Source organism: Lissotriton helveticus, chromosome 8 (genome assembly GCF_964261635.1).
Source record: "Lissotriton helveticus chromosome 8, aLisHel1.1, whole genome shotgun sequence".
In the NCBI taxonomy this organism is placed as follows: domain Eukaryota; kingdom Metazoa; phylum Chordata; class Amphibia; order Caudata; family Salamandridae; genus Lissotriton; species Lissotriton helveticus.
In genome coordinates, this window is record NC_136069.1 from 488,719,130 (window position 1) to 488,863,308 (window position 144,179).

A 144,179-nucleotide genomic window follows, 5' to 3' on the forward strand; every position below is an offset into this window, starting at 1 on the left:
TTAAATGTTCATAACCACTGTATTGTTTAAACACCAGCAGTAATCTTTCATCAAATGAATGTACTGACTATTTTGCTTTTGGTTTTTGGGTTGTTCTATCTATTTTAACCCAATCCACCTCTTTTGGGGAATCTTATTTTTCAAAAACACGAATACCTGTTCGTACTTTCTCATTACCTCTGGTGAAGGAGCACCTGTTACTTTATGTGTAGGCCAATTAATAGTAATTTTACATTCTGTCCATATATCTGATGGGACAACTATTTCAAAGAATCCATCAAGAAGAACCCACAAAACTTTTGAAACTTTCACAAATCTGTCTACCTGTCGATACCATTCCACAGGTTTTTCTCTTAAACGAGGAAAATCATTTGTGAACAGTAAAATGTCTTGTCTTGTCCATGGGACATGCACATACCCTCCTCCCGGTATTTCTCTCATTGGAAATTCATTTACTACTTCTCCTCTTTCTCTGACAGGAAAAGCTAAACTTGTTCTGTCTTCATCTCTTTTCTTTGCCCATTTTATTGTCCATTTGCTTAATCCACCCCATTTTCTCAAAATCACAATTAAGTCTTTTATATGAATTATTCTTCCTGTGGTATTCATATTTTCGATATCTTTTTCAGAGAAATCTACCCTATAATGTTTCTGCAAATTCTTCAGCCAGATTAAATCTACTTCTAATTCAACAGCCAAATCCTCTAATAGATTATATTTATTTTTTGTTTTCCATGTTATGCTTTTGCAAATAAATAATAATTCATCATCCTGATATGCCTTCAAACTGTCAGTTCCAATCGTTCCAATTATTAATTCCTCTATATCTGCTTTCAATTTTGGAACATCAAGTAATTTACATTCTGGGGTTTGTGTTAAATCTATTTTACTCAGGCTCTTTTCCGGCGTTCCAGAATCAGATTCTGCACCAGATGGAGTTTTACATGACAAACTTTGATTAAAAGTTAAATCAGGCATCATCATTTTCTCTCGATGTATTTCAGACAAATCTGCATAACATTTGTCAGTCACCTTCTGTATCTCTGAATTTAATGGAACAGTTAAAGCTGAATGTCTAATTTCTTTTTGATCAAATACTGGAAGAACAGGTCCAATCGTTACAGGTACTGTTACTGCTTCCATGCTTTTAGTTAACTGCTGTATTAATTCATCCTTTGAACGAAAATATTCTGAGGTATTTGGTAATTCCTCACACCTTTCTGTTCTTATTTCATTTCTTGGGGTTTCGTTTCTTTGAACTGGGGTTTCAGCATAAATTCTATTTTCTCCTGATATATTTAAACTACATCTGGTTTCTACTCTTTCAGGTGTTTTTCTATTATTCAGATTTGTTTTAGGAGATGTCTCATCAATAATTTCTCTTGGAAGGGCACTTGGAGAAGTCCATGTACAAACTGGTTGATAAGGTGGCGGTTTTCTAGTATAAATTTCTTCTAATACCGCATCTTCTGAATCACTTTCTTCACTATTTTTATTATTTCTCTTTTGGGTACTCTTTTGTCCAGTTACCTCATCAATTAATCTCACTGGGTACAAGCCATCACACATGTCTGCACTTCTCCATCGACGCATTCTATCCTCATGTGTTTCTCTATCAAGACCTAATCCTGTTCCCCTTAATTTACCTCTACTCTCTCATGTTAATTCAAACATTTCATCCTCCCATTCAACTAAAGCTTCAAATTGAGTAGGTCTGGGCTTTGGTACAAGTTTCATCTTTTCTCTTAAATTCTTCAAAACTGCCATATTAAATGATCCATCTTCCGGCCATGCTAATACCCCATCATTTTCAGTATACTTCATCCAATTCTAAATCCAAAGACAAGTATGATAACCATATTCACCCAACATATAAGCTGCAGGTGTTTTGTACTTATGAATTAATCTTCCACCCAGCGTTAAAATTTTCTTGTCAGGTTTAATTATGTTTTTCAATTTCTGAAACCATGAAAGCTTCTTTTTCTCCTTCATGTAATAATAATCCATGTTTTTAAACAATTTCCCTTACTTCGGTAAAGATCGTAACAATTTCCTTGTTATTCCGCAACACCAACCAATCCGTGCGCGAAACTCACCAACCAACCAATCAGGTTAAGCTACGTCACTATTTTGCTCAACCAATAGAATTACTGTTTTTCAGGATGAGCCAATCAGCTGTAAGTTTATCTCAGCCACGTGAACCAATCTGTGTGCGAACACTGTGACGTATGTTAGCCAATCACAGCGCGACACTTGTGACGTATGCTGCCGCTGCAGCCCTCTCTGTCCCTCACTCCGCTCCTTAAACTAACACCTCCTTTACAAAATATTTTCAAAGCGCCATATTTACAAAACTTTCTATTGAATTCAGTTAATAACTCCACAAACGTGAAATACACGACTCTATTTTCACAGAATATTTTGATTTGTTGATAAAGTAACGCTACTCTACCCTTCTAGCAGGTAATAACGAACTCGTTTCTCCCTAAATGCACATTCAGAGATATTTTACGCCCCCTTAGAGACAATTCAGAGTTTAACTCGATCGTTCATTACAAATCCATTTACGCACATCCATACAGAAAAATCCCTAACCATGCATATATAAATCTTTAGTAGGACTTTAACCCACTAATAGAAATCCTCGCTCGCCAGTAAGATAGACAACGCTTCCTTACCCTTCACTCAAGCTCAGATAAATTCTACTACTCTTTTCAGAGTGAGTTTTAAAACAGGACAGTAGTCCCTATACTCAAAAGCTACGATTTCATAGACAATCCTCACTATGCATTCTGTCTTGCACACCTAAAATCCCTAAACTGGTGCTGTACGACCACAACACTTGTGATATACGGTGATACCACTATTTTGAAACAGAACAAATGCACTGTGTAACTTCACCTTTCACACTTCTCATGCCGGCACAAACCAGGAATTTTCACACTGCTGGGAAAAACCTTTTTACTACATATAACAACCGAACAAACTTAACATGTATTAGACATCAATCCTATGTATTACCATGTAACATGCTAGTTACCATAGAAACCGTAACTCTGCTACCAAGTAATTGATCCAGCGCTCTGACTGAAAAACTGTCTCTAAAACGCTACCTATTACCTCAATACACACCATAAATCATGAAACACATATAAAGGCCCATAACACCAATGAGACAATTTTTGAGCAACTGAATCATGTGGTCTGATTAATAAAAACTACTCATATACTATTTACACAATTATATACAACTGCAGTTTAACTGTTTTCACCATGGTTTTAAACATTTATTATTAATAATCAGGCCACTAAAGGCGATTGGATCACCTGATCGAAACTAGACCATAAATAAACAAGACCAGCTTGTCATTTCAAATCTAATTTTATTAACTTTATTTTTCATAAAGAAGAATAGCATTTCGGTTTTAAAATCTTTATTTTATAAGCAAATAAGAAAGCAGCATTTTAATAAGGAAGTGATTTAATAAACTGACACTTTCAAAGCAAGCTCAGAAACATGAAATATTAGCAGAATAACAGTTTCCATTCCCTAAATCTATTTCCCTGTCTATTTCTCAGATCACCTAGAAAGGAAAAATCATTTAAAGTCTATTGTCCTTACGTGCGCCAAAAGTCCAACAGCATGTCACGACATTCAGGAATTGGAAAGCAAGAAGGGTTTTTTCCTGCTCATGGTATCAGGTTTTATACCTTTCTTTCTAACCAAACTTTCTACATTTTACATTCTTTTGGACAAATGCAAGCTTTTCATTGGCTGTCCGAAGTCAGTCCGATTCTTGACCCAGTCCAGGCTTCATGTAATCCCTATTGTCTTTCACTTGCACAACATTCGGCTTCCTCAAGAAAGTTACTTTTTCCCGAGTTTTGAACATTTCACTTCCTAGCGTTGGCAGACACTTTAAGTTCCTGTCCTTGAGCCTTTTCTCCAAAAGCACGTTCAACTGAACCAAAGATGACAATGCAGTAAAAATATTCACAGCTACGCATGTGCATAGGCTCCACTCTGGACAAGCTTCAGCGCCTGCAGCTCTGTCAGCCATGTTTTCTGAACCACCTTTAGGCCTCACTTTGTAAACTATTATTAAACAAACACAAGACCTCAATTAATTAAAGAACTGAGACCCATTCTGTTACCCACCCCCTTTACTAAATAATCCTGTTAATTATGTTACCTAGCAAAAGCACAAACAAGCAGCATTATATTTACTTCTCCTTTAGGAACTGCACGAACTCCTTGAGCTTTTGTCACAGAAAAGACATAACATAAGCACACAAAATAAGCACATGCCATTAGTTAAACAGCCGCATTTAATACTGACAAAGACAATAGACAAGGTTAGTTTATTATTTTTCTTTTGCGTTTGCAACAAAAAGCACATTAGTTTATCCCGCGTGTATAAATGATTGCATTCTTAAACTAAGTTGATTAGTAAATTCACCACATGCTTATTAATTTAATTATTATTATGGGAAATTAACTTCACAAGTTTGAACAAAATCTTATTCTTTATCTTGCTTCATCAGAGCCACCTCAGATCCTTAAGAGCCGGGGTGATGTGCTTATATTTCTTTGTTCCCGTGACCATTCTAGCTGCGGCGTTTAGGGTAGTGGTCAGAGGTCCCAGGTGGGATTTGGCTGTTCCAGTCAGAGTAGCAATGCCATAGTCAATTCTGGAGAGTACCAGTGCCTGAGTGGCCTGTTTCAGGTCTTTCGTGGGGGGAAAGGGTTTCAGTTTGTAGAGAAGTTTCAGGTTAAGGAAAGCAATTTTGGCAGTTTTAGAGATGTGTTCGTTCATGTCCAGTTTAGGGTCAAGAGTGATCCCCAGTGATTTAACGGAGGTTGTAGGTACAAGAGGAACATTAAGGGCGTTTAAGGCTTTGAGCCATTCAAGTATTTGGGGTTTTCATCTTTATTTGAGATGAGGAGCACTTCTGTCTTTTCTTCATTAAGTTTGAGGTGGTTGGATGAGAGCCAGTGTTGGACCTCTGTGAGTGTGCGTTTAGTCTGTGGATGTCTGCGATCGAAGAGGTTTCCAGGTAGAGTTGTGTGTGGTCCGCGTAGAGGTGAAAGGGGATGTTGGAGTTCCTTAGAATTGTAGTGAGGGGCTCCATGTAGATGTTGAAAATTTGTGGAGAGAGTACTGACCCCTGTGGGACTCCTCTAGTAATGGGGAGGGGTCTGATTCGAAGCTTTTAATTTTTGATTATTTGTGTGCGGTTGTTGAGAAAGGAGGCGAACCATTTGAGAACTGTCTTTTCCAAACCCGCTCTCTTCTGGAGGACATTGAGTAGCAGGGTATGATCCACTGTGTCAAACGCCGCCGAGAGGTCTAAGAGGATGAGAAGGCTGCATTGGTTGGAGTCGAGCAACATGTGTAGATCATCCATCACTTTGAGGATTGCGGTTTCTGTGCTGCAGCCCTTTCTGAACCCTGACTGGTGTGGGTCAAGAAGGTTTGTGATCTCTAGGTGATGGGTTAGCTGAGACAGCGCACATTTTTCCAGAATTTTCGATAAGAGCGGAAGGTTCGAAACTGGTCTGAAGTTGTTCATGACCTTAGGGTCAAGGCCGTTTTTTTTTTAGGAGTGGCGTGACTTTACCTAGTTTAAGGCAGTCAGGAATGGAGCCATCGCTCAGAGAGCTGTTGATGATCTTGCCCTAGATATGGGCTAGAGTGAGCGTCAGGTCTTTGGTCAGTCTCGCGGGTAGCTGATAAAGGGAGTGTGACGAGGAATTAGCGGTGGCAATGAGATCGCTTATCGCTTCAATTTGGAGAGGTCGGAAGGAAGACAAGCGAGTGGCTGCGGTTGCTGGCCTTAAGTGGGTAGAAGCAGTGGGAAGCGACTCTGTGAGGGCGGTGGGCATGTAGCTGAAAGATCGGTCAATTGAGGCAATTTTTTCGTTGAAGAAGCTAGCAAAGTCATCACATTGGGATTTGGACGCTGCTAAGCTGTCTATCATAGGAATGGAGGTTTAGTTCCTGATGATATTGAAGAGTTCTTTGGGGCGGTTTTCAGCCTTGTCTAGAGCAGGGCAGAAGAAGGATGACTTTTTGTTCTTGATATGATTAAAGTAGGTTTTGTGAGCTGCCTTGAGTTGGTCCCGGTTGAGGGCGGTGGGGTTGTTCCTCCAAGTTCTTTCCATGGTTCTTAGGAGTCTTCGCTCTTCGTTGATGTCAGTGGCGAACCAAGACCTGGAGGGGATGCTTCTGTTTTTTTTTAGTTTTCTAGGTGCCAGCTGATACAGGACGCACTCCAGGTTGGAATGATAAAGCGAGGTGAGTTCCGTGGTTGAGAGGAGCTCCGTCGAGTTTGGGAGGAGTGAGCTAAGAGCATCATCTAGCTTGTCAGGGGGGACTCTTGATGTGTTTCTGACCCACTTGGGGGAGGTTTGGGTGGGTGGGAGGGATAGAGCCGAATGGTTGATATGAAAGAGGATGGCGTGATGGTCTGACCAGTCCACTGGGATGATGTGGTCAAATGAAATTGTGTTTTTGTCCGCTATGAGTGCGTCCAGGATCGCTCCTCTATGGTGGGTTTCCTCTGAGCAGTGTTGGATCATATCGTGGTCTTGTAGTAGGGAGGTGAGAGATTGGATGAGCGGGTTATTGGTTTCATTCCATCTTAGGTTGAGGTCGCCCAGAAATATGATGAAGTCACTTTTGAGAGCGGTTTGAGTGATGAAATCCGACAGCTGATCGCCAAATTCAATAGCGTTGCCTGGAGGATGGTAAAGGAGAAGGCATTGAAGTGGGCTTTGGTAGGGCGAATTGAGGTTGACCGAAAGGCATTCAAAGGAGTTATAAAGGAAGGAGGGGTATTTAGTGACGGAGAGGTCACTTTTGTGGATAACTGCTATTCCGCCTCCTTTGCGTATGGGCCTGTCTTTGTGGATAATTGAGAAGCCGGGTGGCACCAGCGTGTCCAAGATGGGAGGGGATAAGGTGTTGAGCCAAGTTTCAGTGATGAAGTCTACATCTAGGTCATGGGAGAGGATGGTTTCGGCTAATTCTGTTGCATGTTTGATGGCTGATCTGCAGTTGATAAGCATGCAGTTAAGGGGGGGCCTGCATTCAAGTTCGGGTTGTCAGAATTCTCTCTGGGTAAGGAGGCGAGATAGGCTGGGGGTCTGGTGGCTTTTCGGTGGGGAGGGTCTCTCCTCATTCCAGTGATGACTTGGATCGAAGAAAGGGGTGAGGGGTGCGGGGGTAGTGCTTGGGCTGAATGGTTAGGAGGGGGTTTGTAGGATGCAACGAGGGAGCTCACTTCCTGGGGAAGAGGGAGGTAGAAGTTCTTCTGGGACTGTCAACTCGTGATTCAGTCCGTGGTTTAGTGAGAGGAGGCCGGGAACCTGGGGGGACAGGGACCCGATAGGGGGGAGGGCGTCATTCCTGATGGGAGGTAGCTGGAGGTGGGGAGGTGAGACGAGAGGGGGGTAGCTGCAGTTTCTCTAGGGAGGCGAGGGTTTCTTTCAGTCCGAGGATCAGCGTGGTGATCTGGCTTCGAGAAGGTCCAGGCAATGTAAAGTGGAGTAGGGTGTCACAGAGTAAAGGGGCATAGAGTGGAGTAGAGTAGAGTGGAGCAATGTAGAGTGGAGTTGCGTGTCAAAGTGTAGATGAGAGTGGTGTGTCATAGAGTGATGTGTCATCCAGTGTTTCACAGAGGAGGGGCAAAGAGTGGAGTGGCAGACAGTGTAATGGCATGCCCTAGCATGTAAAGGCATGTAATAGAGTGGAGTATAGTGGAGTGTCATATAGTGCAGAGAAGTGCTGTAGAGTGGAGTGGTATGTGGTAGAGTGGAGTGGAGTGTCATACAGTGGAGTACCGAATCATAGAATGGAGTAGAGTGGCATGTCGTACAGTGTCAAAGAGTGGAGTAGAGTGGTGTAGTGTGAAGGAGCATGGAGTGTTGTAAAGTGCTGTGGCGTTAAGTGCAGTGACATGTTGTACAGTAGAGTGGAGTGTCATAGAGTGACATGTTGTAGAATGGAATGGATTGGCATAGAGTGGAGTAGATTGTTGTAGAGTTGAGTGGCAAAGAGTGGAGTGGCATCTTGTGGAGTAACATGGAGTGGTGAATCGTAGAGTGACATGTTGTACAGTGTACTAGAGTGGAGTGGCACAGAATGAAGTTGTGTACAGTGTAGTGGCAAGTCATAGAGAGGAGTGGAGTGTCATAGAGTGTAGTGGTGTGCTGCACAGTGGAGCGATATGTCATATAGTGGAGTGCTATGTTATAGAGTGAAGTGGCATGTCATACAGTGTTGTAGGGTGGTGTAGAGTGTCGGGCATAGAGTGGAGTAAAGTGTTACAGACTGCAGTGGCATAGAGTGGGGTGGTGTGTTGTAGAGTAGAGTGAAGGGTCTTGTCACAGAGTGGCATGTTGTAAAGTGTTGAAGAATGGAGTAGATTGGAGTAGAGTAGTTTAGAGTGGAGTACAGTGTTGTGGAGTGGAGTGGCATAAAGTGGAGTCAAAGAGCAGTCTGGAGAAGTGTGGCATAGAGCACAGTGGAGTAAATTGGCATAGAGTGGCATAGAGTGGAGTGCCACTAGATTGGAGGAGCTTAGAGTGTAGTAGAGTGAATGGGCATAGAGTGAAGTGCCATAGAGTATAGTGTCATAGAGTGTTGTGTCATAAAGTGTCATAGCCGACAGTGTAATGATATAGGGTGTCATAGCATACAGTGTCATAGCCCTACAGTGAGAGGCATAGAGCGGATTGGGATAGAGTGGAGGGGGGGAGTTGAGTGGCATAGAGTGGTATGGCATACACTAGAGTGGCATGAACTGCAGAGGTGTACAGTAGACTTGGGTGTCATAGAGTGTAGTGATGTGTTGTAGTGTAGAGTGAAGTGCTGTAGAGTGTAATGGAGTATTGTAGAGTGAAGGGAGGTGGGGTGGTATTGAATGGAGTGGCATGGCATTGAGTGGAGTGGAGTGGTGTGTAATAGAGTGTCTTTTGTCATATATAATTTTTAGGGGATTTATTTCACTAGGTACTAAGGAAGGGAGTGGCATGTTGGTTATTAGATTAGAATGTCATGAACTAGAGTGGTGTGTTGTAGAATCTCTTAGAGTGGAAGTGCATAGAGTAGAGTGGCATTTCATACAATGTGGGAGAGGTGTGGCGCAGTGGCCAGGGCAGCTGACTCTGGAGCATCGGGCTCACGGTTTGATCCACAGTGCTGGTGGCAGCTCAGTGCAGCACCATGTGACTCTGGGCAATATCTCATTTAATCTCTCCGACTGCCTCCAGTGCCTTGAGACCCTTAGGGTGCTTAGTTCATGCTTTATAAATACTGGGTTATAACAGTGGAGTGGCATGGTGTTGTGTGGAGCGGAGTGGATTGTTGTAGAGTGAAGTGCTGTATTGTACAATGGAGGGGTGTGTCATACAGTGAAGTGGTATGGTGTGTCATAAGGTGTCTTTTGAAATTTCCATTGACATTTTACATAGAAGTAGCAACAAAGTGGTTGATTCTTGGTTTCTTCATGAGATATGGGCAGTGAACTCCATTCCGCTCACGGAGTTTGTAGAGTTTTCTGCACTCCGCATTATGCAGAGCTCACAGAGTACTGAAAAACTTTGCTTCCACCTCCACCTCCCAGCAAGATTTTTCCTTGTTCACGATTGTCAACATCAAGTTGGCAAGCGCAAGCGCGGAAAATAACCTTCCAGCAAGATTTCTCAATACGGGCGGTCAGATCTCTCATTGCCAGTGGTCACATATGTTCGCAACTACTCATGTTTAGAAACCATCCGTTTGCGTTGAGAAAGCTGCAGCTTGAGTAAAAATCTACTCAAGCAGTAGAAAGGAAGCAGCGCCCGCTTGTGCTGTGCATGGTGCCATTGGTGATGATTGATCGGTGCTGACAAGCACCTGGCACTGAAAATCACTGAGAATGGCATTTATTTAATGCACTCCACTGCTTGCAGAACCCGGCGTAGCGCGGCAGAGTTTTTTTTGCACTTTGCGGAGTTCCGCGGAACTCCATGAACTCAAACCAGGCTTACTTATTACTGTGTTTTTAACTTATTTTAAAAGGTACCGGAAGAATTACGGAGGTAGCTCAGTTCTCTCAAAATTAAAAATAACACATTTAATAATGAAACATATTCTTATTCTTAACATATAGTGGTTCTTAAAAAAGCCTTTGTTTGTTTGTAAAACTAAATATAGTTATCGGTGATAGTTGAGCTAAATTTTCAGATTGGAAAGGAAAATATGGTTGTCAAAATCGGTACATGGACTCTATCTGGAAAATATAGCAAAGTAGAGTAATTAACTGATGTTATCTCAAACACGCTGCCACCCAATTCTTGTTATGTCTACTCCTTTTAAACCTAAAAACCTTCATAATGTCCTTTTTTGGCATGCTCTCTTGTCCAAAATATTAAACTGTGCCTAAAAAGCCAAACGCAAACCACGTTGCCCCTCAATGTCATACAGCAATGAGAAACTATGAGCCACAGAAACAATCATGTACAGGGTTAGCTTATTGGCCAGTTGGAAAACACCTAACCTTCACAATTGTTAAAGGAGGACAAAGAATGGCTTACATTTTTTGTTGTGCTACACATGTAGCACAACACTACCACATTCCAAAATGATGTCCCAAAATACACTAGACTGCAGCTGTGAAGTTGAACAGTTAGCACAAAGGCATGTGAAACATCCATTTCTGGTCACATGGAAATGAAAACGTATAGACAAATCCACAAGCAGTACAATAAAAAATATAGCATAATCTGATTCGTTGTTGACACAAAGAGGGCTAAAAACACAGCCTAGTACTTCTAAATATATATTTTCAACACATGACAATGAAAACAATTAGAAATGGAGATAACACACACTATGAAGAAGTTGAGATAAATACCATTGGGCTATAACAATAACTGGGATATTAACAGAGCTACCACCACTGCCACTCTGGTAACTGTTGGAAATCCATACAACCCTAACACTTTCTTCAACAATATTACACACAGATTAAAAGTAATATTTCATTACTTGCATCACCATATCTCAACATAAACCAGGTATAATGCTTCATTGAATATTTTTTGCACAAAACATAAGGGAACTAAAATACAAATTAACTATTGTATTATGAACATAAGTACTCAAACATATATTTCTTTATGTATTTCTTCTAACAGATCTCCTCAAATTGAGCACAATACCTTCAAAGCAATACCGCAAGAAAAAAAAGTGGACATTGTAGAACACTTACAGAGAAAATAAAACAATAGAAAACAGAGAAGGAGAATGCCTCCTGAGCAACAATACTAATAGCAAGAGTAATGCAAAAATATATACTCTTTCTAAAAAAAGTTCCCTAACAAGTAAAAGGTTTAGTGCGAAATAAAACACTATTCACACTTAAACAATCCAAACAAAGATTGGATGGCCCTTCACCATAAAATTGCACTTTTACAAGAAGAGACAAGGTTAGGAATATCACTACCAGGCATAAAAAACCTTGTGTCCTCAAAAATCAGCTTCAAACAATTCCTTTTGTAAAGAAAAGGACAGACGAACTGACACTGAAACTATATGTTCAACATATAGTGGACAAAACAGTTGTTGAGAAAAGAAAACAATTTGCATAATGAATCACATCAAAATCCTGGGCCCTTTATTTCAACATATAAAATACATAACTTAAGTAATAAACATCTTACTACAGTAAACCTCTGCAACATTTTTCAAAGTACTTGTAGACATACCTCTAGCACTGAACCTTACTTTCATAAGGAGAGTTATCATCAACAGATTGATTGTGCCCTTTCAGTGACAAATGAAGGTCAGTGTTATGAAGTCTTACACGAGAATGCAGTAGGCATGGAAAAAAAATTAAAGAAAAAATATGATCTCCTGATGATTTGCAAGAGGAAAAACCACAAAACCCGTATATGAATGGAATTGTACTATGATTTGCAATATTCAAGATACATCCATTCTGAAGCTAAGAACTTTTCTGATGACATTTAAAAATGTATCAGTACTTGAAAAAATGTAACTACTACAAACTGTAGACATCTGCCCATTTTGGATAATTACTCATCTACAATGGCATACATTATATTGCCTTACAAATCACACGTGTAACACCACATTCCATAACATCATGATGCTCTTCAAACATCATTCAACAGTAAGAAAACTTGTGCGGACATCATAATTTGTGACAACCCCATCATTGCAATTAGAACAAATAAATTATCCTCTACTTCACTGTAATCCAGCACAGGGCAACAGTATTACGGGCTGCATATAGTGTAAATACTTTGATTCACTCTCTGGAAGCAATAATTGTGGAGAGGTTGCCATCACTGAGAATGAAGCTGAAAATGCGTTATTGAATTTGGCCAATTACAAAATGAATATTCTGGAATACCTACTCAGGCTTGCTTTTGTTGGGAAAGAACGCATTATAAAAAGCAATTTGCAATGATTTGTCTTGTTGGAAAAACACAAAATGAAGATAAAATGGCATGGAGAAATTTGACTTATTTATATCCATGGAAGAAAGATGCGATGTTTTTGGCTATCAGTTAATCTGCAATTGCCACCTTGGAAGACAATTTGGAAATGTATCCAATTCCATTAGAAGTACTACAACTTAATTTATAGAAATGCATTGTAATTCAAACTGCCTATCCATTCCAAACCATTGATAGAATGCAACCAAAATCTGGGACCTATCAGCAATATGAATTAGTACGTGCACTCAAAGGAAAGTTGTTTTCCTTACATTAGATTGTACCAAAAATATCAACACTCTTGGGATAAAATGCGCTTTAGGGGAATCTTTAGTAGTGTTAGTAAATGGAGCACTGACAACTGACAAAAGAAAGAAAAGCTTGGCAACAAATAATAAGCATAGACAAAGTTCTGAAAGCAATACATTAGTTTCAGAAAAACGACATACACTATCAAGATTTGGACATGGCTAACTTCATCTCTTCAACATACTTATCATTTGGGAAAACAAAATCTAACTAGACAACTTGAGCGCATTAATTAGGAACAACCAGAACAAATATATGAACATTAAAGTATAGACCCACTACACTCAAGAGATATGATGGGTGTTGCTCCAGAAATTGATCAAAGGAGGGAAGCTAGAGGAGAGACAATTAGTGTCTGGGAAAACTTTTAGAAGCCAATTGTCATCCTCATTTATTTCCCACTGGGAAAGGTGCATCAGAGTACCAAGTAGCAAGATTATATTCAGAGGATCCATGCTTTTGTCGATATATTCTCTAAAGTTTCCAACTACTGTATGAAAGTGAACTTTCCATTACTTCTTTTTTTTAAATTAAATCTGTTTATTGGTATTTGCAAATTCAACAATACAAAAGGCACTGCTTTACAATCAGAATTGCTCTTCAGTAATTCACAGGGAGTAGGATATCGACAGTGTGACTCATCAGTGGCAGCATGACAATGCAATTAAAGTGGCTTGGAGCAGGACACCAATACCCAGGTGTGCCTGCCGAGTAGAAAACAGGAGTCAGCTCTTCACCTCTTTATAAGGAGAAGGACAAGCATTGCATATCCGTCCCATCCCCAACCGGTTAGCATGTGCAATAGAACAAAACAACTAACTACGACACAGTTGCCAGGTTACATTGCCTTTCGCCCCAGTTCTCAGCCCCACCAGCCCAGACCCCCCCTCCTCCTCCCCTCCTCTTCCGCTCCCACCCAGTGAACCCCCAAGGTTCTTCACCAGGCATTGGATCGCCGCCGTGTCGCGCATTACACCTAAGGGTATGTCTGCCATGATGCTGCCTGCTCCCCCGCCCTCCCGCTTGTGGTGTCAGTTTAGGTCCCCACCGCCCCCTCCTCCGCTGCAGTTCCAGTCTCCAGCATGGTGTTTAGCATGTGTTCCCATCGCTCTGCCATAGGCTCCTTACGGAGACCCATAGTTTCCTCCCTCCGGATGGCTGTCCAATCCGCGCAAGCCCATGACGGGAATGACAGGATCCACGCCCTCGTTGTGGGCGGGTCCCTCGCCTTCCATCTCTTGGTGAGGAGACGGACCGCCGTCACCAATCCTAAGTCGAGGAATCTGGACGACGCCTTGTCCCTGGGCGGCCTTTTGATGTAGGAGACACTCAGGCCAATTGCAAGGGATGATGCGGCCTGTGCTCCGTGTAAGCCGTGTGTGAATGTCCCTCCAGTAGGTGCCAAGGCGCGGACAATGCCACAAAGTGTGAAGAAGTTCTGCGTTCACTTCCCCGCATCTGGGGCAAGATGCGTCCGCTCTGTAGAAGTATTTATTTATTAGGTCAGGGGTTAGGTAGGCCCTGTGCACTATGTATACTTGGATTTGGCGGAACCTTGCATTTCTGGGGATGCGGACCGGGCTTTTTAGAATCTTATCCCAGTCTCTGTCTGCAAAGGCTCGTCCCAGGTCCCTCTCCCATTTCACCCGTAGTGGGGCTAGGTCCTGCTCCGTATGCGCCCGTAGGGACGCAGCAAACCATTTGACTAGGTGTCTGCCCCTGCCCATAATGTGTAGGTACTGCATCGTCAAATGTTGTGCCGGTTCTTCCGCGACATCGCCCCATTTAGCCGCCATGTGCGCCGTTAGAGACCTGTGCATCAGAAAGCCTCCAGGGGGGAGCCCAGCGTCCGCGACTAGCGTCTCATAGGACGTCAATACTCCGTCCTGGTACAGGTCGCCCAGTGTCTGGACGTCCATCACATGCCATTGCTCTAACATGGAGTGCGTGAGTGTCCCCCCACCCCCGGGCGAACCCTCCAGGGGGACAGCAGGCGCATAAGGGTGCACTCCTCCCGTGAGGTACAGTGCCCTGCGGAAGTATTTGAATGTTACCGCCAACAGTAGTGGGGTGGGACGCGTTGGCGCTGCCAGTGGGTGAAACAGCGCAGTGATCTGCTTCAGTGTATACGATGGGTCAGTCGTAGCGGTATCCTCTCTTCCCCTGTCCGCCAGCCAGCGGGCGACCCATTAGAGCTGTGCCGCCAAGTAGTAATGTTCAAAGCAGGGAGCCGCTAGTCCGCTCCTGTCTGTGGGCCAAACAATTTCCCAAGCGCGAGGCGGTGCCGAGATGCACCCCAGACAAAGTCTCGTAAAATCCTATTGAGATTAGAGAAGAAGGATGCGGGCAGGAAGAGTGGGAGGTTCGTGAAGTAGTAGAGGAGGCAGGGAAGCATCACCATTTTAGCGAGGGCCACTCTGCCTGTGGGCGACAGCGGAAGTGTAGACCAGAAGCTAATCTGAGCCCGGAGCGCTGTCACTGCTCTGCCCAAGTTCCCGTCTAGCAGGTCTGTCTGCTGGCGGTAAATCTGGATCCCCAGATATTTAAATGTAGTCTCCTGTCAGTAGACTCTTGTACCGTGAACACTATACTCTGGGTCCGTCACGCCCTCCCTAAACGCAAAAAGGCACGACTTGCCCGCATTGACTCGGAGCCCCGAGAGGTCGGCGAAATGACTCAGTAATGCGGCCAGTGAGTTCGGTATATGACTCACATCCCGGACAAAGACCAGTAAGTCATCAGCGTACAGCGACACTTGGTGGACCCCGTCGCCCAGCGGGATACCGTCCGCCAGATGCTGTCACATGGCCGCAGCTAAGGGCTCTATTGCCAAAGCGAAGAGGAGCGGCGACAGAGGGCAACCCTGTCGGGTACCTCTACCCATCGCCACCGCCTCGGAGACATACCGTCCCAGCCGCACACGGACCGCTGGGTTGTTCTACAGAAGCCCCACCATCTGCAGGAAATTGTCATCTAACCCATACGCCACCAGCACTGCCGACAGGTATCCCCACTCCAGGCAATCAAAAGCCTTTGTTAAGTCTAGCACCAGGCATCCTGCCCTGGGCCAGGCTAATGTTGCCTCCGCAGCCACCCGGAAGTACCTCCTGAGGTTCAGGGATGTGGATCTTGCTGGTACGAAACCATTCTGATCCGGATGTACTAAATGCTGGACCACCGGTGCCAGTCGCTCTGCAAGGAGCTTGGCGAACACTTTGTAATCGGTGTTCAGCATCACCAGCGGGCGGTAGGAGCCCAGGGACATGGGATCTCTGTCTGGCTTGGGTAGGGACACTAACAACGCTTCCCGTAGGGAAGGTGGAAGCCGGCCGGTGTCCACTGACGCCCTATACATCCTGAGGAGCTGTGGCACCAGGATATCGCTGTGCGCTTTGTAATATTCAGCCGGAAGGCCGTCCGGCCCCGGCGTCTTTCCGGACGCCAGCGCTCAGATTGCGTCCCCCACTTCTTTTAAGGACAGCGGCGCACCGAGGTCCTCGTTGTGGCTGTCCGCGATAGTAGGCAGGGTGACCGAGTCCAAAAACCCTGCCAGCTCTTGCGTGTGGCCAGTGCTGCGCGACCTACAGCGCTCCCGGTAGTGGTCCGTCAGCGCCCGGTGAATTTCGCGCTGTGTGTACCCCACCGACCTGTCGTGTGATCGGATGGCGCCAATCGGAGCCATGCGGTCTGCTTTTCGGACCAGCCAAGCTAGCAAGCGGCCAGCCCTGTCCGCCTGTGAGTGTGTTCTGGCCGTGTGGGCCGTGTAATTGTGGCACCTCAGTCGTTCAAGTAGGACCGCATGCTCACCATGAAGCTCCCCCAGTGTACGCGCATGCTCTCCGGCACCCTCTCCCTCTCTTTCGTAGCGCAGGAGCTCAGTTTCGATACGGGTCAGGGACTCAGACACCTGCGCGCGGATATTCCACGTAGCACCCAGGCAGTGCCCACGGATAGACACCTTGTGGGCGTCCCACTCCACTCCCGGATCGCTCGCCGTGCCTTCATTATCTTCAAAATAAGAAAGGTTGGCCGTGCCCAGGGATGACCTGAATTCGGCGTCCTCTAACGCCGCAGGCTTCAGTCGCCAGGTGGGCACCGGGGGTCTATCCGCCTCCCAGTTGAGCTGGAAGCAGAGGGGATTGTGGTCTGAGTGTGTCCTTCCTAAGTACTCAGTCTTGGACAGTAGCGGAAGTAGGGACTGGGAACCCACTATGCGGTCCAGGCGGACGTGGAGGCCATGCATAGCCGAATAATACGAGTATAGTTTGTCCGCCAAAGATCATGTATGTCCCAGTGTGCTAACCAGGTCCTAAAGGCCTGTGCTGTTGATGTCGCTGCCGCTGCGCGCAGGGGTGGGAAGGAGCGGTCTAGGTGCGTGTCTAGAACCATGTTAAAGTCGCCACCTAATAGCCAGGGAAGGCCCGCATATCTCTGGAGGACAGGATTGAGGGACCCCAGGAAAGCAGGTTGGTCCATGTTGGGGGCATAGATGGAACCCAGCAGTACCTCCTGCCCGTTAAGCCTCCCCCTGACAAAAGAGTACCTCCCGTCAGTGTCTACTTGCGCGTCAGTGTATGTAAAGGGGACGCCGGCTCTCACCCATATCAGGGCCCCGCGCGCTTGCGAAGAGTAAGTCGTGCCATGTATCTGCCCCCTCCAGCGTCTGCGGAGCCTGTCCAGCTCCACCTGAGATATATGCGTTTCTTGGAGGAGCGCAATCCCCACCCGGTGCCGCTGCATGTAAGCAAATATTGAGTATCTACGCGACGGGGTATGCATGCCGCGGACATTCCACATCATGATGGTGGTGTTTGCCATGGCGTGTGTTGTAGTGTAGTCATCTGGGGGGTCGGGGGGGTCGACCCGTCGGGCCGGGGGTCGGGCCTGTGCTGGGTGTTCGCTAAGTGTCGCTCCTCAAATATGTGAACTAATATAAACATGATAACTCAACGGGGGGTTTCCCAACGGGGCAAACGTCCAAACCTAATAGGTAAGTGCTCTTCAAGACAACGTGTCCTCGAAGTGAGTGCGTGTGGGGGAACGCGCAGTCAGTAGCTCATCATTGTATTGCCCAACAGGCCTTCTGGTACACAGGTCCGTTGATCACCCGTGACCTAGTCACCCACTACCAACCCAGCGGAAACCTCCGCTCAAACCAGGCCTTCATGGCTACCGCACCTAGAATAAAAAAGGCTAGATCAGGCGGCAGGACCTTCACCCACAACGCTTCCAAGACGTGGAACGCCCTCCCTCTTCATCTGAGAGCCAACCCCAATCTCTCCTTATTCCGTAAACAGCTCAAGACATTCCTCTTCAACTCCTCACAGTAACTCTCCGCTAGCTTCTCTTGCTTCCACCAAATATCTCTGTTGGTTCCTAGCGCTTGGACGCCCCTGGGCAACAACCGCGCTCTACAAATCCACATACAAATACAAATACAATCATACTACACCTGCACCCTAGGCCCTTAAACTTGTGGAGGTGTTCATGAAGTTATCGATCGGTGGTTCGCGCCAGATCGACCCTGGGTAGCCCATGGGGTGGTGCACGCACTGAGCGCCCAGCTCCTCCCCCCGCCGGGCACGGCTAGGCGCCTGCAGTGTGGCCCGCGCCTGGTATCGGGGGCCGGCCACCCGTGCTAGCGACACATCTGACAAGTAATGAAAGGATACAATATGCAGTGCAGTCAATTCGGACAGTACATCTGGTCATTCCAAGTCCGACCCAGTTCACACTGTCTGGGGCGTGACCGTAGGCATAACAATATCATCCGACAGCACTGTGGACAGCGACGACGGTCCGCTGGCTTGTGCTCCACTCAGCTGTCCATGGTCTAGGTCGTTGCCTGTGTTCCCTGCACCCAGCGTCGCAACCGCCTCTAGGGCCTCCTGTCGCTCCTGTCGCTCCTGTCGCATTTTCTCCGGGCTAGGGGCAGCTTGTCCTAAGCCTGCGCTCCGCCGGGTCCCCCTCTTCCACCGCCGCCTCCTGGAACGTTGCTCCTGCCAGCCGCCTTCATCTGGGCCTGTTGGTCGCGGCCCCGACCATTGTCCTGTTTCCTCCAGCCAGTCCCAAACCTCTGACGGGGCCTCGAAGAAGCGCGAGCCCTCCTTGGTGACTACTCTCAAGCGGGAGGGGAAGAGCAGCGAATAGGCTAGGCCTAGCTCCCGCAGATGCTTCTTCACTGCCAGGTACGAGCCACGCCTCTTCTGTACCGTCGCCGTATAGTCCGGGAAGAACAAGACTTGGCTGTTGCCCACTTTGAGGTCTCCCATCTTCCGGGTCTCGCGGAGCACTGCATCGCGGTCCCGATAGTTGAGGAGCTTGAAGAGGAACGGACGGGCCGAGTTCCAGACCTCTGGGCTTGTGCTGGCACCCTGTGTGCCCTTTCCACTACAAATTGCGGCGATAGTGTCCCATCTGGCAGATGTGCCCGCAGCCCGTCTTCCACGTAGTGTTCGGGGCTCTTCCCTTCTTCCCCCTCCGGTAGACCCACTACCCGAACGTTGCTGCGCCTGGAACGCCCTTCCGCATCCTCGGTGTGATCCTCCAACACGTGAACTCTGTCAATGAGGTCCTGCAAAGCAGAGGCATGGCTGTGCACCACCGGCTGCAGTTCCTGGACCGTTTGGCGCTGCGCGGCAACTGACTCCGATAGTTTGCGATGATCCGCATGCAGCAGCGTGAAGTCGGAGGTGACTTTGTCGAGTCGCGCTTCCAGGGAGGTCTTGGTTTGTACTAGGGTGTTCCCAATGCGCTCCACCGCAGCCAAGACCGTGTCCATCTTGGCCGCCAGAGCCGACACAGGCTCCATCTCCTTCAGCTGTTGAGCTTGTGGCGGGTCGGGGCCGCCCGGGCCCTGCAGCTTCGACTGCTGCTTATCTCTCAGCCTACCCATGGCGAGCTGCTGCGCCGTGGGCATCAACTCCCCCGACGGTGGACCAGCAGCAGCGGGGCGCACTAACCCACCAGGCTCCCTGTGTTCGCCAGGGGGGTCGATAGGTCAGCCAGCGATCATCAGGCCCAAGCGCACCCGCCTCAGTAAAGCGCATTGTTGTGTCGGCCCAGCGTCAGGTCTCGAATGTGTGCCTCGCTCCCAGGAGGTGTGCAGGCGGTACTCACAGGCTGCTTGTCACTGCACCCTGCTCAGGCCTTCACCGCCAACTCCGCCTGTGTGCCCCGGCGCAGCAGCAGGTGACATACACTGAGGGGCGCGGTCCGTAAGCGTGGGCCTCACCTCCTGTGGGCGGCTTAGGTGTTTCCCGGGGCGAGGCGGCGCACCCAGCTGCCCGCCTCGACTACTTCGCCGCTCTGCCCTGGCCTTCACTGCTCCCACCGTGTCTCCTCTGCTCTCAAAGGTGCCACAGCCAGGCTAGAGTCCACACCTCTGCAGCCAGGGTCAAGTTCTGAGGGGCGCGTGGGGGTCTCCAGCTGTGGGCGTCTGTGACGGGAACCGTGCGCTGGTTGTCCGCAAGAGCGCGGTGCGTGCCCCGTGCTGCTGACCGTTGCGGGCTGCAGGCAGGAATGTCGCACTGGAAGCCCCCCTCAGGGGCAGCAGCGCAGGCGGCCTCCGTCGCCCCGCAGTGGTCGCACCGAGGCTGGTCTGGTCAGCGCGGTCGAGGAGCCCAATGTCGAATCAGCAGGGGGGCGGAGGGGCCTCTCACTGCGCGGGCTCCCAAAATGGCGCCTAAAAACAAAATGTCACCTCCGTGGCGAAGTCCAGTGGCCGTCTCACCCCAGCCTCGCTGCCACCGCCCGCCGCCGCCCACCGCCGCCATGCCGTGTCCTTCAGCCGGCCTTACGTCCCTGTGCACCTCACAGCTCCCCCCGGTCACGACTCTGTGTCAGCGCTGGGCCGCCTCTCAATCGCCCGCCACTGGGCCCCGCAGCTCACCTCAGGAAGTGCAGCAGGCTGGCCGCCGCTCGCACCGGGCGGTCTATGGAGAAGCGGGACTCTCTTCCTCCGCCGCACGTCCACGGGGTCCTGCCAGTGGCCGAGTCTGCGCCTTCCCAGCACACTCCGGTCGCAGCGATGCCGTCGCTCAGCCGCTCTCCTTCCGGCTCCCTGTGCGAGCCGCTCCGGGTCCCTCCTCTCAGCCTGCCTGCGGCCAAGCGGAGCAATCGATCACTCGGTCCTCAGTGCCTCCACAGAGGGTTCCGCAGCCCGCAGCTGCAGCCGGGGTTCCTCCGCTGCTTCCCGCGATTCCTCCGCTGCTTCCGCGGTGCTGGAGTCAGGGCCCCTCTTCCCTTCCTCGAGGTCCAGGTGCCAGTCGCGCCCTCGTCACGTTCGCCCGTGGCGCACAGGCAGTGGCGCGTTCTCGGCTCCCCGGCCTTACCCCACGGTCTTGGACACACCAATGGGGTCCCCAGGCGATCTCGCAACCACTCCGCCTGGCACTGGTGAGCTCTGGTCACTCCGTCCGGGGGAAATGCAGGATAAGTTGGGACCTCGCTGGCAGAGCCCTAGCAAGTGGCGTCCGCCATGTTGTCCGGCTGGCCACGCCCCCCAACTTTCCATTACTTCTTATGCTGTTGCACATTGTTATGGGCACTGGATCTGGGTTTACTAATATAATAGCGCAGGATTTAGTAAAAAATGTCCATGTTAAAGATGAGATATCTAAAATATACCTCGAATAATAATACGCCATGTCATCGAGGGGCCAAAGAATATTGTTTTCAATGACATGGCGAATTGAAATGTATTGTCAGCAATTTAGGACCACCTACTTGGTTTATTACTTTAAGCTGAGTAAATCTGCGATGACCTGTATCAATTTATACTAGAAGCTAATGCTAATATTGCAGACATTGGCACCCAAACACCTACTGAGTTATGTTTCTGGGATGCTGCAAATGTTTGCAGATCTGCCAACCACGTATTTTAAGCAATGCTTCACTACTTAACCAACGAAAGAAACAGCTTGTTGGAGAGGTACTTGATTTATTTTAGAGAAAAGAGTATCAAACAAGAGGTGCACCACATATCAATACGCTTGTGTGGATCAAAGATGCACTGAAGTTTGGATATGACTCTGATGAATCAGTTCTACATTTCATTGAACAGTATGTGGCTGATTTATTAATGTCTCATGAAACTAGCATTCCTGTCCTCTTCTTACATTGGTGCACAATGTGGTGACTTGTTGTAAGGTTGTCTGGTTCATGGGCTGCCTTGGGTTACCCCAGATTTACCAAGCCACGCAGTGCCAGGCAGGGTGGTCTTGCGAGTCTTGGTAAATCTGCATCTAGTTTTTGTGTACGGAGGTAAATTTGGCCCAATGTTACTTGCGACATCCCCAAAAATTGGAAAAACAATAAGCTGTTTGAGCAACTGTTACACTTTCAATAACATGTGTGGTAAATACAGCTTCAGAAAATATCAGAACAAATCAAAATATTACTATTAATTTTGTTTTCGATTTCCAAGGCTCATTCTACAGAAAGGAAGAGTCAGCTATTTCATCTCATCTTTAAGACAGGCAGTTACTGGGAAATCATAAAAAAATACTTACAATCTCAAAATATGCAAGGATCACAATGGATCAAAGACTACAATACTTTAATTTTGCATATGAGATATGCAAACATGGATGTACAATTTGTTGCAGCTAACTGTACAGCAATTACACATTATGTTACTTTTTATATTACAAATGCTAGAAAGGCCAATATGAAGGAATCATGAGAAGAAATATTTTATGACAATCTTTAAGCAAAAGATTAGACCGATTTAGCATCCAAAATGCTATCTTACCGTGAGGTCAGTAGTTATGAAGCATGTGACCGTTTTTAGTGCTTCAAGCTCATACCGAAATTCCTGGCAATAATGCGGCTTATCTTAGATTTGTCATCACCACACCAAAGAGTTCAGAAAAGCCTATCTGAAATTTAATATGTTGCACATTTTGATCCCATTAAACAAGCACATTTTAAAAAACAATATTTTGGACACATATTTCCCAAAGATAAGTCCTTTGTTGGAAAACCTATTACTCTAAGAAGTTGCTCAGTTCTGCACATATCAAAATAATATGGCAGAAGATATCAACACCATACAATTTTAAGGTCAAGGGACCAATGGATGTTTAGTTCGTCATTCTAAACCTACTCCTATTACTCATTGCAAACTCAGTTGTAACACAGAAGAAAATTAAGAATTGTACTATTTAGCACCTATTCACCTTTTTAAACCATGACTCAAGGAAGAGGAGTTTATAGACCCCTTTGTTTCATATAAAGATGCGTTTTATGTCGATAAAAATCACATTCTACTACCTGAATTTGAGACATACTTAGAAATGTTGGAACAAGAAGTAGCAGAAGAAAATACAGTTGATGCTCAAGTTCAACAAAATATAGCTTCAACTGATAATACATCCACTTCCAGAACTGGTGACTCATATGGACAACCAATGATTGATTATGAATCTATTCTTACCATGGACTAGGTTGTACATTTAATGGGTGAAGTTAAAAAGGATAGTCAATATTTGGATTACTAAGTACTCAAATTAAATTCAGAACAACTACAAATATACCAAGATACAAAACAGTCAGTTGATCCTGGATTTCCACATGGAAATGGATTTTGTGAATTTAGTACTTTTGAACGTATACTACAATCTGGGACCACCCAAGAATGAACTGGTAAAGATGTTCTTATTATTGTGATAACTGCTATTATAAAGCTAAACATTCAAAATGATCTTGTGTAGTTACTGCTTCCTACTAGATTAGCAGCACATAACATCAACGCAAGTACTCTACAGAGTCTACTGTTACTGCCTGTGGAGCATGATAACAAAAATAAATAAATGAAAGTGAATACTTATACATGTCAAGAGCTTGAGAGAGTTATAAAAATATTAAAAGTTTTGATCATAGATGAAGTCAGCATAGTTTCCAACTTAACGTTGTAATTTATTCATTGTCAGATAAAAGAAGTACTCATAACATTTTATGATGTTCTCTTTGGAGGGAAACACGTCATTGTTTTTGGAGACTTATTACAACTTACACCTGCAAAAAGTTAACCTATTTTCCAAAAAGTTTTGCAGGAGCAACCTTGGAATTTTTTGGAAAGAGTAGGGAGCGTCACCTTTTGGTAGCACTTTAAATCCACATAATTTACACAGAATATGAGATAACCCAATGATGAAGCATTTGCCAAGAATTTAAAAGATATTTAACTTAACATTGTTACAAAAGAAGCAAAGATAATGCTAGGGGAACGAAGTACAAATCACTTGTTTTCTAACCTTCATTTACCTGCTGAAGTCATGCATTATCTTCTTTCACAATCACAACCCGTGGTTGTTTTAATGCCAACTATTAAAGAATGTGCTCAATAAATAATGAAACATTACATCTGGATAAAGAAAAAAAGTATGTCTACATTGCACAGAAAAAGTAGAGAGTCATAGACTAAATATATCTATTAGGTAAAGCTTAGCTAAAAAAGTCCAAATATTGAAAAATCTGTGTCATGTACAGCAGGAGAAAGATATACATCTCTGTAAAGATTGTGTTCTTTTCTGTCGCAATTTAAATGTAGAAGAAGGACTAATAAACGAAGCAATGGGAACTTTCTGATGTCTGCAAAGAATGAAAAAAGTGAATTTATTGTAGTGAAATTTGACCACATAGAACAACAGAATAGATCTCCCACTGTATAGCAGGATTCTTACTTATCGAAGATATATATTCAAAGAGAACCATTTCCTCTATATTTGACTTATGTGGGAACAATACACAAATTCCTCTCTCAGGAAGAATAGATAGTGTGTCAGGGAATCAGTGAAACCCTTTGACGGAATTAAGGATGCCTCACACAATTACAAGGCTGGACAACGGTTGCCATCCTCCCTCATGATTGTATCGTGTCATCATTGGCCTCCTGCTCCAGCGGCGGGCTGGCGGTGCAATGCCTGCCGGGTAGCACGTGGTGCTACTCTTTGGTGGAGTTCTTTTATTCCTGGCCAATAGATGCGTGTGTGTGAGGGACCTAAAAAGTGCAAGAGTGAGCGTGAGTGAAGGTTTTAAAATAGGTCAGTAGAGTCCATTAAGGACACTTTAAATATCTGTTTTTCCGGTTTAGCGTCAATTGGCTCTGTTTTTTGTTTTATTATTCTTTGTTTGTTGATACTCATTGCACAAACTGATTCTAAGAAATACACTACCATAGGCTACCAAACATGAATGGATGACATTACATGGAGTGTAAGAGTCGATATATATCAAACAGATATTTTCGTGTCAGTGATGTATTACAGCATACATCACCTTGCCTCTGATTGATTTTTGACCTCTCTCTCGTTCACGAAGTCACCAGTACATGTTTGTGCATGCCACTAAATTATGCATGTACACACCTTGAACCATGTTGATTTACTACAGTATGTTTCTACATGTACAGTTCCCACTAAATGCTTTTAGGTTTGATTATATCCATTTCTCTCCTAACATCTAGGGTGGGAATTCCTGCAGGATCTCCACCTGCACTGACATACAGGTTGTATTAGAAATTTCTTTCAACTAGGTTGAAATTTCTCACGTGCTGATGAGCATCTATAGGTCCTGACGAATTGCCTTCATGGCAAGAAACATGTTGACCGCACCTGAGGTGAGGGTTGAACGAGGGCAATTTACCTAATTCCTTTGTGCCTCGCTACCCCTCCCTTTACCTTTTTAACTAGGCAGTGAGCCATCTCATTAAAGTGTCCTTAATGGACTCTACTGACCTATTTTAAAACCTTCACTCATGCTCACTCTTGCACTTTTTAGGTCCCTCACACACACGCATCTATTGGCCAGGAATAAAAGAACTCCACCAAAGAGTAGCACCACGTGCTACCCGGCAGGCATTGCACCGCCAGCCCGCCGCTGGAGCAGGAGGCCAATGATGACATGATACAATCATGAGGGAGGATGGCAACCGTTGTCCAGCCTTGTAATTGTGTGAGGCATCCTTAATTCCGTCAAAGGGTTTCACTGATTCCCTGACACACTATCTATTCTTCCTGAGAGAGGATTTTAATTCATCCTTTGGGGAACTCTGTATACATTTTTGTTGTCTGCTTGTAGGACACGTACACTGGACCCCGGTAAACATCGTCCTTGGTTGTCCCTCTTTATTGCTAACACAACAATACACAAATCACAAGTACTAAGCTTACATTATGCACCAATTAACATTGGTTCAACAGTATTCAAAGGAGGAATGGCATAACTTGCTCTCTCTCATGTAATAAAAATACCTGACTATGTAGTATTGATTTTTATGAAACAAGAATCAATTCAGACAGTAGCTGTGTGAATGAATACAAAAGTTTGCAAAGTACATATGTTCCTCATCTTTGTGAATATCCCATTTTGCAAAGCATGAACTGTCCTTCAAAAAAATGTATACTAAATGACAATTATGAACAAGATTTTGATCAACCTAAAATGAAGACTCAAAACACATATAAATAACAGGACTTTAATTTAAAAATCAGAATTAGCTGCAATTACTTCAGCAATGTCATTGTGAATCTATGTTTATGCTTACCATCAGAGAAAGAACTATTAAAACAACATGTAGATCAGCCATTCTGCAAGACCTTGAAAATTCTAAATCAACAAACTCTGTTAGACAGCCACTTATGCCACTTGACATGTTCCATTGGAGATATGGTAGATATGTGTACAGGTGCTGGTCAGGTTTCTCTCAATGAACTGCAAGATGCCAAGGAATTCTGTACAGTTGTCCTATACATAATAGCTAACAAGACTCATCTGAGGTCTGACCTCTATGGTGTAAGCTGTCTTCAGGAACATGAATGTTTCAATCACCGACATTCCAGCTCCACTGTGACAGATTTTGAAAGATGTTTTTTAATATATACCAACACCTGTTCAACTTAAAAATGTAATATGTAATGCTGTGCAATCAAACTTTTGCCCAAACTGTAAATCACCCATTTTCTCAATTCTCTGTTCACCAATGGTAACTACATACTTAATTTTAATGATTCCAAGATGTACTCTAAATAAAATAAACATTTATATGTCAATTTATTTACTTTACTGCATCCTAAATTTCTTTTTCAGGTCGCACTTTTACCTGTACAAATATTATTTTTTATCCTGAAGACACTAGGGCATCAGGACACTATACCATGTACTTAAATAACAACAGAGGTGGACACAATTGATAACTACACAACATTTACAAGACAGTCACCTCTTACATTTACATCCAAAATTCTAACTCATATGGTTACCATTGCAATAAATCTAGAAAGATAATTTACTAAAATACTTATACATTTCAGTAGATATGTCATTCTGTGGCCTCACATAGCTGATGACTTTGGAAGTAATCTACTTTCCATCTTACTGTGTTGTATGTTTTTGCATATAGCATGTTACTTAGATAGATATGTCAACAGTTGGGCATTGACAGCATCTATGGGTGTTTTTCACAATCCAGTTAATTTGTTTTCCCCCAGTTTTTAATGATGACTATTACAAAATGATCATCCTGGACTTCTGAAGTTCTAAATGACGGCATATTTCAGTAATAAGATTGGTACTTATGTCTTAGAAACACATAACTGTAAGAGGAAAAATTGATAAACTACTGTGTTAAAAGTTTGCTAGTTTCTAGCATTGCATGTAAGTATTACTTGCCAATGTTATCTGAAGGACACTGTATGACATAACACTCAAGTGCATTACCAGTTGAACTGTAACACACCCCACTATCCAGTACACCATCACACTGCACTCTACACCATTTCACGTACAACTCTTGGCAGAAAGAGACCCTTACGATGAATAAGTATAGCCTACAATAGCAACTATACTTCAGTGTACTCTTAAATACAGTAGGTCGTGTATTTCACTTTTTAAAACTATGCTCAAACATAATCTACTGAAGAAAACTTATATCTACAAGCTAACACTACACAACACTTGCATAAACAGCAGTTTTCACTATCACACATCAAGCTACGTTATGCCATAAGACAAAAATCAACACCGTAAGTTCAACTTACCATTCTCTTAACTTATATAAGTATTTGACATGCAATCCATCGTTGATGATACCTATAAAAATGTCATTTTCTTTTTTATATTTGTTTATTTTTTTTATAGCAGGTCAACAGGACCAACTAAAGCAAAAGAATGTTGAGAAGCAATAAGAGGGAAAGGAACATGAAGGAAAAACAAAATTAGGGATGTTAGGGAAGACATTGGTGAGAAATAAATAGGTCCTTATGAATATTAAGATCCCTTTTTCCAGCAGCTATGATAGTATAACACAGCTGGCAATATGTATTGCCATACTCCTCCACAGTGTTCTGATTATACTTCAAAAGGTGGAGATGGGCAATGCTGCCAGGAGCAGGTACACTAGTGAGTACCAATGAAGGGGGTGACGGTGCAGGTGCAGCAACTGCTGCAGAAGTAGATTGTCTTCCAGTATCAGGAGCTGTGAACACAGATGATGTTCTTCCGCCAGACTCCTCAACTCCTCCTCCCTGTGAGAGTGCATTGAAGACAAATGCTTTCTCATGCCTGATGTCCCAAAGAATTATTTTAGATGTGTGCCGCTTGAAATAACCTTTTAACATAGGTTACAAGTAATCAGCTGAACATTCCTTTTTCACACCTGGTGGAACTAACAAATTGACACACCACTAACCCCTTTATTTTTCTCCTTCTCTCCTTCTCATCACCTCTTCGTCCTTCTGCAGCCACAGTTGCTGGTCTTCTTGTTCTACCTCCTCATAATGCTGCCCAGGATGTCATTGGTCAGTCATTGTGCACAGAAACATCCCAACTCAATGTAGTCCAGCCACTTACAAAAAAACTCCACTTCCTCTCAAAGAGTCAGAATAGAAATGATAAAAAAGCAGTGTTTACTTATCCTTTCCAGTAATTGGCTCAATTTAAGCCAGCAAAATGTTTTTTTACAGTGGTACTATTGTGATTGTATCTAGGAAGTACTGTGGTACCGGCGACCCTTATGGAAAAAAAACATTCACATACAATTCATAACTCCACAATGTAGGCAGTCTTTTACAAGTGCATTTTTGTTTTAGAGAATATATATACATACTGAAACAAACATATTTGTAATTAAAAGGTTCCTTTATTTGGGCTACAAACACAGCCCAAATATAGTCAAAAACATCCAAAATGTAGTCAACAACTATAGATGCTGAAATTTGTCCTATAAAGTAACAGTAAATGGGCTACAAACATAGCCCAATGCTACCACATAAACAGGACTTTGCTGATGCGTGCCATCCAAATCTTTGCTAGAATTTTCATAATGACAACTTGCTGTTGACATACTGTGGAACATATGAGACAGTGACTCCACATCAATCCAGTTTGTCTCCCTCCGTGGCACACACTCTGATATGTTGCTTCAAGTTGCTCTAATTGTTTTGTGCCAAGATACACTCTGCATCAAAGCACCAATGAACTTTTGGGCATTTCGATACAATGTAACAAGCACTTTGTTTCGTCCTGGTATGGACGTGCAATCCATGGCATCACTTATTTTGCAGAAATAAGTCAGAAGGCAATGTTTGCCGGCATGAAGAAGACATTCAATCACTGCTATTATAAATCTGTTCCCAGTGATTGGACTCTATTTGTCACTTTTCTAAACGCACCGTATTTTTCAAACATGCGTAACAAATTTGAATAAAAATGGATTTCTCCTTCTAAACACAAAAAATACCAGAAAGTATGCCTTCCCATTTTTTGAAAAAGTGTGCATTCATATTTTCACAGGATCAAAGAATTGAGTCAGATAAGAGTTGTCCATGCCGCATCAACGTAGAGTAAAACCACAGTATTTTGTGTCTCATTCAAAAATACAAAACACAAGTGAGTTCATTGAACTTGTGGGTCCTTGTTGATTTTTAAATCAAATTTGTTTTTCTAAAACGAGTAACACTTAATCCTTACCTAGTTCCATTCAGCTTTAAATATAAAAAGGATAAGAAGAATTTTGAAACAAGATGCAATTTTGCAACTAAAACTTATGTAAGTCAATAAGTGAATGGTGGTGCTGTTATAACGTTTGAGCCCACGAATATATCAATTTAGATCATTCATTAACTTTCTGTTTTAACTTTTTTTTCACTGTTTTTAAACTCTTTAGTAATCTGCAGTTCTGGGTCTTAGAGCCCCTTTGGTTGCTTTAAAATTCAGAACAAGGACATTCATTGTCACATATTTCCTATTGTTTCTCTTGATGTTTTGTATAATGTAATGATTTTTTTGCTGTGCAACATGTAACAAATGTAAATTGATTCATTTCATGATGACTTTCCTCAGTTGAATACAGTGTTATGTAAATTGAAAGATTTTTCATGAATAATGTTGAAATTAAATGATGATCTCAATAATTGAGTTGTGTGACCATAAACTGAAATCACAGTATTGGTTAAATAGAGTCAGTACTAGTGCTTGTTTGTTCTTAAAATTGTGTAGTGGCCTAGCCTTGCTGACATTAAATTGGCCCAACACGTTGTTGCTATTCAACTTTTAGAAAGTGGACATTTTTCTTCTCTTATAGCTCTGTGTACCTGCAGTCTGTTTCCAAAACACATCTAGGGTGAATGACAGCTACACTTTGCGCCTTCCTTCTAAACAGCCACAAACACAGGAACGTTAGGTGTGTCCAGGTACTCATTTGCATTCTGATGGCTGTTCCGGGGCAGAAAGGGAGGGGCTGGTACTTTCACCTGAATAGCAGTGCCATGTCCCCACAGAAAGTGCTGATTATCTCCTACTGATAGTCTGGAGCTATGACTGGGAGGAAAGGACTTCTGTGAACTTCAAAGACTCTTATTTGCAGTCATCCCATTTCAAAGGCACAACTGGGCATACGAACTGGTGCTCTGACCCCACCAAATCATACACTTCTGGATTAGTAACTGAAGTCTGTCAGAAGTACTGCTGTGCTGCATCATGGACTGACACTCTGCTGGACTGCTGCTCTGGAAGACCTGTTTTTCTGCTGTGCTGCCCTGATGCCTGCTGCTTTCTAACCCAGCTGATGGAAAGCTGGTCTATGCCTTGAACCCAAATTGATCTCCAAGGACTTGTTGGCTTGCCTTCTGTTGCTTGAGACTCAGGGCTATCAAAGTCGCCACACCTGCTCCTGTGTCTGGTTCACTGGAAGTGGACTCATATGCTTGTATGAGAGAAATTGATGCATCTCCAGTCTGTGTGTAGCAGAACCGGTGGATAAACCCTTTTGCAGGACTAGAATCATAGCGTTGTTCTCAGGACCAATGCATCACCTTGTGATCTCGAAGCACTAGAAGAGCACATCACTGCCGCAGCAGTGTGGAGACATCGACGCATCCCCTCGACTGCGTGGATAAAGCTGAGGCTCTGTCTTCGGAACCAACACATCACCATCACTGCGTAGAGAAGATCGACACATCACCTTGTCTGCAGGCTCAAAACCTATGCATCACTCTTCTGCACTGTGCATAATGCTGTTGCGACCAGGCTCAAGGTACTCTGTTCACCGGGCCTGTGTGGCTCTTGTACCCAACCTGCAGTTCATTGCGGTCAGACTGATCTGTTTACTTTACCGCGGTCTCCCACAACCAGATAACTCCCATTGGTGCTTATTGCTTCTAAGAGCTACAACTCTTTTCATGTTTTTAAATTCATAGCTCAACTTCTAGTTATGGTAATTTTGGTGTTTTATTCTGGATTTAGTTATAAAGTTATTATTTATTTTTCTAAACCAGTATGGAGTCTCTTGTGGTGTTTCCATTGTATTACAGTGTGTTGTGTTGAACAAATACTTTACATATTGCAGGGCCTATTTACTGGAATTGTGGTGCAGGGCAGTGCAGCAAGTTACCTTGCTGCACACGCTGCATCACAGGCAAAGGGCAGAAATGCACTGTATTATCCAATACGGTGCATTCCTGTCCTTTCTCCCTGCACTGGTGCTATTCCGGCAACCTAGCACCAACGCAGTAAGCCTTAAACCATGGTGCAAGGGTGCCCGCATTACAGGCAGGATTGGTTTACACAAAATAGATCCTGAGACACACTTTTCTCTTTCTATTCATGCTGCAGAATGCAGTACACATAGAAAGAGGAAAACACGAGGAGAAAAAGCATATTTCTCCTTGTTACACCTCCCCTGGGGAGGCGTAAGATTTTTACGCATTCCCAGGTTTACAAGTCCTTGTAAATCTGGGAATGCCTCAAAAACCAGGGAAGCTGCATGGGAAACCCCACCGTAAGGCCCATGAAATGTATCCCTTGGGCAGAGTAAGGCAATGTAGCTATTTGCGCTGTGTTGCATTACTTCATGTTTCTGAAGCCATTCAAAGCCATGCAAAGTGCCTTCGTGTGGCTATATGTGGCTTCATAAATATGAATGAGAGGTTTGTAATGTGCATGTACCACATTGTGTGGTGCATCATAAGGTAAAGTCCTCATAAATATGTCCCTGCCTCTTTAGATTAGCCCAACAACTCTGTGCAAAGCTACCAAAGGGTGAGCACATGTATCCTTTTAGTATGACCTGACTAGGATTGTGGTTCCTGCTTGGACATGGTGACTACCTCTGGCAACTATAAACCCAACGTCTAGCACTGCTGTTGTAGGGTGCTCATTTGCAGGAGCTGCTCTCTACCTAAACTCAGGCCCCACCCAGATTTATCTGCTTCTATTTTGCATAATGTATGCACCACTCTAAACCTGAAAGGGTATTATTGTGACTTATACTGGTTGCTCCCTTGTGTCTGGACAAAGTTAAAACTCCCTGAAGAGCGAATCCACATGAAAGTTTCCAAAAATAAGTGCGCCAGTGATTCTAGTTGTGTATGGAAAGATTCAGGGCAATTCAGCAAGCAAGGCCCAAGGAAATGGGGGTCAAAAAAGTGTGCTCCCCATGTTGATTCTCAAAGGGATTTTAGACACGACTACAGCTCGCACCACTGGATGGAAATACACGTAATTTGGATGAAAGCTAGCTCTTGGTCCAGAAAGAGATCTTTTTGTTATTTGGTGTATATCTGTTCAGTAGTTTTAAAGTTATTTAAAGAAAAACAAATTTGTAAATAGATAGGAGGATCCTCTGAGGATCCAACAGATCCTGTGCAGAAATCTTATTGACTGCCAACACTTCGACCAGGAAGTGTTGTACAATATGCACGAGACATTTACCCAATGAGGTAGCACCTACTAATTAACCAAATTAAAGTACTCCAGTTCAGTTGATGTTTTTGGAAAAAAATGAGTTTCAATTCAGGCCTGATGCTGATTTTACAGAAATTAAACCTCAATAGGAAGCACTTACAAATATAAACAGAGCAGGTGCCCCAGTTGAAGCCCTGATTCCATAAAGCACACACAATCCTAACTTCATGGGCTTGGCGAAGGCAAAGCAAGTGTGTTTCCTCCCGTATTCCATGTTGAAAAACGATATGAAATGTTTTGGGGGTGAATTTATCATTGATCTATTGGAGCACAATCTGGTGTGAAGAGAATAATATCTACTGGTTAGAGCAGAGTCCATGGTTCTCCTGTTTTAAGTACCCTAATTATGCAGATTCCTAAAAAGCATTGCACCAGTCACACACTCACAGATATACACAGGCACTCACACACCCACTCACAGACCCACACAGACATTTACAGACCCATTCACAGACCCCCAAAGGCACTCACACCCATCACAGACACACACAGGTGCTCACACACCCACTCACACAAGTACTCACACAGCCACTCACAGACTCACACAGAAACTCACACAACCATTCACATACTCACATAGGGCACCCACAGACCCACTCATAGACCCACACAGCCATTCACATACTCACATGGGGCACCCACAGACCCACTCATAGACCCACACAGCCACACACACACACACCTACTCTCAAAGGTGACAGGCTACAGTTAGGATAAAAAAGTTAGAAAACGTAGAAATTCACTGAAAAAACAAAGGTTATAGGAACTTTAGAGTTAAGCTATAGAATTTGTTTTAAAAACAGATGCAAGTTAAGAAATATTATTTAAAAAACCTTAGAAATTCACAAAAAAACAGATAATAATCAGGAAATGCCACTGAAAAAAATGTAGATATTCGCTGGAAAAACCAAAGGTTAGAGAGAAGTTACAGTTAGGAAATAGAGTAAAAAAACATAGAAATTCACTAAAAAGAATAAAGGTTACAGGGACGCTATAGTTAGGCTCAGATTTCACTCATACAAAACCATTGACATTGTCATTTGAGATGTCATGAGTGATGTCACTGACCATGTCATGAGTGATGTTATATGTGAAGTCATAAATAGTGCATTGCGTGGGCATAAGTTATAGTTAGCTCAGGTAGCTATAACTGCTGAATTTAAATGGTATTATATGAGTGAAATCTGAGACTAACTATAACTTCCCTGTGACCTTTGTTTTTCCTGTAAATAAATGTATATATGTATGTATGAACTTCATCGCAAACAATAGTCCACAATGCTGAAAACTATGCACATATGTATGTTGTAAGTGCTAACAGTTAAAAGCTAAGCTGGTATGCTTGATTCAGGTGGACGTGTGCCAAAAGTAAAAATAATATTGCAATGGTCAGATTGGCCAATAGGGAAACCTGGCAGTGCCAGAAGGTCTAGTCTGGCAGGTCATTGTGTGGGCCAGTTTTTTGGCTGTTTGTGGGCCCGTTTTATGTCCTGATTGGAAAGTGTTATCTGTTGTTTTCCCTCATATTACCAGAAATATCGCCTTCATCAACCACAAATGCACGCAGTTTCCCATTCTTTGAAAAACAACTATACACGCAAGTTCGGAATTGCTCGATTCGCAAATGAGGGCACATTTATTAGCTGTCTGATGCATTAATAAGTCACTTTTATTTTGGTGCTAGTGCTTAATTTCCGTGCTAGTCGGATCCTGTGCATTACTAAATTGTTCTAAGGCCTACCCTGTATTTTGATGATGACAACGGATTTTGGGAGTTTTTAAATTGCTGCCCTAAGAAAGTACAGTTACTAAAAACGCGTGCAGTCACTGAAATCCCTCTTTACATACCAACGCTGTAAAGCAGTAATAATATGTAGGCATATTTTGATATATATTATAGAGAGTTAAAGCATAGTTACTAAAAAAATAAAGCAGTAGTAGTTCCTTTTAAGTCAGCACTTTTTCTCTCTAGCCATATTTATTTTTTTGGGTACAGTTTATACAAGAGCTGATCAGTCCTTAATCGCAAACAATATCTCACTGATTTTTTCAGCTTTCCTTTTTCATTCTTCTTTATCATGCTTAAAAAAAATAAACATTAGTTTACAATACCTTCATCCCAATACTCAATCAATCAATCAATCATAACATTTGTATAGCGCGCTACTCACCCGGAAGAGTCTCAAGGCGCTTTGGGGAGGGGTCCGCTACAGCTCGAACAGCCAGGTCTTGAGTTGTTTCCTGAAGGCGAGATGGCCCTGTGTCCGCCGGAGGTGGATGGGGAGGGAGTTCCATGTCTTGGCTGCCAGGTAGGAGAAGGATCTTCCTCCGGCGGTGGCCCTTCGGATGCGTGGTACGGCGGCGAGGGCGAGGCTTGTAGAACGTAGCTGACGGGTGGGCGTGTAGAAGGTCAGGCGGTCATTGAGGTACTTGGGGCCCAGGTCGTGGAGAGACTTGTGTGCGTGGGTGAGGAGCCTGAACGTGATCCTTTTGCTGACGGGGAGCCAGTGCAGGTCCCTCAGGTGGCCGGAGATGTGGCTGCGTCGGGGGATGTCCAGGATGAGTCGGGCGGAGGCGTTCTGTATGCGCTGGAGTCTTTTCTGTAGTTTGGCTGTGGTTCCCGCGTAGAGGGTGTTCCCGTAGTCCAGTCGGCTGGTGACGAGGGCCTGGGTGACCGTCTTCCTGGTTTGGGTCGGGATCGTTCGGAAGATCTTTCGGAGCATGCGCAGGGTGTTGAAGCACGATGAGGAGACGGCGTTGACTTGTCTGGTCATCGAGAGGGAAGAGTCCAGGATGAAGCCCAGGTTGCGTGCATGGTTGGTTGGCTTGGGAGCGGTGCCCAGGGCAGGGGGCCACCAGGAGTCGTCCCAGGCAGAGGGCGATCATCCCAGGATGAGGACTTCCGTCTTGTCTGAGTTCAGTTTCAGGCAGCTGTTCCTCATCCATTCGGCGACGTTTTTCATCCCTTCGTGCAGGCTCGTTCTGGCGGTGGCGGGGTCTCTGGTGAGGGAGAGGATCAGTTGGGTGTCGTCGGCATAGGAGATGATGTTGAGGTTGTGCTGGCGTGCGATGGTTGCGAGAGGTCTCATGTAGACGTTGAAGAGGGTGGGGCTGAGTGATGATCCTTGTGGTACTCTGCAGATGACTTTGGTGGCCACGGATCGGAACGGGGGGAGGCGGACTCTCTGTGTTCTTCCGGCGAGGAACGAGATGATCCACTCCAGTGCCTTCTCTTGGATCCCGATGTTGCTGAGGCGTTGGACTAGAGTGCGGTGGCAGACGGTGTCGAACGCTGCAGAGAGGTCCAGGAGGATGAGGGCTGCTGTTTCCCCGTTGTCGAGCAGGGCTCGGATGTCATCGGTGGCTGCGATGAGGGCGGTCTCGGTGCTGTGGTTGGCTCGGAAACCGGACTGCGAGGGGTCGAGGGATCCGTTCGTCTCGAAGAAGGCTGCAAGCTGTCTGTTGACGGTCTTCTCGATGACTTTGGCAGGAAAAGGGAGGAGCAAGATGGGGCGGAAGTTCTTGAGGTCGGTGGGGTCCGCTGTTGGTTTCTTCAGTAGGGCGTTGAGCTCGGCATGCTTCCAGCTCTCCGGGAAGGTCGCGGTGTTGAAGGAGGTGTTGATGACGTCCCGAGTTGGGGTGCGATGATGGAGTCGGCCTTGTTGAAGATGTGGTGGGGGCAGGGGTCGGTTGGAGATCCGGAGTGGACGGTGTTCATCGTGCGGGCTGTGTCTTCGGTGGTCACCATGGTCCAGGTGCGGAGGGTGGCGGTGGGGGGCGTTGGTTCGACGGTTGGGTGCGTGGGTGGTGCGCCAAAGCTGTTGTGGATGTCGCCGATCTTGCGGTGGAAGAACAGGGCAAGAGAGTCGCAGAGATCCTGTGTTAAATGCCTCATTGTAATAACTATTTGTACATTGTCAGGGCTATACCTCTTGGCTTTGTCAAAGCTTGTTGATAGTGGCTTTTAAGAACATTTTGTATTTTTTGTGTATTCTATTTTAATATCAATGAATATGATGGTGATGATGACCTGGCATTCCAGTAGTGAAAGGAGTGAAGAAATGTAAGTATAATAAAGCCTTGCTGATAGTCCTTCATTCCTGTAAGGCAGTACCACCTCCCACACCTTACACCAGGACACCGAAATTGGTTTTTGCATGCTATACAAATACAAAAATAAAATAAAATACAATTATTCCATGTCATTTTAAGGGCCAGATGATGACCATAGCATTTTGCGACTCGCAATTTGAGACAAATTGTGAGTTGCAATTTGCGAGTCGCAAAATGCTATGTACAATTGTGTCTAAGATACTGTTTGCGATTCCCAATGGGGTCGCAAATTGCATGCCTAATGAATATCAATGAGGCTGCCGCAATTTTCGACTCCATTGGGAATGGCTGGCCCTCCCACGGATGGTGGCCTGCTGGGTCAGCAGACCTCCATATCTTGGACTGCTTTTCCTTAAAGGAAAACGGGATGCATTTAAAAAATACTAATGAAACATTTCAGTTTCATTTTCTAAGGACAGGTAGTGGTCCCTAGGACCACTGCCTTCCCTTAAAAAATATTTGCGCATGCATTTACAAATGGGAAGGGGTCCACTGGGGACCCCTTTCTGTTTGCAAGTGCTTTCCCACCCTTCTGAGAAGGGTGGTAAACTGTGACTGTTTTGCAACCACAATTGCGTCACAAAACATTCTTACATTGCTAATGAGTTGCTATTAGGAAGGGACACCCTCGTAATGCCCCTTCCTAATAGCGAGTCCCTAATCCTATTTTGCGAGTCGCCAATTGATTTGCGACTCACAAAAGAGGATTAGTACATGGCCCAAAGGTTTTTTGCAGGCGCAAATGGGTCTAAACACCTTGCTCCCGCAAAAAACCTTAGTACACCTGGCCCTAAGACTTTTAATGAAGAATGCTTTTGCTATCCCAAAACATGTTTCTCAGCATATTTTCTATTTTAATACAAAAACGTTCAGGAATCTTTCAGTATACATATTTTTCATACTGAGATTGCCAAGCAATGCCCTAAATCCTAGTGATACATCTGCTAATCTGTTCATGACTTCTCTCAGGCTATAAAAGAGAGTTTCAATGTTATTCATGATTGTTGTGCTAGTCATTTAAGTGTTTATTTCTAAGATCGAATGCAATATAATGGTCTAGTTTCTAAGAAATCAGAATTCGAGAAATGTTTGGATCTTTAAAAATGACCAGTGTGCTACATTTATTCCAATGGACCTTGTAACCACTTATTGAGCTGAAAGTATTACTTTTCTGAAAAATTGCTGAAATTGTGCTATTTGGCTGGACAGTTTTAACAGCACATAATCAGCATCTGAATGTCCTTTGAATTTAATCATATACCATTTCTATCTGCTTTCTTAGAGCTACAGTGACTCAGGAAAGTGACACATAAATGAATAAAGATGATAGAAGATATTGTGGGACTTGCTTTCAATGCCCTTCTCCGACCAGGGTGTTCCTACGTTTGAATTAAATATCCAGCTACCTGGAGATACACAAAGAATTCCATGAGAACATCAGACTATGTACAATTGTCGTGCATTTCATACCTGAATGTGAAAATAATTCCGGTGGAAAACTCTGCATGTGAAAAGGAAGCAAATGAGCTACAATTATTGTTTTCTCTAACGGCAATTTCTCCCCCCCCTACACTCCCATTAAATCTAAGAGAGCTCCACCCCCTTTCCCTTTCTGACAAAGCCCTTAAGGAAGACATCCCACCACTTTGTCCCTGGGTATTTTGGTCAAAAGTGCTCCAAGTGACATGGCAGGATTTTTTTCAGCCAAAATGGAACAATGCCTACACCATATGTCAAAGAGGATCATTTTGTTATTTTCTGTAATTTAGAAAAACCCCAAACACTCCCCACAAGCAAGGAATGGTTTTCTTCTGCAATACAGTGCCTCTGGTGAGTCAGGACTTTGTGACCACCATAAATGCTGGGCCTGCAGAAACAGAAACAAGCATTGGCATAGCCAATAGATCTCTCATTTTGGACCTTATAAGTGTTTAGCCAGAGCTATTGGATTTGCCAATGTCTTTAAGCTATGTTGTGGAGGTGTGTGGCAGCTGTGCAGCACCTTGAAAAGTTATACTAAAACATTGTTAGAACCATTTTTGTTCCCTTAAATGTAACCAAGAAGACATTAGGCACAACTGAACGACCCTATTAAAAATAATTAACATAAAAGTACTAGTTTTTCTGTCCTTACAATGGTGGCAACTTCTTCCTGCCTATTCTAATGCTCGTTTGTTATAGCTTTTTTTGTTACTAGGGGTATAAACAACTGGAGGAAGGAGGTTGGGAAATAGTACCCGAATTACAACACAAGCAGCTGATGGACACTAGTGGAGAATCAACAAATGCCAGATTCTGAGGGCAGACTGAGGTGGTGTTGAGTGATGATGAGATGGTGCTGAGGTGGTGATGTGCTGGTGTGGAGGTGATGCTCAGGTGGTACTGAATGATACTGAGGTGGTGCTGAGTGATGCTGAGGTGGTGGTGTGCTGGTTCAGAGGTGAGGTTCAGGCGATTCTGAGTGATACTGAGGTGGTGTTGAGTAAAGCTGAAGTGGTGCTGAGTCATGCTGACATGGTGGTGCAGCACTGATGCTCAGGTGGTGCTGTACTGTGGCTGAGGTGCTGCTGAGTAATGCTGAGTTGGTGTTGTGCTGAGATGATGTTGTGCTGATTCTGAGATTGTGCTACACTGGTGCTGAATAGTGTTGCGTTTGTGCCCAATTGCTGCTGAGGTGGGGTTGTGCTGGTGCAGAGGCTGGACTGCACTGGTGCTGGGGAGTGGCTGAGCTGGTGGTAGTGAACTGATACTGAGGTGGTGGCGTGCTGATGCTGAGATGGTGCTGTGCTGATGTTGAGGTGGTGCTGCACTAGTGGGTTTAGGTGGTGCTGAGTAAATGCAGCGATGATGCTGCACTGATGCTGAGTTGGTGCTGCATAAGTGGTGGTGCACTGACGAGGAGAGGAGCTCTGCGCTGAATTACTGCTAAGGTGAAGTTGTGCTCGTGCTGAGATGGGGCTGTGCTGGTGCTGAGGTGTGGCTGCACTGGTGGTGCTGCACTGATGCTGAGATGGTGTTGTGCTGATGCTGAGGTGGTGCTGTGCTGATGCTGGGATGGTGCTGCGCTGTTGTTGAGGTGGTGCTGTGCTGATTCTGAGGTGGTGCTGCACTGATGCTGTGCTGGTGTTGCACTGGTGCTGAGATGGTGCTGAGGTGGTGCTGCACTGGTGCTGAGGTGATGCTGAGTGATACTCATGTAGTGCTGAGGTGGTGTGCTTGTGAGGAGGTGGTGCTCAGGTGGTGTCAAGTGATATTGAGGTGGTGCTGAGTGATGCTCAGATGGTGTTGAGTGATGCTTTGGTGGTGCTCAGGTGGTGCTGTGCTGGTGCTCAGGTGGTGCTGAGCTGGTGCTCAGGTGGTGCTTAATGATGGTGAAATGATGCTGTGCTGAGGTGATACTGTGCTGATGCTGAGGTGCTGTGCTAATGCTGAAGTGGTGCTGCATTGGTGCTGAATTGCTGCTGAGGTGGGGCTGCACTGGTGGTGGTGCACTGATGCAGAGGTGGTGTGCTGATGCTGAAACAGAAGCTGTGCTGATGTCGAAGTGAAGCTGCACTGATGCTGAGTTTCTGCTGCACTAATGCAGAGTTGGTGCTGCAGGGCTGGTGGTGCACTGATGAGTGATGCTGCATTGCTGCTGAGGTGGGATTGTGCTGGTGCTGAGGATTGTCTGTGCTGGTGCTGAGGTTTTGCCGTGCTGGTGGAAGTGCAATGATGCTGAGATGGTGCTGTGGGAGTGCTTAAGTGGTTCTGCTCTGATGTTGAGGTGGTGCTGCACTGATGCTGAGGTGGTGCTGCCCTGATGCTGAGGTGGTGCTGAATGATACTTGGGAGGCGCTCAGGTGGTGCTGTGCTGGTGCTCAAGTGGTGCTGAGTTATGCTGAGTTGGTGTTACACTGATGCTGAGGTGATGCTGCACTGGTGCTTAGGTGGTACTGTGTTTACGCTGAACTGGGGCTGCATTGGTGCTGAGTTGTTTTGTGCAGGTGCTGAGATGATGCTGTGATATTGCTGTAGTAGGGCTGTGCTGGTGTTGATTTGGTGTTGTGCTGGTGGTGATGCATTGATGCAGAGGTGGTGCTGTGCTGATGCTGAGGTGGCGCTGCTCTGATGCTGAGTTGGTGCTGCACTAGTGGTTGTGCATTGACGAGGAGTGGTTATACATTTATGCAGAATTGCAGCTGAGGTGGGGTTGCGCTGGTGCTGAGGAGAGAATGTGCTGATGCTGAGGTGGGGCTGCACTGGTGATGGTGCACATATTCTGAGGTGGTCAGTGGTGGTGGTCAGGTGGTACTGTGCTAATGCTCAGATGGTGCTGTGCTGATGCTGTGCTGAGTTGGTACTGCATTGGCATTGAGGTGATGCTGAGGTGGTGCTGCTCTGGTGCTAAGGTGGTGCTGTGCTAATGCTGTGTTGGGCCTGTGCTGGTGCCTAGTTGTTGCTGCACTGGTAGTGGTGCATTGATGCAGTGGTAATGGTATGCTGATGCTGAGGTGCTGCTGAGCGATTCAGTAGTGGTTCTGAGTCATGCTGCGGTGGGGCTCAGGTGGTGCTGAGCTGGTGTTCAGGTAGTGCTGAGTGATGCTGAATTGGTGCTGTGCTGATGATGCGCTGATGCTAAGCTGGTGCTGCACTGATGCTGAAGTGCTGCTGCATTTGTGCTGAGTTGGTGCTGTGGTGAGGCTGTGCTGGTGCTAAGGTGGGGCTGCACTAGTGGTGGTGCGCTGATGCGGCGGTGGTGCTGTGGTGATCCTGAGATGGTGCTGTGCTAATGTTTAGGTGGTGCTGTGGTGGTGCTCAGGGGGTACTGTGCTAAAGATGAGGTGGTGCTGATTCTGAGGTGGAGCTACGCGGATGCTGTGGTGGTGCTGCTTTGGTGCTGAGGTGGTGCTGAATGATACTGAGGGGGTGCTGAGGTGGTGGTGTGCTTGTGCAGAGGTGGTGCTCAAGTGGTACAAAGTGATATTGAGGTGGTGCTGAGTGATGCTGAGGGAGTGCTGAGTGATGCTTTGGTGGTGCTCAGGTGATGCAGAGATGGTGTTGCACTGATACTGAGGTGATGCTGTTCTCGTTCTGAGGTGGAGCTGTGCTAATGCTGAAGTGGTGCTTTATTGGTGCTGAGTTGCTGCTGAGGTGATGCTGTGCTGGTGCTGCACTGATGCTGAGATGAAGCCATGCTAGTGTTTCAGTGATGTGGTGCTGTGCTGATGCTGAGGAAGTGCTGTGGTGGTGTTGAATGAGGCTGTGGAGATGCTGCGCTGGTTCTGGGGTGGTGCTGATTGATGGTGTGTGTCGGACCTGGCCCTTTTGGCAGGTTCACCCCGAAACGTTTTGCTTTTTCCTAGCCTGTTTCTATAACCTGGTGTTGGTGATTTTAGGCCTCTGCGCACTTTTTCACTGTGGTCCAGTGTAAAGTGCGTGCGCTCTCTGTGTATGTGTGGTGAGAGTGACCTGCCCTCCCATAGGAATGCATGGGGAATATGTGTGACCATGGTAGTTCCTGATGTGTGGGGAGTGCAGGGTCAAGTTTGGTATGTGCAAACTCGTGTGATTAAATGCTGCGTGGTGATGTGCGCAGATTTAATGTGTCTAGTGTGGAAGTGCCACTTCTAGAAGTTGGTGTGTCTGTGCAGTGAATGTGAATTGACTGTCTGGCTTGTGATTGGCTGGAGCTGGCTGGTGTGCCTGGCTCCTGGAGTCAGGATGGGTCTGCCCCGGTGGTGAATGGAGAGATCTGCATGTTGATGTGAGGGAGGGGTGCACCTGGGACCTGAATAGGGCTGGGCTTTCCCTCCACAATGCTGGCTCCGCCCCCTGTGGTGTGTCTGATGTCCCTGACCCACCCTGTGAATAGGCAGAGGGGCTGAGCAAAACAAAGTGCTCAGGAACCAGTTGCATCTGGTTCGCCCCTTGCCTGTACCTTTGGAGACAAAGGATTTCTGTGTATAAAAAGAGGCTGTGACCTCATGTTAAATGTTCTTGTTTTTCCTGACATGAAGCTACCAGGGGCGTGCTGCTGCTGGGGCCAAGGGGAAGGCTTGCCTCCCTGGGCCCTGCCCAGCCCCTGGATTGCTGAAGGACTTTGTTGCTGTAGGGCTTCCCTGTGCTGAGGAGCTGGTTGCTCCATGTCTTTATGTCCAGGACCTCTTGAAAGACCTTTTGCTCCAGTTGCTGTGTTAAACTGGGGTTTCTTTCTTCCATAGCGCCTGAGAAGCGCTGTATTCTGCATTTAGGAGCAGAGCGCTGTCGTGTTCCCTCGGGGGGAAGCGCTACTTCCCTTTTGTGGCCCTCACGGGTGCCCATCCTGCTTATCTAAGCATTGGTGTGCGCAGGTGCCTACCCTGCGACTTTGCCCGCCTTCGTTTCTGCATACGGGTGCCACCCCGTTTATTTAATTACTTAAGTGGGTGCCCACCCCGCGGGTTATTCCTCCGACCGAGGGAGCCTACCCCTCATCTAAATGCCCGGATTGCCGCCGCCTCCGCCCGCGGCCCGCCTTGTTGTGGGCGGGGCCGCAGTTCGGAAGCGGAAGTGTGGCCGAGTCCCGAGAAAGCCATTCTGAGTCCGCCCGGGAAGCCGAGAGGAAACCAACAGTCGGCCGAGAGATGTCCTCTCGTGGCCCGGGGCTCTCCATAACTCACCGGAGCCCCGGGCCGCCAACAGGGAGAGGAGTGTTGCCGCTAGAGTGCCCACAGCCGCAGAGGAGAGACCACTGCCGGAGTTTTCCCAGCGAGGAGGAAGCCCCGAGGACCCCGCCCCAGAGAGCCGGTGAGTACTAGATGGCTGGGATGGGGGGGGCAGAGGCACCCGGCCAGAGCGGCCCCTTTCACGCAGCGGGCCGCTCCCACGTTATGGCCTCAGTGTCCAGAGCCGGATGGCTCCCACGATGGGGCATTTCGGTTACTGCTCCCGGTGGGAGCAGATGGAGTGTTGAGGCGCGGTGCGGGGCACTGCGTCAGAGCGGCCCCGTGTGTCAGCAGGCCGCTCCAACGATTAGAGGAGCCTGTGTTCTTGCCCGTGATGGCCCACTTCGTTTGAGAGCCTAGAAGGGTTCCACGAGAGGCACAGTTATTTCCAGAGCCAGAGGGCACCAACGATGGGCCTGTTTTGTGTCAGAGCCTGGGGGGCTCCCCATGTTGTGCCTAAGGGCTAGTGAAAGCCCTAGTCGCAGTTTTGAGCTCCCAGCTGCCCAGCAAGTAGTGGGCAGCTGCTATGTTTAGGTTTTTCCTTCTAGGGACATGTACTTTGCATCTAGGAATGAGTCGCACTCCTTCATCCCTACCTTGGCCTTCCCCAGCTGCGCAGCACTTAGTGCCAGCTGCAGCATTTAGGCCCCTTGCTATTGTCCTCAGCTGCCCAGCAAGTAGTGGCCATCCGCTATGTTTAGGTTTTGGCGCAGTGGCGCAACCTGGACCCTAATGTGATTTATGTGCTGTTATGATTCATGTGCTATTGCTTTTTGGGTGTTAGGAAATGTACTGTGTGTAGTATGTTTGCGAACCCTGTGTTCTGATACCTCTAGGCATATGTTTATGCTTAGGAGGTTGTTTTATCTAGTATGGGTTATACTAGTGAGTTCATGGTTCCCCGTGTGATATATGCCCAAGGTGGTTAGGATTGCGTAGGAGGTACTTACCTTTTACCAGTGGTTACTGGTTGTGTGCTACATTTGCTATTTGGTGCTACAAATATTATATGTTCTAAAAGTGCTAGTTTTAAAAGTGCTTATTCCTGACAGTGGTCCATGTGGCCCTGTCCTGCGTACATAATCCCCTGTAAATATTGCCCGTGCCAGTTGGTACAATGTATATTGTGTGATTACTATCTGATGTGTTTTGAGAATACAAAAGTTATTGTGTGGAGTTCCTTTTGTGGTGTGCCTGGGATGTTGTTGCTGTGTGCGTGCGCAAATGCTTTACACATTGCCTCCGGGATAAGCCTGTCTGCTCGTGCCAAGCTACCAAGGGGGTGAGCACGGGTTATCTTGGCGTGTGACTCCCTTGCCCTGACTAGAGTGGTGGTTTCTGCCTGTCTTTGGCGCAAGCCTTAGCCAACCAGAAATCCCATTTCTAACAGTGTGGCACTGCTGTGCTTATGCTGAGGTGGTGGTGCTGCACTAATGCTGAGGTAGTTCTGCACTGGTAGTGAGGTGGTGCTCTGAGGTGCAGACATGGTACTATGCTTGTGCTGAGGTGGTGCAATGGTGCCGAGGTGGTGCTACACTGGGACTGAGGTGGAGCTGCTCTGGGGCTTAGTGATGCTGAGGTGGTGTTGTGCTGGTGTTGTGGTGGTGCTCACGTGCTTTTGAGTGATGTTCAGGTGGTGCTGCAGTGGTGCTACTGAAGTGGTGTTGAGTGACACTGACCGGTGCTGAAGTGGTGCTGCACTGCTGCTGCCATGGCACTGAGGTGGTGTTGCAGTGTCTACGTGCAGTATACATTATTAAATAACCTCACATTATATGCTGTGTTTGGAGACCACGAGGGGTCATCCCTTGTATTTCAGACCCCCATGATATAGCGATTTCACAGTTGGCAAAAAACTGCTAAATCAGCCATTTTGTAACAATCCAGCAATTTATACAAAAGTGTCCACAATTGAGACTGGTCCTACCTTTATTGGCTCTGCTCTGTGCTGAGCCAATAAAATGAGAGTGACCAACAAGTTAGCAGGCGGCAAAGTTGTTAAGTACTTCTAATGCCTGCCTTTAAAATGGACAGGGCCCTCCTCCTGTGCTGACAGGCCCACCCTTTGTTTGCTGCGACCTGCTGACCCATAAACATTGTTTGTTGTTGTTTTTGTTGCTCAATATAGATTGGAGAGATTTACATGAGCTCCGCTTACATTAAATAAGTCCTTTTTCTGAGCTGGTGAGGTTTCCTAATGTGCCCTGAATCACAGGATGTTGAGCTGCTGTCCTGTCCACGCACCTTAGGAATAGTGGCATGTCCAGTGCCAGAGAGTGCAGAGTTTTCAGATTTAGATATGCACTCTCTGGCAGCTGACACCCTTTTGTTCCAAGGTGCCTTTCTGCTGGGCACTCTGCCAGGTCACAGAAACTGACTTGTCAGAGTCTCCAGCAATGGCCGAATGGTATTCCTGCTGCAAAAATACCACAAATGTTGCGGTTTGGGATCGCAAAATGTGGGGGGGTTTCGCTAAATTTGCCATCCCAGGACGCAAAGTTCTGGGTGGCTGGATATTGGTTTTATTTTAACAATGATTTAAACCTAAAAGAAAGCATCAAAAGTTGGAAGCAATCAACTCAAAGGTGTCTCCATGTTCTTACAATGAAGCAATAACAGCAAGGGTACCTCTTTATCCATATCCAAATAATCATGCTATCAAAAGTACAATGTAAATAGGTTGATCCTACTGTCAGCCTTCTTTTTAAACTACTTTTCCAATTAAGTAAATGTATTATTTAAGGTTTGGACATTTGAGCAAATCAAACCAAAATTATTATAGGATGAAAAACAACATAGCCTCCAGCTGAAAAGGTGCTTGTGAAACCAAAAAACAGTGGAAAACAAGATAAGACCATGGTTTGCAGCCCTCGGCTGAGCATGTTTGGAAAGACAAATAAACTGTGCCAAAAGAAAAAGTAGTGCGCCAAAACTAAAAATATATATCCGATAGTGAAGTGATCCATTTAACAGGGTCAGTATCCAAGGAATGACCAAAATAGAAAAAGGAGGGACACATGTGAACTATTCACCAATGAAAATAAACGACTATCGAAAGGCACATGAAGGAACTAATGAAAACGGATGGACGTGCTCAAAGACCCATACAGTAGATACAGCATGTCTCAAGAGACAGTGCTTGAGCTGCCTAGGTTAATCCTAAGAAACAGCAATGGAATGCCTGCTCTAAATAGGGCAGACCTTTTGATCCAGTTGAGCTCGTAGCCCTTGCCAGATGGACCACTGACAAGGTGTTTCTGGCAGCAGGGCTGGCTGTTTTTCGGCTCTCAGAAGTAGCATTTTCTCACTCATCAAAATGAGGCATGGGGACAGTAAGGGAGGTGGGCAATCCAGAACTTCTGCCAGTTAAAGCAAATGTGTCCAACCTACCCACCTCTAAATTACGTTCTTATTCTTTCTTTGGATAGGGGTACATTTATGCATATTTCCGTGATGTGAATGTCCATGCAAAATGATTGTGAATACCCACAAACCTATGAGATTATTTATGTGTGTCCATTTAATTTTGCAAGCCCACACACCCTGGAGCATCCATAATCTGGAGCTTTTTTCAAAACCAACAAATAAGGCTATTCTATTACGTAGGCAGTTTTTTTGGATTAACAAGTGCACTTTACACATGCAAAGTTTCACCATTCCTGGGTCTGTTAAGCAAGAACTGGACATTTCATTTGTAATTTGCTGATTTTGCGCATGTAAATGGATCTTAGGTGCACACAAATCTTACAGAATTCCTGTTTATACCCAGTTCTGTTTCTCAAATCTTACCCAGTGTTTATAACTTGTACAAGACACCATTGTGCAAAAGCAGGATTCCTTTGAAAAACATAGGAACAATATTCATTATTGGTTGTCATTGAATTTCTTTTCTGTATTTAGACTCAGCATGTTTACCTGTTTTCCTTGTTCTGCATTTTGCAATGATAACTGTCAGAATATTTCATTATGATGACCCGCGGTTAAATGTCAGCCAAAATATCAAACACAATTTAGATCTTATTATAATATCCCATGGTAATTAGATATTTGGGATCTTAGCCACACACATACTTACCTGCAGTTTTCTTATGATATAGTCATAATGTCACCATTATGAATGCAATATATTTGTAGGTCGATATTTCAACTGCGATATAGTGTCAGAATACCTAACCATACCACTCCATATTAAGAACTTGATTGACCTTTTGCAATTATTCCTTTAAGTATGGCCAGCATGTTTCATCTTATCTATCGCTTAAACTGTGCCTAAATTAAAGTTCCAAAATGTCACAGCATACTTATTGCAAATTATGTTTCACTGTCTCTGGCTCCCTGTCCCTGTGTCTGCATTGGCATATGGCAGCCTAAAGTGTGTCAGTGCAGGGGAACAGCAGAACAGCAGCACATCTTATTAGAGATGGTGCTGTTCTGTTCTCTTCCGTTCATGCAACGTAGTGCAGCATCTATAATTACTGTATGTGTTGCATGATTTTTAGTAAATATGGGCCTTAATGTACATTTCATTTAACATATGTATCGTTATCTTTTTCAAATTAAACATTTATGATACTGTGTTCCAACCCAGATAGTAGTATGCATGTTTTTTTTTTGAGTTTGAAGTTTATTAAGGCATAAAGAAGAAAAGACAGTTCATGAAGAAACAATCAGAAGTTATAAAAACAATATAACTCTTACATCAGAATAATAGTGATCAAAGAAAAAATGTGAAACAAAAACAATGGAATTGAAAATTGCAGAAATATTGAGGGTTGGGGGAAAAAACATGAGAAGCATACATCATAGAAGTGATAAAAAAGAAAAGAAATTAGGATGCATTAATAAAGTTACATATACTAAGATAAAAAACAGTTCACGGTGGTTTTTGAACTTCAACAGTACGTGGTGGAGAAAGGGGAGATGGTCTGGCAATTCTAGATAAATATTCGGTGAGGGGAAGCCATAGAAGGTCGCGTTTAATTGCTAGGGAAATAGGGGAGACAAAATTGGTGTCTAGGCGGTGATTAAAACAAACTGCATTCCACCATGCAGAGAAAGAAACATCTTTAGCTTGTTTCCAATGTGAGGTAATGTGATGGAAAGCAATGGCTATCAGGAGATCAAGTAGTTTGTGTTTATGGTGGGGTCCAGGAAGGTCAGGGGAAAGGGAGCCTAGGAAAACATGAAGGACAGAAAAGGGGAAAGTGAGTTTAAAAAGTTTTTGTATTTGAGACCAAACTAAATGCCAGAAATGGAGAATAGGAGGGCATTCAAAGAGCATGTGTTTCAAATCTGCCAAAGGGCAGGGACAGGACCAACAAGTGGGAGAAGTGTCTGGAGAGAAAGAAGACAAAATTACAGGAGTGTATAATGTACGATTACAGATAAAAAATAAGGTTTGGGTAGTATTGGCAGCTCTAGATGTACTCTGAATTTTAGACCAAACTTTATCCCAAAGAATGGTGGGCCAATTTTGAGACAAATCATCTTCCCATGCCAACTCAACTTTGGATTTAGTGCGTTCAACAGATGTTTGAAGGGATTTATAAAGAAAAGATGCAGATGGGGATTGGTCAAGAGCATTTGAGATGGATAGGTGAAGCATAGGAATAGCGTTGGTGGCAGGGAGAGAGGAAAGATATTGGGTAAGGGAGGGAAGAAGAGATAGGTATTGTTTGCGAGAAGAGGAAGGTAACGAAAATTGGGTTTGGAGTAAGTGGAAAGGGAGAGGGGAAGAGTCAGAGACGAGTTGAGAAACCCATTTTAAACCACGGGAATGCCAGGATTTCCAATAAATTGAACGATTATGAATTTTAATAAGTTTATTATGCCAAATAGGTTGAGAAGAAGTAGAAGATGCGGAAGGGTAAGTGGATATCAAATATGGTTGAAGAAGAGAACGCGTATGAGAAATGATGGGAGATCGAAGGGAGGTGACGTCAGATGAGAAGGAAAGAACTTCATTGAATTCATAAGGATGAAGGAAAGATGATTCTAGTGTCAACCAAAGCGGAGGATAATACGGAAGATCCGAAGAAAGCCATCGTAAGGCCTGTTTTAGGGAGAAAGCAGTATGATATGATTTAAAATTGGGAAATTTGACTCCACCCAAAGATTTGTCTTTCTTTAAAGCAGATAGGGCTATTCTGGATTTTTTGTCTTTCCATAAAAACTTCAATAAAATAGAATCTATCGATTTGAAATGATGAGTGGGGATGCGAATGGGAATCATACAAATAGTGTATAAGACCAAAGGAGCTATCATCATTTTTATGGAATCCAGGCGACCCCACCAGGAAAGAAAGAGAGGGTTCCAACGATTGATGGAAGAAGTGAGCTTAGTAGAAAGGGACTCGAAGTTAAATTTGAGGGTGTCAGAGATACGAGGGGCGAACCAAACACCTAGGTATTTAATCTTAGAGGGTTGCCAGGAGAATCCAGAGGTGTCAAATAGATGTTTTAGACATAAGGGATTCAGGGGTAGTATTTCACATTTGTCCGTGTTAAGTCTATAGCCAGATACATTAGAAAAAGTGGAGACTTGGTTTAGGAAGGAAGGAAGGGTTGTTTGAGGGTCAGAGCAGTAAAATAAAATGTCGTCAGCGTATACCGATAATTTAACTTGTTGTTGTTGGGGGCCATATGGAAAACCGGAAATATTCTCGTCGCGTCTAATTTTGGTTAAAAAGGGTTCTAAAGCTAGAATAAACAAAAGGGGGGATAGAGGGCATCCTTGACGAACTCCTCTTTGGAGGGGAAAATAATCAGAAGTGATGCCGTTAGCAAAAATGGAGGCATGGGGACTAGAGTAAAGTAAAGAGATAAGGGAAATGAATTTAGGTGGGAAACCGAACCAACGAAGAGCTTGGAACATAAAATCCCATCCAATTCTATCAAAAGCCTTCTCGGCATCGAGAGATATGGCGGCCAATGGGGAAGTAAGAGAAGAGGCTCTACTCAAAATGTTAAAGAAAACTCGAGAATTATCTGTTGACAAACGACCTTTAACGAATCCAGATTGTTCCGGACCAATAAGTTCTGGCAATAGAGGATCTAATCTAAGAGCTATGATTTTGGCAAAAATTTTGTAATCTGTATTGACCAGGGAGATAGGGCGATAGTTTTTACAGAGTGTATGATCTTTGTCTGGTTTGGGTATTAAACAGATTATTGCTTCTTGGAAAGGGCCTCGAGAGGAACCAGAATCAACAAATGACTGAAATAACAGGAAAAGTTTAGGGAGGAGAAGGGAAGAAAAATGAGTATAGAATTCAATGGTGAAACCGTCTGGTCCCGGGGCTTTACCTTTACGTAGGATTGAGACGGCATGAGAGATTTCGGAGGGGGAGATATCTAGATTTAGCGCTTGAAAATCAACATGTGAAGATTGCGGGGAAGGAATATCTCGAAAATAAGCAAGAAGATCATCAGGATCAGGGATAGATTCGGGAGTGTATAGAGTTTGGTAGAAAGAGACAAATTGAGCTAATATATCTTTATCTTTGAAGAAGGAAACACCGGTTGGACCTTGTAAAGATTCAATCTTCGTTTTTTCTTTGCGTATTTTAAGGTAATTAGCTAGTAGTTTGCCCATTTTGTTTTGTCCTCCGTAATAACGGGAATTACATTTAAGGAGAGAGTTTGATGCCGCATTAGTGGTAAATTTATTAAATTCAATTTTGGCTGAAATAAGTTCGCGAAGTGAGGATTCAGAGGAAGAGTTATAATAAGTGTATTCAAGTTTCTTTATTTTATCTAAAAGTTGAGTTGATTTGGTGATTGATTGTTTTTTCTTTTGAGAAACAAAATCGATGATAAAACCTCTAGCAGCTGCTTTGAAGGAATCCCACACCGTAACAAAGGAAGACCCAGGGAGATGATTTAGTGTAAAGAATTCAGAGGTAAAAGCTGTAAATTTAGTAGAGAATACGGGGTCTAGGAGTAAAGAATTATTAAATCTCCATCGTCCTGAGTGAGGAGAGAAGGGAATAAGGTCAATATCAACAAAAACGGGAGCATGGTCTGAGATTAAAATGGAACCAATGTCTGAATGTGTGGCTAATTGTGCTAGGGGTTTGCTAAGGAAAAGGTAATCAATACGGGATTGGGAGTGATGGGTAGGGGAATAGAACGTGTACTCTTTAAGGTCAGGGTTACATAGTCTCCATATGTCCACTAGAGCATAATTCCGGATAGAGGCAAGAAACTGAGAATGCATCTTAGAGGGAATAAACTTAACCTTGGAATTTCTGTCAAGAAAGGGGTCCAGAACTTGATTGCAATCACCACCAAAAATAACATATTTCTCATTAATTGTAACTAATTTGTCAGAAATAGCAGGCCAAAACAATTTATCAATACCTGTAGGAGCATAAACATTGAAGATAACAATAGGAATTTTATCAATAAGAAGGTTAGTGATAACCCAACGACCATTGTCATCATTTTCATGGGATACAACTGAAACATTTAACTTTTTATGACATAAAATAACAGTGCCATTTTTCTTACCCAAAGCAGGAGAATGAAAGACATGTCCCACCCAGCAACGTTTAAGTTTGTTAGCCTCCTTGTCTGAAAGGTGGGATTCTTGGAGGAGAGCTACATCAGCTTTGAGCCTTGTCAAGTGGGTTAGGACACGTTGACGTTTAATGGGGTTATTTAACCCCTTAACATTCCAAGTAACTACTCGGAATTTGTAACTTCAGTAGAATGGTATGAAAAAAGATATATTGAAAAGTGAATAGGAAAAGAAAGATAACAGTAGTAAGAATGTAAGAAACAAGAGGTGTAAGAGAAAGATAGCAAAAGAGAATAAAGAAAGTATAGTAAAGAGATAGAAGAGAAAGAGATGAGTAAAGAGATAGAGAAAGAGAACAGTAGAGAATATAGAACAAAGCATGTAGAAAGTAGTAATATCAGATAAAAAGAGGTCAAAAAGGACTGAGGGATGACGACGCCAGAAGAGGACGACATCAACAACGGAGACTCACATCGTCGAACACCTGAGGAACCAGCGAAGGAACGAAATGGAGGGAAGCACGGATACACCGGGATGAAGAAACACGGGGAGAGGATCTGTAAGAAGGTAAAAAAGTAGAAGAGAACATTAATAATACACATGGTAGAAGCAATAAAAAGTAGCACGAGACTATTCTACAAAGGAGGTAAGATATACAGGGGTGTAGGGCACTCAGTCATATACAGGGATCAGAAACAACAACAAAGAAAAAAAAAGAAAAACGGTAGGGAAACATATAATCAGACAAATGAGAAAACATGGCAAAAACAGACAAAACAGAACAAAATGGTTAGACGGGTCTTGCAGTGTCCATGTTTTCGGCTTCATGGCGACGCAGGAACTCTTCAAGGACGAGTGGATCTTCAAATGTAGTTGTTCTTTCTTTGTAGGTCACCTTGAAGAGGCAAGGATGTAGTAGACCATATCTGGCGCCAAGGGTTCTCAAACGAGGTCTCAAATCCAGGAACTGCTTCCGACGGTCGGCTGTGACCTTAGCAACATCTTGAGAGAGGTATAGCCTGCGGCCCTCCCACATAACTTGTTTTTTAGCTTTTACTGCCGAAAGTACTTGGAGGAGATCAGTGTACTGAAGGAACAGCATGATGACTCCGCGAGGTTTACTGGAAACTTTCGGGCCAAGTCTGTGCGCACGTTGGATATTTAGAGCGGTGGAAGGAGGAAGGTCCAAGATTTTTGGTAGAAAGGTTTGAAAGAAAGCTGTTGGATTGGACCCCTCTGTAAGTTCCGGAAGATTATAAAGACGTAGGTTGTTCCTCCGGTTGCGATTTTCAAACTCCTCCGCCTGTCGCTTCAGGAGAGAGACATCCCTTTCTAAGAGCGAGATTTTTGCACATGAGGTATGAAGAGTCTCTGTAGATTGTTCCACCAAAAGAACCCTTGATTCTAACGTAGACCACTTGTCATGGAGAAATTGTAAGGTTTTAGTGGTTTCGGCCATGAAGGGTTTGAGTGCCCGAAGTTCCTCCAGAATAAGATCCATTGCAGCAGATTGTGATGAAGAGCCTGGAGATGGAGGGTCTTTTTTCAAACGTTTTGTTGAACCAGGTTGTAAAAGCTTACTGGTTGAAGTATTTTTAGGAATTGCGCCGTGGGTAGCGTTAGGTTTGAGGGAAGCAGTATCATCCATAGTAGGTGTCGTGGAATCAGAGTCTGAGGAAAGTTGTGGTTTGGTTTTTGATGCTGTGAGCTTGAGGGTACGGAGCTTCCCCATAAAGGGTAGGGGAAGGAAGTACAATGCCACCACAAAATTTGGATGAGAAAAATGTTGTAAATAGGAAGCAAAAGGCGTTCCTTATAGTAAAAAAAAAAAAAAAAAAAAACCTCAAAAAACGTACAGTTGCTGCACGAGGAATGACGAAATGCAATCAAATGACAGTCCATTAAAGCATATAACCTTTCCTCAGATATAGCCAAAAGAATATCGTGGATATAAACTATCACCTCATGTCAGAGAATTCCTAATGGAGATGCTGAAAGCACTGGAAATGTTCAATAGGCTTTATGCAGAGTAGCGCGTCACCAAATGATGATGAGATAAGCGTCAGACATGAGGAAACACCTACAAGATATGGTGAGTAAAAACGACAGTGTTTCTTCCAAGAACCAGTAGTTGGAGTCACAAACTGTGAGATTTGAAGCAGGAAAGGGGTCTTTTAAGGCATGAGGCCGGTGTAGAGAGCAACCGCACTACGCATGCTGAGGTATAAAAGCGACGCTCGCTGGTGAAGGAGTTGCGCGGCAAGTGAAAGAAAATGGCGGCCGCCGGGAGGTGAAGCGCGTCACTTACGAGAGAAGCGCATTCCGTCGGAGTAGAGGAGAGCAGCTCAGGTCTTCCTGCTCAGTTCACATTCCGACGTCCAAATATAACATCAGCGCTCACTAAGGTCTGGTGAGTGCGGAGAAAGTCGCCGGCTCCGGTGATCGACTTGCGGAGCTCCGGTGCTAAGCCGCCATCTTGTGCGGCGTTCAAGCCACGCCCCGTAGTATGCATGTTAATTTAATATTTGCGTGTAATGCTATATCTGACATAAATAGCCAACATATTTCATGTGTGTGCATAGTGCGATGGCTAGCTTTGTGGGAAAATTAATTATATTTAAGCATTGCACGGATATGCTTATATATTGGTCTATACAAAAGTGAGATTTCTCACGTAACATGTATGCTCTTTTGAAAGACAGTGGCCCACATTATGGTTGGCCTGGTAATTGGTGTGATATTTATCACACCGTTGATAAAAGAGGAATTGCAACCAAATGGGAAACCTCCACCCCAAAATACATCCACCATGTTTGTGATCGAGAAAAATATCTTCTAAACTGTAAATAAGGCCCTAAATGTTTTGTTAAATGATTTGACATATATATGCAGTAATCTTCGGCTCTATGACAAAATATAGAAAGGCAAAATATCGACCTACAAAAATATCGGAGCAATAATATCAATGTCAACAATATTAACAACCTATCTACAAAAAGGTAAGTACAAAAATATCAACAACAAAAAATATCGATGTCAAAAATATCATTTTTTTAAAAAAGATATAGTTTTTTAAATAAATATATGTAAAATTAATTAAAAAAAACGTACAAATATAATAAACATAGTACAAAATATATCATATTATTTAAAATTAATAAGTAATATACATAATGTAATAAAAAATAATTAAACATATACATATAATATGTATATATACTTAATATTCAGTTGTAATATTTATTGTAATAACTTATAAATAATTAAAAATATTATATATTACAAATTCATCTATACACATGAAATAATAACATATATACAAATTGTATAATTATGCAAAACAAATGTAAAAAAAATATTTTAAATATTTTTTAAATTAATTATATACTACATTAACTAAAACAATACAAAAAAATATTAAGTAACAGAGGGAATAAAATACTATTCCAACTCACAAAAAAACAACAGTAAGGAAAATGTTGGATAGCGTAGGGGTAAAAATTACTATTGTCACTCCAGAAAGTGCAACAGTAGGGAAAGTGTTGGATAGCGTAGGGGTAAAAATGACTATTCTCACTCCAGAGAGTGCAACAGTAGGGAAAGTGTTGGATAGCGTAGGGGTAGAAATTACTATTCCAACTCCAGTTAGTGCAACAGTAGGGAAAATGTTGGATAGCGTAGGGGTAAAAATTATCTATTCCAACACCAGGTAGTGCAACAGCAGTGAAAGTGTTGGATAGCATAGGGGTAAAAATTACTATTCCAACTCCAGTTAGTGCAACAGTAGGGAAAGTGTTGGATAGCGTAGGGGTAAAAATTACTATTCCAACTCCAAAGAGTGCAACAGTAGGGAAAGAGTTGGATAGCGTAGGAGTAAACAATACTATTTCCACTCCAGAGAGTGCAACAGTAGGGAAAGTGTTGGATAGTGTAGGGGTAAAAATTAGTATTCCAATTCCAGAGAGTGCAACAGTAGGGAAAGTGTTGGATAGCGTAGGGGTAAAAATTACTATTCCCACTCCAGAGAGTGCAACAGTAGGGAAAGTGTTGGATAGCGTAGGGGTAAAAATTACTATTCCCACTCCAGAGAGTGCGACAGTAGGGAAAGTGTTGGATAGCAAATAACATACTTATAAATAAACTAATATTTTAAAATATATAAAAAAATATTTATTAAATTAATCTAAACTATTTACAAATACCAATAAATAATTATTAAAAAAATAATTACCAATTAATAATTAATATACAATAAATGAATGATCAATACCCAACTATAAATGTAATACCTACTTAATTATATATCAATTACTTTACACACTATAAACGCACAACAAACACCAATAATAAAATAATACACTTAACTTAATATCAATAATCAATTAATTAAAACGAATTACCAATTAATAAAAATGAATTATCAATTAATAATTAATTAACATTAATATAATTAGCAAAAACGATTAATAAAATTAAATTATTACTTAATTACACCCTATTCCCCTATAAACCCACAACCCACTACAGAACATAATTATCATTTAAACGCTTAATTAAAATAAATTACCAATTAATAAAAATTAATTACCAATTAATTAAAATTAATTTATAATTAATTAATTTATAATTCCTAAAAAATAAACAAATAATTTACTACAATTAAATCACTTCCCACCCAATTCCCCTATAAACCCACAACCCGCTACGGTACTAAAATACAACATTCACTTAAATTACATTTAAAAAAAATAATACATATTAAATACATAATAATATACATAAAAATCATATAACAATCGATATTATTAATATTTTGTTTTCATCGATATTAACAAAATCGATATTACTTACCTCCGAAATTCTGTCACTTCGATATTAAAAAAATCGATATTACTTACTTTCTATATTCTGTCCCTTCGATATTAAAACATCGATATTATGGTGGGTCGATATAAAAAAATCAATATTTTGTCTGCCCACCCATTTTATTATGTACAAGAAATTAGCCCAATAAAGATTCTACAATCTGATACATAGATAATAAATTTATGAGCTAAACATACTCCTGCATTTCAGGTCAGCCAACTCTTTAGTGACTATATATATATACTCTACCCCTTTCAAGTATCAATGTAGTATGGGATAGCTGCATGATTTTCTCCTTCATCCCCATAGGGCTTATAGGTTATAGGTACCATTTACTACTTTTTAGTTTCCCCCATATTTTCGTCCAATCTCACACACAGCGTGGCACCTAACACTAGTGATGAGAAGTATGGTATTTTGTAGATGCTATGTTTGTGCTCCCACCTGGTGTCCCCTGTGAGGCATCATCTCCAGAGTTTGAACTTTCACCATTCTTGGTATGATGTGAGGGTTTGTGCTGGTTGTTCTTTTTTCTTACTTGTATGGCTTATTTTATTGTTATGTTCCACAGGGAAACCCCAGGGCAAGCAACTCTATTCCACACAGGAACCTGCCACACAGTTTATTTTTTGTATTTTTTTTATACATGGGTGCCGTGCCCCAGTCCCACCTGAGCCACCCACCATTTATTACATTCAGGGCTTTGGGGGGTAGACCCAGGAGCCCCATGGCTCCTCCTGCTCTACTGCCATATGTCATCTTGGGTGCTGTCAGGAGCTAACAGCATTGGTTTGCTCCAACAAACCAGGATCAGCTGCTGCTGCTGTTCAGGAGCACACTTATTTTCTCGGCCCGTGCTAGTTTGGGCAGGGAGTGGGTTATATGCCCTGCTCGCACTCTGCTGGGCAGGGAGCAACTGAGGGCCAGATTCCGATCTCGCTAGGAAAGCCCTACGGGGACTCGCGCCCGTAGAGCTTTCCAAGTGACTCGTGCTCCTGGGCTCCGAGCTACACAGTACGATGCGCTGTAATGCTGACGGACTCGGGTCGCTCAGATCCCCATTAAAGTCATTGGGAGCCTGGTGCACATTGCGTACATAGGCTCCAATAGACAAAAAACACATGTCTTGGACAAGGGAGACCCCTGTCACGGGGACGCCTCAGTCCCGCCCGCACAATGCATGCATGTACAGGGGGGACCCATGAGACCCACCCAGTGATCGAGCCGTAGGGCCCCGGTTGAAGGGGGTCTGCTATGGACCCCTGAAGTCTGCTTCCTTTTTTCGAGTCAGAGGGTCCGAGTCATTCCGGCCGCTCGACGCGCGCATCATACTTTGCCTCTCGGAAATCGGACCCATTGCAGGGTGCACGTCGATGAAGTCGGAGTCGTCGGGATGGCGTCGGTGATGGGTACGAGTCAGTCGGAGTGCAAGGCTATCCTCGCATCGTACTTTCTTGCTCGTAAAGCGGTAGGAGTCATCCAGAAATCACACATAAGAGATGGAGTCACTCCTGATGGATGCCGTCAGGAGCCTCTCCGACCAAGATTGGAATTGGGCCCTTACTGTCCTGGGAGGGACTCCTGAATGCTGTCAACCTTGGGCCTTGAGGATGTGACACCTGGCTGTCTAATGGCTTGTGGAAGTGGGCCCATGCCCACGCCCATAAAAAAAGATATTGGCTCAGAGGAAGGGGTTTCTAGGGCCTGCAAAAGGCTGAGGGAGAGGGGCTTCATATCTTCTCTCCAAAATAGGAGTCACGTGCGTACCTCCCATTGCCCTGGCCCTCCACATGGGTAATTTATTTAAAAAAGACTTGTATTTGAAATTTTACCACGGTACTTCCACAAATCCACTGTACCATTTAAAAGAACCTGTTTTTGGCTGACCCCACTTGGCGAGGGGATCAGGACATCAGTACCCTACCCATCTATGTTTTGTTTAATCTTTTTTCAAGACAGTGGAATGAGTCCTTGCATCCTAAAATGGATTCCATAACATCTTTGTTGATGTTGTGGCAGCCAATCAGATCTTATCTTTAGTTCTGCTGGGTCCACGGATCCTTCGCGTCTCTATATATACATACATTTTAAACATTAATTTCCCATCAACGAATGAATGACTTTTCACAAAATCAGAAAAGCATGCTTTCTGAGTAAAGATCTTGCTTTCTATAAAATTTAGTGTGATTCCACTCAGCTGTTTTTCTGTAACACTGTTGAACAATGTGTTTCAACTTTCCAGGATTTTCAGGAAAGGGCTGAGGAGTTTTTTGTTTACGTTTCACTTAGAGTCGTCATATTTTAAACTATAATTGTTTACAAAAATATATTTTAGGTATAATTATGAATGCATTATTTACAATCACAAAACCACAACTCTCCTCAGCTTGTAGAAAGTATACATACACTCCGAAAATGCTTGCACCAAAGTTTGATTGTCAATAACTACAGAAAGTGCAAGGATCGGCACACTGCTCCCAATGCATTTTGACAAACAAATTGCCTTGATCACGGGTGGGTGGCTGCCTCTCCCTGATAGGTTAAACGCATAATTCACCTCATTATTGCTGAAACATAGAAAACGGGCTAGCATGTTGTATTGCATAGTTCAATATCGTGGTTGCCATATTTGAAATACCTCTATACATTAAAAGTGTTGACACTTTTTTTTACAATTCCTGATATTAAAATAAATCTGTAAGCACCCGTTTGCATGATAACAAAAACATTAATTTGCAATAAACAATGAATGCACAGTCTAGTATATGGGTGCGTAAATTAAACTGTGCATATCAGTTCATTAACTGCTCATAACACATAAATCAGCACCCATGTAAGTATGATATAACACATAACAAAAACTGGAAAAAAATTAACTAATTTAATCTGCATCAGCAGTTAAATCATAATTCAGCACATAAATCAATGTGGGCTTGTACAGTCTCATAGCCCAGCATAACGCCCATCTGAGCCATCTCTATACAAATGACATGACATACTGTTGACAGTGAATTCCCTTAAGTAAGTAAATACTCATCGACACAGTATACTGCATCAATAGCCCAGTGGGCAGTGATGGCGATTGGCAAGATTCAAATCTCCGGGTTCACAGTTTCCACGTATATAAGAGACTGTGTAAGAAATAGAGAAATGCAGCGCCAATGTGCAAGCATATCTAGCAGAACCGGTAATCTATTCTCAAAAGAGTTGCGAAAATGTTGTATCCTATATCTATACCTTTCTATAGCATGTCAGATCTAAAAAAGGAGACAGTGTATGCCACCTAAATAGTCTCTATACCCATCTTGAATTCATCAAGGCAAAGCATGATGTCTAAACAAGCAAGTCACCGAGATAGCAAAATATAGCTCTATACATTTCAGGTCTAAGAAGAGCATGCCTATGCCCTCATGCAGATGACCAGACCCCAGAGAAAAGAAAAAAATTAAATGATACTAATCTGCATCAAATATAATAAAACATCATGCACAGAAGCCAGTACTGCCCTTCATACTGAGGGTTCATATCTACCAAGGAGGCATCTGAACCCTATAGCATCTCTTCTAAACAACAGGAGAGATAGGGTAATAGGACACTCCTCTACCCCAATTCAGAATATGGAAAACAACAAAGGAGTGGCTAATATTGATATAACAAACACAGAGATATTCGTGTTTGTGCCATAAAAATGAATATAAAATACTCACAAAGAAGTGCGGTGTATACCAAAGTGAAAAAAACAAATAGTTTTTTAAGAAAACCCTCACTCACCCACCTAGTGGGTGACATGCTTCATCATTGGGTTCCACCGGGCGGGCCGAATGCCAACCCGGTGTGCTGCGACACCTGCGATTGCAGTGGAGCTGGTTTGGTGATGTGTCAAGGGAGTGAATTTAGTGACAAAAAGTGCTGATTAAAAAACGGCGAACTTAAGCCAAAAAAGTTTAATCAAGGCCAAGTAAGCTCTTATGAAAACCAGTGGTGGACAATCAAATATGACTTTTAATTTGAGCCAAAGATATCCAATTAGTGATCATAGGGTCGACATGTTTCTGCTCGTCAATTGCCAACTCGGCTGAGCTTTCTTCAGGACCAATAGAGTGAAAGGGAAGGCACTCGGCGGTGTATACGCGCTAAGGTATACCCAAACCACAGTGCACTTGTGTGAAAAAATTGTAAAGAAACTCACAATTTTTGGATCCGGACTCCCCTGGTATTTCCAGGCGTCCTACCTGCAAGGTAAAAAGACATACAGACACAGACAAACGCTGGGGCTGGATTTAAGCCCGGTATGGTGTATAAACCCCTTATGTTAACTCAAAAGGTGGAGATCAGAATCATGCCGTACATAAATAGTAGACTCTATTATCAAGGCATTTGTTGTTTCCAAATACTGTATGGCATAGGGGTCTTATCGACGTTTTTCCCTAATTCTTCCTTCACATGTCGTCAGGTATCGACTGAAGGTGGCCCTACTGTTTGTTCAGGGCGTGTCATTATCAATCGTGTGCGCTTATAGCTAGGGCTCCATTCAAAGTAAAAACGAGCCTTACTTTGTAGCGTATCACCCCCAAAGCAGAAAGATTTGGCCCAACTGGTGAGAGTCACCAAAGTAATTTAGAAAAGATATAGAATGCATTACGTGAAAGCACTTTCGGCCTCACTTCATGGCGCGGTGAGCGGGGATATCTTCACGCCGGAGAAAGCTGCAGGAATAAAAAAGTGGGGGAGACCGATTGGCAATGCTGCATCCTCGTTACTGCTAATGGACGCTGAAATATCCCGCACATGTCCCCCCACTTACTTAACTCCTGGCGACTCCTCGTTTTGGACCTACATAGATCGCTTGCACCGCCCGAATAGTGAGGGCCATACCTGCTTCCGGCAGTATGTACTGCTTCGCGCTCCATCACGTGATCGCGTGGGCAGAGTTCTGGCAGTGTATTGCTTGTTGGGTTATTGTGAAAATTATGCTTAAAGAGTATAGGTATTGAGCTTAAAAAATCATAATAGCGTCTTGAAAGATAAATTATACGAGTGACTTGCATCCAGGACTGTCACGGAAAAAGTGGGCGGAGTCACGCCACTGTCCGTGATAAATGTTTTAGTCGCTCCTAACATGCTCATGACTTGTACTGGCAATATATTAGAGCAAAGCAATTATTATTTCTAAGGAATGTCCGAATTTGTTAGTGTGTGAGAAATCCGGGAATTTAGAGCTTCCGTGTCACATGTTTGTGTAGCCCTCACGGTGGTCACAGATTTAAAGGCACAGGACCGTTTGTATCAACCAACTTTATTGTCATTCCCTAAGGCCTAAGGAAAAAACGGGAGAGGGGTCTACAAGGTACCCGATGGTGTTATTGATAGTTGTTACCATGGACCGATCGTAAAGGATCGTCTAAAAGCATTGAGAGTCATAAAGTGGGCCAAAATAGCACCACAAATTACAAGAATAGGTCACAGTGTGCTCCTTCTTAGAATAATATTAGCAATATCAAATGTGTGTCTTCTGCTGCTGTTGGTCTGAACTATTACTTTAAGGAGCAGCGTGATCGGGCAGATGTGAGCCCAGGTGATGCAAATGTATAGGAGATCTCATAAGTAAACATCTTGTCACGTTGCTTATCTCAAGAAGGACAGGGGAGGAAGGGGGTATATATCATCAAGGTATACCAGTTGTTATTAGCCATAAACACCCCTTCCGTGTTTCATTGTAATCATGTACGCCATTCTAAACATTAGGAGACAGATTAATCCATAGCTCACATTCAGAGGATTAAGGAAAAAGTCCAGAGAGTCTTTACATAAGTTGTTGAGTGTTACTGGTAGAGGCAGACTATCGATGGAGTACTGTACCTCAAGGGATATTGTCATTTAACCCTTGTAGGGTGAGAGTCTGTATACCCAGCGCTGCTCTTTCTCGAAAAGTGACTCCTGCAATCTGGCTCCTTCCCTCAGCTGCTCTACCACTGTCCACTTCATGTCATTGGGGGTATGATTTGCTTGAATGAAATGTGCTGTTAATTTCATCGTACTTTTCTTGCACCTTATGTTGATGCGATGTTCGCAGGTACGTAGTCGTATGCGTCTGGTAGTCATTCCTACGTAACGCAATCCACACGTACAAGTAATCAAATACACGACGTTGCTTGAGTTGCAATTCGTATGTTGGCGTAACTGCCAGCATTTTACTGGTTGCAGATTAAGACTTTTTACTGGAGCTGTTAAATGGCATATGCTGCACCACCCGCAGGGATAGTGTCCTAGAATGGGGGGAGGCCCCAAACATTCAGGACCGTGTTCTCATCAGTGGTTCGTGAATTGGTGGGGCGCGTGTGGACCAATTAGTCCCTCAAACTGCGAGCTCTTCTGTACGAAAAAAGGGTTTTTTTCCAACTGTGATTATTGCTCGTCAGGAATTGCCAATGTTTGTTAATTGCCCGACTTATCCTATTGGATAGTGGGTTATAGGTGGTGACACATGTTAGAGGAATGTCATCAATTTGGGTCCTTGGGTTTTCCTCTAAAAGGGCATCCCTTGGTTGATTCCTGGCCCTTTTGCGACTCTTGTTGAGTATCCTGATTGGATAACCTTGATTTTGTAATTTGTTGGTCAAATCCAGTGACTGTTCCTTAAAATCCCTGACTTCACTGCAATTACGCCTTAAGCGTAAATATTGACCATAAGGTAAGTTTTCCTGCAATGGGCGAGGGTGAAAACTTGTGAAGTGCCTATAGCATCTCACCAATACTTCTTTCTAGATACACTCAGAGGCCGAATGGGCCAGTGTCCAAGCATTAATATACCAGTCTGTATATAAATAGGGTTGACAGGCCACCTTGATGTTACCTTTCATACATGTTAGGACTCGTTGGCTCCAAATCTGCCAAAGATTCTCTGGTTCACAAGAGGAATAGACTTTCAACAGAAAAACTTCAATTATATGTGTGTCTCTAGCTAGTCCTGTAGAAATGTTCAGCATAGAGTGAGAAAAAAAATGAAAGAAACAAAAGAGAGAAACAAAGAGAGAGAAGAAAACAACGAAAAATGCTGATTAAAATCACTGAAATCATTTGTATGAATGAAAACATCAACATGTTTATATTCACATGGCTATATTCCCTGCATTTAACCAAGATTAACATTTATCTCTTCATCAATATTGAAACCCACCAGTATCATAGGGCCCAATTTGACGATGTTGCACCGGCTCTCCGCCGGCACAGCTGCGCCAAACCCACGCAAGGACTGCTAGCTGTATTACGAGTGGAAAGAGTTGAACTCATAATACAGCGAGCGGTCCTTTGTTCTTCTCTTCTTGTGCCAAGAAAACAGGCCCTGCAATTGAAACAGCAAAAAGTTTACAGCATGGCATGGACATGGACGTCCATGCCATGCTGGAACTTTGTGGGAATATAGATATGGGAGCACATGTTGTGCCCCCCCCCATAATAATAGAGAGCCATTTCCCTTTCACCATCTCTGATTGTTGGTTCAATTCTGTCAATGGTAACAAAAAAAACTTAAAAGGCCATTGTCTTTTTTATGTACCTGTGCAAAGTGCCTGGCTACCAGATAGTGCCTGTCGTCATGTGTAATAGCCCTCATATATTCCAGTACTCATTTCTTTACTGGATGGATCGTACTTCCAATGTACCACCTGTTGCAAGGATACATTAGGACATAACATTTAAAGACAGAATTACAGTTGAGAAATGTTCCTGTCTCTTTCGTTTTACCCATAAGGGGTTAATTATAGTTTTGTGTGTCTCTGCTGTTTTTATATGGCTTGCAATTCTTGCATGTGAAAAAAATCCTTCTTCCTGACTAGCTACATAGTTGTACTGTGAATGTCATTATTACTTAGCCTGTTTTTGAGACATACACCCCATCTGTAAGTAATCTTGCGGAGTTCAGTTAGTACATCTTTGCGGCTATCCTTGTTACGTAAGATCTCCCACTGTTTGGTCGGATTTTGGGGTGGCTGCTATTGGCATGGAGTGCCATGTTGACTGCTGTGCTTTTCCTAAGCAGATTCATAGTGATTGCGTGTTCATCACTCTTACATTGACATAAAAAACTCAATAGAGCTGTCACTCATCACACTGGAAAACGTGAGGTTTAACTTGTTGTTCAATCTGCTAGCAAAGTTATTGACCTCCCCTGGTCCCCGTTTCCAAATCATAAAAGAGGTTGTCAATAAAGCAAACCCAGAGGATGACATCTGAGGAGAATGTCTCCAGGAAACCCACCACCTGTTCCTCCCACCATCCTAGGAACAGGCTAGCAAAGCTCAGTGCAAAACATGACCCCATGGCGGTCCCCTGCTTTTGTTTGAAAAATGTATCACTAAAAATTTAAAAATTGTTTCTCCGGCATATTTCTATCATTTCAACAATCATCCCTGTATGAAACAAATGTGAAAGTGTCCTGGCCTTCACGGTGTTACCCCGCCTCATGCTCAATGCTTGTACACAAGCTACCTATGTCTAAAGTAATGAACAGGAGATCGGGCTCCCAGGGGATACCATCAATTCTGCTAAAAAAATATTTCATGTCCTGATTGTATGATGGTAGTGAAAGCATGAAGGGGCATAAAATGAAATCCACATACTTGGAAGTGTTCTCTAGGAGTCATCCAATTGAGAACCAATGCGCCTCTCTGGGGACTGGTGTTATTTGTCGAGGACTATGCAGCACTGAGATAAGTGAAAGGAATTGGTGGGGAAGAAGAAAAGACCTTTCACTTGATCTTTTTGCCAAATTTGTTGGCTTCTTTCCTGATTTATTATCCGCAGTTCCTGCCTAAAATTTCTTGCTATACTGGAGCTGGATCCAGAAGTACTTGGTTCCTCATCCTCTGAAATGTCACTTTCAGTTAATTCACTATTTATCATGCTATCTTCCTTTTCCCTTGTTGCATCATGTTGTTAGTCTGATACTCTTGTGTAGTGGTCATACCTCCTACTAAATGTTAAAATTCTCCCAGCTTTGGAATCTTTGGACTCTTAGAAACATGCACTGATTTTTTGATTTCATTTCCTCTTCCAATTTGGTGACTCTTCAATGTATCTCCTTTATGGTTTTCCTGAAGGACTTCTTATTTTCCATGCTCTGTATGTCTTTGGTCATTTCCTCAATTTCCTGTAATTGCCTTGTTCTCTCCTGCCATGCCTACTTGACTAGGATCATCACTACCGAGCAATTTTCAGTGTTGGAATCCAATTCTTGTAGCATTTCAGGGTTAGGTTGTTCGTAGGTCGGGATATATCACACAAAACAAGCCACGGGTCTGGATTAGAAGGAGGTTAGTATGTCATGCAGGGGAAATTCCCTTTTTAGGACGGTTCCCCTCACACACCAGAGGTGTCATGCTTCATCATGGGTGTCCCTTCTCACACGAAAGACCTAGTCTTCGTGTGCCTACAACCCCCTCTCTATGAGGGAGGAGCTCAGGGATGTTTTATTTGAACAGGCAGGGTATACTAAACCCCTATGTGAGCCGATGTGTGTGTGTGGGGGACAAGAAAGTGCAGGGCTGTGATGTGAGAAATAACCTTAAAACTGGCTACTGGTTACCTATATTGTAAATTATTCAACTACCCAGTGTCAGGATTAAAAGCAATGAGGAGCTGTTAACACACGTGCCGACACATGTCGTAACTAGACCAACATGTTTCGGCCAGATGACCAAGATAGTGTTGTGGCCTTCTTCAGGGTCAATATATTCAGCTAGTTCATATATATATATTGAGTGTGCGTGGAATTTGTAAAAAAACTTGAAATGTAGAAAAAAGTTTAATACTGAACCAGTGATCTGACTGTTCAGTAAGGACTGCATACAACCTGTATTGAAGACATGAAGACATGTATGTCAACATAATGCATAACAGCGTATACATAACCAGAGTCTCATGTCCATTTACTAACCTCCTATGTTCAAATTTCATGACATTTATGCAACACATATATAGTCTAATGTGTCAAAAACAACGATTTGTGACTCACCACAATGGGTTGTACCGTTCACTTCATCTGTCAAGGCATATTAGCCATTTGGTACGTGCACCAGAACCTGCAGAGAGAGGTAAATTGTGTTTCTTTAAAAACAAGAAGCCCCAAGGGAGGGTTTAAAGATAGAGCAAAAGCGACTTAAACATTCTATCAGATGACATATCCTGTTGTCGGGCGTTAAATGGTATGGCTAAATGCGCAAGAGCAAACACGCACAAAACAAACAAATCAGGAGCCCAACACACACAAAACCAGGGTTCTGTCAACCCTAGGCAACATTGGTTGAGATGGATGCCACAAAGGAAGAAGCACAGATGATGGCGCTCATATGAGATCGTGGCAAAGGGGTGCCTGGGTCAGATCAGCATGTGATGTTAATGATAGAGCATGGAGTGATAAATGCCAGGACAAGGCGGGGCAGTGACACCAGGTTGGACCTAAAACCTGGCGTACGTGTGGCATGAAGTCTGCCTCTCAAGCAGTCTCTGGATGCGATGCAGTGCCTGGCTGGTGGGTAAGCTGTGGAATGCGATCTCTTGCATGAATGTACCCCTTGATGAGACAAATCTCCAGGGCGGACCAACCGTAATAGTAAAATGTGATGCAATGTCGCAATCCTAGACCTGGCGTGGGTAAATGTAAACACGTGGTGCAAAAGGAAGTGTGTCGAACAGGCAGCCCACGTTGTGCTGCCCGTTGCCTGGCTAGCAAGGTAGCTGCGGGGGGAGAGAGAGAGGGCATGATTCACGCCAGTATCCATGCCGGCGTGATGGTGTAAAAGCAGGGAAGTCCCTGCTTAAGTCAGGAGTTAGGAAATAGTGCAGGTGTTATTGCCGTGATGGAAAGCATGGCGTGGTGTTGCCAGAGCCAGCGGGACTTGGGGGAGTCGGATGGCATCTTCCTCCATAGAGGCTTGTAGGTGTCTTACCCCAGGGTGTGTAGGCTCCGCCCGGTGACGCATGTCCAAGGCAGGAAAAAAAGCTCCCTGGAAAGTCTCTTGTATAACTCAGTACAGCTGAGTAACGTATGACCGGATGCACGAGGCTCATGGGAGATGTAGTCTCAGAGCCAGTGACCTCGCATGCATGCCGGCCCAGGTCCGCGGCGCAGACAGGAAAGAGAGGAAAGAGGGCACTGACAATTGGCCAGATCGTGCATAGTCCTGGCGTGAATACCGTCAGGTAAATGGACACCAATATTGGGAATGACGTGCGAGTGGAGAGAGTGCGCTCGTGACGAGCAGGTGGGCATATGCACCTTGAGGAGAGTGACTGATTAGAACGCTCACGCAAGTGCTAGGAAGACTGCTAGCTGCAATATGTGGGGTACATGTGGGCCACAAGCGCACTGATGTTTACATAGAAGACTAATGGCAGCGAGCAGTACCGGCCATAGGAGGTGGGCTCCCAATGATATCAGTAAGGAAGGTGTCCCAGCAAAGTACAGGGTCAGCTGGTGAACCTGACTGGATGCGAGGGAATGATAATCAGGCAACACTCTAGGGCATGAAGTGGTAGGCCTTGAAAGTCTGTCCAGACCGAGGATAACATGTTCAGGTGAAGCATGAACCTTAGGTTAATTATTGTGTAGGGTATGTGGTTTGCTATTGTAATCAGGAGAGTGCCAACCATAGAATCTCATCATTGAGACCTGTCTCTGAGCTTCCCAATCTGTACACCCATCTTTGTTCCAATCTAAGTGGTTTGATTGTAGGGTCTGGTGTATTAGCATGAATATTTGGTTTGTCTAGGACTGTCCAGTTTAAGGCATCTGTGCCATGTTTCATATAAAAAAAGTGTTTAGTCATTTTTGTCATTTGTTTTGCACATCTGATTGTGCTTTTGTGTTCCAAAATCCTAGTGCGTACCTTCTTGGTGGTCATCCCCACATACCTCAAGCCGCAGGGGCACGTAATCAGGTAGACCACTCGCTCGCTGTTGCAATTGGTATGTGTCTGTAAAATCCATGGTCTCGATGTGCCTATATCAATGCTTTTAGTAATGCTGGTTTGGGCACAAACTGTTCAGGACCCACAAGGGAAATGGCCTTGGACAGGGGGTAAGTTCCAAAGTGTGTTTTGTCTTTTTGTTTCATGCAAAACAGGTCTTGTGTGAATCAAAGTTTCTTTTAGATTGCGACCCATTTTAAAAGAGAGGTTTCTCTAGAGTCAATTGTCCTTTGTTCAGAATGTTCCAATTATGTAGTATCGATTTCTTCACTACATTGGATGAGAAACTATAGGAGTTGACACAGAGAAGTTTGGATTGTGTTCATCTAGCAGAGGGTTGGTCTAAAAGGGCTTCCCTGTTGGTATTCAATGCTTGTTTGGCTGAGTGTTTAATCGGTTTCGAGGGGTAGTGCCTGTCCAAAAGGTTGCTTTTGAGTCTCGTTGCATGTGTATTAAACTTCTCTGTTGTCGAGCAGTTGCGGCGGACTCTCAGAAATTGCCTATACGGTAGACTGTCCCGCAAAGACTTTGGATGGTAGCTCTCATATTGCAGTAATGCATTGTGGGCCATTGGTTTTTGATAGAGTTCAGTTTCTAGGGCGCCCCTCGCTGGGTAGATCAGGAGGTCAAGGAAAGCCAATTTCTCTTTACTATACTCAAAAGTAAAAAGAAGGTGTTCATTTGCGTTGTTGAGCCAGTTATGGAAAAGGTTAATAGTGACATCTTCACCTCTCCAGATTACAAAAATGTCATCTATATATCTCCTCCATAGGAGTATATGTGTGAGAAAAGGGTTCTGGCCTCCAAGGACAGCACCTTCTTCGAACACATGCATGTAAAGGTTTGCTAGACTCAGAGTGAAGGTGCTGCCCATTGAAGTGCCAGAGATTTGAAGATATAGATCAGTCTCAAATTGGAAGAAGTTCTCCTTCATGGCCATTTGCGCACACTGCATAATAAATGGGATTGCTGTGATTGTGTCGGGCGGGTGCTGAGTGAGCAAGAGTTCAGTTGTTTCCAGGGTTTTGTCTTGGGGTATACACTTATACAGCGACTCCACGTCGAACGAGACCATATAGTCGGTAACGGGGTCAAAAGTCACATCATCCAGCAGGCGTAGCATGTCGGTGGTATCTTTAAGATATGTAGGCATTCTGCTGACCAAAGGTCGGGATAGTCATAATTCTGAGATGCCCACATGCCAAATATTTTTCTATAGTGGTGGCCTCCTGCCACTCCCTGATTTCTTGCCTTGTTACTGTTTCTAATTTACCATACTTTTGTCTGGTTGAGATGTAATCTCCATTGTCAGTGGTACTAACTAAAGTGTTCTGCTTGAACAGAGCATTTGCTGCTTAGCTTCTTCTCTCATTTGATTGTGCGATCTCGCACTTAAATCTGTCATCTTGCAGGAGAGTAGCGTGAAAGCAGGACAACCTATTCCCTTAATTCAGCTTCAAGCACACAATGGCTACAACAATCTCTGTTAAATCAATGGGGTGTCACCCACAGAATCAAAGGACCTGGGTATAGGTAATATAAAAAACAAGGTGGTCCTCGATATTGATTCAAACAAAAATATATAAGTATAAATGATGTCTTATTTGTGCGATTAAATCCAAACACATTGATTCAAGCAAAGGGAGGGAGATATATTAGCATTGATATTGTTCATAAACACATTGAATGCAATGAAAAACAGAACCCAAAAATAGCAATTTAAGCTAAACAGGAAAGATGGATTTTAGCCACACTCTGTATTCTTGTTATACCCAGATTTGTATATTTATTTACATCATCATAAAAAAAATATATATAAGGCGCACAGGACTGTCAGAGTACAGTCAGAAAAAGGGATGCTCTCGTGATTTAGAAATGGAAAGGAAAGAAAGATGAATTAATATAATATACAATAATAGTATTTACACATAAAGGGGCGGAAGCTATCCGCTGTAATATGAGCCTGTCCACATCAATTAAAAAAGGGGATAAGATTAGGGTGGGGGAGGTACAGGCCAATTATGATAAACCGTCGACGTTTAGACCCTGGTGCTCCAGGGGTGTTTGGGACCTCGGCTGCGGGTCTTCTTCAGGACAAAAACAGTGGGACTTGGGGGAGGAAGGGGGGGTGTTTTGATAGGCTTGGTATGGCTTCCAAGATGATCTAGGCCGTGGTCCAGCAGGTTGTCTGGATCGAACACCTGAAGTACAAGGATGAGGCTTATATTAGGTGCTATATGGGGTACATTCAAATACAAGATATGGTTCATTAGAAGATGCTGGGTACATTACCAATTGTGCTGTAAGGGGGAGACCTTCGTCTGAGCGTCTTAAAGGCAGGTCACCTGTCTGATATCAAAGAAAGACACTGGGTCAGAGCCCATCTCCCAGGGGCAACCAACTCCAGATGTTCAATCTACTGATGCAACGGTCATTCGTGATTCTCAACTCACCTAGTGGATTGGTGGTGGGCTGAGATGTGGGCGCAGCGTGGTCGCGGCCTGTTCGACTGGATCAGGCCTGTAGAGTAACGAAAGGAGCTAATCAGGTCCCCGGTCTGTCAGGTTTTACTTAATACACCTGCTGCTTAGGTACATAAAGGGACTTACCAAGAAGGGGGTCAGGTGGGAATTCCTACCGGGCCCCCCACGGGCAGACCGGTGGTGGTGGCCCTTGAATTCGCCTTGAAACGGTCTAGTTCGATTTCAGGTAAGTAGAGGTAATATGAGGTAACGGGGTTACCTGGTGTGGAAGACAAGAGAGGGGCAGTATTATGTATCACTGCACCAGTTCTTTTGTATGTCCGCTTCCAAAGTAGAGTTGAGCTGGGACATGTGCTTACCTCTTGAGTTCGTATGTGAAGGTCTAAGGTTAGCGGATGATTTCAGGCAGCTAGTGGTAGACTCACAACCGCACACAGGCTAAGCACTTACTTCCGGTTTCAGGTAAGTAGAGGGAATACGAGGTACCGGGGTTACCTGGTGTAAAAAACAAGAGAGGGGCGGTATTATGTGACACTTCACCGATTCGGTTCTGAAGTGATTACATGTCCGTTTACATCATGGAGTTGGACTGGGACATGTTCTTACCTCTTAAGCTTGTGTTTGTAAGTTTAAGGCTAGCGGAAGAGTTCTTGCAGCTTGTAGTCGGCTCGCAACCACACACGGGCTGAGCACTTACTTCCGTGGAGTAAAATAACATCACGGGACCCTGTACTAGCCAATCATTGGGTGCTACGTCCAAACGTAAACATTGTGGACGGACTGGACGTAGACATTGTGGATGGACTTACGTTTATGGCCCGTCTGGGAGATCAACAAAGGACTATATTTGGTAGATTTTGTGGTTTAAGATCCACAAGTTGTAGTTTACGTTCCACACTGTGAGCACAATGGAAAAGAAAAATAATGAAAACGGCAACCATAGTTATCGAAAAGTAGTATATACATGCCGATTTTAGATTCGGAAGTATGTATTGGGTTAACGAGTCATAATTAACTACATACAGTCATATTACAATGGTAAATCGATCCTAATTTGGAACATAATTCTGAAGGCATTGGTTGAGAAATAGCAACATTACAAATAACTGTACAATAATTACAAACCAAAAATTAGACACTGGTTACATACAACATTATTACATAGACAACACTGTTGTATAGGGTGCAAATCACAATGTATACATCACATTTCCCATATCACGGTAGCTACCAGAAAAACAGGATACATGTTTTATGGACTAGAAGGTTCTACGTATGGCAAAGCGATCGATGAATATCAGCATGGTGTTGCATGATTGAATGAAAAAGTGCTGTGGGATTGTTATCAACCATTACGAATTGCCACCATTTGTCTAAGGACCTCTTCACGATCGTTCAAACCGTGATTGACAGTGTCGAACAAATGCATCCAGCGACATTCGCGGGTGCTCAGAAGTTTAGCATAGTTACCTCCCCGGGGGTTTTTTGTAACCTTCTCCAAGATCCACCATGTAAAACTTTCTGGTTGGTGGTTGAATTTCAAGAAATGGTCAACTAATGGTGCCCCTTGTACCTTGCAGCGTATTTTGCTGCAGTGCTGTAGGATACGGGTCTTGGTCTTTTGGGTGGTTTGGCCAATGTACAGGAAGCCACACGGGCACATTATGGCATAGATTGCCCCCATCGTATTGCAGTTGGTGTGTTGTTGCATCGTATGGGTGTAGTTATTATAGGTACATACTTTCACTTCTGATGCCATTGCACAGGCCTTACAAGTGCCGCACTTAAAATGACCCAGCAAGGGAGGAATGTTCCATAGCACTGTTTGACTCTCAACCTTCTGTTGGTTTAACATTGATTGTACTACAAAGTCTTTCACACTCCTACCTTTACGGAAGGCGTGCATCGGGGGATCAGTTACACCTATCTCTTCTGCTACTAAGTGCCAGTGTGTATTGATAGTTTGCTTGATCTCTGTGCTACGGGTGTTAAAGGTAGTGACACATATGAGTCTGCTTTCTGTGGAATCCGCTTTTTGTCTGGGTTCTAATAGGGACTCTCTATGGCTGAACCATGCTCTTTTGCGTGCCTTCCTAACCAAACTTCTAGGATATCCTCGATCCATGAGTCTTTTAACTAGAATGTCCGATTCCCTGAAGTAGTCAATTTTCTTGGTGCAATTTCGTCGCAACCTCAGGAACTGACCAAAGGGTAGGTTATCCCTGAGGTTGCGAGGGTGATGGCTCGAATATCTGAGAAGTGTGTTTTTTTCCGTGGGTTTTCTAAAAAGTGTTGTGTATAAACCACCACTTTCTTCTTTTATGGTCAGATCTAGAAAGTTTATTGAGTCATTACTACTCTCAATTGAGAATTGAATGTTGTCATTTCTCTCATTTAACCAAGAATGGAAGACCATCAACTCTTCCTGTGTGCCCCTCCAAATGAGGAGCACATCGTCGATATATCGACGCCATTCGAGGATTTTTGTCCTGTGGGGGTTACTGCCATGTAAAATCCACTTATGCTCAAAACCGTCCATGTAAATAATGGCAAGGTTTGGAGCAAAGCTTGCCCCCTTGGCCACACCGCTCGTTTGTTCATAAAAGTCCCCATAAAAGATTAAATAGTTTCTTTTCATTGCTATTTCCAAGAGTGACAAAATAAAGTCAGTCGGGACCCGATGTGGGCGTGCTCTACCATTGAGAGCAGTTTCAATCGCATCCATTGCTGCTTGTTGGAGGATGTTGGTGTATAAGGACGTAATGTCCATAGTCACCAGCAGTTCCTGTGTGGGATCAAATCTGCTCCCATCTTTTAGTTGGATTACCTGCATGGTATCTCGTAAGTAGCAGGTCGTGGTCTCCGCAATGGGCTTGATGAAATGTCAATAAACTTACATAGCGGTTCGAAAATCGAACCACATCCGGAAATGATGGGCCTGCCCGGAGGTTTTGTCAGTCCCTTATGTATCTTGGTTACAGTATATATCGTTGGGACTCGTGGATAAGCATTATTCAAATATTCGCACTCCAATTTGGTGATTATGCCTTCCTGGTGTGCTGTGTCCGTTAATGTTCTAATTTGGGTGGCTATGTCATTGGTCGGGTCTTTGGGTAGTCTCCTGTAGTTGCCCTCTTTGGTCAACTGCAAAAGAATCTCTGCCTTATATGCCTCTCTATCCTGGATGACTATAGCCCCGCCCTTATCGGCGGGCTTTATCACTATATCCTGGTTCGTATTTAAGTTATGCAATGCCTGTCGTTCTTGTTTTGAGATGTTATATTTAACATATTTTCTGTCCGTTAGTAATTTGGTAATGTCTCCCATTACCATTTGTTCATAGGCTAAAATCCTAGGTGGCATCATGTGTGTGGGAGGGGTAAAGGTGGAGGGGGGTCTTAGGCCAGTGTTACTATTTGTGTTTTTGTAAGGTATCTTATTGAAATAGTATTTTAGGCGAACCTTGCGAAAAAATTGATGAAGCTCTAGTTTCAAATTGAAACTATTGGGTAGGCTGGTTGGGACAAAGGACAACCCCTTTCCCAAGACTCGTTGTTCTTCACATGTCAGGCTAGAGTTAGATAGATTAATCAAAGGGCTACTTTGATTTGATAAAGTGGCTGTGTCTACCACCTGTAATGCTGTGATCGTGTCCGTATGTCGCCATGTGATTCCTGCCTGAAGTGTACTTGTTTCCCTGGTTTGTCTCTCCCTTGGTTCCAAGTTTGTTGTCCCCTGCTCTGTTTCCATGACGCTTGGCCCGACCCCTGGGTCGTCCCCAGGGGCGACCCCGCCCACGTTGGTCCACCCATGGGTCCTGTTCCAAAAAACCCTGGTCCCCGTCTTGTCCCGCGGTACTTGTGGATGGTTGATCTGATTCAGAGCCGCTACTGACTGAGGAGTTGGAGAAAGTGTTGTATCTCCGGTAACCTCCTCTACCTCTAGTTGTGTAAGTCCCTCTTGATTCCTGATTATAATATCCTTCAGCTAGGTATGGGTATACTGTCTTTTTGTCAAAGAATTTGATATCCTTTGATAGCTTGTCCAGCTTTGAGGCTTGCGTAAAGACGTCAAATTCTTTTAGGGTTTTCTCAAGTCTTTCTAGGGCTTCTTTGGTGTTCTTCAACGCTGCGTCATCCACGATCTCCTTTCTCAGGTCCGCTATTTCCTTAGTTAGGCGTGCAACTTCCTCCAAAGCTGTTTCAACCCCAAGCACCATCCAGTGCCTGGAGCAGTTGTTGGATATGAAGCTGAATTTGCCTTTGAATATGGGGTTCTCTACAAATATGGCTGGTTCGTTGCGAACCTGAAGACCCACTGGGATCACGTTGGCTTGTAGATATTGAGCCAATGCGTGTCCGTGGAGTCTTGTTCTTATGAGCTTTTTTTCAAGTATTTCTAATTTATTGATTTTGTCACTTAGTGTAGGGTCTACTGTACTAACAGTTCTTCCCAGGAAGCTGCCACCTCCCTGTTCTCCAATCAGATTCTTGATATAGTCTTCGCTATATGTTAGGATTTCATTATCAACCATGTCTATGTGTCTGATGAAGGATTATCCACTGTTGAAATATGTTACATATACTACACATTCAAACATACAACAATTAACATAAAACACTTACAACCCTCGCAGGAATCCCTGCACAAGAGACCATTAAATCAATGGGGTGTCACCCACAGAATCAAAGGACCTGGGTATAGGTAATATAAAAAACAAGGTGGTCCTTGATATTGATTCAAACAAAAATATATAAGTATAAATTATGTCTTATTTGTGCGATTAAATCCAAACACATTGATTCAAGCAAAGGGAGGGAGATATTAGCATTGATATTGTTTATAGACACATTGAATGCAATGAAAAACAGTACCCAAAAATAGCAATTTAAGCTAAACAGGAAAGATGGATTTTAGCCACTCTCTGTATTCTTGTTATACCAAGATTTGTATATTTATTTACATCATCATAAAACAAATAAATATACGGCGCACAGGACTGTCAGAGTACAGTCAGAAAAAGAAAAAGGGGTGCTCTCGTGATTTATAAATGGAAAGGAAAGAAAGATGAATTAATATAATATACAATAATAGTATTTACACATAAAGGGGCGGAAGCTATCCGCTGTAATATGAGCCTGTCCACATCAATTAAAAAAGGGGATAAGATTAGGGTGGGGGAGGTACAGGCCAATTATGATAAACCGTCGACGTTTCGACCCTAGTGCTCCAGGGGTGTTTGGGGCCTCGGCTGCGGGTCTTCTTCAGGACAAAAACAGTGGGACTTGGGGGAGGAAGGGGGGGTGTTTTGATAGGCTTGGTATGGCTTCCAAGATGATCTAGGCCGTGGTCCAGCAGGTTGTCTGGATCGAACACCTGAAGTACAAGGATGAGGCTTATATTAGGTGCTATATGGGGTACATTCAAATACAAGATATGGTTCATTGCAAGATGCTGGGTACATTACCAATGGTGCTGTAAGGGGGAGACCTTCGTCTGAGCGTCTTAAAGGCAGGTCACCTGTCTGATATCAAAGAAAGACACTGGGTCAGAGCCCATCTCCCAGGGGCAACCAACTCCAGATGTTCAATCTACTGATGCAACGGTCATTCGTGATTCTCAACTCACCTAGTGGATTGGTGGTGGGCTGAGATGTGGGCGCAGCGTGGTCGCGGCCTGTTCGACTGGATCAGGCCTGTAGAGTAACGAAAGGAGCTAATCAGGTCCCCGGTCTGTCATGTTTTACTTAATACACCTGCTGCTTAGGTACATAAAGGGACTTGCCAATTTAGGGGGTCAGGTGGGAATTCCTACCGGGGCCCCCACGGGCAGACCGGTGGTGATGGCCCTTGAATTCGCCTTGAAACGGTCTAGTTCGATTTCAGGTAAGTAGAGGTAATATGAGGTACCGGGGTTACCTGGTGTGGAAGACAAGAGAGGGGCAGTATTATGTATCACTGCACCAGTTCTGTTGTATGTCCGCTTCCAAAGTAGAGTTGAGCTTGGACATGTGCTTACCTCTTGAGTTCGTATGTGAAGGTCTAAGGTTAGCGGATGATTTCAGGCAGCTAGTGGTAGACTCAAAACCGCACACAGGCTAAGCACTTACTTCCGGTTTCCGGTAAGTGGAGGGAATACGAGGTACCGGGGTTACCTGGTGTAAAAAACAAGAGAGGGGCGGTATTATGTGACACTTCACCGATTCGGTTCTGAAGTGATTACATGTCCGTTTACATCGTGGAGTTGGACTGGGATTTGTTCTTACCGCTTAAGCTTGTGTTTGAAAGTTTAAGGCTAGCGGAAGATTTCTTGCAGCTTGTAGTCGGCTCGCAACCGCACACGGGCTGAGCACTTACTTCCGTGGAGTAAAATAACATCACGGGACCCTGTACTAGCCAATCATTGGGTGCTACGTCCGAACGTAAACATTGTGGACGGACTGGACGTGGACATTGTGGATGGACTTACGTTTATGGCCCGTCTGGGAGATCAACAAAGGACTATATTTGGTAGATTTTGTGGTTCAAGATCCACAAGTTGTAGTTTACGTTCCACACTGTGAGCACAATGGAAAAGAAAAATAATAAAAACGGCAAGCATAGTTATCGAAAAGTAGTATATACATGCCGATTTTAGATTCGGAAGTATGTATTGGTTTAAAGAGTCATAATTAACTACATACAGTCATATTACAATGGTAAATCGATCCTAATGTGGAACATAATTCTGAAGGCATTGGTTGAGAAATAGCAACATTACAAACAACTGTACAATAATTACAAACCAAAAATTAGACACTGGTTACATACAACATTATTACATAGACAACACTGTTGTATAGGGTGCAAATCACAATATATACATCAGATTTCCCATATCACGGTAGCTACCAGAAAAACAGGATACATGTTTTATGGACTATAAGGTTCTACGTATGGCAAAGCGATCGATGAATATCAGCATGGTGTTGCATGATTGAATGAAAAAGTGCTGTGGGATTGTTATCAACCATTACGAATTGCCACCATTTGTCTAAGGACCTCTTCACGATCGTTCAAACCGCGATTGATAGTGTTGAACAAATGCATCCAGCGACATTCGCGGGTGCTCAGAAGTTTAGCATAGTTACCTCTCTGGGTTTTTTTTTGTAACCTTCCCCAAGATCCACCATGTAAAACTTTCTGGTTGGTGGTTGAATTTCAAGAAATGGTCAACTAATGGTGCCCCTTGTACCTTGCAGCGTATTTTGCTGCAGTGCTGTAGGATACGGGTCTTGGTCTTTTGGGTGGTTTGGCCAATGTACATGAAGCCACACGGGCACATTATGGCATAGATTGCCCCCATCGTATTGCAGTTGGTGTGTTGTTTCATCGTATGGGTGTAGTTAATATAGGTACATACTTTCACTTCTGATGCCAGGCCCATCATTTCCGGATGTGGTTAGATTTTGGAACCGTTATGTAAGTTTATTGACCTTTTCATCAAGCCCATTGCAGAGACCACGACCTGCTACTTACGAGATACCATGCAGGTAATCCAACTAATAGATGGGAGCAGATTTGATCCTACACAGGAACTGCTGGTGACTAAGGACATTACGTCCTTATACACCAACATCCCCCAACAAGCAGCAATGGATGCGATTGAAACTGCTCTCGATGGTAGAGCACGCCCACATCGTGTCCCGACTGACTTTATTTTGTCACTCTTGTAAATAGCAATGAAAAGAAACTATTTCATCTTTGATGGGGACTTTTATGAACAAACGAGTGGTGTGGCCATGAGGGCAAGCTTTGCTCCGAACCTTGCCATTATTTACATGGACGGTTTTGAGCATAAGTGGATTTTACATGACAGTAACCCCCACAGGACAAAAATCCTCGAATGGCGTCGATATATCGACGATGTGCCCCTCATTTGGAGGGGCACACAGGAAGAGTTGATGGTCTTCCATTCTTGGTTAAATGAGAGAAATGACAACATTCAATTCTTAATTGAGAGTAGTAATGACTCAATAAACTTTCTAGATCTGACCATAAAAGAAGAAAGTGGTGTATACACAATACTTTTTAGAAAACCCACGGAAAAAAACACACTTCTCAGATATTCGAGCCATCACCCTCGCAACCTCAGGGATAACCTACCCTTTGATCAGTTCCTGAGGTTGCGACGAAATTGCACCAAGAAAATTGACTACTTCAGGGAATCGGACGTTCTAGTTAAAAGACTCATGGATCGAGGATATCCTAGAAGTTTGGTTACGAAGGCACCCAAAAGAGCATTGTTCAGCCATAGAGAGTCCCTATTAGAACCCAGACAAAAAGCGGGTTCCACAGAAAGCAGACTCATATGTGTCACTACCTTTAACACCCGTAGCACAGAGATCAAGAAAACTATCAATACACACTGGCACTTAGTAGCAGAAGAGATAGGTGTAACTGATCCCCCGATGCACGCCTTCCGTAAAGGTAGGAGTGTGAAAGACTTTGTAGTACAATCAATGTTAAACCAACAGAAGGTTGAGAGTCAAACAGTGCTATGGAACATTCCTCCCTTGCTGGGTCATTTTAAGTGCGGCACTTGTAAGGCCTGTGCAATGGCATCAGAAGTGAAAGTATGTACCTATAATAACTACACCCATACGATGCAACAACACACCAACTCAATACGATGGGGGCAATCTATGCCATAATGTGCCCGTGTGGCTTCCTGTACATTGGCCAAACCACCCAAAAGACCAAGACCCGTATCCTACAGCACTGCAGCAAAATACGCTGCAAGGTACAAGGGGCACCATTAGTTGACCATTTCTTGAAATTCAACCACCAACCAGAAAGTTTTACATGGTGGATCTTGGAGAAGGTTACAAAAAAACCCCGGGGAGGTAACTATGCTAAACTTCTGAGCACCCGCGAATGTCGCTGGATGCATTTGTACGACACTGTCAATCGCGGTTTGAACGATCGTGAAGAGGTCCTTAGACAAATGGTGGCAATTCGTAATGGTTGATAACAATCCCACAGCACTTTTTCATTCAATCATGCAACACCATGCTGATATTCATCGATCGCTTTGCCATACGTAGAACCTTCTAGTCCATAAAACATGTATCTTGTTTTTCTGGTAGCTCCCGTGATATGGGAAATGTGATGTATACATTGTGATTTGCACCCTATACAACAGTGTTGTCTATGTAATAATGTTGTATGTAACCAGTGTCTAATTTTTGGTTTGTAATTATTGTACAGTTGTTTGTAATGTTGCTATTTCTCAACCAATGCCTTCAAAATTATGTTCCACATTAGGATCGATTTACCATTGTAATATGACTGTATGTAATTAATTATGACTCGTTAACCCAATACATACTTCCGAATCTAAAATCGGCATGTATATACTACTTTTCGATAACTATGGTTGCCGTTTTTATTATTTTTCTTTTCCATTGTGCTCACAGTGTGGAACGTAAACTACAACTTGTGGATCTTGAACCACAAAATCTACCAAATTTAGTCCTTTGTTGATCTCCCAGACGGGCCATAAACATAAGTCCGTCCACAATGTCTACGTCCAGTCCGTCCACAATGTTTACGTTCGGACGTAGCACCCAATGATTGGCTAGTACAGGGTCCCGTGATGTTATTTTACTCCATGGAAGTAAGTGCTCAGCCCGTGTGCGGTTGCGAGCCGACTACAAGCTGCAAGAAATCTTCCGCTAGCCTTAAACTTTCAAACACAAGCTTAAGAGGTAAGAACATGTCCCAGTCCAACTCCACGATGTAAACGGACATGTAATCACTTCAGAACCGAATCGGTGAAGTGTCACATAATACCGCTCCTCTCTTGTTTTTTACACCAGGTAACCCCGGTACCTCGTATTCCCTCCACTTACCTGAAACCGGAAGTAAGTGCTTAGCCTGTGTGCGGTTGTGAGTCTACCACTAGCTGCCTGAAATCATCCGCTAACCTTAGACCTTGACATACGAACTCAAGAGGTAAGCACCTGTCCCAGCTCAACTCTACTTTGGAAGCGGATATACAACAGAACTGGTGCAGTGATACATAATACTGCCCCTCTCTTGTCTTCCACACCAGGTAACCCCGGTACCTCATATTACCTCTACTTACTTGAAATCGAACTAGACCGTTTCAAGGCGAATTCAAGGGCCACCACCACCGGTCTGTCCGTGGGGGCCCCGGTAGGAATTCCCACCTGACCCCCTTCTTGGTAAGTCCCTTTATGTACCTAAGCAGCAGGTGTATTAAGTAAAACCTGACAGACCGGGGACCTGATTAGCTCCTTTCGTTACTCTACAGGCCTGATCCAGTCGAACAGGCCGCGATCACGCTGCACCCACATCTCAGCCAACCACCAATCCACTAGGTGAGTTGAGAATCACGAATGACCGTTGCATCAGTAGATTGAACATCTGGAGTTGGTTGCCCCTGGGAGATGGGCTCTGACCCAGTGTCTTTCTTTGATATCAGACAGGTGACCTGCCTTTAAGACGCTCAGACGGAGGTCTCCCCCTTACAGCACCATTGGTGATGTAACCAGCATCTTGCAATGAACCATATCTTGTATTTGAATGTACCCCATATAGCACCTAATATAAGCCTCATCCTTGTACTTCAGGTGTTCGATCCAGACAACCTGCTGGACCACGGCCTAGATCATCTTGGAAGCCATACCAAGCCTATCAAAACACCCCCCCTTCCTCCCCCAAGTCCCACTGTTTTTGTCCTGAAGAAGACCCGCAGCCGAGGTCCCAAACACCCCTGGAGCACGAGGGTCGAAATGTCGACGGTTTATCATAATTGGCCTGTACCTCCCCCACCCTAATCTTATCCCCTTTTTTAATTGATGTGGACAGGCTCATATTACAGCGGATAGCTTCCGCCCCTTTATGTGTAAATACTATTATTGTATATTATATTAATTCATCTTTCTTTCCTTTCCATTTCTAAATCACGAGAGCACCCCTTTTTCTTTTTCTGACTGTACTCTGACAGCCCTGTGCGCCGTATATATATTTGTTTTATGATGATGTAAATAAATATACAAATCTTGGTATAACAAGAATACAGAGTGTGGCTAAAATCCATCTTTCCTGTTTAGGTTAAATTGCTATTTTTGGGTACTGTTATTCATTGCATTCAATGTGTTTATAAACAATATCAATGCTAATATATCTCCCTCCCTTTGCTTGAATCAATGTGTTTGGATTTAATCGCACAAATAAGACACAATTTATACTTATATATTTTTGTTTGAATCAATATCGAGGACCACCTTGTTTTTTATATATATATATATATTTTTTTTAATACAACAATCTCTGTTCATGCTAGCTCACACTAGCACCCCCCTCAGGAACACATATGTGCTGTCATCAAATGTGCGAATCCTCTGAATCTACTATTGGATTTCAATTCAATTAGTCTTTATTCTATGTTTTCCAATCATAAAAGACACATATAAAATACATTTATATAAAACAAGTGTGCCACACTCAATAAAATACAGTTAATATTATTAAAATCCAGTTATATTTAGGAAGTAATGATAAATTAAATTGTACATTCATTGTAAAACACAGTTTTATCCAAAGTGGACTACATAAAAACAATATACCCACAATACCCATCAGGGAAGCAACGATCATAATATCCTCTTCATGATTGCAAGTTAGAGCCTAGATTAGCAACCAAACTACTCCTTCTGAGGGCCCAAGTCCAACTCAAGAATTTAGCCATAGCTATAACTACATGTTCCCTTGTATCTGTCTTTAAAATATGCAATGCTGTTTGGCATGATCTTGTGCCAGTATTAGGACAGATTGGCTTTAGCCATTTGTTACAGGGACCCTTGTATGCAGGGCACACAAATAAAACATGGAGTATAGACTCTTCCTGAGATGTGCACACAGTGCATTTTGTATCCCTATCTCCCCATTTTGCCGTAAAAGTTTTTAAGGGGAGGGTTCCCACTCTAAATTGGTGGTACAGTTTCCTGTCACCAGGTCTCGTAATGACATCCCAATAGGCCTCCAACCTATATTCATATTTATGATCTAAAAAGAGGCCTGTCAGGGAAGCACCGTCCACCAGTGACTTGAGACAGACCATGTTCCTGTACAGAGATTTAAATTAATTTTTTGATGGGAACTGATTCCCTTCTGGGTCCTCCCACAAGTACCTGAGCCACATGTCAAATAGTGTACACTTAATTTTTTTCAACCAGTAAATTTTTGAGGACATATCAGCTTCTTTGATATGCTTAACTGCTTTGGGATAGGGTACTAACTCTGGGGTTGTCCATAACCGTCTCCAATACGCTAGGGATCTAAAGCCCGCTGCCTCCTTGATTGAAGTACATCCCAGATCTGCAAATAGCGGTTTGAGGGGGATGATTGGAGAAGGCTAGTCAGATCTCATCAACTTATTTTGGGCTAGGACTAAGGGGGCTAGATTTTCGAAGCCCCAGAGTTCTGCACCATAAATTATGGAGGCCCTTATTTTTCCATTGTAAATGGCTAATGCTGGAGCTACCGGTTTGGTGTAAGACAGCGAGTACTCTTTTAAACGGGCCCCTGCTAGTTGATTGTGTCTAAGGGCTAGTAACTCTATCTGAGGCATCCAGTTCATCCTCTTAACCATCGTTACACCCAGGTACGTAAAGGTGTCAATTTGCTCCAAAGGTGCACTATTCATTTCTACTATTCCTTTCACTATTTTATGTTTATGCAGCACCATGAACTTAGTCTTATCAACATTGACTACTAGCTCACGGTCGTTGCAAAATTTAGTGAATCTATAGAGGGCTTGTTGCAGATCCGATTGTGTTTTAGATCAAATTAAAGTATTGTCTGCAAACATTAAAAGTGGGACCCACATACCAGCAAGAGTAGGGGCATCGGTTGGGTACTCAGAGTAATATGAGATAATGTTATTGATAAACAAAGAAAAGAGAACCCCTACCTTTCCATCACCTGACAGAGCAGGACTTGACATGCTTGTCAGCTGGTGTAGAAGCAGGCTCCGGGGATGTAATACCAAGCTGTAACAAACTGTATCTTCACTTCCTCACTGGAGTGCCAACACCTTTTCTTTGGCAAATTTGGGGCCAATGAGACCTAACGTGTATTAATGGGAACATCAGGGTGATCTTTCAATCCTATTTATATTCCATTCTCCCAGCAATGTCCTTTAACCCCCATGCAGGTCCTATATCCAGCACATAGAACTATTTAAGGCTTGTTTCATAGAATATTGCTTGTCTCTCCGTGAAATTCTCAGACGAGAGGTGGATTCTGTTTATTAAGTCTTTTAACATTATGGGGCCTATTAGGATGGCTGGGACCGGGGGGCGTGGCTTAGCGGGCGATCATGGCGGACGTGGCTAGCTAGAGCTCCCGCCGGCCCGACAATTATCCTGGCATTATCCTGGCCCCTGAACCCTAAGAGTGCTCCAAGACCGAGGTGACTTTGGCGAACGACATTGGGAGCCGTCCGGTGCCCGGGACGACGCTCGGGGATCATCTGGGGCGGAGAGGCGAGTGGGTGCAGCGAGCGGCCTGGTGCCCATCGGTCAAGCCGGGGCCTCAATTTTGGCGTGCCCGGGCCGGAGGGCTCGACCCGGGGCCTGTGGCGCCGCTCCCTGACGGCGTTCCTTTTGCCGGCGGCCCATCGCGGAGTGCCCTATCTCTCCCCACATCACCGGCAGTGGGGGTCCGTGCCTGTGGAGGGCTTCGGTGGAGCCGCGGCCTGTCTGACCTTGGCGGAGCCGGGGCCTCGAGTTTGGCGGCCCCCGCTCGTGAATGTCCTCGCTGATCCTGGGGCCCTCCGCTGTTGCTGTTGGCGGCCCTCCACCTTTGGGGACACGGCGCTTTTTACTGCAGCTGACCGCTGTGCCCTGCCATCGGCGAGCGCTGCGCCCTCCGCCCCCACGGACCGAGGTGGGTCGGACTGGGGCGGCCAGTGCCTGTGACGAGCCGGGAGTGCCGGGGGGCCCGGTGCGGACCGGGCGCCGGCCAACGGTGGGAGCCATCGGCCTGTGCGTGTGGCCCCCCCTCCCCCTGTGCCGCGTTGCAAGAGCGGTAGCAGGGCGCTGTGCCCGGGGAGGCTGTTGCGGGCCCTGGACATCCTGACCTCATTGGAGCTCGCTGGTCACGCTGGCACGGAGTGGAGGAGGCGGACATCTTGGGAGAGGTGCCCCGAGTGGCGCCTACACACGTTGGGATCTGGTGGGGCCGCGCATCCTGGGTACCTGCCTATAACCGGCGGCTCGGCGACGGGCTGATCCTGAGTGGACTGGTGTGCTCCGGGCGCCCCGGTTGGGGCCGGAGTGAAGGACTTTCAAGTGGTGTGACCCCCTGCAGGTGCGTGCTACTAGCCGGTTGCTTTTGCCGCCGCCATGACCAGGGGCGCGGCCGCCACAAAGACTGGACCCATCGACAAATTCACCGGCCCTGGTGGCGGTGCTGGAGCGGCTGGTGGGGGCCAGGGCGCTGGACCGGACAATGCGGCACTGTTGACGGCCATTACCCAGTCCCGGGACATGTTAGATGCAAAGATTGGTGCGGTGGGTGCCGATGTGATGCTTCTGCGCCAGGACCTTCGCAACGCTGTCGCCCGCATTACCGAAACGGAGACCAGGGTCACAGCAGTAGAGGGAGATGTTGGCGCCCTAAAAAAGAAGATTGCCGACATGGAACAGACTCAACGAGGCTTGGCGATGCGGGTGGAAGATGCCGAGGGGCGGGCGCGACGGAACAACCTGCGCTTTGTTGGCTTTCCGGAGGACTGTGAGAAAGGGCCTATGGATGTCTTCCTGTCCCGGTGGCTGGAGGGCTGGCTACCCCCGAACACCCTGTCGCGATGCTTCGTGGTGGAGCGCGCACACCGCGCCTTGACGCAGAAGCCGCCGGCTGGGGAGCGACCTCGCCCGATCATCGCCAGGCTCCTCAACTTCCACGACAGGGATGTTATTCTCCAGGAAGCGCGGCTTAAGGACACATTGCTCTATGACAATCATAGGATTATGATATTCCCGGACTACACCAAACTGGTTCACCAGCAGAGACATTCCTTTCTGGAAGCCAAGGCCAAGCTGCGTGGTCTAAAGATCCAGTACTCGCTGCTCTACCCGGCGCGCCTTCGGGTGATCTTCAACTCAAAGACCCATTTCTTTCTTCAACTCAAAGACCCATTTCTTTGATACACCGGAGGCTGTTTTCACTTGGACCGATGAGACTGTCAGGCTCCGCCCGCACGTCCAGCCGGGGCTGCACTCCGGGTCGCCGCGTGGCTCCTCGCAGGACCGGAGCAACCCATCTGGCAAGGGGAAACGCCATCGCAAATCCCGCTCCCGACGGAGGTCCCTGTCCCGGGATCCCCTGCTGGGGGACACTCAACCTGACACAGATTGACCTGGCGAGGACTCAGGATTGTCGCCGGCCAGGGCTGCCAACTGGTTGCCTTTCATCGATGTCCATACCCTGTGGCTGCTGAGCTCTGATCGATGGAGCGGACATTGACTGGTGCAGTATGGCCTTCTTCCCTGGCGGGTGTGTGGGCCCTCGCGGTCTGGTTCTCCCTTGTTCGTGGTGCCTTACTTCTGATGTTGCTGTATTGTAGAGTGGGTTCGGGGTGCTCGTTATGGGCCGCCTCCTCCGGGTGGGGTTGGGGGGTGGTTCTAGGAGTGTGCCTAGTTGGTTTTAGGTTTTAGGGGGGCCTAGTTGGGATCCGTTGGTATGACTGGCTTTAGACGCTGTGTTGTGTGTCTGAAGTACCGTATGCCGCGACAGATACTTCATTGTTCATTGAGGTATAGGGGTGGGGGAGGGGGGACTTGGGGTGTTTGGTTGCTGATGGGTTGGGTTGGGGTTAGCGGGGTGGCGGGGGTTGGGGATGTGTTCTTAGGGGTGCACGTGTTTCGAATGATGTTGGCAGCTGGAAGGCTGGGAGTCTGGGTTGGGCTGCGGGGATTGCAGGGACTGACCCATCGTGACAATGGCTGATGCTCCACGACTTGTGCCGTCTGGTACTCTTATGCGTATATTGAGCTGGAATGTCCGGGGGCTACTGGACAAGATCAAACGGGGGGCTGTGCTCCGTTGGGCGAAAAGGGACTCGGCTGATGTGCTCCTTCTCCAGGAAACACACATGCTGGGTACTAAGGCTCTGAGCCTGCAGAGGTTTGGCTTCCACCAGGTGTTTCATGCCGGGTTTACTAGGGGTTCGAGGGGGGTGGCAATCCTGGTCCACAAACGATTGGCCTATACTCATGAGCGTCAATGGCTCGATCCTCAGGGCCGGTTTGTGTTTGTGCAGGGGAAGATTGGTGTGGAACCTGTAATCTTTGGTAGTGTCTATGCCCCCCCCCCACTGCAGTGGGCCCTTGCGGAGCGACTATTTGCCTTGTGGGCCGAGCTTCCCCATTCCCTGGCTGTGATTGGTGGTGATTGGAACGATGTGTTGGATATGACCTTAGACAGGATGAGGGGGCATGGGGTCGCGCCTGTGGCCTCTCCCACGAAGCTGTGTGCGATGATTGATGGTCTTGGATGGGTGGACGTGTGGAGGCATCTTCATGCAGGGCGACGAGAATATACCTATGTGTCTGCTGTGCATGGCTCCCTCTCGCGCTTAGACTGTGTGTTTGTACCGGGGGCCTTCCTAGACAGGGTAAAGGGGGCGGCGATCCGGCCTCGCGGGCTGTCCGACCACTCCCCTGTGGCGGTTCAGATTGACCTTTGTAAGGCGCGCCAACCGTTCAGGTGGCGGATGTCTACATGGCACCTGCAGCAACCGGGCTACACCCGGCATCTGCGCAGTGCAATTGCCCATTATTGGCAGGATAATCTAACCGAGGGGGTTGATGCGGTGACGGTATGGGAGGCCATGAACCCTGCCCTGAGGTCTGTAGATATTGCCTGGTGCGCCTTCTGCTCCCGGACCCGACTAGGTAGCACAGCTGGTCACAGCTGCACAGGGAGGCGGCCGATGATGTGACGCTGCGGCTGCTTTTACAAGCGCAACAGTCTTACTCCTCGGTCTTTGTGGCTGAGGCCCGCCAGGCGTGGCTGGCTACACGTAGTAGAGTGTACCAATGGGGCGACAAGTCAGGCACCATGCTCCACCGGTTGTGTCAGCAGACCTTCCAGCCGATCACCCTACCGGGGTTAGTCGACGATGCAGGGGTAGTAATTACGGACCCATCGGTCCTTGCAGCGAGCTTTGCGCGCTACTACGAACATCAATATGCCTCTCGTGAGAGCCTCTCCCCCGAATCAGTTGAAGCTTACCTCACAGCGGTCCGCCCACAAGCAGTACCTGATGAGGTCCGTGACGCCCTGGATCTCCCTCTGACAGCTGAAGAACTGGGCGACGCCCTGGGTCAACTTAATGCGGGTAAAGCACCTGGGCCCAACGGGTTCCCCAGCGAATTCTACCGGGCATTCCACCTGCAGCTTGGGCCGCATTACAGGCGGGCCTTGGAACTAGCTCGGGAGCGGGGTAGCCTCCCCCCAGACTGGCGTCACGCCGAAATTGTGGTGTTTCAAAAGCCGGGCAGACCCCCTGAGCGCCACGAGTCGTATCGCCCCATCTCCCTTATCAACATTGAAGCCAAACTCCTGGCCAAAGCGCTTGCAAATCGCCTGCTTCCCCACATCTCGGCCCTTGTCCACCCGGACCAAGCGGGATTTATGCCGCACCGGGCGACGCGACACAACATTCGGCGGGTGCAGGCAGCGATTGATGCGATCGGGACGACTGGGGACCGAGCGGCGCTGTTGTTGGCCGACATAGATAGTGCATTTGACTCGGTCAGCTGGACTTACCTCCTTGCCCTTCTGCCACTGCTGAACTTGGGTCCTGTATTCATCTCGTATGTGACACTGCTATATACTAATATTACCGCTTCGGTGCGCGTGTCTGGGGCGATTTCTGCGCGATTTCCTGTGGCCAGGGGCACTCGTCAGGGGTGCCCCCTCTCCCCGTACCTCTTCACGCTGGCTATGGAGCCTATGGCCGCCCGAGTGCGCCAGGACGCGCTCTATCGAGGTTTCGTGTGGGGGTCGGGCCACTCAGACCGCATTGCCCTATATGCGGATGACGTGCTTTTCTTTATGACTGATCTACACCGTACAGGGCCTCGTGTTCTTGAGATAATGAGGGAGTTCGGTCAGGCGTCGGGGCTCTTTCTTAACCCTCGCAAGTCAACCCTGTGGGTGCTGGGGGGGGCCTCGGTGAGCTACCAGTGGGCTGCGTCCCTTCGGATGGCGGTTGATGGCATGAAGTACCTGGGCGTTTTCCTCTCGGCCTCGGCTACCGTGGCGTGGGATCGAAACATCCAGCTGGTGTGGGACAGGGTCCAAGTTGATATTAAGACCTGGACGCGTATGCCCCTTAATATATATGGCCGGTCGGCCATATTTAAAATGGTGGCCCTGCCTAGGCTCCTCTACCAATTGCAGAATCACCCTTATAAAATCGACCCGCAATGGTTCCGTGGTGTCAACTCGGTGCTGGGCAGATTTCTGTGGGCTGGGGGTGCTTCTAGGGTGGCGCTGCGCACCTGCTTCCTCTCTGTCTACTGTGGCGGCCTGGCATCCTCGGATCTGCTATCGTACTACCAGGCCTCCCATCTCCTAGTGCTCAACGAGTGGTGGTATGGGGACCGTAGCGATCCGGCCTATGCGCTGGAACACTCATTGATGGGAGGTGCCACACTTCACACCCTGCTGTACTCGGCCCGGCGGAGGAAGGTTTTGCCAAGGGTCACCCAGGTGGTCTTCGCGATCTGGCGGCAGGCCCTGCACCGTATGGGGTGGTGGGCAGGCTGACGGCCGAGACGCCGCTGTGGCATAACGGCCTGCTACCGGCGCTGGCCTCCTTGTCCGGGTTTGGCAACTGGGACGCGATCGGGATCTCGTCTCTTGGTAATGTTCTCAACGGTACTACCCTTAAGTCCTTTCAGGAACTTAGCTCCGAATATGATCTGTCTAGGTCCCAATTCTTTCGCTACCTTCAGTTCCGCCATGCCCTTGGCCCCAGCCTGGTGGGGTTGGAGCAGCTCCCCGACTTTAGTCCTATTGAGGCCAAACTGTTTATGGGCGATCTGGGCGACAAGAAGGTCTCTCAGATATACCGCTCCCTGGTCATACACTGTTCCCCCTCCCTTTCGACATTGAAGGCCTCCTGGGAGCATGATGTTGGCCCCATGGATGACGATGATTGGCGTGAGGCCCTCGAATCCCCCCGCGGTGCAGCTATAGCCGTCCGTCTTAGGTTTATTCAATTCAAGTACCTTCATAGGGCCTATTATACTAGGGAGCGGCTGTGGCGCGCGGGCCTCATAGCTACCCCTGAATGTCTGAGGTGTGGTGCTGAGAGGGGGACGCTTTTCCATACAGTATGGTCCTGTGAGAGGTTGACCCGATTCTGGGCCGGGGTGTGGGACTGCCTGTCAGAGGTGTTGGGGTGGGACGTTCCCCGTACCCCTAGGCTGGGTCTCCTCCATATTCTGGAAAATGTTGGGGGCAATACCTACAAACGACACCTGCTACTGTTGGGGCTGGTGGTGGCCAAACGTGATCTGGCCCAAGCATGGAAGAGCGAACGTGCCCCCCCCTTGAGTGCGTGGAAGGCGGGATTGGACTTTTTAATGGGTCTAGAATTACCGGTATTTGAGGCCAGGGGTTTCCCCCGGAAACACTACAAGATCTGGAAGCGGTGGGCTGACTACAGGGGTCTGGACCTCGATCCCCCAGCTGATATGGATGATGTACTGGCCCTTGATGTGGATCCCGGGCCCTAGGCTGTTAGCCGACTCTGACTTTGATTTCCGTCTCATGTTGCTGACCTGTGATCACGTGCACTGGGTTAGGGTGGGATAAGGGGTGGGTAGATGGGGGGGCGTTGGGGGGGTGTTGTTGGGGTGGGGTGGGTCGGTAGGGAATTGGGGTGTGCTTTTCGTATAACTCTGAGTTCATTGCCATGCCCTTATCTGTCTGTGTTGTTGGCAGTCTCCTCCTGACTGTGGAGGGCTGTCCTGAACCTTGATGGAACTCTTAATAAAAACGGTTTTGAAAGGATGGCTGGGACCGGCGGCCAGTGGTGAGGCGGTGCCGCACCGGTAATTAGGATGCCACCACCATGGTGGCACCCCCCATCCACAACATTGAGGCGGGGGTGCAAACAGCACCGTCTGCAACAATGCTGTGGCTGCACCTTGTGCATTTGCATGCACAACATACCAGGCACCGCGTGGTGCCTGCCACGTTGTTCATGCAAATGCTTGGGTGCACCATAGGTACCCCCATGTGCACCCTCCACCCCCTCAACACCCTGGGGGCCTGCAACGGGCCCCCACATGCAGACACTGCATGCCTTTCCATGGGGGCAATGCCGCAATGGAAAGGAACATCACCGCCTGCATCTTAAAATGGATGGTGGTGTCTTGCAGACACCGCCATAATATCCAGCCCCTTTTCCGCCCGGTCAAGTCGTCGATGAGCAGAAAACTGGCGGAAGGTCTTTCCGTACCCCGGAGTCCCCCCAGCCATCGTAATATGGCAGGGGGGAAATGGGATGCGGGCGGTGGTAAATGGCGCCATGCGAGCGGTGGCAATCTGACATACTAATAGACCCCTATATGTCTGCAGGAAATGTGGGAAGCCAGGAATTAATCTTTTTTGGAGGGGTATGAAACTTTCTTCTGTTCCTCAGGGGAGTCAACTTCTGAAAGGGCCAAGGGAGATTTAACATCTTTGTTGTTTTAGAGCTTTGTTGTTTCATTAAATATCTCAACTTGGACTCGCAGGTTTTTCAGGGTCTTAAAATACAGCATGGGAGACCTCATTCTTTTGTGTTGATTAATTTTTATAATGCCAAAAAGGGAGATGCAAGGATCTATTAATCTTGCAGCCCTAAGCGGTGTAATTGATTTCTTATTGGGAGGGGGCCTTGCCTAGGAAAAGCTTGTTCTAGCAGGAGATTTTAACTGCCTCCTGTGTTCCAACCCTTTAATTTCCACCAATTTAAGGTGCACTATAATGGAGGGACCCCACATGTAACTCACTCCCGCAGGTTCTGAAATAAATAGTTTTTTACTTACCCGCAACTTGGTTTTTACCTTTGAACACCTGACTAATTCGTCACGTTAGCCACTTCCGCCTATCTTTAAAGGGAGGGGCACTGCTACTGTAATTGATTTTATCTTTGTCGCAACTCCCCTGAACTGGTCCGCTCTGACTTTTAACATAATTCATAGCCCTTTCAGGAATCATAACCCCTTGTCCCTGGTAGTTGAGGGGGTGTGGCATTGGCTGGGGTCTTAGCAGCAAACCCTCAGGTTCACTTAGCCTTATTAATCAGGGTAGACGGCTGAGGTGGTCAGAGGTAAACTCTAGGGCCTTCATCTATTCACTTTACTCAGCATGCCAACATGAGGTACTCACCTGTTTGGCCCCTTCAGTGTCAGGGAGAGAGATTGTAAGTTATTTTGCAAAATTTGTACAAAAGTCTCAGGATTGCTAATGATCCCAGTGGTTAGAGGTCGCTCTGATACACCCAAATTGTTCGACAGGGAGTGCTCAGTGCCTTTTGTCACCTGAAGCTAGCTCTTAAGCAGTTGCCTCGTGACAAGGAGCTTGTGGCTCTTTGTTGCACACACTATAAGGGGGCAATGAAGAAAAGGAAGCAAACCTTACAGAAACTGGCCTGGGATGCGCTCATTAAAGTGAGAGAGCTGAGAGATAGCTCACTCTTCTAGCGGGTTATAAATAGGCCTGGTTTCTCGGAGCACACAGGGCAAGCCTTATGTTATCACTTTACTGGCGAAAAATGGGTAGAATATTTTAAGGGGGTGTACAATTTTGGACTGAACAAGGGGGTCGAGGAGCAGACAGCACTTCATTAGGGAAAACGCATGTTACTTTTTCCCTTGAAGAGGTCTGTCAGGGAATCCAGGCACTATCCTGCAACAAGGCTCCGGGGCCTGATGGCATTCCTCCCGACGTTTGTCGAGACAACCTTGAGGTTTGGGGCCCAATTTCAAAATTTGTTTTAAATGCTGCAGCATGGGAGGGTGCCCTGCCATCCTGGTCCTCCGCCATTATAGTTCCTCTTTTTAAGAAAGGTAATAAGGACTACCCACGGTGGTATCATCCCATTTCTCTTAATGATGCTGTCGTGAAGGTCCAGTGTCATTTTAGACAGACTGTCATTAAGGGCAGATACAAACAAGATATTATCAGAGGCTGAGTATGGTTTTTGCGGGGGCACATAGAAGACTGACCATTATTTAAATCTCTAGCTAATAATGAATAAATATACCATGGCCCAGCCTCGAGCTTTGTTTTCAGCTTTCATGGACCTTACATCTGCCTTTGATAAGATAAATCGAAACAAGCTATAGGATTGTCTACTCTCTTTCGGCGCTGACCCTGACATTGTAACCCCATTAAAAAGCCTTCATGCCCACCCTACAGCAGCTATGAAACATTCTCGGTGGGGAGGCTCACAGGTCAGTTCAATTGCCGTAGGGATGTACATCAGGGTGCCTACTTGCGCCCTTTCTGTTCCCCTCAAACATTAACGGATTAGAACAAGATATCTCCTCAGTACAGTCCAACTGCCCTAGAGTTGAGCTGAAATCATTGCCAGTCTTGTTGTATGCAGACAACGCAGTCCTAATGGCCCGCACATCAGTGCATTTACAGGTTTTAATAGACATGTTTGCTTCTTTTATGGACGTATTGGACCTGACGCTCAACTTCACAAAATCTAATGTTTTGGAATTTGGCACTCAGTCAACTAGGTCCAAAACATTCAGGGCTGAGAGCCATATATTGGCAAAGGGTCCCAGCTTTTTCTTACCTGGGTATGCTGTTCGGTGCAAAACTGAATTGGAAGCCCCTGGTAGAGTGAAATATATGTGAGATGAATAAATCAATAGGCGCCTTAGCTAGTTATGCCCAGAGATTGGGCTCCTGGTCACCAAGTGTGCTTCTAAATCTGTTCCATTCTAAATGTCTTTCTAAGGTCTTATATTGCAGTGAAGTGTAGGGGTACACTCATGCACAAGATACAGCTTGCACAAAATACGTTTTGAAGGCAGATCCCAAGGGCGCCCCTGACCTCTCCGTCCTTCTCCGTACAAGCAAGTCAAACACATTGGTGCTTTGGTGGCTGTAAAGTCCTTATTGTGCTGGGTCAAGTTATGGTCGCGAGAGGGTCCCAGTTTATTTGTCAAATCATGGCAGATTGCTTGTCACTAAATCATGCACAACAAATCCCCAGGATTGCTTACATAAAGGTGCCTTTTACTAGTATAGGGAGGGTAGATATCTTTTTCAACCATGAATTTTTTAGTTCTTCTGAGCTTAGGCATGTAAAGAGTCTGTTCTTTAAGTACGTCCTATCTCATGGTGAACGTGTTGAGCTTACAAAACCTGCAGTGAGGGCACATTTACTAATTAAAACTGTGCAGGGTATGGAGAGTTACCTTTCTATCCTCTCTGGCAAAAAGGACTGATTCTTACTGGCCTGATTTAGGTTTAACTAGCTCTATCACCTTTTGGCCACTCCATATTGCTGGTATCAAACCAATATGAAAGGGCTGGTACCAAAAATTGCCTATGCACACACTAATACTAATAATTTACATTCGTCTCAGTACAAGAACCATGCAAAATTGTAGAACCAAAGACAGCAAATTTATAGATTCCTTGGTATCCGTGGATCTCTGGTCCGGGGACTACTAACAGTAATTGTCGTTCTTTAAAACGAGTGATTTTGATTTTAAAAAAACGGGAAACCTCACGTACGGCTGGAGCGGATAACCCCAACTCAAACAATGCGTGAGCCGCGTCTCTTCTCCCCGGGTCACCGTATTCCATGTATTGCTTCACTTTTTTGCTAGACTGCACTGAGGACACAGAAAGACTGTGAGTGTTACATTTGCAACTCTAAATTTTTCGTTTATCGACTACGGATGGTCACGGGCCCCGCCGGGTCGGAAATATCAATCAATCAATCAATCAATCAAGTCATTTATAGAGCGCACTACTCACCCGTAGGGTCTCAAGGCGCTGGGATGGGGGGGGTGCCGTTACTGCTTGAACAGCCAGGTCTTGAGCTTCTTCCTGAAGGAGAGGTGGTCTTGGGTCAGGCGCAGGTCGGTCGGGAGTGAGTTCCAGGTCTTGGCAGCCAGGTAGGAGAAGGATCTTCCTCCTGTTGTCGCTCTTCGGATGCGGGGGACGGCGGCGAGGGCGTGGCTGGTTGATCTGAGGAGGCGCGTGGGCGTGTAGAAGTTGATCCGGTTGTTGAGGTAGCTCGGGCCTTGGTCGTGTAGGGCTTTGTGCGCGTGGGTGAGGAGGCGGAAGGTGATTCTCTTGTTGACCGGGAGCCAGTGCAGATCTCTCAGGTGTCCGGAGATGTGGCTGCGTCGGGGGATGTCGAGGATGAGTCTGGCCGAGGCGTTCTGGATCCGCTGGAGTCTCTTCTGGAGCTTGGCGGTGGTTCCGGCGTAGAGGGCGTTGCCGTAGTCCAGTCAGCTGGTGACGAGGGCCTGGGTGACCGTCTTCCTCGTCTCAGTGGGGATCCACCGGAAGATCTTACGTAGCATGCGCAGGATGTTGAAGCAAGACGAGGAGACGGCGTTTACTTGTCTGGTCATGGAGAGGGAGGAGTCCAGGATGAAGCCCAGGTTGCGTGCGTGGTCCGTCGGTTTGGGTGCGGTGCCCAGGGCGGGGGGCCACCAGGAGTCGTCCCAGGCGGAGGGCGAGGAGCGACCTATACTGGGTTCACGACACATACGTAAGCCCTGAGGAGTTGCGAACACTCTGTTCCTAACGCGACGAAACACGTGTCGGCTGGTTGTGGAACGATTAAAACCATGAAAACTTAGTGTCAAGGAATCTATTAATTTGCTGTCTTTGGTTCTACAATTTTTCATTGTTCTTGTACTGAGACAAATGTAAATTATTAGTATTAGTGTGTGCATGGGCAATTTTTGGTACCAGTTATTTGTGTGTCTGTTCTGACAGACATACTTTGGAGCGGTCAGAGGGTTTTCCCGCTCGCCAGGTGCACCACATAGATATCTTAGAACCATACACAATTTGTGTACACTTTAGGCAGAGCGCCCAGTCACTTCTCTGAAAACGAATTAACCCTGTGTAGCTGAGTACAATATGAAAGGGCTCTCTATATGTGAATATTCGTCTTCACAGCACACCCTGCATTTTGTGTTCTTTTGCAAACATTTTAGCCGGACCAGGAAGCAGTTTTTGAGGCCCCTTCTGAATGATCAGAATTTCCCACAAGCCTGAGTGGCCCTTATGCATCGTCAGCTCTTACTAAACGAGCACACCCTTTTTGCAGTAACTTCCTTTCTTCAGACAGCATGGAGGTCAAGACACTCAAGGCCTGATTGATATTTTATGGATGTCTCATTCTATATTGTTTTAATGTGATATTGCTCAGTCTTTTTACTGATATTTATATATGACCCTGAATTTAATGTATTTGCTTTGTGATTTTATCTTGTATGGTTGTGACTGTGAGCAAATAAAAATTGATTGATGAAGATGGATGAAGACATACAGACCGGTATATTCATACATGAATTGGCTCTAGAGTGCATCTAGAAAGAGGTATTGGCAAGATGTTATGGGGGTTAAAATACCTCCTCTGTGTATATGATCCCTCAATATGAAGGGCGGCTCAGGATTCTGCACAAGATGTTGTGTTATGTTTTATGCAGATTAGAGTCTTTTCATTTTCTTTTTTCTCTGGTTTCTGGACATCTGCATGTGGGCACAGCCCTGATCTTCTTAGTCCTGCAATGTGCATAGCTAGATTGTTCTACCTCCGTGACTTGCTAGTTTAGGCATCATGCTTAGGCTTGGTGAATTCAAGATGGGTATAGAGTATATTTAAGTGGCATACATGGTGTCCTTTCTTAGATCTGAATTTTGGCTATAGGAAGTTATAGATGCAGAATCTCAATTGCAACATTTTGCAACATGTTTGAGTATGGATCACAGGTTCTGCTAGATTTGCTTTCCCACTGGGGCTACATTTCTCTATTTCTTAACCGGTCTCTTTATATATTTGGGAACTATGGACCTGGCAATTTGGATCTTGCCAATGGCAATCTCTGCCCACTAGGGCTATTGATGCAGCATACTGTGTAGATGCACATTCACTTACTTATGAGGATTCTCTGTCAATATGCATATTAAATGCTCATGTAAGAGCAGTGGTGTACGTCATGGCATTTGTACAAAGATAGTTCAGAAGGGTGTGATGCCGGGCTATGAGCCTGTACATGCCCACTTTGATTTATGTATTGGACTATGATTTTACTTTTAATGCAGATGAATTTTGTTTGAAATTTTTCAATTTTTGTTACGTGTTATGGTATCTTACTTACATGGGCGCTTTACCAATGTGTTACAGGCAGTTAATGAACTGACACACACCATTTAATTTACGCCTGTACACTAGACTGTGCATTCATTGTTTGTTGCACATAAATGTCTATTATCATGCAAACAGGGGTGCTTATGGATTTATCTTAATCTCATGAGCAGTAAAAGAAGCGGCAACACTTTTAATGTATAGAGGCGTTTCAAATATGGCAACCTCAATTTTGAACTATGAAATACAACATGCTAGCCCGTTTTCTATGTTTCAGCAATAATGAAGTGTATTGTGGTTTTAACCCACCTGTGATCAAGGCGTTGGGAGCGTTTGGCCAATCCTTGCACTTTCTGTGGTGATTGACACTCAAATTTCAGTGCAAACATTTTTGGAGCATGTGTATACTTTCTGCAAGCCAAGGGGAGGTGTGGTTTTCGTATACCAATTTTGGAACTAACGTACGAACAAGCACCGCTGCCACCAAAGCAGGAACACCAGTGAGGAAGTGACGATATGGGGCATTATTTGCAATATACACATATATTTTATATGTATAATTAAAAGTGTGTATTTATAAATAATTGTGCATTTGTGTGTTATGTATGTATAACTACATACATGCACACACATTCATAATATATGCACGCATTGTTGTATAACTAATAAAAACAATCAAAAATATATATATATTCAACATTTTTAATTTAATTATTTTGCCACTCCTTTGCAGCAAAGGAGCAGCAAAGGATGTAAATATGGACACAAGAGCCCTTGGGTGCAAAAAGAACATTTATTTATGTGTGTGGTGGTACCATGATTGCAGTGAACATGACTCATTGAAGAAGTATTTTATGTGATGTGTGCCACTCACATAAATAAATGCACTTTTTGCCTCAACCTGCGTCCACAATCTTTATTTCAAAAGAGCGAGCATACAATAATTTAGGTAATATTTGTTCTGAACACTTATGGGTTTCAACTGTGCATGTAGTCAACAGAGAGGTGGGGCATGTTGCCACTGCCATACTAAGAGGGAGGTTGTATGACTGGGAGGAGTGTGGCTCACTGATTAGAGCGGCAGACCCTGATGCAGAGGTCTGGCCCGGGACAGGGTTCAATTCCCGTCGCGGCAGGGTCTTGAGCTCAAATGTCTGCGGACCGATAATTCTCGGCACGGTGCCTACTCTAATCATGGGGTCCCACGCTGCAACTCTGGGCAATAGCTTGCTTAGTCTCCACACCGGCCCTAATCGCTAAGGATGCCTGGCTTCACCAGGGGGGTGCCCAGGAGTTGGGTGCCTCACAGGAACAGGCCAGGACGGGTTCCTCAGCGGTTTATTCAGCGCAGGGACACACTGGTAAGTGTAACCATGCGCTTTATAAGCTTCAGAATTATTACTGGGGGACTGGGTGGGATGTGGAGTGCACATCCAGTACATCATACACCCAAGATTGTGTTCCATGGTGAGCCCGGTTTGTGTTTGGGACGATTTTAAGGCTGTTACTAAAATATTCAGACATCAACCAAACCAAAGAGAGCCAAACAAGTCACGGCCACCAGCAGCATGACCAGGGCCCAGGCTGGCGATGGTGCTGAGAAAGATGCCTCTGCTACAGAGGTTGTTACTGCTGGTAACTGATGTTTATTATTTATTTCTTACTTTTAACCATTACCACCTCATGTGTATTATGGCATTCTGTATTTTTTATTTTCCATACTTCCTTTCATCTTCTTTAATGTTTCTTATCTCTGCATATTTCTCTGTGTTTTCTATATTCCCTGTCTCGCCAGTTGAGTTCATCCTTCCTGTAGCAGTAGCTCACCTCCTCTTTTTAGGTCTCGCCTAGGCAGCGTGCATGCGCTGCTCTAGGAGATCACCTTTAGAAATCACTCCTTTTCAAGCACACTCGTGCTTGTGCTGGCATCCACCTTGCGGTAGTGAGCAGCGGCACGCCTGCTAATTGAAAATATATGGCTCTCGCGCTGCCGCTGCTTGTTCCCGCAAGGGCGGATGCCAGCACAAGCACAAGTGCTTCAAAACTGCTGCTGATTGTTTGAGTTCCAGCAGGCAGACACAGCACACCTCCCCCACTTGGGATCAGGTTACTGAGGCCGCGTCATTAAACACAGCACGGGCGGGCATCCACGCTGAGTGGTTTCCCTGCTAATCACTGTCCATCAAATCGCCAAAAAGTGCTCTGCCTTCTGAGAGCACACGCCAGAGTCTGATAGCTTTTCCTTTTGTTCCGAGAAGGGCTTTCATAGCCGATGCTTTTTGGTGTTCTTTTCCTGTCAAAATCAAAGCCTCTGCTGTTGCCTAGGTCTTAAATGGATTGCTCATTCTGTGGAGGCTGTGATTTTGCTGGCGAATGTGTGACTGAGCTCACAGGTCAGCAAAAAGATGCGGCTAGCACATTTAAAAAGGTTTTATGCACACACCTTTGGACAGATATGAAACGTTCAATATTCTGATTCTTAGACAATTTTCCCCCGTTGCCAGAGGTAAAAACATTTTCGAGGAAGTTGGCTACCATATTAAATCATATTTCCATTCTTTCCATTTGCACGACATTCACCCACCAAGGTTTGGAAGTGCTTGACTCAGTCGGTTTCCGGTGCGAACTAACCTGGCAGACTTTTTTTTTGCAGATTTATATAGCTCAAACTCGACCTGAAGGAGCTGGCATTACACTGTGCATTACACTGTGCATTATGTTTATGAAAATGTAGCGCTTGGCAGCCCTTTAGAGCCATTAGTGGCAATGCCTGTCATAAAAAAGGCGCTGACTTTTCTGCAAAGGTTAGCGCTTTTTGGGAGGAGGAGAGGAAGGGAGATCATTAGCATGCTGAATATGTGGTGTGTTTAGACACCCTCTCTGGTCTTCCTACTCCTACAAGTTAATTCTTTTAGTGCCTCCACTTTACATGAGGGCAAAGAGAAACAAAAGGCCCACACATTGAAGGAACTCATTCAGGTACAGACTTTGCATGACGCACCTGTTATTCCACAAACTGTTTCTTGCATCCTATGTACTCTGAGATGCTACACCTGCTGGTGAACACCGAGGGACACATGGAAAACCGGACTCTAAATCTCGATCATTCCACTGCAGAGGCCCTTCTCAGCCCAGTGTAAATGTTGTGGGGTGTCATGGACAGGCACATCCTTAAGGGATCACCCAAATCCTTACCTCCGAACTCTATGGCAGCAGCACTGTTCACTGCCCCCTACTTTCCAGAGGAAAAGACCTTGGCATTCTTACTCATTCAGATTCTGGCAGTCGTTGTAAGCATCACCAATACCGCCTGGGGTAGACCTATCTGGGGCGAGAACGGTTTAGCTGATGAAGCGCCCCCTGGATCAGGAGATGAGGCTTTATGTAACTGCTTTACCCCATAGCAGAGTTATTCTATGTAAGACTGTCTTCTCCTTGTCAATCATCGAGACTTACTCCTGTGGCTGCACGCATTTATCCATTCATTCATCCTGTAAGGTAGTCTATAAATTAGTTCAGTTTTTTGGCCGCATTTGGCCTACTGTATACATGTTTCAGCACCAGCCGAACCCTCCATCCAAACCCAGGGCACTTACTATGGGTCTCACAAACTGGAGGTCTCTAGAACTAAAATAACACAAGAAAGTAATAAACCAACAAGCTGGCGCCCCAGTACTTAAGCAAACATCCCACCAGCCTGTTACACTATGTACAAATTCCACAGTGCTCTCTAGTTATACTTTAAGATCCTAGTTTCAAAGCAGTGGACCTATCTACAGATACCAGTTTACGTTCAGTGCCCTGATCATGTAATCAACACATCTGTGGGAAACTGCACCAATGTTTCTGAACAGTAACCGCCCAGCTGCACTTTCACAGCAATGCAAGTTCGGAATCTCAGCAAGCAGTTGCCTCTGAAAGCCACCCCTCACTGGGAGGCAGCTATGTATCAGTAATCCAAAATGTCAGATTGAGGGAGAGAGCAGCATCAAATTCCCCATCACTTCCTTATAGTGCAACCATTCTATTAGCAGGCAAAACCCTGTATGTTCGTCATAGGTCCTTCACACCCGATTGAGCCCCTTAGAAACATTTCCATACCTAACAAGACTTCCATAAGCTTCCACAGCCGCTGCCAACCCACGGCCTCTCCAAAAAGCAGTTGTGACAGATAGGACAGAAACACCACTCTGGATTGGTTGATGAATATGCTGGGACATCATTATGATTTGTTGTTTTCTATATAAGTCAGAACCTGGTGCACTAGTGGTCTTCAAACGTTGCAATGCTAAATCCACTCCTGAACAAAATATTTTCAATCCCAGTTATCTTCACACCTTGGTAGTGGGATTAAATGATGAACAGTATGGACAGGGTTGAAAGCTTATGAAAATGTTGGCACTGTGGGGATTGTACTCGGCACTAGTGGTGCTGGAATGGACCCTTACTCTCCTAACACTCTTATTTTACTTTCTATGTCTTCTTTTCCTCTCACTGATCCTCTAGCTCCTGTATGTGATCCTCCCAAATTCCTCTCCTACCCTCTGCCTTTGCACATCTCTCCTACCACCCACCTCACTGTGCAAATATCCTGGCACTCTCCATCTGTCTATTCGATTCCCACCTCTCCAATCTCTGTCCACGTATGCCGCCGTCCCATTTTCCTCATTGTCTTGTTTGCCCATCAGTGACAATTTCCTCAGCCAGTGTCTATCCTCTACCTTTCCCCTCCAACTCTGACCTTCTTTCTCTTCACTGTCTCCCCCCATCATCTCCCATCTCTCCTGTTATTGTTCCTTCTCCTGTCACTGGTGCCCTTCCTGTCATTGTCCATGTCAGTCTCAACCACTCTTGTCAATGCCCCCTCTCATATCACTGCTCCTCTCCCATGTGACACCTCCCCTCTTCCATCACTTCCTCTTTGTCCTATCACTGCCCCCTCTGCCATTATTGTGCCCTTCTCTTGTCCCTACCTACCTCTTCTCTCAATGCCCACCCCTCATGCTAATGCCCTCTTCTCATACAGTGTCCACCTCTTAAGGCATGGCCCACCTATCATTTAGCTGCAATACATATCAGAAGCCCAACCATCCCAGTAGAACCCACACAAGCATGTCTCCCGGGAACCTGGACCTGAACGGGCGCAAAGCAGACTCTTAAAAACCCATTCTGGAGAACCTATCCCGGTGACTCATAAATGAATGGCAGATGCTTAATAATAACTCTGTTACAACAAGCCATATTTTACTGGAGTTTTAAATGTTGGTCTATGCCTCTATGAGCTGTTCTTTTTTCAATTTAAAGCTCTTTGTTTATGTATATCAATCTTATGTACAGTGCTCAGCGCTCAGTATTCACAACAAGTAAATTGAGAAAAGGTTTTGTTGAGCAACCAGTCCACATAGTACAGGTGCAGACATGGCCATCATGGACCCCAACAGTATGTCATGTCATGTAATATTCCATGATGTCATGACAGCGCAGCGTGGCAGAATACCAATACCATAGTCCTTTCCATTCCCTTACACCCCACATAGTTTTTTCGGATCCTTTTGGAGCCATATCCCTACATTATGAAAAAGAATATTACATAAATTCGAATGGTTGGCTACTTGTTCCATTACAATTTAGACAGTAGGTAGATGACCCAATATCAGTGATTTAATCCTTTTTTGACTTGTGCAAAATAATGTGATGGTTAGAGGTATCTAAATATGTTCATTATTTTTTTGTCTAGGTACGGAAGTAATTTAGGGTGCTGTGGTCGTGGGTAGAGGAACCATCTGGTGGAGGGGGAAGAATAATTGCTAGGGCAAGTGGTAAGTTACTTTACTTTCGCAATCTTAACTCCTGCATTGTCAAGATCTTCCACCCTTTCTTCCAAGTCCTCTTGTAATCATTTTCTAAGTTATCCAGCCTTCTATGTCTCTGTCTCATGCCCAGTACCCACTCAACTACAATTTACCTCATTCATTCTCTCCCAGCCCGCCCATAAATTGCAATCCTGCCTCTGCATGTGCAGCATTTTATCCATTACTTGAGCCTAAGTGGCTACTTTTATGGCTTCCATTACAGTTATGTTTTCTACCTCCCATTAACCTTGCAGCTAAGCTTGCTAGTTTATGACACCGTACAAATCTATAGTCAACCACAAACTTAACTCAAGGCTTGATGTTTCATTATAACACATCTACCCTCAAATGTCACTTACTTGCCCAATAGCCATGGGAAAAGTAGTTGTAGAGCACTACTTTGGGTGTAGGTTGTAGTGGGAAACTCAGTCTGTAGTTGGAATCATGGTGGGACTTAGGAGGAAGTAGTAAGCATCAGAGCGAACAGGACCATTGAAATTCATGGTAACACACCACTAGCTCTCCCTAAAAAACAAGCTGCCCATCAGGATTTCTACATTAACGCTGCATGTTATAGTCAAGTAAATTGTGAAGCATTATTTTAATGTGCTCAATTAATTAATGGATTCTTCATTAATTAACACACATTAAGTGTGTGTTGCATGTGTCACCACATAAAAATCATTTTAACTTTTCAGCTTTCTTAGTATAAAAAAATATGTTTTTGTTTAAGGTGGTGATAATAGATTAATTCATGTCATGCACTTCTACTGCATTATAGGAAGTGTGTTTGGGAAAATACTTTGCCCTCTGACCGAGAATAAATAAAAAAAATGGCGCTAAGGGAACAGTGATATTATGGTACTGTACAGCAAACTAGTGTTTGCATTGAGTACACAGTTAATGTTCTTCTTTCCTTTTCACTCTGAATCATATAGCTACTCCTGCTGGAGTACCTGTCCCCAAGTCAAAGTCCCGGCGGGAGTGAGCTGCTTGGCTGCACATCTAGAAAATGCAGGTAATTGTAGTGGAGTGCTGCCAGCTGGTGGTGCTTGAGAAGGAGGAGACAGCCACTGCTGACTACCCCTGCCAGCCCGAGGGGTATCGGCAATGAAATCTTTGCCACCTCAGGCAGCTGAGGTACCCAGCCACCCAAGCCACCCGCTTCAACCACCACAACATATTCTGCCTTCCTTCATCAAAGCACACGTGACCTGCAGGAGATTAAGCATGACCAGCATCTTTTGCATCAGGAAGAGGCTGTTGAGGCCTATTTGTTGTAGGGCGGTCTCAGGTTTATTGCAGGAGGGGAGGGTGGGAAGGACAGTTTGGCACAGGGTATTTTGGGACTTTTTGAGGTTTGGATTAGGGAGTGGGTTTGTTGTGGGAGGAGAGGGTGGGAAGGACAATCAAGATAGAGTCTTTTTGTGTTTTTTGGGTTTGGGTGAGGGGGGCAGGCCTCTTGTGGGAGGAGAGAGTGGGACTTTTATATTGTTTTGTTAATTAAATGGGTGTGGTTCTTATTGTCTTCACAAAACATTGGCTAGCTAGGCACAAAATAATTGCCCCATCCAATAAGTTCTTGTCAGACCATAAAGGTATTGCCCACCTCCAGAGGTTAACTGTCCCAGATGCAAGATGGAATACAATTTAAAGTAGAGGAGAGGCGATCCTACCCTAGAGTCTCTTATATACACAAAGTCAATTCATGGCTTCGTAAATATAAATGATTCCAGAAATGTTCCCTTGCCAGGCACATTGGGTATCCAGGTAGTCTTAGACCATTTTATGAATGCACCTCTGCACTCGACTTAAGCCCTGCTGAATGAAATCAACCCAGTGCAAAGGTTGGCAATGAACTTGAAGCAATTGTTGCTGGGGGTTTTGGAGTAGCTGGCGATGCAGCTAGCTGCCGTTACCTCAGAAACTGTGAGTCAACAGCACCACCCTGTGTGGAGGTTGAGGGCTGCACTTCAGAACTTCCAGCCTGGCCTCAAATTTACAGTTAATCTTCTTCATCACTTGCTTTAGTGACAATCCAAGACTAGTAAACTAAGGTATCCATTTTAGTAAAAGGAATGAAAGTGGCTTGTGTATTATGGATCAAGTATCATGGCACTGATAAAGTCATTGGAGTACAGAATCCTGTTTTGAAGCCTTTGATGTGTTCAAGCCAATAATTAAGCTATCCACCAAAGAACCTGCTACTTAATTACCATTGGTGGTGAACATTTGTTCCACCTTTTTCAGCTGATCCTTTAGCAGATGCAACAACGGGAGTGCTTGACTCATCTAGCAATCTCAAAAGGAAGTAGCCTTTGTATCAAGCACTCTAGTATCTCCCATTTGTCCACCTCCATTGTCATGAATTTGGCTGTTGAATTACATAGTCATAGAAGGATTTGTGCTACTCAAATAGGCGTTTCAGAATGTATTTGGTTGAGTTCCAACGTGATATCACCTCCTGTATGAGGGATTTTATGGAGAGTTTATTTGCACACTGAAGGTTCCTCAACTGCTTCTGGGCTTTGAATGATAACTGAAAAGAATGCATTTTCTTCAGCAGGTGACCAGCATATTGCTTACTACCTCTTCTGTGTTGATGAAGACCTGCACAATTAGGTTGATGAAATGCACTAAACACAGAACGCTGAAATATTCACCCTCTGCGATGACTTTGACTATATTACTGCTTTGGTCAGTGGTAACAAATTCAATTGTGAGACCTTTGGGTTTAGGCCATATGTAGACCCTGGATTTAAACTCTTCCAAAATGTTAGTAGCTATATGTGTTTTCTCCATGGAGAAGATTTCTACTGTTGCATACTGCCATATGCCCTGAGATGCATCATTAGAGGTGAGACCAACAGCTAGCCCTTTGCGTAACTCAGAGGAAGGAGATCCAAAGTGTAGTGATGCCCATGTAATCTGTTGCTTGACAACTGGTCCACATGAGCACTGTGAGGTGGATGGATTGAATAGTGCTCTACTTCATAGTGTTGCCACCAATGGTAGCACTTCATGATGCAGCGCTGGCAAAGCCACTCCGGCAAAATAGGCCCTGCTGAGAACCTTCCATTTTGGGAAAATTCCAGAAAGCTCACTCTTCCATAAAAGAAAAAGGGAGGTGGTCAAGCTCCAATATTTTAAACGGATTCCCATCGTAGAAACAGGATTTTTCATGGTTCTGATGGTACAGTGACTCCTTAGTAAAAGCAGTCTTGAAAGAAGGCTGTTTTTCTTGTGGCACTACTGCCATGATTGACACACTCTACCAGCAGCAGGTTGGATACCTGGGCAATTTGGGTTAGAAGTCACTGTATCCTTCTCTGCAACTTGTAAAATGTAAAGGCTGCAGAGAGTGAGGATGGTATTCAATTGGAGAGACATACAGGCCTGCTTTGCATGATATTGCTGTTGTCATTATCATCTTCTTTCTCCTGACCATCTTTTTCTATCACTACAACTGCTGCTTCTCTCTCACCACCGCCACCAGCTATGTTTTTAGGTGCTCTTCCCACATGATTAAGTGTTATTTTTTCAAATAGGACTTCTTGTACCATGGTGCCCTCTTAGATTACCATGAAAACCTTTCCAGTGGTAAGCGGAGCATATTGTAATGTAATCCTCATGTTGTCAAGCATAAAGAAGTCCCAAACTGGGTTGGAGAGCTTTCTTATGGTCCCAAATCCAGAAGAACTGGAGGCAATTCTTGGTGGGTGTATCTCAACTAGGGTGCCGTGGTGAGCAAAATAACGATGGATTAAACCCAGAATCTGTGACTGGGGTTCAATGTTTTGCCAATGTGCAACATTCCGTCCATCATATTGTGTGTTTGGTTGATTGCCTTCCCATAGGGGGTGATGTGACTGTGGTAGTAGCGGAGGTAGTGGTGGGGGCTTAGGGTTATGGGGCCCTGCAAATATGGGAGGCAGCAGTGTTGGTGGAACCTCATGCCTCTGCGCAGGTTTAATAGAGATGATCTGTGACTCCCCTGCACCAATCTCCATATGGATAATCACTTGCTCGTTATTATCATCATCATCACTGTCTGCCTCACTTGCAAGGTTTTCAGGAAACTTCCTTTTCCCTGGTCTCTCTGACTCGGCTGGGGTCCAATCCATGTGAATATAATTAGAAGGGGGCTTGGAAAAGATGGAGAAGTGTTCTTTCTTTTCCTTGCTCACAATTGTAAAACCGTAGGAGGAAAAGCAGTCCCTCAACAACATCTTACTCTGCAGGAACCTCAACCTCCTGTACTGCAACCAATGCCGAAAGCTCTGTTATTATTATTATGGCCTGCATCTCTTGTTGTCAATGTTCCTGTGAGAATTCGATTTACAAGTGAGACAATTTGATTTCAGATTTATTGATCTCCATGACTGCAGTCACCTCAGCGCTAACATATATGGCCTTAGGTGTTGGTGGTGGTGTTGCCATTGATACAAGAGACATTCTCTCAGCCTCTTTTTTTGGGAGGAGATGCAACAGGTACATCATGTTTCCTGAAAAAGAATTCCATGGCAGTGGTGGAAACTGGATTCTTCTCCTCCCTGCTTGCTGCTTTCTTTACAGGAACCTCCTTCTTATATATTAAATACTTTCCGCTGTCCCACCAGGGACCATGAGGACTGTACAAGAGCCGGGGGGGGGGGGAGGGGGCAAGTAAAAATTGATAAAGATACATTAAATAAATGCTGGTGCCCACACAGGGCCCATGGAGACTCTGTGGGATGGGATGCATGGGGATGTAGGTAAAAACTGGAAGAAAAAAATAAATTAAATAATTGCTTCAACCCCTCCAAGGCCCATGGGAACTATATGAGAGGCAGGAATATATATATATATATATATATATGAGCTTACGATTGAAAGCACGTGGATACACGGATAAGATTTTACAACAGGCTATCGATAAAGCTAAATTAAGATCAAGAGATAGTGTTTTCAAAACAAGCAGTCCGGCGGGCATTGTAGTAGAAATATCTGAAACTACAGTTAATTCTACATCTATCAATATATGTCCTCGATTAATAACTACTTTTAGTAGCGAGGAAAGGCAACTAAAAGCTATTGTAAAGAAAAATTGGCCCATTGTTTTATCAGATTCAGTACTTAACGGCAAACTTCCGGAAAATCCTGTTATTACATTCAGACGAGCCAGGAACATGAGTTCTGATTTGGATCAAGCAGCCCCAGAAATGAAGCAAAAATTGTCCTGGCTACAACCTGTGAATGGTTTTCGGAAATGTAGTACCTGCCGGGCTTGTAAATTTGGTCTCAACGCTACACATTACTCCACACCTTTTAGCACACTGGAAGTTCCCATCAGAGGAAACTATAATTGTAAAACTGAATTTACCGTGTACGTTCTAACATGCACCTGTGGTTTATATTACATCGGTAGCACCAAATCACAGGTGCATGTTAGAATCTTGCAGTATTTGAGAGCCATATTACATAATGATCCGGCATATCCGGTGGCCCGGCACTTTAGGAGTGTCCACAAGAATGATGTGGCCTGTCTGAAATATTTTGTTGTTGGCGCAATCCCTAAATTGAGGAGAGGAGGGAATCGTAGGCGTTTGCTTAGACAACTTGAGACCAAAATGATTTTAGAATTTGATAGTAAATGGCCCAATGGATTAAATAATACTGAGGAAATGCATAGTTTTTTGTAAATTAAATTTATGCGATTAAATGAGACTGCTGTTTTTAATAATTTGAGCTTTTTTATGAGTCTTTTCCTTGAAATATTTATCTCTTATCTTTTAGAAAGAATTGACAACCAGTTATATATATACACAATTCATTAAAATAGATTGCCAATATATAAGTTCCTTAATATTGGAGTTGATTAAATTGCACTTGCATATGTATTGTAGAGATATATATTATTATTCTTGAAAGATCAATAAGAGATAATTAGCTGAAAAATCGTATGTAGGACCATTCAAATGAGTTAACTACTTCTGTAGTTCGTGTTCATATGTATATATTAAGTGTTTTTGATACTGTTTTTTTATATGAATGAAATAAATGAAATTGTACATAATTTTTGTATATATTTATATTCAGTCTATTTATCCTCTATCCCTTCCCCTTTTCTTAGCACTATTTATACTGTTGTAATGGATTTTAAAAAGGCTATTTATATGAATTTTAGCAAATTTCCATTTCAGGGCTCTGAAGTGGAGTAATATTATGAATATTGATATGCTTCATGAATAGGACAGTTTGGTGGCACTTTATAAACATGTCTTCTTTCTCGCATTTTGCACAGCTTTTGGCACTTTAACATTTGTTGCTGCTTTGCTAGTTTTGCACAAATTAATTGTATATCATATTTTGCACATAATATATTTCAAACCATGTCGAAAAAAATGATAGGTTAATAATATGTGTTATGATGCAGTATCCTCCTTTATTATATGTATTTATGCAGATAGATGTACCTTTTCTTTTCGGGATACCAGCATGCAAAGACATATACCACATGTGGTTTGAAACTTGATTTCTTGCGTTTTTTAATTAATGTGGAGAAAAAAACATGTTTAAAAATGCAATTTTATGAATTATTTGGAAAGAACAAAAAATAAGTGAATAACATGAGTTAAAAGTATTTCTTCACTGTTTATGATCATGTACTTAATGACATCACTATTGGGGGTGAGCACTACTATGCATATAAAAAAGCGACAAACTTTATTGACACTTGAAGTGTGAACAAGGGCACTTGTAGCCCGAAACGCGTAGCTGTTTCTGTTGTGGAAATACATTTTCGTACCTGAGCCTGTGGTCCGTCTCCTTCTTCGTCGGTGTTGCAGGACTGCTTGCCGGAGGTAGTGTGGAGTTCGTCTGTGAATATATATATATATATTGACGAACCTTAACTGCGAAACGCGTCTGTCGGGGGTGAAGGGGGTTTGGAGACCAAATAAACTTTAAACATCTTTACACCGGAGTGCTGGCCGTTTTTATCTGACGAGGACTGGTTGGATTGTGTGTTTGCATATATATATATATATATATATATATATATATATATATATATATATATATACATGTTTATTTGTTTTTTTTCACTGAAAAACCCCCACAGGTTTTAGGGGTGTTATAGTTAGTTGGACATTTCACTCGTACAAAACCATTGAAATTCCCCCGTTATAGTTATGTACTAACTATAACTCACGCGCCCACAATCCACTGCTGATGATGTCACATATTACATCATTCATGACATGGTCAGTGACATCACTGATGACATCTCAAATGACATCACTGATGAAATCATCCAGTGAATGTGGTTTGCTTCAATATTTAAATAAGTATTATATATATAGCAACCTGCCTTGAAGTCTGAATTGATGTATAAGTGTCTGAATGGAGAATTTAGTAGCAGAGTGAATGACCATCTAAGTAATTAATTTAAAGTGTCTCACTAAATATATGAGATAGTGATAAAAAATGTGTGAATAACTGTATCACTCTATCTCTTGATGTGTAAAGTACTACATAAGTTGGTTACTAGGTATGTGAAAGTGTATATTAGTTATGAATTAGTGAAGTAATTATTTGTATGTAATAGTGAATGAATGTGTGCGTGGTTGGGTGGGAGGTGTGTGACTGTCCAAAGATGCGTAAATAATTGATTTAGTAGGTATATGAGATTAAGACTGTATGTTGAAACAGTTGTTTGGGTGAGTGAATCTCTTTATGGGTGTGATGATGAGTAAATATATTTCTCAATAATACATGTCCAACAAACTAGAAATAGAAAAGGCAGTGTATGTGACAGTTGTTGTATATAAAAAAGTATACATAAGACTCAGTGATTGTATGAGTGTCATATGCATAACTGTATACTTGTAATAGTGATTTTATAACACACTAAGTATGAGTTACTATCTACATGAATAAATAAAGTGGTCTTTGTGTAAGTGTGTACCTTAGTAAATAAAAGTATGATCACTTGTTTCCATAAGTGAGTAGCATAACTGAATAACTGGATATGATGTAAGCTGGTGTGTAATGTTGATGTAGGTGTATAAATATATTTAATAGTGTTGTGTTGATCTTTGTTGCCATGTATGAGTGAATCTATAGGTGAGTGATTAGATGTATATGTAGATCTAGGAATCACTAATTGGCTTTTTAGAAACTTGTATTAGTGTGTCAATGCTTTAAAGTATGGTACTTCATATTTTATAATGAGTGTTAAAAAGTTATACTAGTAAATGATCAAATGTATCAGATTGTCACATGGATGATCTCATCAGTGATGTCATTTGAGATGTCATCAGTGATGTCACTGACCATGTCATGAATGATGTAATATGTGAAATCATCAGCAGTGGATAGCGGGCGCGTGAGTTATAGTTAGTACAACTAACAATAACAGGGGAATTTCAATGGTTTTGTACCAGTGAAATGTCCAACTAACTATAACACCCCTGAAACCTGTGTTTTTTTCTGTGAGATTCTGAGGTTTATTAAATGTTAATTCCTAACTATAACATGTGTGAAACCTATGTTTTTTATATATATATTCCAAAACACAAGCACCAGACTTGGAGAGCCACACACCTTGTTCGTTGCTTTTATTCCTGCAAGACAGCTCTGCTTCAAACCAAGAAACGCTCTGAAATTCAATTGCCTATATTTTCAATCCTTACGCGTTACGAGCACCATGCCCCCTTGATCACAGGTGTTTGGCAAATGTGGACAACACAGAATACCGTCTCTCTACTTGTAGTCCCGCCCAGTGGGGGTATCCGCACATTGCATTCTGGTAAGTAGAGTTCCTGTAAAAAGAAAAGTCTTTATGTGATACGACTGTAAGTTCCACATTACACAATTTTTAAATGCCTAAGTAGGTTTCCATTGCAATCCAAGGTTGGGGCAGAGCTGTATTACTCCTTACGTGCAGAAAGCTACAAGGCTCCATATCGCGTTGTTCAGTAACTCGCTGGACACTGCTTCTTGCGCAGGGGAGCTCTCCGCGACCGTGGAAGGCCGCAATTAGATTCCAAAACACAAGCACCAGACTTGGAGAGCCCAACACCTTGTTAGTTGCTTTTATTCCTGCAAGGCAGCTCTGCTTCAAACCAAGAAACGCTCTGAAATTCAATTGCCAATATTTTCAATCCTTACGCATTTCGAGCGCCATGTGCCCTTGATCACAGGTGTTTGGCAAATGTGGACAACACAGAATACCGACTCTCTACTTGTAGTCCCGCCCAGTGGGCGTATCCGCACATTGTATTCTGGTAAGTAGAGTTCCTGTAAAAAGAATTGTCTTTATGTGATACGGCTGTAAATTCCACATTACACAATTTTTAAATGCCTAAGTAGGTTTCCATTGCAATCTGAGTTTGGGGCACAGCTGTATTACTCCTTACGTGCAGAAAGCTACTAGGCTCCATATTGCGTTGTTCAGTAACTCGCTGGACACTGCTTCTTGCGCAGGGGAGCTCTCCGCGACCCTGGAAGGCCACAATTAGATTCCAAAACACAAGCACCAGACTTGGAGAGCCACACACCTTGTTTGTTGCTTTTATTCCTGAAAGGCAGCTCTGCTTCAAACCAAGAAACGCTCTGAAATTCAATTGCCAATATTTTCAATCCTTACGCGTTTCGAGCGCCATGTGCCCTTGATCACAGGTGTTTGGAAAATGTAAACAACACAGAATACTGTCTCTCTACTTGTAGTCCCGCCCAGTGGGCATATCCGCACATTGCATTCTGGTAAGTAGAGTTCCTGTAAAAAGAAAAGTCTTTATGTGATACGGCTGTAAGTTCCACATTACACAATTTTAAATGCCTAAGTAGGTTTACATTGCAATCCGAGGTTGGGGCAGAGCTGTATTACTCCTTATGTGCAGAAAGCTACAAGGCTTTGATAAAGTGATTGGAGGTTTGGTGCATGAGGATCAAAAGGCCTTCATTAGGGTGTGGCAGCTACATGAGTTGACACATTGGCTGGTGGGTGAAGTAGATATGGCAACAGTATGAAAACTTCCATAAGCTGTCTAAACGTTTGGTGCTGATAGCATGTGCCTGGGTAAGCTGACCATATTTAAACACAGTGCTTAGGCATAACGATTTGGGTGGGAAATTCTACAGAGCATTTTGGTTAATATACAGAGAGCCAGTGGTAAGTATTGCTTTGAATGGATGGCTGACTAGTCATGTTAAAATAAGAAGAGGTACTAATCAGTGATGCCTGTTGTGGCCCAACATGTATATAGAGCCACTGACAAGAAGGATGACAGAGAGCCCATGCATTGGCTCTTTTGACTTTTGCATACAATGGATGGGAAAGGAAGGTTGTGTTATACGCAGGTGACTTGATGGTATATACCTAAAATACAGAGGGCTCATACCCCACCATACAGCAGACAATGGAGAGAGTTGGTGAAGTTTAATGCTACCCGGTGAATAATAGGCCTGGGCGGTAGATTCCGTTCCACTCGAGGAATTTGCAGCATTTGGGTATTTTTGCGTTCCACGGAGAATGCAGTTTTGCCAAAAATTCTGAGATCGCAGCTTTGCAGAATTTTTTGCTTGTTTGCGCTTTGAAAATGCGTGTTTGTGAGATATTTCTCCCCGAGCACGCAAACAGCGTTTGCAAACAGGAAAAAAGCATCGCCAACGGGCGGAACAAGCAATTCCGCGTGTTCACAGTGTAATTGTACTCATCTCCATAATCAACTAAAAAAGTTAATGGTTACAATAAAAATAATGCAGAGACATCTTGCTCATGAAGCCCAGTCCGACCACTATAAATTGGATTAAAGTCAAAACTCTAAACCTTGTGCTACAGGCTCTCTTAAGAAACTAGTCCTCCTGCCTAGTCAATCTGAAGACGCCTTACCAGCAGACCAGAACCATACGTTGGCTTCTGTTAATAGATTACATGTACCCAACAATATGTTGTGAAGCAGAACATTAAGGACCTGAGTCACAAAGCTAGCTTACACTTCTGCGAAATTCACACTTTTGAGTAAGTTTACAACTTTTTGGCTATTCATAAAATCTGAGTGTAAATTTGCTCCATGAGTGTAACTCATATGTCTCTACCAAACGCAAGGGTATGGGGGCAATATAGTTTTGAGTAATTTAGGCGCATATTATCAAGACAGACGATAAAATTATCGCTGTTTTAGCGGCAGAAAACTGCTGCTAAAATGGCGATAATGGGCTTGATAATATGCTCTATGGAATTCCAATTGAAGCCCATGTTAAATGTGAAGGACATCTAACATGGGCTTCAATTGGAATTCCATAGAGCATATTATCAAGCCATTATCGCCGTTTTAGCGGCAGTTTTCTGCCCATAGGCATTTTGCTTTGCAGATCGATTATATAACGCGACTCAAGTCGCCTGAGTTTTTGTAATCTGTCACCCCCTCTCACACTGAAGGGGACAGAGTCTAGACAGAAGTATGTTAACAGATCCCTGTTGCGTGCATGCTCTTTATCAAAATGTCTAGCTACAGGATAACTCACATCTGCATTCTGGATCGCTCTTTGGTGCTCTAAAATCCTCAATTTCACTGGGTTTATTGTGCTCCCAACATACCTTCTACCACAAGGACAAGTCAGGCAATACACAGCGTATGGCGTGGAGCAGGTAAGAAATGTTTGTATTTTCCTAGGTTGTTTTACTCCTGGCACCATATATTGTACAGTGTGCTTACTCCCTTTACACGCCTTGCAGCGACCACAAGGGAAAAAACCTTTCATGGGTTCTGACTTTGGTTTGGGTTTGAACTCTTCATGGTGACTATGCACTAAATAATCTTTCAATGCTCTTGCTTTCCTAAAAGTCACCAAAGGGTAAGAGGGTAAGTCCTTCTTTATGACATTATCTGTCATCAGGATGTTCCAATGCTTGCGCATAATGCGTTTAAGATCTTCAGCATTACTGGAGTAGGTCGTTATAAGTCTAAACGTCCCCCCATCAGTTTTAGCTCTTTTGTCTTTTTTATCTTCTAGCAGTACTTTCCTTTCTAAATTGGAAACCTTACTCAAAGCCTGCCTGAGTACCCCATCTTTGTACCCTCTTGCTTTGAACCTTTGCATGCTGCCACTAACCGCTTTACGGAACTCCTGTTCATTTGTGTTATTCCTCTTGATGCGGAGTAGTTCTCCATATGGTATACTATTAACTAAACTCTTTGGGTGGCTGATGGTCGTAAATATAGTAGAATTCCCAGCCGTCGCCTTTCTAAAGAGTCTAGTTTGCAAACTGCCATTCTCCACAAACACTGTCAAGTCAAGATAATTGACTTCAATTTTACTCACTTCTCCTGAGAACTTTAAATTATTGTGATTAGTGTTCAGTACTTCCATATATTCTCTAGCCAATTCGACTGATCCTTCCATAATTATAAAAAGGTCGTCGATATACCGGTACCAGCATTTCACAAGATCATTCCATTTTTTGTTAACAGGTGACCAGGCCACCTGCTCCTCCCACCACCCCACGAATAAATTTGCGAAGCTGGGGGCGGAGCAAGTACCCATCGCCACTCCCGTAAGCTGTTTAAATAAGTCCTTACCAAAGAGAAAAATATTGTTATTCAGGCAGAATCGCAAGAATTCGAGCAGCATCTTATTATGCTCGTAATATTTCACTGGTCTACTTTCTAGAAACCATGAAATAGCTAACAGCCCTTCTTCGTGTGCAATGCACGTGTATAGGCTGGTAATGTCAATAACCATCATAGTATACCCATCACACCAATTAATGCTTTCAATACAGTTCAAAAAATGTTTAGTGTCCTTCAAATATGAATTCAGTTTGACAACATGTGGAGAAAGAAAAGAGTCTATATATATAGACAAATGTTCAGTGAGGCTACCTTGGGAAGCTACAATGGGCCTACCAGGGGGATTCAGTAGATCCTTATGTACCTTAGGTAGGTAATAAAAAGTAGGAGTTACTGGATTCAGGCATCTCAAAAATAGATGTTCATCGCAATTCAGCATGTCTCTATTGTACCACTTAAGAATCATGTCGTGGTATTCCTTGATACTAGTATTGTACACCTGTTCCGTAACTTTAGTGTATGTGGTAAGGTCGTTAAGCTGGCGTAACGCTTCTTGTTCATACTGTGACTTAGTGAGCAAAACAATATTTCCTCCTTTATCCGAGGGTTTGCACACTAAAGATGAATCCTCACATAACTTTTTAAGTGCCTGATGTTGTTTATTAGTAAAGTTCTGATTCTCATATTTATATTTCATAGTACTCCTTAAGTTTCGTAGGTCTTGAATAACAGCCTCAGAGAAAGTGTCAATAGCATCTGCCCCCATTACCGGCATGAAAGTAGAGGTAGGTTTGAAAGTCGTAGCACCACCTTTCTGCTGCACTTCCATATCCATAACCAACTGTGTGTTCCTTAAATTAGAAACTTCGTCATCGTCAACCTCCATCCTTAGTTCTTCTAGAGATCTCATGCCAACTAGATCTCTACAGGTCAATATGTCATCCTCTGTGTTGCCAACAGCCGTTGGTTTCACCGGTGGGGGTTTCAATTTAAAGTATTTATACAATTTTAATATACGGGTAAACTTAAAAAGATCAATCCGTGTCTGTGTAAACTCCAAGTTTTTTTGGGGGCAGAATGTGAGTCCAAGTTTGAGGATACTTAGCTCTTCATCTGTCAAGATTTTAGGTGTCAAATTGACTATAGTTAATTTATCTGTAGCTTCTACAACTTCTTCTTGTAGAAGTTCTTCCTGCTCCTGGTTAAGGGTGGCGAGCCTACGATGTTTCCGGCTCTAGCCCCCCCTCCTCGTCTTCCTCTTGGTCCTCTTTTTTCTGGAGGTTTGCCCCTTCCCCCCTGGAGTTGTTGTTTCCGCATCACATGATACTCCTCGTGAAAAGCCGACGATTCTGATAGGCCATCTTGTCCATCTTCACTAGACACTTCGTCCCCCGTGACTGAAGATTCCGAGGTTTCTGGAACTGCAACTGTTGCTACCGGTTGCTTCTTCTTCTTTTTCAATTCCTTTCTGGGGTTGTCATATTTCTTCGAGAAGGTAAGCACTCTTCCTATGCTTTAGTCTCTCTCATCTCTTTCGAATTTTTCTTCTTTTCTTAGCTTTATCTTTTCTTCATATTTCTTTAATCGTTTCTTCATTGCTTCTCGTTTTTCTTCTAGTTTCAGTTGGTCGTCTTCCTTTGCTAGGTCATGTTCAATATCTTTAATTTGTACCAATGCCTTATCTCTGTCACTCCAGGCAAAACGCACCAGTATCACAAGACTCCCCTTACATGATTGGGCAGTGTGTTCAGCCCATGCATCCAATAGTAAGGGGTCCGGATTTTCATAGGCCGGTATCGTGCAAATCCTAAGTCCTCTCGGTACACGATCGACATCAATATAGTTCTGGAGAGAGGTGGCCTCCCACCATTTTCTACATTCTCTCTCATATAGACGTTCCAATGTCAGCAATTTAGCATTCAAATCTGTTGCGTTTTTATTTAAAGTTTCCGGTGCTTCTCCCTTTGCACCATCAGTCTTATTTTTGTTCTTGAACATGCCTTGCTCAGCTTTGCGCCGTTCCGTTTCACAGAACATTACTCCTACTCGTAGTCACAGCCGCAACTACGGTATCAATGAAGTGAACCCTGACGCCAGCAACAATCTGACAGTTCGTATATTGGTAACAATCGGAGATTCCCTTACCCAGGTTGCCTTCAATCGCCACACTTTCTTGATCCTTCCGGAAGGCGATGGGCTCCATGTGGGACTCCGTTGATAAATCCTAAAATTGCAAATGTTGCGGTGCGACTGGAATTAGTATCCACGCTCCACTTGCACCTGCCTGTCGCACTCAAAGGCTGGTGCTGCTTGTCGGGGGTGCACCCGACATCAATATCCGCTCCAGGAACACCTCACCGCACTCATGCGAGAATCAGGAAGCAGCACTCACAGGGTAAATTCACTGTTAGTTTATTCTCAAAATAACGCGCTTTTGGCACACGGCCTTCCTCAGTAATGAAACGAAGAGCGAGGCAACACTTTCCATTTTAAAACCATCACGTGTCTAATCGCATCAACATCAAGATAGGACTCAATGACAGAATATTGCCCGCCATCTTGTAATGGGTCTGTATCTATGTTACAATATTATACATTGAATGAAGCAGTGAATCGCCCAAGATAATTTATAAATACCTATCGATTCATTCAATTACACAGTAGCTCGAGGAATTATACCATAAGCATAACGTCCTCACGATATCCATATGTTTATACAGTATCTCCACTGCTAACATCAGACCCGCACCAGCGGTGCTGTTATACAGCCCTGTATGGGCTGGTAGCTCTCACAATTTAAAAAAAGAACGTGATGGTTCACTACATCGACCAACCAATTGTATCACATGTTCAATAATATATATTGTTCGACAGTTCATCATAGAAAAAATATATATAAAAATTATACACAAAATTGTATATAAAAATTATATATAAGAATTTTATATAAGAAGAAGCAATAAATGGTCAAACATCCTAAATCATATATTACATTACAGTCATATTAAATGAACAGCCATAAACTAACAGTGAATTTACCCTGTGAGTGCTGCTTCCTGATTCTCGCACGAGTGCGGTGAGGGGTTCCTGGAGCGGATATTGATGTCGGGTGCACCCCCGACAAGCAGCACCAGCCTTTGAGTGCGACAGGCAGGTGCAAGTGGAGCGTGGATATATATATATTCACTGAAAAAACCATAGGTTATAGACCATATATAGTTAGGAATTAGCATTTACAAAACCTTGAAAATTCACTGAAAAAACCATAGGTTATACACCATATATAGTTAGGAATTAGCATTTAAAAAACCTTATTTTACTCACACAAAACCATTGAAATTCCATATATAGTTAGTTGTACTAACTATATATCGCGCACCCGCAATCCACTGCTGATCATGTCACATATTACATCATTCATGACATGGTCAGTGACATCACTGATGACATCACTGATGACATCTCAAATGACATCACTGATGACATCACTGATGACATCTCAAATGACATCACTGATGACATCACTGATGACAACATCCAGTGACTGTATTTTTCTGTAAAGTTAAAATATGTCTTACATATTTAAGAATGAGTGGATGTATAAATGTCTGGATGAAGGATTTAGTAGGTGCATGACTGACTGTATGAGTGAGTGATTAAATGTGTCTCACTGAGTGCATGGGTTAGTGACTAAACTGTCTCAATTTGTGCATCATTATGTCTGTTGTTCTATAAACTGCTGCATGTGTTGATCATTAGCTATATGATTAACTATATGGGTTATTGATTGGTTGCCCACGTATTTGTATGGGAGACTGAGAGTGTGTATGGGTGGCTGGGAGGTGTATGACTCTGTGCATAGATGTGTGAGCAGTTGATTCACTAGATGTATGGGTTCAAAAGTGCATGTGGAAACAGCTGTATGGGCGGTTGACTGTGTGCATGAGTGTATTGGTGAGTGAATGGATATCTCAGTGCTACATGTCAAAGTAAGTACATATGTAAAACACAGTACATGTGAGAGTTGACATATATAAATAACTGTGCAAAAGAGCCAGTGAATGTGTGAGTGGCTGTATGGATCATTGTGAACTTGTATCAGGGATTGTATAAGAGAGTAAATATGTGTTAGTATATGTTTGAATAAGTAAGGTGTGTATAACTGTATAGTTGAGGAAATGGAGGTGTGATTGATTCTTTGCATGACTGACTAGGTGTGTGAGTAACTCCATGGATGAGTGACAGTCTGTGAGTGTCTGTTTACACTGAGTGTATCTAAGGTTATATTAGAGTCTGAAGAGCTTCATCGTATTATCACATGAATGATGTCATCAGTGATGTGATCAGTAATGTCAAATGAGATGTCATCAGTGATGTCATCAGTGATGTCATTTGAGATGTCATCAGTGATGTCATCAGTGATGTCATTTGAGATGTCATCAGTGATGTCATCAGTGATGTCACTGACCATGTCATGAATGATGTAATATGTGACATGATCAGCAGTGGATTGCGGGTGCGCGATATATAGTTAGTACAACTAACTATATATGGAATTTCAATGGATTTGTGTGAGTAAAGTAAGGTTTTTTAAATGCTAATTCCTAACTATATATGGTGTATAACCTATGGTTTTTTCAGTGAATTTTCAAGGTTTTGTAAATGCTAATTCCTAACTATATATGGTCTATAACCTATGGTTTTTTCAGTGAATTTCATTGGTTTTTTAAAAGCTAATATCTATAGCTGTAAAATGTATTCTTCTTTAAATCCAAAAATATATTTTATATGTTTATTAATAATTTTTTTTAAAATATTTTTTTTGTTTCGCTCCCGGTCCGCGAACCGGAAAGCTTTCCGTTAGCTCAAATTGATGCCGCGACCAGGTCCGCGAACCGGTAAGAAATCAACATCGTGACGCGTCGCGAAAGCGCGACGTATCGCGTTGCCGCGTAAGGCGTCTTATGACGTACCGCGTTAGCGCACCCGGAAGTGCCCCGGGGCGCGGACCGAGGCGCGAAACGCAGCTCCCCGGAAGCGATCCGCGGCGCGTCGCGAAAGCGCGACGTATCGCGTTGCCGCGTAATGCGTCTTGTGACGTACCGCGTTAGCGCACCCGGAAGTGCTCCGGGGCGCGGACCGAGGCGCGAAGCGCAGCGACCCGGAAGCTAACCGGGGCGCGTTCCGTAGCGCGTAACATGAGCGTGAGAGGTCATGTGACTTGTTAATAAAACTTTTCATTGGTTCATTTCACTTTTGGTTTCATAATCATGTAAGGCTAGGTCAGGTGACCTAAAAATAACACTTTTCATTGGTTGAGAACTATTGTTTTTCCCAAATGATGAAAACCCCTCCTTCTTTCCTCACTCTGACTTTCATCATTGTGAGAGGAAGACCTTTATTAATACTTCAGAAATGGCTTCAGTAGTTGCTTCAGCTGGTGCACCCCCACCACCACCTCCACCTCCTCATGGGAAGAGAGGACCACCTCCCCAGGTCATGACCAACACAGAGGAGGAAGAGGAAGAAATGGAGGAAGAGGAGGAAGAAGAACCACAGTTCTTAGAAGAGTTGCCCCGGGTTTCCCATAAGAAACCCAGTTTCATCTGGCAGTTTTATTCAATCCCTCCTGGCCAAAAAAAAGTGAATGCGAGGTATGTCACCTGCCTCATCTGCAAAGATAAATTATCAAGAGGGACGGATAAGAAGTATAGTTATGGGAACTATACTATGCATAGGCACATGACCAGGAAGCATCCACTTAATTACAGCCGGGCGGAAATACGGGATTTGGAGGAAAATCCAACATCAACTCCTGAGGCCAGATCAAGATCGTCAATTTCATTGACACCAGCAGAGGCACGGGAAACTGTGCCAAACATACAAGAGAATTTTGGCCACATGAAACATACTTGTATGCACTGTGGTGCGTTGATAGCATGTGGTAATATGAGTATAAATGCTATCAACCTGGCTTATGAACATCATAATTGCCCTAACCGCCCCCAGTAATTTTTTTTTTGCTCCTGTTGAGCCCTTTTCAATGCCTGTTTTTTGTTGTTTCCCCCCCCCCCAAAAAACCAAAAAAAATAGAAAATCGTTCAAAAAAAACAAAAAAAACAAAAAATGTTCAAAAAAAAAAAATATATATAAAACAACAAAAATATTTTTAAAAAACAGTTCTTTTCAGAACTACCTCCCTTTTCAAAAAAAATTGCTAGAATGTTTAGCACTCTGGCAAGCTCTATTTCTTTTGGTTCGCTTCCCGGTTAGCTTCCCGGTACGCGGACCGGGAGCTAACCAAAAAAAAAAAAAAAAAAAAAAAGAGTAAGTATAAGGAAAGTAAACAGAGAGTGATGTTAAAAGAAAGACAGCTATAGGGAGTAAAGAAGAGATACTGTTTAATAGATCTATTTACCGAAGAAAAGACGGAAGAGGGTATAATTGTGAAAAACAAAATAGATAAGGAAGTGATAGAAAAAAAAAGAGAGTATAACATTAACAAAGAAGAGTTTCTTGGAGAATGTGAGTGAATGTTCAAAATAAGATTAAAACATGGGGAATAACAGAGAGAAAAAATAGAAAACAGAAAACAAAAAATAACAGAAAAAGATTAATTGAAACAGCAAAGAAATGTAAGTAACATAGAGCCATATCATCAACATAGGCAATAAAAGTTTTGCAGCTTTTATTGGCAGAAATGTGTCGCTAAAGCCGCTTTTGCGGCAGAAAACTGCTGCTAAAACCACTTTTGCACCAGTTTTCTGCCAATAAAAACAGCAATAATTTTATTGGCTGTGTTCATAATATGCCCCTTAGTGTGCTTCAACTACACAGAGAAAGCATTATGAACAAATAGTGATAGAGTGATCAGTCAAAGACACTAAGAGTAATAGAGACGGAGTGAGTGAACAAGAGTGAGGAACTATGAGAAGAGAGGGACTGAGAAAAAGAGTGGAAGGAGTTGAGTAAGTAGGTAATAGAGAAAGGAATGAGGGAAGTAGCAAAGGCAGGAAACTGAGGGTTAAAGAAATGAAGCAGTGGAACTAATAGAAGTTAAATGTGATAGAAATGTAACGAAAAGAGTACAAAACATTTACCTTATAATTGTCGTTAAATTACTCACTTTTTGTTTTTATACTTTCAATCTGTGAAAGAGAGAACAAACATTTGAAAAATATTAAAACATGTATTTAAAAATTACAAAAGACAAGGGAAAAGATTGAAGGGCAAACAGTTTTTCAACAACTTTGACACTTACAGAAGCTTCTGCTTCTCCAGGCCCCCTACACAGTCCTAAAGATAAACATTTTAAACTAACAGTATCTTAATGCAGATGAAGTGAGGCCTATCTTAAAACATGGTGCATCTTTTGCATTGCTGTTGTCTCAGAAAAGTGTCGCAAGACACTAAAATTTTAAATGATTGCTTCAGGATGCCAATAAGATGTGTCCTATCCAGAGGTTTGTTTGAGGTGAGGCCTACTCAGGGTTGCAGATGAAATTTCGAGTTGTTGAAGAGAATAGAGGACATAATACATGTGAAGGTCTACCAATGAAGTGAGTCATGTCCACTGCACTCTTGAACAAAGTCCAAACCTCCTATGTTTCCCTGGACAGACCTAAACTTGATCTGCACAATGTGATTCGTAATGATAGGAAACACAGGTGATGTAATTGAAATACGTGCAATTTCTTTTGCTCATTTCACAATCACATCACTTGTGTTTCCTTTGCTTAGGTATCTCATTGTGCAGATGTAGTCCAGCATATGAAAGAGTACGCAGAAGTGCAGCACTGCATGCAACAACTTTGACACTTACAGAAGCCTCACCTTCTCCATGCGTCCTACACAGTTCTACATATACATCATAAATGCAAACAGTACAGAATTAATTATACATGTTAAATGGTTTATTTTTGCTGTTCTCAGAATGTATCAAAATTCACTAAAAACAGTGACTTGAAGGTATTCATCATATAACAGCGGGGAAAAAAAACACAATCAAAATGATTGTGTTTAAAAAACCCATACAACATAACAAATCAGAATTCAGAACTCCTTAAAGTTAACTTACTTTCCATGACGTCAAAGGATGTCCTATGAACAGCTTACACTCTGTTGTGCTGTTATTACTTTCAGCCCGCCACTTTCTGAAAGAAAACCTCCATCGTTTTTAAAAACATGTTACATGCAATAAATGACTTCTTGCTCTCTACCACAAGTTTCCACAAGGCCAAATCGTGTCAGAGCCATTTATAACTCTTGGAATTCTTGTAAGCCAATCCCGTCATGTTGTATTTCCGCAACTTTCACAATTAAAATGTTGAAGATCATTTTCACAATCCTGGACTAGTAATATCTTCCCCTTCTTGCTCAGTCATGTTCTACATTTCCTATGACACTGATACTGCTTACTATGAAGCAGACTTACACTACCTCTATGACTACTACAATTATTTAATTCTCTACATCACTTTTAATCACAAAGCAATTTAAAACAGTACATGAAATTATATCAACTCCTAGAATCTAATTTAATGTATGCACTTTACTTAGCTATAAGTATTGCAATAATATCGATCCATTTCTCTTGTATGAGAAAAGAGACTGATCAATAAATAACACCTTTTTATTGAACACGCCCGTCTCTTCCTTTTCTCTACATTCTGATGAGACTAAGAATGCACGTACTGACTGAGTAAAATAAATTGCCTTTTGTTCACACGACTCTCGAGATACACTCTTGATTAGGGGAGAGCAAAGTTGTCATGTTCTATGGTTGTCAGAAACTAAATCCCTTCTTGTCTAATCAGGGAAGTTAATTCCTTCCTGAACATTCGAGAAAGTTTCTAGTGAACTCTGAGCTAGCTGGCAAACCCAAAACTTTAAGTCTAATATCGACAGTAGTAGACCTAGTTAACGTCTGGTCTAGGCCTTTACTATTGAAGGTATTATTCCAATGCGCAGAGCCTATTGGGATAATAGGAATTACATTACACATCAATTTGTAATTTTGTCGCCTCATAGCAAATCTTTTGCACCGCCGCTGCATCACAAAAGTGACGCACAGTGGCGCAAAAGAGGCATACACCTATCATAAATCTGTCCCTAGCATTTTAAATGATTAATTCAGGATGACGATAAGGTGTGGCCTATCCAGAGGTTTGTTTAAGGTGAGGCCTACTCAGGATTGCAGATGAAAGTTACGCTTCATGAAGAATACAGAGGAGATAATACATGTAAAGGTCTACCAATGAAGTAAGTGATGTCCACTTCATTGCGCCAGTCATCATAAATGTATCCCTAAGCTTCTTATCTTGTTAGAGATGAACCGCCATATGTATCATCATACTATTTTGCATTTCCTAAATAGCGAATTTTAAGGAATAAATAGCGATTCTTTACCATTCCGAATTTGCGATGAGCAAATTGCTAATTGCAAATTACCCATTCATTTCCATGGGCCAGGAGGCCCATAGGAATGAAGGTGCAATTTGCGATTAGCAATTAGCTCATCGCAAATTAGGAATTTTTTCAAGGGTGCAGGGGTGTCTCAAGAACACCCTGTTGCACCCCCTGAAAAAGAAATTTGGGGGCATATGGCGCACATACATGCCCTAAGGGCATGTATGGGCGTCATATGGCACCTTTTGTTTTTTGGAAAAAAAGCTTTTTGAAAAGAATTCGCAAATTACCACCAACTAGAAGTTGGTGGTAATTTGCAAATCCTTAATGGCATTTTTTGCATATTTTTTGTTTGATACATTGCATTTAAGGAATCGCAAAATTTGCAAATCCTTCAGTGCAATCGCAAAATAAGGAATAGCAAATATTGCTATTCCTTATTTTGCATCAAACTTGTTTGATACATACCATTTGTCTAATTAGCATTCGCAAAGGCCGAAATTTGCAGAATTTTGATCTTTGCGAATGCTAATTAGCTTGATACATATGTCCCAAGTGAGGCCTGTCTTGCAACATGGTGCATCTTTTGCATCACTGCTGCATCAGTTTCATGTGGCACGTTTTTTTTACACCATGACACATCTGCCTAAATGCATCAATTTGTAATTTTGTCGCCTCATAGCAAATCTTTTGCACCGCCGCTGCATCATAAAAGTGACGCACAGTGGCGCAAAAGAGGCATACACCTATCATAAATCTGTCCCTAGCATTTTAAATGATTAATCCAGGATGACGATAAGGTGTGGCCTATCCAGAGGTTTGTTTAAGGTGAGGCCTACTCAGGATTGCAGATTAAAGTTACGCTTGATGAAGAATACAGAGGAGATAATACATGTAAAGGCCTACCAATGAAGTAAGTAATGTCCACTTTATTGCGCCAGTCATCATAAATGTATCCCTAAGCTTCTTATCTTGTTACAGATGAACCGCCATATGTATCATCAAACTATTTTGCATTTCCTAAATAGCGAATTTTAAGGAATAAATAGCAATTCTTTACCATTCCTAATTTGCAATGAGCAAATTGCTAATTGCAAATTACCCATTCATTTCCATGGGCTAGGAGGCTCATAGGAATGAAGGTGCAATTTGTGATTAGCAATTAGCTCATCGCAAATTAGGAATTTTTTCAAGGGTGCAGGGGTGTCTCAAGAACACCCTGCTGCACCCCTGAAAAAGAAATTTGGGGACATATGGCGCACAGTATTGGCGTCATATGGCACCTTTTGTTTTTTGGAAAAAAAGCTTTTTGAAAAGAATTCGCAAATTACCACAAACTAGAAGTTGGTGGTAGTTTCCAAATTCTTAACCCCTTCAGCGCGGGTGACAAAGCCAGCTCGTCATGGGCGTTACCTGCGCTGCGCGCATGACGAGCTGTCTTTGTCACAATCAAGCCATTTTTCAAATTTCAGCGCACGGCGGGAATTCGCGGTAGCGCGGAAGCGGTTAATGTCATTTTTTACATATTTTTTGTTTGATACATTGCATTTAAGGAATCGCAAAATTTGCAAATCCTTCAGTGCAATCGCAAAATAAGGAATAGCAAATTTTGAATTAAGGACATATTAAGTAATTTCCACATGTGCAGTGTTTTCAAATTTTGATTTGAAAATCGTTTTTAGGGAAAAGGAATGGTTTGTAAATTTATGACAAGGACATAATGGTGTATGTTTCTTTATAAGGCATTTCACTGTCTCTGATGTCATTTTTCCCATATTACATTATAAGACCTTTCCCCATGGAGCACATTCCTTGTAAATATGCTCCCACCTGTGCATGGTGAATTTAGATTTTGACTGTTTGAGTCACATAGCCATGTTAAAAGTGACCCAAAAAAATTGCAAAGGCTTTAAAAAAACACTTTCATGTGTCTTAAGGACATTTTAAGTCATTTCCCCATGGGCAGTGTTTTGTAAGTGGCGCAAAAGAGGCATACACCTATCATAAATCTGTCCCTAGCATTTTAAATGATTAATTCATGATGACGATAAGGTGTGGCCTATCCAGAGGTTTGTTTAAGGTGAGGCCTACTCAGGATTGCAGATTAAAGTTACGCTTGATGAAGAATACAGAGGAGATAATACATGTAAAGCTCTACCAATGAAGTAAGTGATGTCCACTTCATTGCGCCAGTCATCATAAATGTATCCCTAAGCTTCTTATCTTGTTAGAGATCAACCGCCATATGTATCATCAAACTATTTTGCATTTCCAAAATAGCGAATTTTAAAGAATAAATAGCGATTCTTTACCATTCCTAATTTGCGATGAGCAAATTGCTAATTGCAAATTACCCATTCATTTCCATGGGCCAGGATGCCCATAGGAATGAAGGTGCAATTTGCTATTAGCAATTAGCTCATCGCAAATTAGGAATTTTTCCAAAGGTGCAGGGGTGTCTCAAGAACACCCTGCTGCACCCCTGAAAAAGAAATTTGGGGGCATATGGCGCACATAAAAATTAACAACATTCCTTTACCTCAAAAACGATTTTCAAGTCATAATTTGAAAACACTGCCCACAGGGAAATGACTTAAAATGTCCTTAGGACACATGAAAGTGTTTTTTGAAAGCCTTTGCAATTTTTTTGGGTCACTTTTAACATGGTTATGTAACTCAAACAGTCAAAATCTAAATTTACCATGCACAAGTGTAACCATATTTACAAGGAATGTGCCCCACGGAGAAAGGTCTTTTAATGTAATATGGGAAAAATGACATCAAATGTCCTTAAGACACATAAAAGCGTTTTTTGATTGCCTTTGCAGCATGTTTGTATCACTTTTAACATGGCTATGTAACACAAACATTCAAAATCTAAATTTGCCATGCACAGGTGGGAGCATATTTACAAGCAATTTGCGCCACAGAGAAAGGTCTTACATTGAAATGGGAAAATAACATCAGAGACAGTCAATTGCCTTATAAAGAAGCATACACCATTATGTCCTTGTCATAAATTTAAAAACAATTCCTTTTCCCCAAAAACGATTTTCAAATCATAATTTCAAAACACTGCACATGGGAAAATTACTTAAAATGACCTTAAGACACATAAAAGCGTTTTTTGATTGCCTTTGCAGCATGTTTGTATCACTTTTAACATGGCTATGTAACACAAACATTCAAAATCTAAATTTGCCATGCACAGGTGGGAGCACATTTACAAGCAATTTGCGCCACAGAGAAAGGTCTTACATTAAAATGGGAAAAATAACATCAGAGACAGTCAATTGCATTATAAAGAAGCATACACCATTATGTCCTTGTCAGAAATATTATAACCATTAATTTTCCTCAAAAACGATTTTCTAGTCATAATTTGAAAAGACTCCACAGCTCCTATGCAGAAAAACACCCTGTCAGTACTAATACTTCACATTTTCTCCAATTACATTTTCTCAAAGAAACAAAATCTATTTGTAAAACACTTGAGACAAAGCAACATTTGAAAAACACAACTTTCTTCATAATTTTCTCCTTAAAGCACACTATTCTCTATCTAAATTAAAGAAATATTTTCTCACCTTAGCAAATACTTTGAGTTTGAAAACAGTCTCAGAAACACACCAATTTGTCTTCAGCAGAGCAAAAGGTATGCACTCCAGAGTCTGCAGCTATCAAAAGCACAGAAATGCTGTAATTCTTCACACATATCTCTCATGTCACCCAATCAAAACTCTTCCCTCACTTTTTTTCAAATGAAAACCCTTCCCCCCTCTGCCATTTCATGCCTTTTCTGCATGGCAACCACCTCTTGGAAGACCTCTGGTGTTTGCAAGTTCACACAACAATGTTGCAATTGAACTCTGAACTCTCAGTGCACCTGCGTATCCACTGCAATCTTTCATTTAATGATTTTTTATTGACCATTCAAAATACATCTTTCAAAGAACTCATCCATGCACCCTAACTTTCTGTTTTCAGCAATCAAAATCCACCAATCACTGTTACTGCTTCATTAACACAGAAACTCCACAGTTTTTTTCATTTTAAACTCTCATTTTTTCAACTGCCATTTCATTGCCACACTTCATCTGACTGCAGCAGAACCTTCTCTCACCATGTTTTCTGTCTGGATTGTTGGACATAGTTATATCCACTGGGCTCACAGGTATGCTAAGAACAGAAATTTACCTAACCTCAATTTACAAGATGTGGAAATTAAGTGGTTTGGCCACAGAGGATTAAAATGTCACCAATTGATACCATTGGTGAAAACCTTTATGCATTTGCCAAAACCTGACCTGTTAATTGTGCACTGTGGAGGTAATGATTTGGGCACTTTGACTGGGGTAGGTCTGGAAATGCTTTTAAAGGACACCTTTGAGCAATTGATGGCACTTTTTCCTCAAACTGCCTTGGTATATTCAAATATATGCCAAAGACAGAAATGGAGGTGGTCAAACCAATTTTGTCCACAAATTGAGAAGTCGAGGAAGCATGTAAACAAATCTGTTTCAGCTTACATGAGAGACCATGGAATGGGCTCCCTGTACAACAATAACTTGCGTTACTACATGCAAGATATCTACAGAGGAGATGGAGTTCACTTCTCAGATGAGGGCAACAGAATTTTCATTCTGAATTTAAGACTGTGCATTGGTACCTACTTATAAGTACCTAAATGTACCATTAACCCAAAAGCTCTTCTCAGAGCTACCCTACATCTGATCACTCACAATTATTATTTTACTCTAACATTTTTCACTAATTTTCAAAAAAGTACGCTCCCTGGGGCGCTACCCGGTACGCGAACCGGGAGCTAACCTCGCAAAATTTTTAAAAAAATGTTTTTTTTTCGCACATATGGGCCTCCTCAGCCACCCTCAGAAAACCTAGGGGGTCAAGATAAGTCTACCGTGCCCCCTTCTACCCATTCTGAACATTATTTGCCCTCCATCTTGTATCTTAATTCGACCGAAACACAAAATGGTGGACTCCCGTAACGCTTAAGGTTCGCGAACCGGGGCGCTCAACAGTTCGCGTACCGGGTCGCTCCCTGGGAAGCGCATCATCAAAAAAGGTGGGAAAGTAGTTTACAGAAAAGCCACTGGAGACAATTTCACCAAATATAGATTAGCTCATACTACATACCAATCCCTACCATTTTCACAAATTTGATTGGAATTCCATTTAACCATTTAGCCTGTAGACCTCTCTAAATACCCTGAGGTAAATTACTTCTCACAACACATCTGAAGTGTTGGAATTGACAACCAATGAAAATGTTACTTTCATTTTCTACTTTTTTTACCTGACATTTGATTGGTTATGTACCTGAATATATATAAAGAAAGAGAGAGAAACACAGCCATTTTGACTACTACTTCCTGAATTACATTGCAAGATTATTTTCACTCACAACTTAAACTTGTTTTTAGAAGGTGAGATATTATTTTATAAATTTGAAAACATTTTCAGATAGTTATATACTATCCCTCTGTAAGAGTTAGACATTGAGAAAGGCTTCTTTATTATAATTATGGATTGATTTAGGTTTCTGTGGTATAATTATGAATTTACTTAGGCTTCTTCACAGGCACTTTTTAATAGTACTACTTCACGCCTGAAACCATACAGTGCCAATAGATTACTTCTCTGTTATAAACTCACAAGTACCTGTCTGAACTTAAACCCAACAGTGTCCTATCACTACTGATATATTTATTTTTTATGCAAATTACAGCAATAAAATGGAAGGTGAGCAGAATGTTTCCTTCGAAATTGTTCTGGACAGCAACAATGAACAAGTTATGGAACCCATTGATGACTTAGAATTCATGGATGAGTCACGGGACTATGAATTACTTCAATGTGTAGAATCTGTCGATCATTTACTCCATTATGATGACGGTCAAATGTGGGAACTTATGTTCACTCAACAAGAGGACATATCGGACAGTCAAATGCTAGACGTTCTATTAAATTTTGAAAAACAATCTGAAAAATAAAATTGTATGTAAAATAAAAAAATTGTTTGAGTCTTTAATCATTTTTATATGTAATTCATAAACTAGTTAAATGTTAGAAATGTTATTAAATTTTGAAACACAATCACAATAATAAATAATTGCTTAAAAAATAAAAAAAATTCTCAAAATCCACTGAAGCACATATATTGAGACCTAGCAAAGGCACATCGGGCTACCAGTCCCTACAATTTTGCCAAGTTTCGTGGAAATCCATTCAGCCGTTCGGGCTAAAAGTGAGGCCAACCGCCCTATGGAAAACTCAATGTTAAAAACACGTTTTGGGACCCCCCTTTTTTCTCGGCCCCCCCTTGACGAACCCCCCCCAAATTTCCAGGGGCTGCTCAGAAACAAAATGTTCCATTTTCCAGAAAATTTCAGCCAATTCCGTCCACAAACGCCAAAGTTATTAGACATAGAATTTTCAAAAATCCCATAGGGAAAAAATCCTAACTATATATACCTACTGGCGACCGCCAGTAGGTAATATATATATATATATATATATATATATATATATATATATATTTTCAAAAAACCCATAGAGAAAAAATCCTAACTATATATACCTACTGGCGACCGCCAGTAGGTAATATATATATATATATATATATATATATATATATATATATATATATATATATATATATATATATATATATTACCTACTGGCGGTCGCCAGTAGGTATATATAGTTAGGATTTTTTCTCTATGGGTTTTTTGAAAATTCTATGTCTAATAACTTTGGCGTTTGTGGACGGAATTGGCTGAAATTTTCAGGAAAATGGCACATTTTGTTTCTGAGCAGCCCTTGAAAATTTGGGGGGGGGTTCGTCAAGGGGGGGCCGAGAAAAAAGGGGGGTCCCAAAACGTGTTTTTAACATTGAGTTTTCCATAGGGCGGTTGGCCTCACTTTTAGCCCGAACGGCTGAATGGATTTGCACGAAACTTGGCAAAATTGTAGGGACTGGTAGCCCGATGTGCCTTTTGTAGGTCTCAATATATGTGCTCCAGTGGATTTTGAGAAATTAACGTTTAAAAAAAGATATATATCTGTAAGCGCGGACCAGGCAGCGCTCTGGTTCGCGGACTTTTCGCGCAACGGAGCTTTGTGAAGCGAAGCTGATTGGTTCTCCGGCGTCTGTCAACATTCCAAACAGTCCGTAGCGGCCGCCATCTTGTCTCTCGGTAGGATCGAGAGACAAGAGGAGGCCGAAGCGAAGGGGCAAATGACCATAAGGGGGCATAGTACATTGTCGCTCACCCCCTAGGTTTGATGTGGAGGTTTTAAAAGGGCCCCGCGGGGCAAAAAAAAATAAAAATTATAATAATCGAACAGCTGAATGGATTTGCACGAAACTTGGCAAAATTGTAGGGACTGGTAGCCCGATGTGCCTTTGCTAGATCTCAATATATGTGCTCCAGTGGATTTTGAGAAATTAACGTTCAAAAAAAGGTATATATCTGTAACAGCGCACCGCTTCGCGTACTTTTCGCGTTACGGAGCTTTGCGAAGCGAAGCTGATTGGCTCTCCGGTGTCTGTAAACATTCCAAACAGTCCGTAGCGGCCGCCATCTTGTCTCTCGGTAGGATCGAACAGCTGAATGGATTTGCACGAAACTTGGCAAAATTGTAGGGACTGGTAGCCCGATGTGCCTTTGCTAGGTCTCAATATATGTGCTTCAGTGCATTTTGAGAAATTAACGTTCAGAAACAAGATATATATCTGTAACAGCGCTCCGCTTCGCGGAGATAAAATTATATGTGTATTACCTAGCTGTTGCTAACACCAGTTAGCGACGGCTAGTAGAAGATAGCGACCATCTTGGGCCCCACTTTGCATGTGAGTGATATTTATCACTAATGACATGCAAAGTGGGCATGCCAAGATGTTAGCGACTGGAAACAGTCGCTAACATCGCTATCTCCTATTATCAACTTTTGGAAATATTCGAGATAAGGGCGAATATCTCTAAAAGCTACCACCTGCCCTGAGCAGTTCTTAGCCATGTTATCCAATGGGAGGTGGATAACATGGCTAAGAGCATTAGCTCGGTAATGCATGAATATCGCTGAGTTTTCAGCGATATTAATGCATTGCGGTCGTTTTTTATCGTATTTCCGATAAACCTTGATAATAGCAAGGTTTATCTGCGATAATTTCTGACGATGCTTAGCGGTAAAAAAATCGTTGCTAAGCATCGTTAGGGATAAATATCGCTTAACTTTGGTAATATGCCCCAACGTCTGTTAACGTTCGATTCGAAGGAAATCAGGAAGTGTTGAAAAACATTGTCTGCGCCATCTTGTCTTTTTTCAAATGCCACACTTTTGTCGTGCACGGCAGCCATTTTAGATGCCTTGACCAGACCCACTCTGTGCACGCTGTCGATCCTTAGCATGGCTCCCCACCCTCGCAAACATCTCCCCCAGGCAGTGGTCACCCCCGCTCTCTGTCTTATGCATGGGTAATAAACCTCCCCCATCTGTGCTGCTGTTCCCTGAGAATCACACCCTGTGCCCGCCCGACACCTCCCTTTCGCCCTATTCACTACCGCACCCTCTGACACTCCTTTTCCTCTGTGTCCGATTGTCCAGGCTGGTCCTAGGGTATCAGCTAGCCCTGCAGATGTAGTTTATGGCCACAGCTGTAAAGAATCACCCCTCTTCAAAGGAGTTATAGTAGATCAAGGCCCACACTCGATGAGATTCGTCACAGCAGAAGCGTTGCTATTATCTGAAAACCATCCTGTATTGTGATTGGGGAGGGGACCGAGCCTGAAGCGGAAGATTCCAGGGATGACTGTTTGTACATCAAAGTTTTTACAATTATGTGTCACATTAAAAATATATAGCACTCCGACAAAGTAGTAAGATTATAAAACTTTAATAATTTATAAATATATACAAGAAAACAAAAATAGTAATAACATATAAACATTTTTAGGGAAAAACAACGAAGTAGCGGTCGGCTGTGCGAATAGTCCCAACGCAGCACAACGTCCAGATTTCCGGCGTGGGGCGTCGCGGGGGGTGGGTCATCAGTAGCAAACTGTTGTGCGAATAGTTCCAAGGCAGCAGAACGCGTTGAAATCTAGATGACATGAAAGTGATGTCTAGTAAGTTGCCACCCAGCAAATAACGGCATGGGGCGTCGCGGGGGGTGGGTCATCAGTAGCAAACTGTTGCGCGAATAGTTCCAAGGCAGCAGAACGATGGCACCAAGGTGATGTCCAGTAAGTTGCCGCACTGGTTTTGGTATCCTACAATGCTGCTCCGAATAACGGCGTGGAGCGCCCCGGGGGAGGCGGCGTGAACGGGCCTCTCCAGGTGGAGTGTCATCTGTTGTAGTGGGGCGCCCCTTTACCGTTTCAGTTGCCATTCCGTCCGTTTTTGGTCCACTGTGTCAAAAGCCGCAATTCAGCTGAGTTGCGCCCACTCTTGCGGTGCAGCGATAGGCGGCTGTCACAGGACTCTCAAAATGGCGGCAGGCTGTTTCCTTTTTGGGCCTGGTCCACTGAAATGGCCCTGGGACACCTTGGAAATCGGACGCTTGTCTGCTAGGTCTTGGACCTCATTCTCGAAAGCGTCCCCTCCGCCTTGAGAATTCATCAAAAGTTTTGGGGGCTCCGACTCCTGCAGGCTTCTGGTGGGGAGCGGCTGCCATGATTGCTCGCGGAATGACCACGACTGAGCTACGAGATGGTGGTGCTTTCATGCTGACGCCAGCTTCAGTCTGAAACATCCAGAAACAAGGTGGGGCTTTCATCGTTTGGGGAAAAAAAAAAGTTTTCATCCTATGAAAAGTGTTGTTTTTAGGTCACATGATCAAGCCTTCCATCATTAGGAAACCAAAATTAAAATGAACCAATGAAAAGTTTTATAAACAAGTCACATGACCTGTTATGCGGCATAGGGTGTAACATTAGGAGAAAATACGTTGGCACGTGAGGCGGCGTCAGTAGCGGACCGATGTGCAAATAGGCCGAAGGCAACACAACGCGCCAAGATCTGGATGGCACCGAGGTGGTGTCCAGCAAGTTGCAGCACTGGTGTGGCCATCCTACAATGCTGAAAGTCGGCGTGGGGCGCCCCGTTGGCCTGTGAGTTTGCGTCAGTAGCGGACCGATGTGCGAATAGGCCGAAGGCACCACAACGCGCCAAGATCCGGATGGCACCGAGGTGGTGTCTAGTAAGTTGTCGCACTGGTGTGGCCATCCAACAATGCTGAAAGTCGGCGTGGGGCGCCCCGTTGGCCTGTGAGTTTGCGTCAGTAGCGGACCGATGTGCGAATAGGCCGAAGGCAGCACAACGCGCCAAGATCCGGATGGCACCGAGGTGGTGTCTAGTAAGTTGTCGCACTGGTGTGGCCATCCTACAATGTTGAAAGTCGGCGTGGGGCGCCCCGTTGGCCTGTGAGATGGCGTCAGTAGCGGACCGATGTGCGAATGGGGCCAAAGGCAGCGCAACAATATTTTCTGATTTGAAGACACCACAAGGCGCTGAGATGCCAAGATCCGGATGGCACTGAGGTGGTGTCTAGCAAGTTGTGGCACTGGTGTGGCCATCGTACAATGGTAAAAGTCGGCGTGGGGCGCCCTGTTGGCCTGTGAGATGGTGTCAGTAGCGGACTGATGTGTGAATGGGGCCAAAGGCAGCGCAACAATATTTTCTACTATATTTTCGGAGTAGAAGACACCACAAGGTGCTGAGATGCCAAGATCCGGATGGCACCGAGGTGATGTGTAAGTTGCGGACGGATGTGCGAATGGGGCCAAAGGCAGCTCAACAATATTTTCTGAAGAGAATACACCACAAGGCGCTGAGATGCCAAGATCCGGATGGCACCGAGGTGATGTCTAAGTTGCGGACCGATGTGCGAATGGGGCCAAAGGTAGCGTAACAAGATTTTCTGTATGGAAGATACCACTAGGCGTTGAGATGCCAAGATTCGGATGGCACCGAGGTGATGTCTAGGAAGTTGTGCCACTGGTGTGGCCATCGTACAATGGTAAAAGTCGGCGTGGGGCGCCCTATTGGCCTGTGAGATGGTGTCAGTAGCGGACTGATGTGCGAATGGGGCCAAAGGCAGCGCAACAATATTTTCTGACTGACACCACAAGGCGCTGAGATGCCAAGATCCGGATGGCATCAAGGTGATGTCTAAGTTGCGGACTGATGTGCGAATGGGGCCAAAGGCAGCGTAACAATATTTTCTGTATGGAAGATACCACTAGGCGTTGAGATGCCAAGATTCGGATGGCACCGAGGTGATGTCTAGCAAGTTGTTGTGGTCATCCTACAATGCTGAAACTCGGCGTGGGTCACCCCATTAGCCTGTGAGATGGTGTCAGTAGCGGACCGATGTGCGAATAGGCCGAAGGCAGCACAACGCACCAAGATCCGGATGTCACCGTGGTGGTTTCATAGTTGAGAGGCACTTCATCTGCAGTGGGGCGCCGAGATCCGGATGGCACCGAGGTGATGTCTAGCAAGTTGCTGTACTTGTGTGGTCATCCTACAATGCTGAAACTCGGCGTGGGTCGCCCCATTAGCCTGTGAGATAGCTGTTCTTTGGATTTGGGCCTGGTCCACTAAAATGGCCCTGGGACACCTAAGAACTCGAACGCTCGATTTTTTTTTCCTTTCCTGTACATGCAAAAAAAGGTAAATGCCCGGTATGTTACACGCTTCATCTGCCACGATGAACTCTCCAGAGGAACCGAAAAAATATATAGTTGTGGTAACTATACCATGCATCGTCATATGGAGAGGTGGCACCAATTAATTATAGTGCTGCATAAAAGAGAGATTTGGAGGAGAACCCCTGACCTGCTAGTACATTCATCAAAGAAGTGGCACTGAGAGCTTCAGAGGCAAGGGAAACGGTCCCAAATATTTAGAAGAACTTTGGAAAGATTAAAATGACATGTTTAGATTGTGGTAAATTAATTTCATGTGGGCAGATGAGTGTTACTCTAATAAATACAGCATATGAACATCATCATAGTCGATGGTTGGTAGAGACATTTTGACTATATCCTGGACCTGCCCGTCCTCGCCCAAAATGACGCCGGAATAAATGGGACTCGTAACTCCTTGTTGTGTACTGGTTGCAGAACCTTGAAATCACGAGATACGTATGCAGTTTTGAAGCACATGGCGGGCGGGGACGAGAATTGATTGAATATTTCGACATCCCTATTGATATTAAGTTCTGATGTGTTATTGATTACTGTACTGTTGAAAATTCGAATTAACGTCACCCATGGTACTTGCCCGCAAATGTATATCTAGATAATTTTATTGTAACTGGCCCTGTCGTATTTTAATTATAAAATGTACGTCCACCGATTCCGTAACTGTTAGACACCTTAGTTTTTGCAACCTAATGGCCCGCCCGTTACGTTCCTGTACAGTGTAAATGTCTATTCATCATATACGATTACAGTTTGCTCCGTGGCAGGCCCACGTGGTTATAGGCTCGTATTTGTATAATGAAATTTTCACAATAAAGGTTTTTAAAAGAAAACATGGTAGTAGTGTATACATTGGTAAAGTTTTTAATAATAGTCACTGTTTTAGAATCATTAAAAGGCAAGTGAAATAAAGCAGACCAATTACATGAAGGGTAAAAGGTATAATACGAAGGAACGCAGTAAAGATAAATGGTCAAGGGCTGTTGTGTTTTCTATTCCTGCAACATAAAGTGATCGATAAGAATCTCATATTCAGGCGTATCGGCGACTAAGACAGCAGGTCGACCCTCTTTTGCTCAACTGCTCCGTCATGGGACGAAGAAACGCTCTTTTTCTCGAAAAAAGAATATATTTTAGTTGCAGGACAGTTGTAAAATTTCCGGGAAAGTACATTAGCCTGGAACATTATAACATATATTTAAGAGAAAATAATGTTCGGAAGTAATTAAAAGCGTAATTTTTAGGTGATATGACCAAGGCTTTCATCATTAGAATAAGAAAAGTAAAATGAACCAATGAAAAGTTTTATTAACAAGTCACATGACTTGTTATGCTTACGTTACGCGCTGCGCGCCCCGGATGACTTCCGGATGCGCTAACGCGGCGCGTCATATGACGCATTACGCGACAACGCAGGTCCAGAATATAGTCAAAATGTCTCCACCAACCAGCGGTCGAAACACAACCCCTTTCAGCAGGCTAAATAGTTCTGTTAAATGACAACAGAAAGGACAGGCAACAAGAACCATCAGTCAAAGAGGGGAGGGCTAGTTCTTCTCTACCGGGTTACATTGGGGCGCTACCGGAACTGATCGAATTGGTAGTCTACAGTGTTTCTGGATGTTTCAGACCGAAGCTGGGGTTAGCATGAGAGCAGCACCATTTCGTAGCTCCGTTGTGGCCATTCCGCAACCAATCATGGCAGCCGCTCTTTATCGTTATTTTGGGCGGGGTGGGTGGCGGAGCCGAGCTGTTTTGCAGCCATCATTGTGTGGAGTTCAGTTCATCTCACTAGTTTTGTATTTGTCATGAGGGGTTGTTCCTAATGTTTCTATTTTAGCGAGGTCAAAAAGAGATCCCATTAGTGGCCTACTGATTTTGCTCGATTCCTTTTCTTTTTTTTTACACGATTTTTCATTATCTGCAAAGACTAAACAGAGTATTGCGACTCTGTGTTTGTTTGTAAATAGAGAATGAACCAAAGAGAACTAATTCTAAAACAGTAAATACTTGGATAACAATCAATCAAATGGAGAGAGAAGCAGGCACGACGGATTACAACGGGGGCAAAGGCCTGCGTTAACTACCTTTCACTATCTGCAAAGAGAGAGTACTCCTAATAGAAATGAGGGGGGGGGGCACCATTCAAAGCAGATCAGTGTGCATAAACACGAAAATGTTTTCACTTACCACGTACTTGACATTCGACAGCTTATGATATTTGCTATTAAAAAACCATTGAAATTCACTGAAAAAACCATAGGTTATAGACCATATATAGTTAGGAATTAGCATTTACAAAACCTTGAAAATTCACTGAAAAAACCATAGGTTATACACCATATATAGTTAGGAATTAGCATTTAAAAAACCTTATTTTACTCACACAAAACCATTGAAATTCCATATATAGTTAGTTTCACTAACTATATATCGCGCACCCGCAATCCACTGCTGATCATGTCACATATTACATCATTCATGACATGGTCAGTGACATCACTGATGACATCACTGATGACATCTCAAATGACATCACTGATGACATCACTGATGACATCTCAAATGACATCACTGATGACATCACTGATGACATCTCAAATGACATCACTGATGACAACATCCAGTGACTGTATTTTTCTGTAAAGTTAAAATATGTCTTACATATTTAAGAATGAGTGGATGTATAAATGTCTGGATGAAGGATTTAGTAGGTGCATGACTGAATGTATGAGTGAGTGATTAAATGTGTCTCACTGAGTGCATGGGTTAGTGACTAAACTGTCTTAATTTGTGCATCATTATGTCTGTTGTTCTGTAAACTGCAGCATGTGTTAATCATTAGCAATATGATTAACTATATGGGTTATTGATTGGTTGCCCAAGTATTTGTATGGCAGACTGAGTGTGTGTGTGGGTGGCTGGGAGGTGGATGACTCTGTGCATAGATGTGTGAGCAGTTGATTCACTAGATGTATGGGTTCAAAAGTGCATGTGGAAACAGCTGTATGGGCGGTTGACTGTGTGCATGAGTGTATTGCTGAGTGAATGGATATCTCAGTGCTACATGTCAAAGTAAGTACATATGTAAAACACAGTACATGTGAGAGTTGACATATATAAATAACTGTGCATAAGAGCCAGTGAATGTGTGAGTGGCTGTATGGATCATTGTGAACTTGTATCAGGGATTGTATAAGAGAGTAAATATGTGTTAGTATATGTTTGAATAAGTAAGGTGTGTATAACTGTATAGTTGAGAAAATGGAGGTGTGATTGATTCTTTGCATGACTGACTAGGTGTGTGTGTAACTCTATGGATGAGTGACAGTCTGTGAGTGTCTGTTTACACTTACTGTATCTAAGGTTATATTAGAGTCTGAAGAGCTTCATCGTATTATCACATGAATGAGGTCATCAGTGATGTGATCAGTAATGTCAAATGAGATGTCATCAGTGATGTCATCAGTGATGTCATTTGAGATGTCATCAGTGATGTCATCAGTGATGTCATTTGAGATGTCATCAGTGATGTCATCAGTGATGTCACTGACCATGTCATGAATGATGTAATATGTGACATGATCAGCAGTGGATTGCGGGTGCGCGATATATAGTTAGTGCAACTAACTATATATGGAATTTCAATGGTTTTGTGTGAGTAAAATAAGGTTTTTTAAATGCTAATTCCTAACTATATATGGTGTATAACCTATGGTTTTTTCAGTGAATATATATATATATATATATATATATATATATATATATATATATATATATTTATACTTTCCACATCGATATGTGATTGTTAATATTTATGTTAAGATATCTGTGCACCATTTTATTTAGTGCTAAATATTCTGGTACCATACCCTAGAAATGAGATGGGCTAATAGTCGGTGAATCATATCGTGAAAAACAGCATACGGATTATTGGACGAGATTCCTAATATCATGGTAACCTACCTTACAGGTGACACAGCTAATTATTTAGTTTAGTTAATTAATAGGCCCTCAGGTAAATAAATGTCTGCATAAAGTGAATCTTCAGCAACCCTCCACATCTGTATCACGCATGTTGTGCTCAATACAAGATGTGTTATACACCAATATATTACTTATGTGGTAAATAACGGACAATAAACCACACAAGCATTGTGTGTGCCAGATTTTGTATGTAATTATCTGTACTGCAAGTGTTGCATACACAATTTCCTCGAGGACCTGCCACTAAATTCTTGTGAAAAAAATCATGGGAGAGGTATTTGTGCTCAACTCTTAATAGGGGCATCGACAAACCCGGGCACAAAAATATTTTGAGCGATTTTGTTCTTAGAACCTAACTTGGAGGGAGCTTCAGGTATATTTGAAGATTTTCCAAATGTAGGTAAACTTTATTAGAATTACTCTGCTTCTTTTCAGAAATGAACATTCATATAGGATGTCTTACATTCACCACATTATAAAAGGCCCTGGTTTTGGAAGCGATGCTTGCATTGGTGAAAATGACAACAACAATTTTCCCTTGCAGTTTCTGTTATTCTGCTGCATTTCCAGAAAAATATAGGAAAGTGTCATCGGCTTCTTAGTGGCATTGTTGAACATAGCACAATAGTCTACCTGAAGGGCGCATTATCTGGCTTGGAAGGAAAGGCTGGAAACGAATCCCCTTAGTGAGACATGTCTACTGCTCTTTAGTTTAAAGCACCCTGTGTGATCCTTTGTCAGCTTTGCTTCGCGCTGTGACACCCACAGACAAGGTCAGGTCACTAGATGACATTCAGTAATGATGGTTGCAATAAAGATGGCATTTAACTGACAGCTGGTCACTCGCGACACGTGCCCGGCTACATAAATTTATGCGAGATACTTTCTATAATAAATACTCTTTCTGTTTCTCTGCTGTGCGGTTTCATTCTACAGCCTCGTTCGCTGATTTATTTGGAAGTATATCAAGATGAAATATGCCTTGATGTTATAGTGATAAATTATGGCTCGTATAAAGTATGAATTTAGCACTTTTTGAAATATACCCGTGATAAAATAAAATCAATATAAGGCATCTGCATTCATGAATGAGAGAGCAAAACCTTAAGTAAATGAAGAATCAACCTTAAATCACACATTATGTGGAGGACGGAGAACTTTGAGACTGATGGTACGCAAAAGCCCACACGAGCCTGATATTGAAGCTCATCCCTCTCTATGAGTTAGGTGGGCGATCACCGGGAGAAATGTTTGAGAAACATTGGGCAAATATGTCACTGCACAAAACAATTTGCAAATAAATGGGTACAGCAGACAAAGGGGCACCGACGGAATACTTTCGTATGTTGATGGTGGCTCACGCAATTATATGCCAAGCTGCGGCCGCAGAGTGGTGGGGCCAGGTGAGGGGGATTTCGAGAGACGACCACAAGGGGAAAATAAATAAATAAATAATTTCCCCTCATTGTCGTCTCTCGAAATCCACCCTCACCTGGTCCCACCGCCCCACCGCTCTTACCTGCCACCGCTCTTACCTGCAGCGGCCGCGGTTGCTTATGCCTTTCGAGGAGTACTGGAGGGTTGGATGTATGACATCACAACGCGTACTTTCACAACGCATGCCATTACGATGCAACTTTTACAACGCATACCATTACAACGCATAGTGCTTTGGGGCGCTGGATAGTGAATAGTTTAATTTACTATTCCAACTCCAGTCCCCGTGGATAGTAGGGAAGGTGTTGGATAGTAAATTAAACCTATTCCCTATCCTAGAGCGCCCCCCAGCGCAATGCGTTGTAATGGTTTGCGTTGTAAAAGTTGCATCATAATGGCACTGCGTAGTAAAAGTTGCGTTGTAAAGGTTGTCTCCCGGAGGGTTAGTTGTCCTGAAGCCGGCCACAAGGTAAATAGTGATTTTTTTTGCTATTTACCCAGCCACTGGCTAAATAGTGGAAATTATATTCTGTGTGACCGGGGACCCTGCAAATAGCAGAGAAACCTCAATATTACAAGACAACTTGCCAAATAGTGCAAATACTCCTCTGTCTGGCTGGCAACATGCAAATAACAAAGAAACGTCACAATTTACCCGGCCGCTGGCTAAATAGCAGAGATTATATACTATTTTGCCAGCGACCTTGCAAATAACAAAGAAACTTCACTCTTTAGGTGACTTCTGTCAAAAGAGTACAGACATTCTGCACACTCTGAGCAGTAGCCATGCAAGTAACAAATAAACTTAATCATATATCTGAGCGCTGGCTAAATAGCAGAAATTATGTATTATTTGGTCGATTACCTTGGCTGTGTCTGGGTGCTGTGGTTGGGGTTCATGGTGTCGGAGCTCTGAGATCGAGAGCGATTTCCTAAAGGAGTTGCATGCCCCTGCTGCTGCAGGTAAGAACAATCCCAATGGAGGCCAACCACTTTGTGCAATCTTCCCCGGGTAGGCATTATTGTGAGCGCTCTGGTGAGAAGCTTGGTGGGTTGAGGCCTTACTGCAGA